Genomic DNA, 135830 nt, shown 5'->3' on the forward strand with positions numbered 1-135830 from the left:
GAGGCCTGGGACCTGAGGGCGTCGGCAGGAGGAGAGGACGTGAGCGCATGGTCGGCAGAGGGCTTCTTGGACTGGAATGCCCTGGCCTGGGCACGAGCGCCTCGTGGCAGGGTCTAGTCTCACACCGAGCCAGGAGACTCTGGAGTGCTGTAGGCAGTACCTGGCTGAGAGCAGGCATGACCTGGGCTTTCTGGGGCTGATGCCTCCCTAGGACCAGAAGCGGATGGAGAAGATCTCAAAGCGGGTGAGTGCCATCGAGGAGGTGAACAACAACGTGAAGCTACTGACCGAGATGGTGATGAGCCACAGCCAGGGCGGCGCCTCTGCCCGCAGCAGTGAGGACCTCATGAAGGTACGCCTGCCTCTGCCGCCGGGGTCCCCTCTCCGGGTCCCCGCCAGCTTGACCCACCCGCCCTCCTGTCCCCAGGAGCTGTACCAGCGCTGTGAGCGGATGCGGCCCACACTCTTCCGACTGGCGAGTGACACAGAAGACAATGATGAGGCCCTAGGTGAGCGCTGGGCGGTCAGCCCTGTCCCTCCGACCCCTCCCCTGCTCCCTTCCTAGGACTTGCTAACTATCTGCAGTTGGCAGGACCCACCACCAGGGGGCCCCCCCTCCTCCAGCCCCGACCTTGGGTTTCTCCACATCGAGGAAGCGGAGAGCAGGGGCTGATATGGTCATAAGACCCTACGGGCCAAGCCTCTACTCAAGCCCACGAGCTGAACAAGCTGAAAGGGGAAGAATTGTCCCCATTTCACAGCTGGGGCTCTGGGAGGGAAGGGACTTGCTCAGATCACAGAGCATAACAGTGGCCGAGCCACGGTGGACCAGGGACTCCCTCCGGACACTGCCTCCCTCCCTGCTAAGGGCTAGAAACTGAGGGCAAATCCCACAGGCCTCAACGGTTCCAGCGCGGGGCCCCATGACTCTGTCACAGCCACATATCGGGTTGTCATCCTTATTCTCTGCTACCATGTCAGCCAGTCTCTGGGGCAGCAGTCTGGGAACCATATTAGCCCTTGATTCGGTGGGAGTTCACTGAGTGCCTCCCAGGTGCCAGGCACCTGGTCCTTGCCCAGGAGACTTACTGCCCAGACTCCTCTAAGCCTTGGCCCCTAAAGGGATAATATTGGTAAGGGCCTAGTTTGTGCCAGGCACTATTGAAGGCCCTGGGGCCACGGCAGTGATTAAAATCAACAAACGCCAGGGCCGTCTGGCTGGCTCAGTCAGAAGAGCATGCAACTCTTGGTCTCGGGGTTGTAAGTTCGAGCCCCGCGGTGGGTGTAGAGATTACTTAAAAATAAAATCTTTTAAACAAAAATCGGCAAAAACCATATTCTCCATGGAGCTTGTAGCCTAACAAGAGGAGAGAGGCAGCGGGCAGTGACCGTTTGTCAGATGGTGGTCAGTGACGTGGAGAACAGCCGGCAGGGAGGGGACTGGGGAGTGGGGGTGAGGAAAGAGCTCCAAAGACCCCAAGGCAGGAAGGAACGAAGCCACGCAGAGATGCGAGGGGCATCCGCACGGCAGAGCCAGTGTGGAGGCTGAGGCCAGAGCGTGCCGCCGTGTTCGGGGTGGTGGGGACGGTGGACGAGGACGGGCGGTAGAGGGTCTGAGTGAGTCGAGCAGACGGGATGCCCCCAGCCCCAGCCCCTCGCCAGGGCTGCGGTAGACGCAGGGACCTCCTCTCCCCCCGGAGGCCCCCGTGTTCCCTCAGCCTAGTGTCTCCCCTCCTGCCCCTTCCAGCCGAGATCCTGCAGGCCAACGACAACCTCACCCAGGTGATCAACCTGTACAAGCAGCTGGTGAGGGGCGAGGAGGTCAACGGTGACGCCGCAGCGGGCTCCATTCCGGGTGAGGAGACAGCCGGGGGCGGGCCGCCAGGCGGGAGTGGCACAGAGCCCAGGGCGGAGCACTGGCTCCAGAGCTGGGGGCTGGGAGTGCCAGGGTGACCCTGGCCCCTTAAGACGAGGAAGGCCCCCAGGGACAGAGCCTGGGGGGAGTCTCTGCCAGGGCTGCAGCTGTGGGGGGAGGAAGTGAACACGGGGCAGAGGGGGAGGGAGGCAGGGTTCGGCAAGGACAAGAAGAAGAAGGAAGGCCTTTCTTTCACTTGATAAAGCTGGCACCTGTCGTGCGGGGCTGGATGGCACCCTCTGCGCTTGGTTTCCTTGCCACGAGGTGCGAGCGAGGGGTTGACACCTAAACGTGGCAGGCTCGGCCCCAGTCAGGGTAAAGCGACAGCCCTGGGGACACACACACAGAAAGGCTTCGAACGGGCCCGGTTGGGCGGCAGTGGGGGTGGACGCTACCACGGAAGCAGCCGCGTGTAAGTGAGGCTTCAAAGGATGGGAGGCAGTTCGCCAAGTGGAGAGAAGGAGCGAATAGGACAGAAGGAACTCCCTGTGCTAGAGAAAGGGCCTGGTGGCAGATTTCGGGGGCAGGGCAGCCTGGCCAAGGAGGGGGAGAGAAGCAGGAGGGCTGTGAGCGGGTGGCGGGGGGGGGGGGGGGGGCAGCAGGCTGGCCTCCAAGAGCCTGAGCGTCCTCCAGGCAGGACGGGCCTGACTCTCCTTTCCTCTCAGGGAGCACCTCGGCCCTGCTGGACCTCTCAGGCCTGGATCTCCCTCCCGCGGGCACCACCTACCCTGTCATGCCCACCCGCCCCGGTGACCCGGCCAGCCCCGAGCAGCCTAGCACCTCCGTTTCCCTGCTCGACGATGAGCTCATGTCTCTGGGTGAGGAGGGGGCTGGGCCCAGAGGAGGGCGGGCTGGCTGCGGGGGGGGGGTGGGGTGGGGGGAGGGATGGGGGGGACATGCCCGCAGCATGTGAGGCAGCCTGGATCCCATGAGTCCCGTGGAGGGTGTTGTGGGCGTTAGGCCCATTTCACAGCCCAGGAGGCTGAGGCTCAGGGAAGTTAAGGAGTTGTCACCAGATCTTCCAGTCAGAGGGTGAGACCGGCCAGCCTCTAAACCGACCTCTGCCAAGCCCGCCACACCTCGGCTCTGGTGGCCTGAGGGAAAGCCGGCGAGATGTCTCCGCGGCAGGTTAGAGCCTAGAATTGGGAGCCGCCCGGCAGACGGTCCCCCCCCCCCCCCCCACACTTGAGAGGGAGAGGGGCAAAGAGGGAGAGGCCAGGCCCCGTAGCTCCTGAAGCTCCAGGGAAGCCGGTGCCAGAGCACCAGGTGCCCCGCGCCTCCAGCCGGTCCCGGACTACAGGTTCCAGAGCCACAGGGAACCAGGCGCACGCCTGGGGAGGACGCAGGGGGCACCCAGCCGGCCAGGCAGTTCTCAGGATTCCAGCTTCCGGCACAGCCCCCTCTGAGAGCTTGAAGCGGGAGGACGCGGTGACAGCCTCTTCACAAGGGCCCTTGAAGTTACTTAAAAAAAAGAGAGAGGTTGAGGTCTGTGAAAAGAATCTCGAAAGTTACGTTGGGGAACTGACTTGGAAGCCAGGAGTCAGACCGTGAGCCAGTTCTGAGGTAAAAACCAGACCCGACGGACCAGAAGCGTCGGTGCTCCCGCATGCCGGGCGAGCGGCTTCCCTCACCCCTGCTGCCGCACCGTCTGAACGCAGACCACGCTCCTCCCACCACGGGAGTGGGTGCCACCAGCGTCCCCGCTTTCCAGACACAAAAGGACGGCTCCCAAGGCTTTAGGAAGGCTAGGTGACGTGCCCAAAGGGGGGCACGCGAGTCAGGACGAAGCGCTCGGTTTCTGATGCCTTCCTCTGAGCCTCTTTGCTGCTCTGACTCCGCTTGGCGGCCAGGAAAGGGACATAAGGACCGGGAGTGCATCGTGAGGGATGAGGGGACGGCAGAGCAGGACGAGCTCCCCTCTGGGCCCCGCGGCTGGTGCCCTCTCCAAGGGGGTCTGCCCACAGCGTGTCCGTGGGCCCGTGTACACATCCCATCCGCCTGCCCCCTTTCCGTTCCGAGCTGGGGGTGCCTCAGGGAGAGGGAGGCCTGACCTGTCTTACAGAGAGGGAAGGATGGTCCGGTGACAGAGCGCACACGGGCTCATCTTCCCCAGCAGAGCCGGGACCGGGCAGCAGCTGCCCGACTGGGCCCGGCCCCCAGCGAGCGGCTGCCGCAAAGCCACCTTCTCACGAGAAGCAAGGTGTGCTTCGTACTTCCTGTCCCCAAGTTGCTTCAGCAGAGCCCTGAGCCTCCGGCATCTGTTGGTTTCTACTCAAAAGGGAAAGGAAATGTGGGAACAGGAACCAGAAGGGCCAGGGCAGCACCCGCCCAGCCTGGGGGAATAGAGGAAGCCCTGGGACCACAGCGTCGGGGGGGGCTCGTCCTAACCGGCTCTTTGTGGCAGGAAGGGCGAAGGGTGGGGGCGGGGCAGGCAGCGGGGACTTCCCGTCCGCCACTGTTGAGGCACTTCATCACATCGGCCTCCTTTACTAGTCAAGACGGTCCCCTCAAGTCTTACAGATGAGGCCCAGGGAGGTGGGCACCCGCCCGAGGTCACACGGCCAAGCGGCAGAGCTGTGTTCAGACTCCAGCAGCGAGGCCACGTTCTGTCCGGGGCCGGATGCTGCCACTTGCCGGCTGTGTGGCCTTGGGCAGGTTACTCACCGGCCTCAGTGTCCGCTTTGTCAGCCCCGAAAGAGGGATGACAGCCCCACGCGCACTCGTCAGGATTGTTTGAGGATCGAGTGAGCCCCGCGTCTGAGGTGCCCGACGCTTCCGGGCGTGTGACAAGTCACCGCTCGGTTGTCCCTGCTCTCGGAGAGGTGTGCCCAGAGGAAGAGGCCCGGCAATCAGAGCCTCCGGTGCCTTGCTGGTGCCTCTCAGCTCTTCAGGCTGCACCTCACCGATTCGGGATTCGCTGGCAACGGGCTAACTTGTCTTCTATGGATAAAACCTGGGGCGGACTTGGCCCAGGGCGTGCTTCGGGTCAGACCGGGTGGGTGACCCCCTGCCCTCTGCGAGTCGGCAGGCTAATGAGCGGAGCCATCCAGAGGGCCCACGGCTGTCCTTGGCGCCAGCCGGCCAGCCCTGTCGGTGCGGCCGGGGCAGATGGGGCCTTTAGAGCCTGCCCCCGTTCAGCCCTGCAGCCGTGTCCCCGGGGACGCGGCAGCCCAGCCCAGCCTGGCTGCTCAGAGTCTGGGGCGCCGCCTGCCCCCTGGCGCTCGGAGGCCGTGGCCGCGTGGGGGCAGAATGCCGACCCCTGCCCGTGGACCCACCCCCGGCGTCTCCCACTCCGTCCTCCCTTCCCGCCACCCCTGGGTCCCCGGCGCCGGCTGACCGCAAAGACAAAAGTCCCGACGTCCGTAGTTGAGGTGGCTCCGGAGTGCAGGAGTGGAAGCATAAGTGGGCGTGGGGAATGGGCCTTCAGGATCTTTGGTTCCTGCTTCTGCTCTGCTGCCGGTTCCCTCTGAAAGTGGGTTTTCTCGTCTGAGCTAAGCCTCTTGGAGCGATACAGGGGGCAGGGCGGGAGCCACAGACCCCAGGCCAGCACGCAGCCCCCCAGCTCCCTTGCTTCGGAAGACCTCCAGCTCCTTTACGTCTGTCTTGCTTCCCTTCAGGCCTAAGCGATCCCACACCCCCTTCGGGCCCAGGCTTGGATGGTGCTGGATGGAATAGCTTCCAGGTAGGAGGGCCAGGAACCAGCACGACCCATCCTGAGGAAGGGTGGCTGGGACAGGCAGCCTGCAGCGGGCAGTGCAGAAAGAGGGCCCTGGGGCGGGGGTCCCCGGGGCTGAGGCTCCTGTCCTGACCCGGGGGTCCCGGGCAGGCATTCTCTCCTCAGCTCCACACGGTCTCCTTGCGAGTCACCGTTGAGATGAGATGAGGTTCCCGTTCCTTTTCTCCTGGTGGTGACTTTAAGGTCCCTGGAACGTGCTGGTTTCTAGAGTAGACCCCGCAGACCAGGCCGGCCCATGAGACGGGCGCAGGCCAGCAGGAGTGTCGTCCCCTTCCCTGCTGCTGCTTCCCCAGATGTCACCCGCAGGGAGGGGCAGGGGCCTCAGGGCAGCGCCAGGCGACCCCGACCCCTCTTCGGCACCACCCTACCCACCTGCGTGCTTTGTGTGCCCAACAGTCGTCTGATGGCGCAGAACCCCCCGCCCCGCCTCGGGTCCCCAGCGCGGACAGCCAGCCCCCGGCACCGACGTCTCTGCCGGCGAGCAGCGGTCTGGACGACCTGGACCTCCTGGGGAAGACCCTCCTGCAGCAGTCCCTGCCCCCGGAGTCCCAACAAGTGCGGTGGTGAGGGCACAGCCTGGCTGGGGTGGGGTAGGAGTGTCTCCCGCCCCCAACAGCATCCGCTTCCGGGCTCTCCCAGGCCCCGCGGCCAGAGGCCCGGTGCCCGCATGCTCCCGTGGGCAGCCGTGGCTAACGGACCACCACGTGCCAAGCACTGCACTGGTCGTGAGGGAGGCAGCGGTGCCCGAGGCAGGTGCAGGGCCCATCCCGCGGAGCACAGAGCCGCGTCCCACCAGGCAGGGGCGGGGGACAGGAGCTGCCTGTTCCAAGGTGAGGAGACCAAGGCCAGAGAGACAGGGAGGCCTCTGAGCCGGCCACCGGGGACAGCCGGGAAGCCCGGCCTCTCCTGTGCCCCCGATCTCTCGGCCCCCGAAGATTCACCATCCCCCAATGCCACGTCCTCCAACAAGGGAGAAGCAGCAGCCAGCCCCCCGGCTCACACTCCGGGACCTACAGAATAAAAGCAACTGCAGCTCAACCAGCTCCAGTGCCACCGGCCTCCTCCACGCGGCGTCCCCCGAGCCCCCTGGGCCTCCGCAGCAGCCCACGACGACCGAGCTGTCGCTGGCCAACATCACTGTGCCCCTGGAGTCCATCAAACCCAGTGAGTGGGCCGGGGGTGCGAGCGGGTCGAGGCTGGGCCGGGTCAGCACGCCGCCCAGCAGCACCCCCCCCCCCACCTTGTCCCGTTGGGAGCGCGTGCCGCTGCGTGACCCAGGGAGGAGCTCTGGGCAAGACCCTTGTCCTTCGCGGGCCCCCTGCTTCATCCTTCCCAGAGCGAGGGCAGCGTGCTCTGCACGGTCCAGGCCTCCACAGGCAAGATGACTCCTTACGCTGGCTGCCGGGTGCTCCCTCCCCAAGAAGGCAGGACCAGGACATAGAGGTCCCGGGTCTCTCCAAGGTCACGAAACCGAGCCAGGATAAGGATGTAGGTCCAAGTCCGAGCTTCTGCTGCCCAGGGGCAGTTGGGGACCACTCACAGCCCAGGTCAGACGGATGAAGACTGGCCGGTCATCTCGGCCTCGTCCGTCTTGTGGGTGCACCTTGACCGAGGGCATCACCCCTTCAGTGTCCCCAAGAAGTGGCCGATGGTGCCCCTCTCTTACCAGTAGGGAAGGCCCCGAACACCGGAGTGACTGTGCTAGAGTCACACGGTGAGAGGTTGACTCCAGCTCACCCATAGGCCTTCACTCCAGCACTCCAGGGCCATAGTCCCACGGCCCTGGGGGATCCCTCGCCGTCACTCAGCCCGGGGCGTGCGTGTCTTGCCTCCACCGACACGGTAGAAGTTCGCCCGCCCCGTCCGGGTGCCGGTCTGTACCCGTAGCCCCACTGCTTCCGGGGTAAAGGCGAGGACCTGAGTTTGTGGATTCGAGTGCCTGCTGGGAGCCGGCTGGATGTGCTTGGGCTCGGGCCTGGCACCCCCCCCCCCCACATCGCCCTGTCCCCTTTCCCCTGCCAGGCAGCATCTTGCCAGTGACGGTGTATGACCAGCATGGCTTCCGGGTCCTCTTCCACTTTGCCCGCGACCCGCTGCCCGGACGCTCGGACGTGCTGGTGGTGGTGGTGTCCATGCTGAGCACCGCCCCCCAGCCCATTCGCAACATCGTTTTCCAGTCGGCTGTCCCCAAGGTGACAGGAGCGTGCCTCCTTCCTCTCAAGGCAGGGTGACCCGGGGCTGGACGGGGAGCCAGCCGGTGGGGGGGCAGGGGGCAGGGGATGGAAGGGAACCCAAGGACAGAGCCCCTGGCCCCCTAGAGGAGCTGGCAGGGAGACTGGGCCTGGTCCCTCAGAGGGTGGGGACAAGAAGCGAGGGGCTCAGCTGGGTCCCGTCCCGCCCTGCTGTCCGCAGGTCATGAGAGTAAAGCTGCAGCCACCCTCAGGCACGGAGCTGCCGGCGTTTAACCCCATCGTCCACCCCTCGGCTATCACCCAGGTCCTGCTTCTCGCCAACCCCCAGAAGGTGAGGGGCCCGGCTGTGACGACGCGCCGCTGTGGGGGTGGGGGCGGCCCCTTCTCTCGCTCTGACCCTCCGCGTTCACTGTCTCTGCCCCAGGAGAAGGTTCGCCTCCGCTACAAGCTTCTCTTCACCATGGGCGACCAGACCTACAACGAGATGGGGGATGTGGACCAGTTCCCCCCACCTGAGACCTGGGGAAGCCTCTAGAACAGGGAGGGGCGGGGGAGAGGAGGGGGGAACAGGACTGGCCACTGTCTGGCCTGCAGGGGGAAGGCCGTGGTGGCCTAGGACACCCTATGTTCCCACGGCGACATCCCCTGGGCCTGGTGCTTCTCCCCTCACCCCTGCGGCCCTCTCCTTACTCGTCTCCTCCCCTGCGCAGATGGACCCAGCCGAAGACTGGGCCTGGGTTTGCACTGCTGGGGACCTTGGCCACAGGGGAGAGCCTAGAGCAGGGAACGGCTGTCTGGCCCTGGAAGGACTTGGGGTCATGGGGGAGAAGCATGGCTATCGGGCAGGGGCCAGGACCTCAGGCCCAGCCCTGACCCCAGCCTGGGGTGGGGTCATCCCCACCCGTCTCTTATGCCTTATGGGAAGGCCCAGCCATAACTTGGGGGCCATGCTGGAGCGGGAACCAGCTCAGGCCTCCTCCGTAGGAACCGGGTGACTGGCGGGGGGGTGACGCCTGCACCCCCAGCTCTTTGCACTCTCTGCTGTGTGGTTTGACTCTCTTTGCTTTTCTTTCTCAGTGGCCCTGTGGTCACCATCTCAGGGGGCCCGGTTGGGGGAGCCCCACCCGTCCCCCACTCCTCGTGGGGCTTTCGCTCCACCCGCCCGCCCCCTTGGCCATCAGGCTTCTTGCGGGGCTGTGGGGGCTGTGACTGCTGGCCCCCCGAAGGTCACGCCAGAGCCGGGTGGCCCCAGCTGGAGGCTCAGGGCCACTGGGGTTCCCGGTGCGTCCCCTTCAGTCCCTGGCCTCTGCCGGGGCCTCCTGTGGGCAGCTCACCTCTGCCCGTCCGTCTGTCTGTGGGCAGAGTGGGGCCCGCGTGTGAGTGAGAGCGGGAGTATTTATGGAAATAAAACGTCCTTTTTCCTGGACCAGCTGCTCTCCTGGCCCTTCTGAGGTGGAGGGTGATGGGGGGCCAGGAGTGGGAGGTCCCGGGGGCCGCCCGGTAGACCTCTCCGGCTCTGTCTGTGGCCATCAAGCTGTGGTTCCTGTCCTCACCACCCCCGAGCCCTTCACCGGAAGAGGTGGTGCTGAGTCACCAGAGAGCCGTCCCAGCTGGAAGTGAGCGGCCGGCCGTTCAGACCCGCCAGGAGCTCCAGCTGCTGCAGACGCTGGCTGGGAGGCCCCCGGTTGCTCACAACTTCCTCCTGCCGCTTCTCGGCCCTCCACGCACAACTGTGGCGCAGCACCGCCCCGGAGGGCCTTGCCTCGGCTTCCCCAGAGACTGCTCCCAGGAAGCAGGGTGCTAATTGCAGCTGGTTTCTAGAGAGGCCCCGGGGATGCTGCGCTGGGCCCCCCGCCAACCCCAGCTGCAGCACACTTACCCCTGGTGTGAGCGGAGTTTAGGCCCCGGTCCAGGCGCAGGGGGGAATGGCGTGGCCACCGCGGAGCAGAGCAAGGGGGAGTTAGCCCCGGGGATTGCCGCGTGATGTGGAGCCGGCCCCACATGCTGCTCTGCAGGAGAGGGTTCCCGTTTCGAAAAGTCTGGGCAAGGCTGCCTGCCGTTTGTCCTCCCTAGCAGATGATGGGAAGGCCTGCATTTAACAAGCCGGTTTCGCTTTGCCCAACCTTGTCCTTCCCGGGCTGAACCTCTTGCCCATGGATACCATCGGGACGCGCTGGAGAACAGCCTGGGCGCTTTTTTCCGTTGAGCAAATGAGGCATGTTTCTCTGTGCCAGGCCTCACTGGACGCACAGGGTGAGAGCTTCCCATCGGTGCAGATCTCTATGGAGTGCCCCCCCCACCACCACCCGACACACACACACAAACACAGCCCTCCTGCAGCAAGGTTTCCAGACGCCCTGACCCCTCCGCGTGCGCCCCGCCCCCCCCCCCCCGCCCAGCGACAGGGCCTGGTTCCTGATCCTTCCCCACCAGGCCAGACTCTGCGCGGACAATTGTGAGGTGTCTGAACGACAGCGTCTAGTAGGAAGGTTCTTCTAAATGACAGAAAACTTTACTCCCTGTAATGCCGCCCTGGCGTCCCAGGGGCACCACCTGGAGTACCGTCTCTTACCAGCTGTGGAAGGGCTGCTGGTTGGGGTGGGAATGTGTGCAGCTTCGAGCTGGGAGTCTGGGCCTGCTCTCAGCGGGGTCCCTGGCTTGCTGTGTGATTTTTGAGCAAGGTGCTTCCATTTCTGGCCTTTGGGTTCCTTTTTTTTTTTTAACAATTTTTAAAATGTATTTCTTTTTCAAGAGAGAGAGTGCAAGCTGGGAAGGGTCAGAGAGAGAGAGAGAAAGGGAGAGAGAATCCCAAGCAGGCTCCGTGCTGTCAGCACAGATCCCGATGTGGGGCTCGAACCCATGAACCCTGAGATCGTGCCCTGAGCCGAAACCAAGAGCCAGACGCTCAAACTGCTGAGCCACCCAGGCGCCCCCTTTAGGTTCCTTTGTGATAGTGGGGAGGGGCCCAGTGAACTACAAGGCCCTGCTGAGGCCTTCTGGAGCATCCTTGAGCAAAGGGGTTCCCCAGGCTCTTGGCCAGGAGTGACCCAGATGCTCCAGGGACAGGGATACCCCTTTCCTCTTTCGGACCTACCGTCTTCCCTTTTTCCTGGTCTATCCATCCAACTGTCAGCCATCCCACAGGTGCCTCTGAGCAGCCCCGTCCCAGGCTTGGCCCTGCGGTCAGCTCACAGGCTGGCATGGAACCTACGAGCTGGGAGCTCAGCATGTCAGGGCAGAGCGATGGGAGGGAGGTGGGGCTGAGGTGCCACAGGAGCCCCGCATCTGTCTAAAGGGCTGGGGGTGGGGTCTAATCATGGGAGGCGGCCCTCAGCCTCCAGTCCCTGGAGGAGTCATCCCCCAGCTTGGGAGTCATCCCCCAGCTTGTGTGTGGATCCCACCAGAGGTCCGGAGCACTGCCCAGGAGACCCAGAGCCTCTGGGGTGCTTGGGCTGGACGGGGGTGAGCAGGGAAGGAGTGTTCTGTCTCTCGAAGGGTCACCCCCACCCCCATCTCGGGAGCAGTGGGACTTCCCAGACCTCGAAGCCACACTTCCACTTCTATTCATGCGGCTGGACACAGCAACTCGTTTGGGTTTCTTTTTTGGCAACCGCAGCGCACTGCTTAAGTTTGTGGCAGCCACAAGAAGCCCGTCTCTGCTGCCATCCGGCGCTCCCTGCCCCCAGTGTCCGCGCAGGCGGAGAGCACGGGGGCCAGCCCGGGGCCCGGCCTGGCACAGACCTGCCGCAGGCACCCTCTCCCGCCGTCCTCAGAACGGCCTGTAGTGATGGGAAACTGAGACCCGAAGGCACACGTTAGGGCCCGAGTCCAACCAGCAGTCCTGGGAGGGGCCGCTCTGTCTCCCAAGTCCTCCCCAGCCCTCCGTTGGACCGCTGTTCCCTGCAGTCAGGGTTAAGGGCACAGGCTCTCCGGGGCTGTCAGGATCGTGAAGTCCCCCTGCCCCGGCCCCACCCCCGGGTTTCCTTCTGGCAAAGTCGTTCCGGCTCGAGAAGGCAGGGGGGTTTTCAGAGCCCCCGAGATCATACCACACGCCTAGCTGCTCTGGGCAGAAGCCTCCACTCGGAGCCCAGCACGGACATGACCACGGACGAGCAACCTGTCAAAGTGTCTGAAATGCGGCCCCACGGCTGACCCCTGCTAGCACGGCCTCAGCGCCCAGCCACCGGCCTCCCTGCGCAGCCGACGCTAGACCGTCCCAGGCTTGCGCAGTCTGTACAGAGGCCCCTGGGCCCCCCCGAGCAGCCCCGGGGACGAAGGAGGGGGCAGGGGCCAGCGTTTCTGGAGTCTCCAAGCAGTGCCATCTGGCACGGCAGGAGAGCACACACGGGGGCTTTGGAGCCTGTCAGATCTGCTTTCCAACTTGGCCTCTACCGCTTAACCAGCTTGGGACCCGGGGCCAGGGGCTCTGGTCTCCTCACCCGTGAAATGGGGACGAGGATACCGACCCCACCGGAGGATGTGCTGGACCACACGACAATAGGAGCTACTGTCCCCAAGAAGGCAGGACACACGGCGGGGGGCGGGGGGGGGGCACTTAGGTGGAAATGGGGGCAAGGCTCTTTTCATTCCAGACTTCGCAGGCTGAACCCGCTCTCGCTCTTACTTCACCAAGGACACGGAGGCTCAGGTCAACCGTCTCGTCCACGGTCACCCAGCTAGCGAGAGGCTGAGCCCAGCTGGCCGGCTTCGTCCACACACACTCAAGCTCTGTTCTAGCTGTCTCTGGGGAGGAAATAAGTGTCCATTGATGCAATGCCTCCACTTGCCATTCAAGTCAGCCCTGTCTCTTGAGCTCCTGTGACCATGGCACATTGCCAGGCCATACAGGATTCGGCACGAGCGGAGGAGACCCAGCCAAGTCAACAAGCCCTCGGCGACGCAGCGGGAAAAGGTCTCGTGACCGGAGAAGGGGCCGGCCGGTGACCTCCGAAGCCCCCACTTGTGCATTTGCAGTTCTAAAACTACAATCTCGACCTTCACTGATGACACTGCGGGGTCCAAAAGTCTCTGATGACAACATCCTTCGGAGGGGCGGCCTACGATCCAACCTTTGGGGCGTCCGACGCTTTATGATTCGGCATCTAAGTGTGCTCGAGCTTAAGTATACCCTAAAATATACCCCTCACCCGGCCAACAGGCACAGCAGCCCCACCCAGACGAGACAGAGAAGAGGGTCAGACTGGAGGGGAGCCTGGCGCCCGGTGGGGAGGCCCCAGGCCTTCACTGGGCTGATTATATGGCCCCGGTTGTTTCCAGCCGCTGCTGCTATAGCCCCACGTGTCCTGACCCCTCTGCAGGCCTGAGCTGGGGCTCAGGCCTGGGCAAGCCTAGGGGGGGGAAAGGGAGAAGCCAGACCTTGCCCTCAGGGACCTTCAGAACAGCTGGGGAAGTGGACAAGCCCAGACCCAGTGTGTTCCAGGCTGGAGGCAGGGCTGAAACAGGGCGGGGACACCCAGAGGTTTCCCAGACGGTAAAATTGTGGTACCTGGTGGCAAGCTGCTGGCTCAGGAGGTTTCAGTTTCCTATTTGTGCACCCATTAGGTTGTGCCCACTGCACAGATGGGGGAGACGGAGCCACCATGGTGTTCCGGAATCCGGCCGGTGAGGAAGGGGGACAGACAGGCCAGGATTAGAACCCAGGCATTGCGAACCCGAGCCCTACATTTTTTTTTTAATATTTTTTTTAACGTTTATTTATTTTTGAGACACAGAGAGACAGAGCATGAACGGGGAAGGGTCAGAGAGAGGGAGACACAGAATCCGAAACAGGCTCCAGGCTCTGAGCTGTCAGCACAGAGCCTGACGCGGGGCTCAAACTCACGGACCGCGAGATCATGACCCGAGCCGAAGTCAGCCGCCCAACCGACTGAGCCACCCAGGCGCCCCCCGCCTCCCCAGCCCTACATTTTAAGCAGCCACGTCTATGCTGGACTCTGATTTCTCCCTCCGTCGAGGCATTCCTCAAGCCTGCCCTTTCACTAGAATCCCCACCAGCAGTCTTCCAGTGGAGAACGGGGAGGTGGGCTAGGGAACCTTGTCTGGGATCTCCTCGGGCCAGCTTGAGCCGTGGGCTCGCAGTTGGGAGGCTCTGACTCCAGCAGCAGCAGCTGGAGGGTCGTCGTTCCCTTCTCGGCCCCTCCCCCACCCACAGCGGGCCTGTCTGGCTCTCCCTTTAGGGACTGGAGGAGCAGCAGCCAGCGTCCAGTGAGTCCTCCCTGAGTGCCAGACCTCCTCCTCGTCCTCCTCCTCGTGAAGTACCCAGTCTGCCCACGCACACACGGTAGGGGCTCAAGTAATCCTCACACTAAGTTAAAACTCGCAACAAAGCAAAGTGCAATGGGCGGGGCCGGACGCTACCTGATGCCCCTCCCTCTGCCCCCAGCCCTGGGGCCCCTGATGCCGGAGAGGGTGGGGGTTCAGAGTAAGGAGAACCTACTGTTGCCCAAAGTCTCTCATGTTGTATTCACTAACAGTTATGGAGCACTTTAAAAAAAAAAATTTTTTTTTAACGTTTATTTATTTTGGAGACAGAGAGAGACAGAGCATGAACGGGGGAGGGTCAGAGAGAGGGAGACACAGGATCTGAAACAGGCTCCAGGCTCCAAGCTGTCAGCACAGAGCCCGACGCGGGGCTCGAACTCACCGGACCGTGAGATCTTGACCTGAGCCGAAGTCAGCCGCTTAACCGACTGAGCCACCCAGGCGCCCCTGGAGCACTTTGTTATGCAGCAACTTTGTTTTGGGTGGAGGGCCAAAGAAATCACTCCTACTGAGTCTGGGGGATCACAGCAGCACCCACATCACTGCCTTCGGAGAGGAAGGGCAAGGACTGAAGAAGTTTGCTGGAAGAAGGGACTTTACCGATGGAGGGAGCAGGGTGTCAGGGAGCTCCTCTGGAGGGTGGGGCACCCCCCCCCTTAAAGGGGCAGCGGGAGTAGGCAGGGTTATCTTGTCCACTCCTCGGGATGGGCAGGGCCAGGACAGCTGGCCCATCAGGCCAATGAAGACGGCAAGCCCAGAGTTCCCGGGACTTGTCCAAGGGCACAAAGCAGCAAGGTGGCCCCAGGAAGCCAAAGTCCCCAGCCAGTCTCCAGTCGGGAAGCAGGCAGGGGTAACCTTTAGCTCAAGGTAGCCAGGGAATCCTTGGGAGAGGGAACCCGGGGGGAAGCATCCTTGGGCCCGCCCAGATGGGCCAGTACAGGTTGGAGAGGCCTGTCCTTGGCCTCTGCCTCCTAAGCGTGGAACTCTCTTTCTCCTTTAAAAGGGGTGCGAAAGTGGGTGCCTGGGTGGCTCAGTTGGCGGAGCGCTGGACTCTTGATTTCGGCTCAGGTCGTGATCTCGGGGTTTGTGGCATCGAGCCCCTGCTTCAGGCTCTGCGCCATCAGCCATCTCTCCCTCTCCCTCTCTCTCTCTCTCTCTCTCTCTCTCTCTCTCCCTCGCTCTGCCCCTCCCCCTCTGGTGCTGTCTCTTTCTCTCTTTCTCTGACTCTCAAAATAAAGAAACTTAAAAAAAAAAAAAAGGGTGTGTGTGTGTGTGTGTGTGTGTGTGTGTGTGTGTGTGTGAAAGTTATTTAAACCCACGGCCCGCAGGCCTGCGTGGGGGGCAGGAACCCAGAGGCCACCGCGGGTGGCCGGAGCCGGCTTACCTGCTTCCCGCCACCGGGGTTGGGCGGGGCGGGGCCGGGGGCGGGGCCGCCACACAACCTGTGGACGACCAGGCGGCCGCCGGCCCGACCGTCGCGGGGACCGGCCGGGGGGCCTGCGGGGGAGGGGGGGGGCCCGGAAGCCGGGGACGGGCGAGAAAACAAACTTGGAGAGAGGAGTGACCTGGGGGCTGGGGGCGGAGTCGCGCGCGGAGGAGGAGGGAGCGAGCGGCCGCCGGAGCGCGGCTGGCCCAGGAAGCGGAGAGCGCCGCCCACCCATCCGGGGAGAGAGCGGCACTGCGGGCGCAGGCAGGCTGGGCCGGGGGCTGCCGGGCCCTCGCCCCCCCCCCCCCCCGCCCCCCGACCGTGACCCCGCGGCCCCCAGCCCGCGCCCAAGATGATGAAGAGGCAGCTGCATCGCATGCGGCAGCTGGCCCAGACGGGCAGCTTGGGACGGTGAGTGTCAACCCGCGCCTTCCCGGCCCCAAGCTCACCCCCGGCCCCGGACCCTAGGGGATGAGGGGTGGGGGAGGCAGGGACGGCTGGACAGCCGCCCTCTGACTGGCCGGAGCCCCTCTCTTTCTCCGCCCCCTCTGGGATGCCACCCCCACCTCCCCGGGCTCTGGCCGGAGGGGCTAGGCCCTTTGGGGGAAAGGGGCACCCCCACCCCGATTGGAGCGGAGTGCAGGGAGGATCAAGGAACCTGGGTCTTCTCTGCCTCCCCGCGCCTCTTGAGTGGATGACCCTCCCTGGCCTCACTTGTCCCCTCTGTACAATGGGGCCAGCTGACCATCTCTGGTTGCCTGAGGGAGGGGGAGGGGCGATCTGGGCCCCAGACCCTGGGGGAGGGGAGGAGACTAGGTCCCGTCGTGGAGGGCTGAGGGGCCTCCCTTGTCCGGCTGTGTGCTTCTTCCCCCCACCAAGCCCAGAGGCCTCCAGCTTCTCTCTCTTGCTTCTGCTTTTCCCAGCCTCAGGTGGAAACATCCCTGGGTCTCTGTTCTCCCTCCCCCCGCCCCCCCCCCCACCCCCCGCCAGCCCCTGAGGCCTTGGGGTGGAAGCCAGAAGTTTGGGGAGCACCCAGGGCCTGTTTTCTCTCCTCTGCCCCCTGTGTTGCGAGTTTCCCCGTTCTCTGGGCCTCCGGGGAGGGGACTGGGTGTCCAGAGACCTGGCTCTAGTCTTCAGCTACCCAGATGCCTGTGTGAGCCTGGGCAGTCAGGCCCCCTGGCTCCGGGCCTCAGCGTCCCGTGTGTCCCTGGGCAGGGACCCAGGGCCTGCCGACCACCCCAGGCCAGAGTCCTGCGTGACTGACAGCCCAGGAGTGTGTGAGCTCACACACTTCCCGTTCTTGGGGCCACCCTGGCCTCCTTCTCCCCCGGGGTCAGCAGAAGACAGGGGCTGGGCCCTGGGGTGGCTCCTCAACTCCACTGCCTTGGGTTTCATCCGCCCTCTCGCAGGACACAGCCCTGGGTGGAGGAGGAAAAAGTCATGTATCCTATTCCCGCCCCCACGGAATGTGCTCCGACTGGGATGAGGCAGGCAGGCGGGCCACCCAGGGTGGCCTCCAACGAGGAGGGGCGCTGGGAACGATCGGGGTCCAGGTGCCCTGTTGAGGGGGCAGGGGGAGGCAGGGGGTTTCCTAACCCGGGCCGCCTCAGCAGAAGCTCCTTCCTCCCCCCCCCCCCCCCAACAGCACCCCGGAGACTGCCGAGTTCCTGGGGGAGGATCTGCACCAGGTACGTGCCCGGGCGGGTGGCAGGGCAGGCCCGCGCAAGCTGTCAGCAGAGGGCCCCGCGAGGACGAGGACGCCATTTGGGGGGTCGGGTTGAGTCATTCCCCAAGCTGTTGGCCATGGGGTCTCCAGGAGGAGGGAAGAGAAAGGTGGTTCCTGCTCTGGGAAAGAACAGGGCGGTGGGGGGGGGGGGGTGAGGGGTAACAACCTGCCACGCCTCGTAAACCCAGAGCCCCCCTCGCAGGTGGAGCAGCGGTTGGAGCCAGCCAAGCGGGCGGCCCACAATGTCCACAAACGGCTGCAGGCCTGTCTGCAGGGCCAGAGCGGGGCAGACATGGACAAGCGGGTGGTAAGTGGCCAGGGTGGGGTGGGGGGGAAGGAGGGGCCTGGACCAAACACCTCTGTCCAATGGGAGAGGGAGGTCAGGGCTGGGGTCCCCCTGCTAGTCTGAGCCTCCGACACCAAGAGGGTCCGGACTGCTCTGTCCCAAGACCCCTCAGGCCATGTACTGATGAGGCTCTGCCTCTTCCCCATCCCCTTTTGGACCCCGCCCCCATCTGCACCAACCCCCTGAGCCAAGGCCAGGCCTCGGACAGCACCTGAACTTCTCGATGCAGTCTGCACCCAGAGCAGAGCAGAGCGGGCCCTCTGCACTGAGGCAGTGTGGGAGGGCTTCCTGAAGGAAGTGGCAGTTGGGCAGATATTAATACTCACTGGTATTAATCAACAGCATTTGTGGACTGATTACCGCTAGTCTGCGGCTAAGATAGGTTAATGCGTTGCCTCACTTAATTGCCGACGACACCCCCTAGGAGGAGGCTGCCTTATTAGCACTTTGTACCGAGGAGGAAATGAAGTCAGAGAGGTAAAGTCTTAAGGTCACACAGCTAGTAAGTGGCAAAACTGAGATTTGATCCCTGGTCTTTCCGGCCCAAGCTGGTGCTCCTAGTAACTCTCAGTGGGAGGGTTTTGAGCTCTGCAGTGACTCAGTCCAGCCACATATGCCCTGGGGCAGGGGAAGGTCCTGGCTCCCGGGGTGTTCCCAGTGCCTTCAATCTCCTTCCAACTGTGTCACCTTGGACAAGCTCCTTGCCTTCTGTTCTTGGTTTCCTAGCGTGTGAGGGTACTTGGTCATTCCTTCCTGCCCAGTTGATTGGTTTCTGGGAGGGGAAAAGGACACCCCAGGTGGGGTGGGGTCAGGGGACGGGGGCCACAGGGAGATGTCACTCCTCCGGGCCTCGTCATCATCCGGTCTCCACTCCTACCTAAGACTGTGGCCCTCCCGGCTTCCCTCTTCCCCTGTCCACACCCAGTGCCTCTGTGGGGCTCTGCCCCGCCGAGAAGCCTGCCTTGTGCTTGGGTGGGGTGGAGGGAGGCTCACTGGGGGCCCCTGCTCACAGCCCGCCCTGCCCTTCCTGCAGAAGAAGCTCCCCCTCATGGCTCTGTCCACCACAATGGCCGAGAGCTTCAAGGAGCTGGACCCTGATTCCAGCATGGGGTGAGCAGGAACGGGGTGCCAAGCGGGGGATCTGGGCTGGGAGGGGTTCCAGGTGAGGGACGGGTGACCAGGATGGGGGTAGTTAGTGTCTTGAGCTGGGGCGGGGGGCGGCGTCCAGGTCAGTGAGGGCGGCCAGGTCTGGGAAGGTGTCGGCTCAGCCAAGATGAAGGACAGATAGAAGGGGCAGGGGGTGACGGGGAGGGAGGAGGCCCCATCACGTGTTTCCGGACGGGAGTGAGGAGCTGTGGGGGCTGGGCCCACTGGTGTTGTATCCACAGGAAGGCCTTAGAGATGAGCTGTGCCATTCAGAACCAGCTGGCCCGCATTCTGGCCGAGTTTGAGATGACTCTGGAGAGGGATGTCCTGCAGCCGCTCAGCAGGCTGAGTGAGGTGACCTGCCCCCTGCCCCCTCCCCGCCCAGCTTGCCCAGCCTCGGCTCCCACCTCCCCAGCCTGCCGACCGACCCCCTCCCTCCCCGTGTACCTGCCCCCAGGAGGAGCTGCCGGCCATCCTCAAGCACAAGAAAAGCTTACAGAAGCTGGTGTCTGACTGGAACACCCTGAAGAGCAGGTGGGAGCCATGGTCCCTGGGGGGGAGGGGGGGGTCCATGCCTAGATCAGCCCATAACGGTGGCCACAGAACCCACACTAGAACAGCAGGGGCATGGTCCACTGGGTACTGTGTGTACTTGGGGACTCATCCGGTCTTTAGGAACACATGTGAGAGTACATGTGAGAGTTCCTCTCTGAACATGGGTGTGCGTGTGCGCGTGCCAGCCGGGGGTGACTCCAGAGCCTGGGGTAGCTATCAGGGATCCCCCAAATCCCTGGACTGCAGGACGCCCCCACCCTCCACTCTGGAGCTCGGTGGCCGCGATCACCAAGCCCACCACCAGGGGGAGCCCCTGAGCACTCATGGCCCAGGCTGGGCGGAGGCCCAGGGCAAGCAGAGCTCTGGGATGTTCATCCATAAATCCCGAAACCTTGGGGGGTCAGGCATGTGGAAGGGACACTTGGCTCTGGACATGCAACGGGGACAGTGACCCCCCCCCCCCCACCTTGGGATCGTTGCCAGGCTCACTCAGGCAGCCAAGAACTCGGGCGGCGGTCAGGGCCTGGGCGGTGGCCCCGGCAGTTACAGCCACACGGCCACCGCCACCAAAGTGGAGACGCTGAAGGAGGAGGAGGAGGAACTGAAGAGGAAGGTGGAACAGTGCAAGGTGAGCGAGCACTTGGAGTTCCCTGGACGTGAGGGGGTGGCGAGGGCGGGTACTGACCCCATTTCACAGGGGAGGGAACTGAAGCTCAGAGAGGCGATGTGACTCACCCAAGGCCACACAGCTAGGAAGCAACAGAGCCCAGGATTTGAATCCAGGCCGTCAGCCTCCAAGCTGTGTGCACTCTGCCACTATCTTGTGGCCTCTTGTGTCTACACCGTACCCGTCATTCCTGGGAGGCGGGGACTTGAGCTACTCACCACGGTCTCGGTGTGTTTGCTGAGTGAGCAGATGAATGAATGGTGACTAAGACAAGCCACCGTGCTTAGGGTATGACGCACAGAGATGAGGACTAGAAGCCGTAAAAGTCCCTTAAGAGCCGGGGTGGCTCAGTCGGTCAAGCGTCTGACTCTTGATTTCGACTCAGGTCATGCTCTCGTGGCTCGTGGGTCCAAGCCCCGCATCGGGCTCTGCCCTGACAGTGCAGAGCCTGCTTGGGATTTTCTCTCTCTGCGCCCCTCACCTGCTTGTGCTATCTCTCTCTCTCTCTCTCTAAATACACAATATATATGTAAGAGTTCGAGGGGTGTCCCTGTGGGCCATCCCCAAGTGCAAACCTTGGCAGAGAGAGGAGAGTTGGCCGGGGCCTTCCACGTATAGCTTGGACGAGTCACGAACCCCTCTAGGCCTCAGCTTCCCCTTTCTGTCCCCAAGGACGAGTACTTGGCCGACCTTTACCACTTCGCCACCAAGGAGGACACATATGCCAACCACTTCATCCACGTGAGTCCGAGAGTGGGCTCCGGCCAGTGGAACTCAGGGGTGGACACCAGGGGCCCCCTGAGACACCCTTCAAGATGTGGGAGGGAGGGGTGTGTTCTTAGGGACTCCGGGGGGGAGGCTCAGCTTCCCTCACCCACTCTGGGGCCACCCCCTTGTCCCCGCAGCTCATGGAGATCCAAGCTGATTACCATCGCAAGTCTCTGAGCTCGCTGGACACGGCCCTGGCTGAGCTGAGGGAGAACCACAGCCAAGCAGGTGGGGACCCAGGCGGACCCAGGGGACCCCCCCCCCCCCGCCCCCAGCCCTGCTCAGGGCATGTTGAGATGCTTGCACTCCATCCTGGGAGGCAGTAGGGAGCCCCGGATGAGTTCTGAGCAGATGCATTCCGATTCGATTTGTGACTGAGAAGTCACTCTGCCGTGCAGAGTGATGGAATGAAGGGGAACAGAACAGGAGTCAGGAGACCTTTAAGAGGCAGGAGGGAAGGGGTGATGGCCCAGGCTAGGGGCGACACAGTGGAGGTGGGTGGATTTGAGAGAGATTGGGCAAAGCACTAGCCCTTGAGGATGTCTGGGGGTGGGTGGGGCGGGGGCTGGCTGTCCAGGGACGGGGGGGAGCCTGGGCCACGATCTGTCTCGTCCCTGCAGACCCCTCCCCCTCGATGACGGCCGCCCCCTTCTTCAGGGTGTATGGGGTGTCACTGGGAACCCATTTGCAAGAGCTGGGCCGGGACATCGCCCTGCCCATCGAGGCCTGCGTCATGATGCTGCTTTCTGAGGGCATGAAGGAAGAGGTGGGGCCCGTGGGGGCAGGTCGGGAAGGGACACGGGGGCCGGAATCCTTAGAGCACAGGTGCCTGTGAGGCCACGGCCTCCTGTTGCCAAACTGACATCACGGCCCACTGAGTGATGTTCATGGGCAGCCGCTATGCCGTAAACCCTTTCCACGTCTTGCTCCGTTTAGTCATCCCCAAAACCCTGGGAAGGAGCCTCCACCAGCTCCATTTTACGAGGGAGAGACGGAGGCCAAGAGGAACACGGGCCCAGTGGCACGCGAGAAGGTGTCAGTAAAGCCAGGGACCCCCATGCAGTCACTGCCTCGCGCTGCCCTCATCCGTCCCGTGCACCTTGCCGGCGCTGGTCTATCGGCTCCTGCCCCGAGGACAGACCCTTAGACGCGGAACCTACTCGCAGAGCGACCTCGGCTTCTAGATAGTGCTGCCGGGCCTCCTTCCTCCCTTCCGCGCCCACCCAGACGCCTGTGTCCCTGCTGCTTTCCCCTCTGCCCCCAGACTTCCCACTTCGCGCCGAGTCCTAGACCTTGAGAGTTGAGGGCAGCCACGCATCCTGTGGTCCCCACTCTGCCCACCAGACCGGGTGGGGACACAGGCCCGGTGAGGGCCGAGCACCCACCCTGAGCGAGCCAGGGCCTCCCGGCCAGGGCGTTCTCCCCTGCCGCCCCTCTGTGACCCCCGCCCATTTCCTCTCGCACCCCAGGGCCTCTTCCGCCTGGCCGCTGGGGCCTCGGTGCTGAAACGTCTCAAGCAGACCATGGCCTCGGACCCGCGCGGCCTGCAGGAGTTCTGCTCCGACCCCCACGCCGTGGCAGGTGCCTGCCCCGAGGAGCCCCGGGAGGAGGGCCTTCCCCCCAGATCCCTTCCCCTCAACAGCCTGAAATGCTCCCATGATAGTTTGGCTGAGGGCCTGATCATCTGCCGAGGAGACACCTCCAGAGACATAGGGGTCCTTAAAGTGGGGCCCATGTGTACGTACATTTTTCTGGGACCAGGTCCACCAGCCTTCGGCATTTTCTCCAAAAGGCCCATGGCCCAAAGAAATGATCAGATCTAGACACATTAGTGGGAACAAGGGCCTGGTTCCCAACAGTTGGAGAGAGCTGGGCACTGGCGTGGAGGTAGGGGGCTTGGGGGACTGTGTCTAAGCCCCGCCCCCCCCACTCCCGCCCCGCCACCGCTTCAGGTGCCCTCAAGTCCTATCTGCGGGAGCTGCCAGAGCCCTTGATGACCTTTGACCTCTATGACGATTGGATGAGGGCAGCCAGGTGAGTTTATGCTGGGGAGGGCGGGGCTGCAGAGGTGGGGCCCCAGGGCCCTGGCCTGGCTCACCGGGTCTCTCCCCGCCACCCAGTCTGAAGGAGCCAGGAGCCCGGCTGGAGGCCCTCCAGGAAGTGTGCAGCCGCCTCCCCCAGGACAACCTCAGCAACCTCAGGTGAGGCCAAGCCTGCCCCCTCGGCCCGAGCAGCATTTCTGAAACCACGGCTAAAATGGCCTGGTCCTATCTTCCATCCTGACGTTGCAGCTAAACGCACACCTTGAACCTCTGAAGCCACACCACCTGGCTTCAGATTCCCACCTCTGCCACCTTGTGGTCCGAGGCAGGTGAACTGACCGCTCTGTGCCTCAGTGCCCTCATCTGGAAAACACAGAGCATAGCAGTCCCTACCCCGCAGGGTGGCTGGGAGAGTCTCAGCTTAGCTCAATGCCTGACACATATATGGTGCTCAGCAGGTCAGCCGATTTAACTATTAAAACATTTTAGGGGTGCCTGGGTGGTTCAGTCGGTGGGGCATCTGACTCTCGATCTCAGCTCAGGTCGTGATCGCAACGGTTCGGGGGATTGAGCCCCGCATCGGGCTCTGTGCTGACGGCTTAGAGCCTGGAGCCTGCTTTGGATTCTGTGTCCCCCGCCCCGCCCCGCCCCCGCTCATGCTCTGTCTTGCTCTGTCTCTCAAAAATAAATAAATGTTGGGGCGCCTGGGTGGCTCAGTCGGCTGAGCGCCCGACTTCGGCTCGGGTCGTGATCTCGCGGTTCGTGAGTCCGAGCCCCGCGACGGGCTCCGGGCTGACGGCTCGGAGCCTGGGGCCCCCTTCGGATTCTGTGTCTCCCATCTCTCTGGCCCTCCCTGCTCACGCTCTGTCTCTGTCTCTCTCTCTCTCTCTCTCAATAATAAACGTTAAAAAAATTTTTTTAATAATAAATAAATGTTAAAAGCAATCAAAAACAAATTTTAAGCCACCCGATGGGGTACCTTTGCCACTCTTTGGAAACCCCAGGATGAGAAATTCTCAGGCCTCAAGGGCGTCAATGGGTGTTCATGGCCAAAGACGCCCTGTCCCTGGCCAAGCCCACCTTCTGCCTCCCCAGGTACCTGATGAAGTTCCTGGCACGGCTGGCCGAGGAGCAGGAGGTGAATAAAATGACGCCCAGCAACATTGCCATCGTCCTGGGGCCCAACCTGCTGTGGCCTCCCGAGAAAGAAGGGTGAGGGGCTGCAGCTCGGGGGAAGGCGGCAATCCCCAACCCACCCATCTGCTGCTTATTTGTTCCCCCGGGCCTCAGTTTCCCCATCCTTGGAGTGGATCAAGCAGCTCCTCTTCTCCAGGCTGCCGAAGGGAGCGTGGACCCCACGGGGCTTTGGAGATGGGCATTCTGGGTGGTACTGGTAGCGGGCTGCCTGGAAGGCTGGGAGCCCAGCGATTTTCGTTCCAGCCCCGCCCCTCGACCTTCCTGAAATGCCTTTAGGAAGCTCACTCTCCGGAGCTCCCACTGCTTCCTCTGTAAATTGGAGAGAAATCATTACCAACTTTGAGGGGTTTGGCGTGGGGAATTAGACGAGAAAATGGAGAAATGTTTTATGCACCGTAAAGGGCGAGGGGTCATTATAATTCACCCGGCCACAGATGGCACAAAGATTTCATTCGTTTGCTGAGGACGATTACTTGGGCGAGGCAGCGTAGAGCCGAGAACTACGAGGAAGAGGGTCCCGTCCCTGGCGAGCGATGCCTGTTGTGGGTGAAGGAAGGGGAACATTTGGCACGTGGGCGACACATTCGTCATCCCCCAGTGGCCCCTGAGCTTTCTGAGAACAGGCACTTGGCGTGATTGGGCCACACAGAGTTGGGGTCGCTAACAGGTCGCAGAATGGATGGCTCACCTCCGTTCCTTTTTCTGCCCCAGGGACCAGGCCCAGCTGGACGCAGCCTCGGTGTCTTCCATCCAGGTGGTGGGCGTGGTCGAGGCTCTGATACAGAACGCGGACACCCTCTTCCCGGGAGGTGAAGTTCCCGTCTTTGTGAACGTGTCCCCTTGTGCCCTCATCTGCCCAGCTGGGTGCCCTCCAGACTTAGCTTCCGTCCCTGGCGGCCTCATTATGAGGCCCGGAGCAAATTGCTTCTCTGCCGTGAGCCTCACTGTCTCCCCTATACAATGGGGATGATCCTGCCTGTCTCGTGGGATTGTCGTGAGGCTCACGTGGGAGTAGCGAGGTGATATGTGGTCCAGATAACGTCGGGGGAAAAGGAAAGAGGCCATGATTTTGGCCGAGGCGGGAAGGCTGGCGGAGGTTCTGGAAGCTAAGACCTGCTTCCTTCTGTCTGCAGACGTCAACTTCAACGTGTCAGGCCTGTTCTCAGCCCCTGTCCCCCAGGACAAGGCCAGCAACAGGCCAGCTTCTGAGGAGCTTCCAACGGTCGCTGTGTCCACACCCGCTCCAGCCCCAGCCCCTGCCCCGGCCTCAGCGGCTGCCAGGGAAAGGTAAGGACTGATGGAAATGAATGGCCCCCATCTTTGCCCCAAGATGTCCAGCTTGAGGCACGATCTCCGGGCTTCCAACAGCATCTTGGGAAACGTCATTATTGTATTTTCCATCCCAAATACCAAGATTCCCCATTTGGAGTGGACGGGGTGGAGACCCAGAGGCTGTATTCCGCTCGGCCTCTAATGTGCCTCCTCGCTCGTCGTATGGCTGTTTACTGAGCACCCACTATGTTCCAGGCACTGTTTCAGGCCCTGGGGATTTACGGAACTAGGGAGCTGGTCAGCTGGAATTTTGTAAACACCTTCCAGTGTTCTCTTTGGTCCTTCAGATCTCGAAGGGCTCCGTCGTACATGTTGTCTCCATACCAAACAGGCACTATTCTGTCATCACCCAGGCAGGGCGCACACCGTGACTTTTCTCGGAGGAACAAAACAGACAGACGCTGGCCTTAGAGCTTGCTTTCCTAGGGCCGGGGAGAGAGAGCCAACAAGTACATCCATAAATGGGTACTGTCATGGCAGGCAGTGATACGTGCCCTTACAGGAGAAGAGAGCAGGTTAGGGGGAGGGAGTGGGGAGCTGCTCTAGCCTGGGGATCAGGAAAGCCTCCCTAAAGAGGAGCCAACTGAGCAGAGACCTGGAGGAAACCCAGAAGGAGCCATGGCCGCCCCTTCTGCTTCTTGTCCGTTCTCTGGCTTCTCGTGGCTGGAACATTCAGTGGAGATCACACGGAGGCCGAGAGCCGAGGCCCTGCTTTCTACCTGCCATCCTGGCCCATGGGGACCCACCGTCACAGGGTCACACGGAAGCCAGGGGTTCAGCGGACCCAAACTCTGGCCAATGCCAGGAGCGTCTTCTTGAGGGAGGGGGGCCCAGCCTGGGGACAGATCCCAGGCCCAGTGACCAGGGGCAGGGGACAAGTCCTGGGAGGATCCAGAGTTAGCCTGGTGCCTTGGGAGTCTCCCCAAGATTCCAGACTTCTGGGAGATGGCCAAGCTGGACCCTGACCCTCTCCTTCTTTCACAGGATAGAGTCCGAGGCACCCCCCAGACCAGCCTCTCCCAAGGTCAGTAGGAGCCCCTCGGAGGCAGCCACTCCAGGGGAGGACATGGCTCGAAAGAGTAAGTTGGCCAGGGGAGGGAAGGGGGGAAGAGGGTGGGCAAGGAGAGGAGCTGGGCGATCACCCCATCTCGTGTTTTCGGACAGCTGGGAGGCCAGGAATCCAGGTGGCTAAGAGCCTAGGTTTGCTGCCTGACGCTCTGGGTTCAGATTCCGGTGCTGTGACCTTGGGCAGGTGACTTCACTGTCTGCCCCCTCAGCTTCCTCCTCTGTGTAATGAAACAATAACCACACCTACGTTGTAGGGCTGTTGGGCAAATTAAACGGTGCTCTCCTGGCTGGTAGCTGGTACCCAGTAAGTGCTCGATAAAGGTTAGCCCTCCTCCTGAGCGTAGCGGGGCTGTGGAGTCCGGCCCCTCAAGAAGTCCAGAGATCAGAGTGAAGAGGTGGGATAGAGGCTTCAAAGGGCCGGTGGGCTGGGCGTGGAAAGAAACTCGGGGCTCCTCTGAGCCCCTTTGGTGCGCTCACCTGTTGACTTGGCCTAAAGCCCAGCAGGTGAGAAGGTGCAGGGTTCAGATGAGGGGTCACTGCCAGTGATCAGGACAGTTGGGAGGGCCCAGCCAGCCCAGGAGGCACTGGAGTTTTCTCCCTGGGGGTACAATGTAGAGCTACAGGACTCTCCGGACCAGCATGGGGTTGACAGGTCACACAGGGGCCTTCCTGCAAGAGGAGGCTTCCAGCCACCATTCCTGGATGGGGGCAAGTGGGATAGGTGTTCACCGGGGCTCAGCACCTCAAGCCCCTGAAGGTCTTTGTGTCAGCCCTGGGAGGTCCAGGCTCTCATCCCATCTTAACGATGAGGAAACTGAGGCCCCAGGGGGGCAAGCGATTTGCCCAAAGCCCACAGTGGGTGGAGGCAGGGCTAGGACCCGTGTCCAGGCCTCTTGGCTCCTCAGCTGCCTCACGCGATCGGAACGGTGTAGCAGGATCTCTGAAAACCAGGGTGGGTGGCTCTGCTGGCTCCTGAGAGGTGAGAGTGGCCCAGGAATCCAGAGGAACGGTGAGCGTTTCTTCATTCAACGACTGTGTATCGATCCGTGCCCCGCGCTGTGCTAGCCAACCCCGCACGGGATGGCCTCGCTTAGTTTCCGTTCCAGCCGGGGACTCAAGCAAAATAAAAACGGGCATGGTCGTTTCAGAGGGCAGCAGGTCCTGTGAAGAAAATCCAACGGGAAAATATGACAGTAACTGGAGCAGGGCAGGGGAAGGGACACGGAGAGAGACCTAAGTGTCAGGGAGCCGGCCGTGGAAACCGTGTTCCCGGCAGAAGGAATGGCAGGTACAAAGGTCCTGCGGTAGCATGGAGCTTGGTGGACTGGCCACAGGCAATGTGGATGCCTAACTGCCCCTGTCCTTCCTCCACAGCTAAGCGCCCAGCGCCAGCCCGGCCCACCATGCCGCCCCCCCAGGTCTCCAGCCCGCGCTCCTCCCCTCCAGCCCCACCCCCGCCCCCTGGCTCTGGCAGCCCCGTGACCCCCCAGGCCCTGCCCCGCCGTCTGGTCGGCAGCAGCCTCCGGGCCCCCACGGTGCCACCCCCCTTGCCCCCCAACCCCCCGCAGCCCGCCCGACGCCAGAGCCGGCGTTCGCCAGCCTCCCCCAGCCCGGCCTCCCCGGGGCCGGCCTCCCCTAGCGCAGTGTCTCTGAGCATGCCTGTGCAGGTGGACCTAGGGGTGGCCACAGAGGAGGGACGGGGCCCTGAGGTTGTAGGCAGGGCCTCCACTCCCCCCGCCCTCCCCCCTCAACCCCGGCCCAGGAGCCTTGCCTCAGAGACCGACTGAGCTGGCGGTTTCCCCTGAGTATCTCCTCCCTCCCATCGGTCTACCCAGGACACAGCCCTCGCCCTTCCCAGGGCTGGGGGCCTCCAGCCTCTGCCTACAAGTGCCTCGGTGCCCGCTGGGTCGGCCCCCCTGGCAAGGAGGACTCAGGCTAGTCCTCCACTTCCAGACCTTTTCCTCCTGAACCCACACTGGGCTTGGGGGCCCCTCACCCGACTCCCAGCTCTCTGGCAGGGTCCCAGGGGAGCCGCCGGAAGGAAGGAGGGGCCTGCCTGCCCCTACAGGACTCTTAATTGTCTCTTGCCAACGTATTTTTTTGTAAGGCTGGTAAATAAATTATTTTGGACAAAACCGGAGCAGCTGCCCAAACGATAGTTGGTTTTTTCTGCCCTCCAAATAAAGAAGCCACTTTCATAAAGGGGAAGATCTTTCCTGTTCTTTGCCTCCTTTCTTTCTTGCTGTCTGGAATGATAAGAGCCAGCATTTTTGGCTCTTACTCTGTGCTATACATTGCGCTTTTCCACGGACTCCTCTCCCTGGGAAGTGGATCCGGTCACCTTCCTACAGGTTGAGGAGACTGGGGCTCAGAAAGCGACCTGCCAGACACACAGCAAGTAGAGGCATGGAGGTGGAAGGAGGACGCGGGTCTGATTCCAGAGCCTGGGCCCGTCCCTCACATCCGGAGCAATTAACTGCCTAGTGTTCCACTTTCCTCATCCGGGAAACAGTACAGCAGTTTCCACCCCAGGACTGTCGTTCCGAGAATGAAACGGGACATTCCTATAAAGACCAAAGCATAGGGGCGCCTGGGTGGCGCAGTCGGTTAAGCGTCCGACTTCAGCCAGGTCACGATCTCGCGGTCTGTGAGTTCGAGCCCCACGTCAGGCTCTGGGCTGATGGCTCAGAGCCTGGAGCCTGTTTCCGATTCTGTGTCTCCCTCTCTCTCTGCCCCTCCCCCGTTCACGCTCTGTCTCTCTCTGTCCCAAAAATAAATAAACGTTGAAAACAAATTTTTTTAATAAAAAAAAATAATAATAATAATAAAATAATAATAAAGACCAAAGCATCACCCTTGCACACAGAAGCGCCCCATAAGCCCTGGCTCCCGTGAATGCCAATCCCCCCAACCCGTGGTGTTCTCCGAGTAGGCAGGAAAGGCTCCCTCGAAGAGCAGGGATGGATCTGTCTGCAAACCGCTGAGGCTGCTGGGTGCTGCACCCTGGGCCAGACCCCGGCCTCAGCCCAACACCCAGGGAGCTCCTGGGAACAGACACGCAGGAGAGCTGACAATCAGAATCAAGTATAATGGCACCGGGAGCCCATGTGAAGAAACCGGTTAGGGGCTGACCATCGAACCCAGACTCATGTGTTCGTGTGTGGAGGGCACAGGTAAGCTTCGTGGAAGAGGTGATTCAAAGAGGAGTCTTCCAGGAGTTGACCAGGTGAAAAAGTCAGGGAAGAAGGAAGACCACGCCAGGCTAAGGAGACCACCTACTACAGGAGCAAAAGGCCAGCGGGCATTGGGGACCGGAAATTATCTGAGCCTCAGAGAGGGTTGATAGGGTGTGGCTTTTCCCAGGTTGCTCCTGGAGGTCAGGTCTTCAGAGGCTTCTCAGAGGTCAGACAACTTGGAATTTTGACACATGCCTCCCCGAGTAGGGACTTAGGCAGCTAAATCACGCTATCGCTGCTGCCTGAGCCACTGACTACTGTTGCTCTGGCTCCTTCCCTCCCCAGGGTGCTTAGTGACAGGCTGCCTCTCCCAGCCTGGTGACCCAGTGCCTCTCCACCCTGGCCTCGCAGTACAACCCCTAGGTCATTAAAAAACAGCAAATAAATAAAGTCCCGGGCCCCACCCAATTAAGTCAGGATCTCTGGGGTGCTGCGTCGCTTTGGTATTTTTAAACAGCATTTGTCAAAGTCACCGAACTGTACATGTAAGATCTGCACATCTTACTTGTATGCAAATTAAACCTCAAAATACATGTTCCCCGGGGGACTCTACCAGCCAGCGTCGAGAACGACTGGTCTAGGCCCAGGGCCCCAGGGCTCGAGAAGACACTATGCGCCTCTCTCCTAATCATACCCACACGCTTCTCAGGACTTGGCTCAGAATCGGAGCGTCCAAGGTTCAGAGGGCAAGGGGTTCTGACCCAAAGGCAACATCTCCCTTGGCATCTGTTTTCCTCCTAGCAACTAAGCTTCTGATTGGCTGGGGAACGTAAGCGCGGCTCTCCGCTCCAGATTTTCTATTCGTAACTCTTTACTGGCCAAGAAGAACGTCAGTTTATCCTTTAAAAGGCTAGTCGGGGTTGAAACTCGGCGGCAACTGGCCTAGCAGAGCTAGGGGGAGGGGCGAAGGGCTAGGCTCGGTCTTTATTGGCCCCCGCCCCTCGGCCGCGGCCGCGATTCACCGTGCTCTCCAGGCTCTGTTAGCTCGGGGCCTCGGTCCTCTCCGAGGTTCTTGCCCCCATTGGCCCGCGGCCCAGGCCGTGACTCCGCCCCCTGGCCCTTCCCGCGCGTCGATTGGCAGCTGCGGGGAACGGGGCGGGCTGCGGGCGAGCGCGCCGTGCGCGCAGAGGGAGAGCCGCGCGGCGTGCGGGCGTGCGAGCGGCCGGCCGGCTGCATGGCGCGCTGCGAGCGGCTGCGCGGCGCGGCCCTGCGCGACGTGCTGGGCCGGACGCAGGGGGTCCTGTTCGACTGCGACGGGGTGCTGTGGAACGGCGAGCGCGCCGTGCCGGGCGCCCCGGAGCTGCTGGAGCGGCTCGCGCGGGCGGGCAAGGCGGCGCTGTTCGTGAGCAACAACAGCCGGCGCGCGCGGCCCGAGCTGGCTCTCCGCTTCGCGCGCCTCGGCTTCGGGGGCCTGCGCGCCGAGCAGCTCTTCAGCTCCGCGCTGTGCGCCGCGCGTTTGCTGCGCCAGCGCCTGCTCGGGCCGCCGGAAGTGCCGGGCGCCGTGTTCGTGCTGGGCGGCGAGGGGCTGCGCGCCGAGCTGCGCGCCGCGGGGCTGCGCCTGGCGGGGGACCCCGGCGAGGACTCGGGTGCGGCCCCGCGCGTGCGCGCCGTGCTCGTGGGCTACGACGAGCACTTCTCCTTCGCCAAGCTGAGCGAGGCGTGCGCGCACCTGCGCGACCCCGACTGCCTGCTCGTGGCCACCGACCGCGACCCGTGGCACCCGCTCAGCGATGGCAGCCGGACCCCCGGTGAGCGCGGGGCTGGCGGGGAAGCAGGTGGGGTGGCAACCTGCGCTTCACCTCCGCGCCGAGGGGAGAGGGGCGAGGAAGGGGTGTCTCCAGGTGACAGGTGGGGAACCGGAGAGATGCGAGGGCGGTTCCCACCCTGCAGGAGCCCAGGGGAGCCACGTCTGGTAATTCTTGAAACTGCCACCACTCGAGGGTCAGTATAGTAGGGTCTCGGTTTAACAGATGAGGAGACTGAGGCCCGTTGCGGTTCAGGGGGGTTGCAGGCGGAATCCAGGTCCTCGACCCCCCCAGCCCTAGCCTTACCGAACCAGCCTCAGGGATTCCTGTCATTTTGTCCTACCCGCCATCGGGGTGAGGTCGGAGAGTTGGGAACAAAGCCTGGAAGGGTTGTCCCCCCGTCGAGCGGTTGGAACACCATTGGCAGCGACAGATTGTAGGTGGGTGTGCGGGGAGCCTTAGAGGTGGATGGAGTTTGACCCAGGGCTCTGTGATCTTAAATTACATCACGTCGGAGCATCTCTGTCCTGGGTGGAGAATGGGAATGCTAACCATGCCAGTTTCCTCAGAGGGAGAGTGCTCAGGGTGAGTGCCTGGCACATAGTAGGTGCTCAGATGGTGTGGGTTGTATCCAGAGCCCTCTCCTGTTAGTACAGAGCTTCATGAAGTACCTTGCTGTTTGTTCTGACTTAGTTTCTAAATGACTCTGGAGCTGGGAGTTACTGTCCCGTTTCTCAGATAAAGAAACTGAGGCTAAGAGAGGGGAAGTGAGCTGCCCAAGAACAGGAAGACCTGAACTTGGCTCTTGTGGCCACCCCAGCCCCCACCCCAGCCCCATCCAAGGCTCTGTTTGCTGCTGTCATCTGGATGTTCAGGCCTGCAGAGGAGGCGGGAGCAGGTGGAGGCTCCTACATCTTGGAGGGTTTGAATCAGTCAGGGGTAGACGGTGGCAGAAGCTGACAGTGGTGAGTGTGTGTGGACAAGTCACTACCCAAGTCAGGAGGCTGAAGGTAGGGACAGGTCTCCCATCATTCCCTCCTCGCTGGTCACCTGGGCCATGCTGTGAAAAGTGAGTTTCTCCCTGGAGGCTCACGGTTCAGGTTAAGACTGGGTTAAGGGGCCCTCTAGGACTCAGGAAGGGTGGTGTGGACGAGCCCGAGAGAGGGGCCAGGCCCTGCCTACGCCTGCCTGCCCCTTTCATCTCTGGCCCCACCTGATTGGGTCACTGGCCCTGTCGATTGTTCCCACAACCTAGAGGGGGAAGCAGAGGCTCAGCCGTGTTTGTGCACAACTGACAGGCGGCTTTGAAACGGTGGTATAGAAATATACTAATAAAGGCCCCGTCGTGCGTAAAATCTGAACTAACGCAGCGGGGGTCTCTCACCCCCGTTTCCCCCTCCTTTCCCCTTCCCTGGTGTGTCTCCTAAATGTGTGTTTACCTTCTTGCCCACATGGCGGTCACTTGAACTGGCAAATAGAAATGCCTGCTGTCTGAGGACTGTGTCACCACTAAAACACGTGACAGCCTTGGATGACAGGATGTTAAATGAAGTGGGATGATGGTAATCTGAGGACAGAGCTCTCTTCACAGTTGCCCCTGCCAGGATGCCCGCTCCCCTACGGTAGGGATCCCTGTTGCATTCACTGCTCTGTGCCCAGTGCCTAGCATAGAGCCTGGTAAATATTGGCTGAGGGGATAAAGTGGGCTGGGGGGGTGCTAAGGGCGATCAGCTCTGTCCTGGTGGGAAAGGAGATCGCCGACCCGGCCGAGACCAATCTTGAGCCGAGCAAAACACTTTGGGGTGACTCAGTTGAGCCCTTCCCATCCTGGAAGGAATTTCTAACCAAGGAGGCAAATGGCTTTTCTTCCCTACCCAGCTATCAAGAAAGCAAGCAAATTCTAGGTCGGATGTCAAGGCGAACCTCCCTGGAGTGTTGCTCCGGGTCAGCTCCGCCCTGGTCCTGTGACACTGGGGAAGTTCCTCCTCCTCCCCCTCCTCCTCTGGGGATTTGCTGGGCTGAGGATTTCTTGTCTTTTTTTTATTTTTTATTTTTGAGAGAGACAGAGACAGATCGTGAACAGGGGTGGGGAGGGGCGGGGCAGAGAGAGAGAGAGAGAGAGAGGGAGACAGAATGGGAAGCAGGCTCCAGGCTCTGAGCCGTCAGCCCAGAGCCCGACGCGGGGCTCGAACTCCGGGACCGTGAGATCATGACCCGAGCCGAAGTCGGACGCTTAACCGACGGCGCCACCCAGGCGCCCTGAGGATTTCTTGCTGTCGAGCCTGCTTTATCGTTCTGTAACTTTGGCTTGACTGCTCAGAATGTCACCCTTTGTGAAAGGAGAGAGGCCCAGAGCATTTGGGGTCAACCCAGTGGTGTACTGACAATTGTTTCGTAACTCGGGGCGGGGGGGGGGGGGGGGGGGGGGCTTAACTGATACCATTTCCCAATTTCTGTGGCACAAGTACTCCCACCATGGCCAATTTCAAGCTACCAGCATAAAGTCACTGAACTGTGGAGCTGGGAAGGTTTGTGCACACACCATTATACAGTACCTCCATCATTACAGATGTAAGCAATCTCGAGAGCATAGGTGATGCTAAGATAATTAGGAAGAAATGAGTTTTGAGAACTTAGTGCCTTTGCTTTCAACAGTTAAGTTGACTGTACGTTTAGACGGTAAGTTGACTTTTCATCGTGGCTTTCACAAGCAGTTCACCAAATTCCCGAAAGTGAAGCATTCAGCACTCCCAAGCCGGGACAAGCCGGCCCAGCGCATGACTGGGTCAGACCCAGCCGAACACGTGTCCTTTGTCTGCTGCTCGCGAAGCTGTGCGGCCCCGGATAAGTTACGCAGGGTCACAGAGCGTCAGCTTTCTCATGCGTGAAATGGGCTTCCGTGAGCACCCAGCACAGCCCACTTGAGAATGTGCTCCGTAAATAGTGATCATCATCATCGTTGGTTCAGGGACATTAATGCGAAGGCAGAACCGTCTGGCACAAAGATGTGCCTGTGGGACGGGCACAGTGGACTCATTGTGTGGGGCAGCATGGTACGGGGCTGGGAGTCAGGACTGCCCTTTTCCAAACAGTCCTCCTATTGTTAAATTCTTGGGCACGTCCACAGTTTTGCTTATTATAGTTACTGGGGCCGCGGACATCTTCAGGCATGTAGCTTTTTGTCTCCGGTTTGAATTTCTCTGCCTGTGATCGCTTTCCCGGCCGAGGCTGACGGGGGCAGAGGTGCGAACGTTTCTGTGCCCCGCTGCGTTCCAAAAGGGCTGTGCCAGTTTCTGATGCCAGGAGCCCACATTCCTGTGGCGGTAACCACACTGCTGTCCGTTAAGTACTTTCCGCTTTCCAAACCGCTTGCCCCTGCGAAGCCCACAGCACCTCTTGAAGGTGGGCAGTTATCACTTGGATCCTCCTTTTCCGGTGAGTCCCAGGAAACTCAGAGAGGGTCACGTGGCTTGCCCAAAGGCACACAGCTGCCAGGGTCCAACAGTGAACCCCAGACGGGACTGGCTGAGCCAGGCCCGGTTACACGCAGTGGCTCATTCAGCCCCTACCGGGCCATGTTAGCGACGGGAAAACGGAGGCACAGCGAGGTTAGGTGGCCTTCCCGAGGAGGGCGGAGCTGACGGAGCCTGAATCCAGGCATCTGGTCGCAGTCTGTACTCTTAACCACTACACGAAGACTGGGAAGATTTTGACCCATTGCAGTGCCTCATTTAACCCCCGTGCCACGCCGCCTCCCTGGAATTCTGTTTCCAAGCCTGCATGCCTCCCCTGCGACCGCTCCGCACTGACCACGTCTCCATCTCCCTGCAGGCACTGGGAGCCTGGCTGCTGCAGTGGAGACAGCCTCGGGCCGCCAGGCCCTGGTGGTGGGCAAGCCCAGCCCTTACATGTTCGAGTGTATCACGGAGCACTTCAGCGTGGACCCCACCCGCACGCTCATGGTGGGTGACCGCCTGGAGACCGACATCCTCTTCGGCCACCGCTGTGGCATGACCACCGTGCTCACGCTCACAGGCGTCTCCCGCCTGGAGGAGGCCCGGGCCTACCTGGCGTCTGGCCAGCACGACCTCGTGCCCCATTACTATGTGGAGAGCATCGCGGACTTGATGGAGGGGTTGGAGGACTGAGCCCACCTGACCAGCAACCGCAACCCTCCACCCCGATCCCGTAGATGGAGGCGATGGGCCAAGAGCTGCCGGCCCCTGGGCCCCATTTTCTGCAGCCTGGTGGGGTTGGGACCCAGGGAAGGTGTTAGGGCCCTCGCGTCCCCTCCCAGTGGTGGCTAGGCACTCTGTGCCGTTCCGGAGGCTGTCCCCCTGCCCCTACCAGTTCGCCCTGGCCTGACCCAGCCAGGTGGCCTTATTTCCTGCCTCGTGAACTCCCCTCTTTGAAATCTGGGCCTTGTGCCCACTGAAGATTTCCCCTAACCCTGAGCACTTAATCCCCAACTCCTTCCCTGGGGCCTCTAGAGCCCTTCCTCCCTCCAGTCCTGGCCTTGGGTTCCTGCTGACCAGTCAGAGGTCTAGGGAGCCACCGGCCATTATCGTCCTGATCCCTGAGTGGACCAATCAGAAGGCAAAGTGACAATGACCCTTTCAGGTCCTCACTCCTGGGTAGACCGATCAGAACACCAGGTAATAATGACTCACTGGTCTCTTCGATCCTAAAGAGAACAACCCAGAAGTCTGAGAGAGCGTGGCCTCTTGACAATCTGGATCTGACTGGACTAGCTAGGGGTCCAGATTTCTGTCCACGAGTGTCAAGTGCTGAAGACACCCACCCCTCCACAAACGTTGTGATCCGGGGAGGGCCCACCCAATGGCTCTGGGGGCTTCTGTGGCCGAGAGCCCCACGTTTCCCTGATCATGGTACTGGTATCAGTCCAGCGTTGATGGTGGCCACAGCTGGGGGGGGCGGGGGGGGGGGGGCTTTTGTGTCCCCGTGTTGTCAGTGTTTGCTGTGCCACTTCTGCCCCGTGCCCGCCCCCAGCTATTTATTTATTTATTTATTATTTATTTACTTTCGTGTGTCGGTGATGGTGGGGGTGGGGGCTGGGCCTTCCCGCCACTTCCGCCTCTGTCGTAACCAGCCGTCCCGTACTTAATAAAGTGGGAGCGGGAGAGCCTGTGTGGCCTCGAGTGTGTGTGGGCCACGGGGCGGGCGGGAGGAGGACCCCCCCCCCCTCCCCGCCTTGAGCCGGGTCTCCACAGCACTGGCCGGCTTGGCAACCTTCCTCCGCAGGAAATGACCCACCCCGGTCCCAGAGCGTTTTCTTCTTTTTCTAGATGTATTGATTTGGTTCTGAGAAAGAGGGAGAATCCCAAGCAGGCTTTGGGCTGTCGGCACAGAGCCTGACGTGGGACCGGAACTCACGAGCTGTGAGATCATGACCTGAGCCACGGTGAAACCAGGAGTGAGCGTCTTAACCCACTTAGCCAGCCAGGCGCCCCCGCCGAGTGTTTTCCTGTGCCCTGTCCTACCTCAGCCCGGTAGCGCTTGATGCCCCGCTGGGTCTTTACGTCCTGATGTGTTTCAGTCCTTCCGAAAACTCAGCCAGCTTGTATGGCTCGGCCCCTTTTGCCTCTTGGGGAATGAGGATCAGAAATGGCGGTGTTAACTTACACAGCAGCACACGTCTAGAAAGCGTGGTCTCCTGAGACAGGGTTTGAACTCCCGTTAGCGGATTCCAGGGGGCTACAGCGCCCTCTCTGCAGAGACCCGAGAGGAAGGAGGTCCTGGCTCTCCGGGAGCTCAGGTGAGATCCTACACCCCCATCCCACCCACCTTCGGGCTCCCCTCCCGCCTGGGATGCCCCTGTGACTTCCCCCACCCCCCGCAGTGAGCTGGCTGAGGGGCTGCGGGCGGGGAGGTGTCACGATTGCTCCAGGCCTGTCACTGATTGGCTTGTCGCGAGCTTGCACAAGGCCTTCCCGCTCAGCCTGTTCCCTCCTGTGTAAAAGCGAGAGGTGCGGGGTCTGGGCCATGTTCTCCAGGGTGGTTCTTCTGGGGGAGAGAAAGTGCTGACTGAGCCCGGCTGCATCACGAAGTCAGAGCCCCATTTTCCCTCGCGGGGACTTCTGGCTGTGACAGGAACTCAGCTCGGCCTGGCTAAGGCATGAGGAGTTCACTGTCGGCCCCTGCGAGGTGCTCCAGCCCCCCAGGTGCACCCGCCTTTAGCTGTGCTCATCCGACCGACATCCGAGGGCTGAGGCCACATGCCCATCTCAGAACCTGCGCCGGAGGGGATAGAGCAGAGTTCTTGGCTAGCCTGGGCCAAGTTCCCGCCACCCCACCCCCCACGCCCCCAAGGAGTGCCCACCTCCCGGCTCCGCTCTGGACCTAGCGGCCCCTCCCCACCATCCCTGTGGACAGAAACCTGACTTCCTTGAGCGGAGCACGCGGTGGCCTGTGAATCAGAAGGGGGAGGCAGCCCAGTCCCAGGAAGTGACTCTTGATTGGTTTAAAGCTTGAGTCTGAGCCAATCATGGTTATTTGATTCCCCGGCTATCCAGTGATTGGTTTAGCCGTGGACTTGCGGTACACTTCTGACCGGCAAGACATGAGGGGAGGGCTGTTGGGAGATCCTGGGAATGTTTGCCCCACTTTCAAAGAAGGACATGGTTGGGGGTGCCTGGGTGGCTCAGTCGGTTAAGCTTCCGACTTTGGCCCAGGTCATGATCTCCGGGTCCTCGAGCCCCACGCCCACCTCTCTGCTGTCCGCTCAGAACCTGCTTCAGATCCTCTGCCTCCCTCTCTCTCTGCCCCTCCCCCGCTCATGCTCTCTCTCCCTCTCAAAAATAAATATTTTGAAAAGAAGAACATGGCGGAAGGAGGGAAACACTCTTCTGGGCTTTGGGTGCGGAAGTTGTTGGCAGCCATTCTGTGATCATGAGACCCACCCAACAGACTTCTCCACTTCAGGTGGCAGAGCAGAAAGATGGGAAGAACTTGGGGCTGGCTGTTTCCCCCAACTTTTTAATTTTAATTTTTTAAGTTTATTTTATTTATTTCTGAGACAGAGAGAGAGAAAGAGGGAGACAGTGAGAGGGGGAGGGGCAGAGAGAGAGAGAGAGAATCCCAAGCAGGCTCCACACTGTCAGCACAGATCCTGATGTGGGGCTCAAGCTCACCAGCCCTGAGATCATGACCTGAGCTGAAATCAAGAGTTGGACACAACTGACTGAGCCACCCAGGCGTCCCAATTTTAATTTTATTCTAAAGATGTTATTTTTAAGAAATCTACACCCAACATGGGGTTCAAACTCACAACTCTGAGATCAAAAGTCCCATGCTCTGCCAACTGAGCCAGCCAGGTGGCTCTTCCCCAACTTTTAATTCAGAAAAAAAGTTTGTTGTTTAATGTTTCTTTATTGAGAGAGAGAGAGAGAACAAGCAGAAGAGGGGCAGAGCAAGAGGGAGGGAGAGAATCCCAAGCAGGCTCCGTGCTGTCCACGCAGAGCCCCACACGGAGTTTGATGTCATGAACAGGGAGATCATGACCTGAGCCAAAACCAAGAGTCGGACAGTTAACCCACTGAGCCACCCAGGCATCCCCAGAAAAGTTTTTTTTTTTTTTTAATTTTTTTTTTCAATGTTTATTTATTTTGGGGACAGAGAGAGACAGAGCATGAACGGGGGAGGGGCAGAGAGAGAGGGAGACACAGAATCGGAAACAGGCTCCAGGCTCTGAGCCATCAGCCCAGAGCCTGACGCGGGGCTCGAACTCATGGACCGCGAGATCGTGACCTGGCTGAAGTCGGACGCTTAACCGACTGCGCCACCCAGGCGCCCCCAGAAAAGTTTTAAACCAACAGAAAAAGTGCAAGGAAAGTACCATAAACATCCATATGCCCTTCACCTGGATTCCCAGTTAATATCTCAGGAAGCTGGTGACCCCAATCCACAAAATGAAACAACTCCTTCCCACTATACTCTCTGGTGTCCATAGTTTCCCGGTTTTGTCTCCCTCCTCCACCCCCACCCCCACCCCCATCCACTACCTTCTTGGTGACCAGAGGCCTTGGAGGGACTTTCTGGTGACTGCATGATGTTTCCCTTTGGAGGTGGCTGTGAGGCCAGTGACAGGAGCTCAGATTCACTGAAACCTGAGCTCGGCCTAGCATCACCTTCCCGCCTAGCACTCTGGTGATTTCATTTTCGCCATTCAGAGGAACCACAACCAAGGGATGGTCCCTGTGTGTGGCTTTTCCCGCACTTCCTTATATGTCCAGTAGACCAAGTCCCCGCGAAATTCCATGGGTAACTTTTACCATGAGTAACTCAGCACCACACAGCTGCCACGTGGCGCCTCGGCTACTCGGGAACCGAAGGTTCCTCATCCCTGCCCTTCCTTTCTCTTCCCAAACCACGTTTCCATGAGCCTGGGCGGTTCTAGCAAATCCCACTTCTCCGACACCACCTAAAAGGGAAAGCTGTTTCCTCTACCCGCAGAACACTTCTGACACCAGATGTATGGGTTTTCCTGCACCGAGGAAGTCTGTAGCCTTCTGTGGACAACTGGGTGTCCTAGAATTCGATCCTGGCACCACTCAGAGTCAGTGAAGACTCCACAGGTCCACAGGTTAAGGGTCCAGTCCCATGAGACTCCCTTTCCCCCCACCTCCACCTTCCTCCTCCCCTCCCCCCCATCAGATGCCACTCGAAAGTCCCGGGTGTCACCTGAGCTTCTGACCGACTGGCTATAAATTGGAAGTTCCCAAAGCCCCCTTCTCAGATCCAATCATATGCTGTAACAGCTCACAAAACTCAGGGAAACACTTATGTTTACTGGTTTATTATATAATAAATGATATGTAAAGATACAGATGAACGGCTGGATGGAGAGATGCACAGGGCAAGGTCCAGAAGGGTCCCAAGTGCAGGAACTTCTCTCCCCATGGAGTTAGGGTGATGTATGCCTGCCAGGAACTTCCAAGGGATTTAGGAGCTCTGTGTCAGGCACCTGAGTCAAAGACCAAACATTAAAACAAAAGACGTTCCCAGCTCTTTTGTCACTTAGGAAATCCCAAGGGTCTTAAGAACACTGGTAGGAACTGGGGTCAGAGACCAAATATACATTGCTTATTATCTCATACCCCCCCCCCAAGTTTTATTTTTAGTGTTTTTTTAATGTTATTTTTGAGAAAGACGGAGGAAGTACAAGCTGGGGAGGGCCAGAGACAGAGAGGGGGGAACAGAGGATCCCAAGCAGGCTCTGTGCTGACAGCAGAGAGCCTGATGCGGGGCTCGAACTCACAAACCAGGAGATCATGACCTGAGCTGAAGTCAGATGCTTACTGGAGCCAAGCAGGTGCCCCTTCCCCAACTTTTAATTCAGAAAAAAAATGTTTGTGGGTTTTTTTAATGTTTATTTTGAGAGAGAGAGAGAGGGCATGAGCAGGAAAGGGGCAGAGAGAGAGGGAGACAGACTCGAACCCCCAGCAGGCTCCGTGCTGGGCCACCCAGGTGCCCCGACTCCCCAAGTTTTAGTTTAGAGAAGTTTCAAAACAGCAGAAAAGGTGCAGCAGTGGGATAATGAACCTGGATCCCCAGTTGTCGATATTTGACCAATTTACTCAATCACCCTTTGTATGTATTTTGCACTGATTCACTTGAGAATACTTAGCAGATGTTAACATTGTTCACCCCAAATCCTTTAGCTGGCCTCTCCTAGGGGCAAGGACTAGTCCTGGATTATGGCCACATAGAAAAGCTAGGACTGTCTCCGCAGCCATGCTCCACAATCATACAAGAAAGAACCCAGATCCCGGATGATTTCATCGAGCCACTGAATCAGCTGCCACGGAAACCTCCTCGGTCCAGATTTTTGTGATGTGAAAGTTTCCCTTAATTTTAAGATGATTTCTGTTGATGGGGCACCTGGGTGTCTCAGTTAAGCGTCTGACTTCAGCTCGGGTCATGATCTCACGGTTTGTGAGTTCGAGCCCCGCGTCGGACACTGTGCGGACAGCTCAGAGCCGGGAGCCCGCTTCGGATTCGGTGTCTCCCTCTCTCTCTGCCCCTCCCCCACTTGTGCGCGCGTGCCCGCGCGCTCTCTCTCTCTCTCTCTCTCTAATAAACATTTTTTTTTATAGTTTTTAGAATGATTTCTGTCGAGTTTTCTGTTACTTGCCACCCAAAAACTCTCCTGATACGCAGGCCCCAGGCATATTCTAGAAAACATTAAAATGCTCCCCCTTCCCCGTAAGTCCCACATTAAATATAGGCGGGGCGGGGAGGTTGCTATGCATTTCCAAAGTATTTTTATACGTTCGTTTGAGACATTATTTGGCCATGGGGATCTAAGGTAGGAGTGACCAACCTCTAGGAAGACTTGGACACACTTTTGATAAGAAAATTCAACCCAAGAAAATTGTTTCCAAATGTTTCCGTTTTTACCACCACCAGGTTTTAAGCGTGAGTAAAGGTTGATTCGTTTCAGCTTTCCAGTTTTACCATTCCAGAGCCAATACATTTCTTCTCTTCAGGTCTCAAATATTTTCTAAGCTCTTAAAGAGCTCTCCGCTTCCTGCGAGTCTATAATTATGGCAAAAGAAAACGTTACAAAAATAAAGACTCACGCCTGAGCCCTAGAGGGCTAATGAATGGCAGGGCCTCAACCCCACCCAGACCTCCTGGGAGAGGAGAGGTAGTTCCCCAAAGACGAGTGAGGGCCTGTAATCAGAAGGGGGACAGACACCAGGTGGGAAGGCAAAGGTGACAGAAGCCCACTGTGTGTGGGGAGGTGGCTGTCTGGGCAGCAGACGAAGGCAGGGAGGTAAGACGGATGGGCAAGGTAAGTGGAGGCTGGGAGAGTGCCTGAGCTTAGAGGGCATCCCCCCACCCTGCCACAGTCCCTTCTACCCTTCATGGAGCAGGAGGAAACGATCACTTGTTTTTTACATTTATTTAGTTTTGAGAGAGTCCGAGCACAAGTGGGGGAGGGGCTGAGAGCGAAGGAGACACGGAACCCGAAGCAGGCTCCGGGCTCTGAGCCGTCAGCACAGAGCCCGACGCAGGGCTCGAACCCACAAACCCGCAAGATCGTGACCTGAGCCGAAGTCGGCCGCTTAACCGACTGAGCCACCCAGGCGCCCCGGAAAAGATCACTTTTTGAGGTCCAGGTATCCCGGGATCACGTTCTTTCCTTGGCTCCATAGACGGAAGTCACTTCAGCCCTAGCTCCCTGTGTGACCTTGGCCAAGTAGCCGGTCTCTTTGGGTGGCTTCTGCTCCATCCTTAAATGAGGGAGCAGATCAGGTGCAGAATCTCTGGGGTCGTTTCCTGCTCTGACTTCTAGGACTTTGGAGCCTGCTCTGGTCACCTCCACCACCCCCAGGCTGGGCCAGTCAGGTTGGCTGAGGGGTGTGGATGGTGTTTCAATGCGTCTGGCAGCTCTCCCTGCCACTGCCGGCTAGAGGAGGGACTGCCTTCACACGGGCAGGGCAGGAGCGGGCAGGACAGGGCAGGAGTCGGCAGTCTGGGAAGGGCCGCGCTGGCCTGGGTCCCCTGTCCAGAGGTGCTGAGCTCATTTCTAACAGCAGCGGCCAAGGTCCAGCCTGCAGAGCTGCCTGTTAGAATGGGGGAATATTCCAGAGAGTTCACTGCCTCTGCTGCAGAGCAGTGAGGGAGAAGGAGAGCCCCCCTGGTGGGGAGCCTTGGCCTTGAGGGTGCAGAAGAGAGAACTAATGTGGAGCCCCCCCCCCGCATCACCTCTGTAATCCTGCAGCCAGTCAGTGAATGCTAACGTTCCCACTTTCCAGGCCTGGAAACAGGTTCCGCGAGGGTAAGGTCCTTGGCCGCAGTCACAGCCAGGCAGCCCCCAAATTAGGACTCGCCTCCCTTCTCCCGATTCTGACACCAGCTTCATTCATTTCAGGACCCGGAGCGGCTTCCCTGTGCGGTACATCCCAGCTGGCAAGCATCAGGCAGGGGGGAGGTGTAGATGAAATGAGATAATGTATGAAAGCAAGGCGCCGGGCACAGGGCCGGGCAGATAAGTGGGTGCCATCGCTAGGAGGCCCCGAGGACTGGGCGGGAGCTCGGCACACACAGTGCACCTGGTCCCTGCCCCCACCCGGGAAAACCATGACCCGTGTTACAGGGGACACTGGAATCTGGAGAGACTCCCTGCTCCTGCATAGGCAGGCAGGGACTGTTGGGGGTCAGGTGGGGGTAAGAGGGAGACTTCCCAGAGGTGTTGACCCCAGAAAGGTAAGCTCAGCCTAGAAAGAGACAAGAGGGAAGCTAAAACCTTCTGAGATTGCGGGGGGAGGGGGGGGGAATCACCTATTTAGTGCAACAGACATGAATTCCACCCCGTAGTAACCTTGTGTAGGAGAGCAGGCTTTCACCTCCCCAGTTTACAGATGGGCAGACTGATTTGCCAGGATGCCCTGGGGGACGGCGTGGCAGGGCTGGGACCAGATTCCAACTCCCCAGACTCCCAGAGGGGCCTTTCTGGAGGCCTGTTCCCCACGCCATGCCGATTCTCTACCAGCCCTCAGCTGGCCAGACCCTGGAGAATAAAGCAGCCCCTCGTCCAACAGCAAACGCTTCGTGGTGCTGGGCCTGTCTTCCAAGTTGGGGGAAGCAGGGGGGAAGCAGCTCTTGATGCCCTGGGAGCCCACCTGCTGGGCTGGGACAGCCAGCCAGACCCACGCGACGCAGCCAGGAAAGGACTGTGCCGGAACCACCTCTGCTCCTCGGTCCAGGACTCCTCAAATGCCCCTATTGCTTGATCAGGCGGAGGGTGTCAGTGGCCCTTGGAGGGGAAGCACACAGGAAAGGCCTCGGAGCTGGCTCCGCCCACCCCCTCCCTGCGTTGAGGTTTAGGAGAGGCCCTGGAGGAAAAACTGAAACAGCTGTGGTTGGTTTCGGAGGCTTGGGCTCCGAGGGGTGATGGGCTCAGACAGGGGGCGGCCTGCGTCGAGGCCCAATGAGCCCCCCCCTTCCCACTCCTCCTGTGCCAGGGGTGGGCTTCAGTCATCCGGAGGAAGGTGGGGTGGAGGGGGGGCAACGGAGGGCCTGGCCTCCAGATGTGAGTCCCTCCTGGTCCACATCTTCGGTGCTGGCAATTTCAGAAGGGAGATGGCAATGCGGGGAAGGAGGTCCCAATGACAACTCTCCGAGTAAGTGCCCCACCTTGTCTAGTGCTCCCCATCCCCCTCTCTCCTCCTAGCTCCTGGGTATGAGGTGAGCACCCCTCCAATCCACCCTCAACTCTTGCTGCAGCGATCTTCCCTGTAACTCGTGTCTGTCCTCAATACTCACCTTCCCTATAACCTTCTATGGCTCCCCAGCACCCTCAGTTAAAACAATGGCCAAGCCCCTTAAAGAGGCCCTTCATGATCCACGTACTGTTGGCCTCCCGGCCCCATGCCCCATCTTTCCCCAACATACCCCAAACTCCAGCCATGCCCAGATGTTCACTGTTACGGTCTGCGCCTTTGCTCACGCTGGAAAGCCAGGCCCTCCTTCTTCATCCGTCCTTCACACTTCTTCACACTCTGGACAGTCTCCTCGGCACCACGGTGCTTGTTCATGACTCCCCTTAGAGCCAGCAACATGCTACTTACTCAGGTTCATGGCCAGGTCCGGCCCCAGCAGTGTGCTACCTGAAAGCCGGGGCTGGATGGAGTTCACCTTTGACTCCTCACGGGCCAGCACATAGTAGATGCTCAGTAAAATATCTGCTAAATGACTAGAGAAGGAAAAGGCAGTGCCTAGCCTTGGAGAGACAGATGGGAAGAGAGCAGAAGTGGGGGGGGGGAGGTGTTCAGAGGGGGGACCCCAACCCTTCACGGCTGGGCCCATCCCGGGCCCCCTCCCAGGCCTGACTCTCAGGCCGGAGGCTGTCAGGCAGGGGCTTTTGGAAGATCCCCAGCAGGCCCCTCAGGAGGACTGAGGCCTGAGGCCTGAGGCCTGAGCCCCGGAGGCAGCGTCAGGCCTGGCACCCGGCCCAGCCTTTCTTTAGCGCCAGCGAGAAGCCTGAACAGCAGCCACAATCCCTGCTTCCGGGGGAGGCCCGGGTGGGGCCAGGGCCTTGTGGTTAATGGTCCTGGGCTCTCTGCAGAGGCCTTGCAGCGCGGCCACGCCCTGGTCCCTGCCAGGGCAGCCTCAAGAACCCCAATTCTAATTCCCTGAAGGACCCTGTATCCCCTCAGCCATCTTCTCTGGCTACCCCCGGAGCTCGGCCTGCTGGCCCTAGGCCCCCTTCCCGCCAACTCTCGTGCCTAACTCATCCTCAAACTATTTTCCATTGGCTTCCCCCAATCCCTGCCACAGCACAATTTTTTGGGTGGGGGGTGGGGAGGGATGAAGGAGAATGGGAGGTGGAGCCTGGACCCCGGGGGAGTGGTTAAAGAAGAAGGGGGTTTACCGCTCCGATTGGTCACCTCTGCTCCCGAAGGTCTTCAAAATTCCATTGACTCCGCCTCCGGTGGGGCCCCCTTCTCTGTCCTGACTTACAATTGGTTGGGCGCCCAGGGGGGCGGGACTCACCGGAGTCTGGTCCAGTTAAAAGGGTGGGAGCGGCCCCGGGGGCCCATCTCTCTCCTAGAGTCTTGAGACCGCTGGTGCCGCAGTCCGCAGGAACATCCTCCTGTCCTCAATCATGGCTTGCGTGAGTGCGGGGACCCCGCTCCAAGGCCCAGGGATGGCGTGGGGGCAGACAGAGGAGAGTAGGCGCAGATGATCTGGGTTCTAGTCCCCAGGGTGTGGCTTTGAACAAGGGCCTTCTTTCTTCTGGGCCTCAGTGGCCCCGTCTGTAAAATGGGGGTGGGCGCCATGGTCCCCAAAGGCCTTCTCTGGCTTCAGACTTATCTGAATTCCTCCAGGGTCTGACAGCATAGTGATTTCTGCCAAGGTTTGACATTTTGCAGCTCCCTGATAAGTGGGAGTGAGAAGGGTGTGGCCAACTGGTGGGGTAGGGAGGCACTTTAAGGACGCCCGAGCCGCTGTCCCTTTCCCCCTCCTCCACCCCAAAGAGCCTCCTGTCCCCTCCCCCTCCTGCAGCTGTCCCCAGTCGCTGGGCCAGGGCAGAGTCATCCTCTGCTCCAGAGAGCTCTGCAAAGTCGCCAGGATCTGAGACAGGCTGCCCGGGAGGGCGCCTGCCTGGGTTAGTGGGTGGAGGGTGGTTCTGTCCAGGCTAGTCGGGTGGGGGCTGGGTAACCCTCCCCGCCACTCCCCATGCTGGGAGATGGGTGCTAAGGGAGAGAGAAGGAGGCAAGCCTCTTCCACAGGCCCCGAGGGAAAGGGTTCGCGGTTCTGGCAGAAGGAACCACTCATGCCGGTTAAGTTGTGCGCTCGATCTTGCTAGTGCTGAACCAGCCAGGCTGCTGACTCCGGCCGGTGCGCCACTCTCCCTTCTGCAGAGGGGCCTGGCTGCGCCCCTTAGGGGTCTCATCTCCAGCCCCTGCCCCTCTCTGCACCGAGGGGCTCGAAGGGGATGGTGGGGGATCGCCCAGCCCCGGGCTGTTTCCTTTCCAACCGAAGGGCGGACCTCTCCATCCCCCTTCCTTTGCCACCAGATCGCAGTGTCACTCACTCCGAGTCAGATTCTCTCCATCTATTAAACCAAGGGATGGAGCATAGCCACTCTGAATCCAAAATCCTCAAGCCGAACCGCAAAAACTTCAGATCTTGGCTTCTACGACCTCAGTCGTGTTACAGATAGGAAAAGGACCCGGTTGGGAGCAGGCACTTGCCCAGGACCACGCAAAGAGTCTAGAACTTGCTACCGATTCCCCAGGCTTTCCGCAGGCCGGGTCAGAGGATCCCGGGCGGGGACGACCCCACCCCGCCGCCCCACCCCCGGGCACTGCGTCCTCTAACCCGGCTGGTTGTGGTCTCGTCTTTGCAGGGTCTGGTCGCCAGCAACCTGAATCTCAAACCTGGCGAGTGCCTCAGAGTGCGGGGCGAGGTGGCCCCCGAAGCCAAGAGGTGAGGGGGTGCGGATGGGGGGCGGGGGCAGGCGGCTTGGAGCCCGAGGGTCCCGCCCCGCGTCTGGCAGGGGCGTGGCCGGCCGGGCCCCGCCCCTCCCTCCGGCTGCGAGGGGGGTTGTCGGCGGTGGCGTTTTCTGAGTGAGTCACTTCCCCCGCGGGGTCTGGACGCCCCCTGTATACTCACCCCCTTCCCTCCCTGCTGGAGCCTCTTAAACTAAACCAGCTGCGGCCTCGTCATCTACCTTGGCTGGCCCTGCCCCCACTGTGCGCGCGAGCCAAGGCCGCGGGTGGGGGTGGGGGGGCCCGGGAGAGGGAACGAGGGGTGTCGCCCCGCCCTTGGCCCTCGGAGGTCCTTCTTTCCCGCGCTCTTCACTCACTCAACCTTTCGTCCCTTCGGTCCTTCCTTCCTTCATTCATTCACGAGGCCAGCTGCCTAGTTTCTCAGCAGCCATGTGACCTTGGACCAGTCCCCCAACCGCCCGAGCTTCAGTCTTAACCTATCACGGAGGGGGCAGGTGGTGGTGTGGAGGAGGTGAGATGCTGGATCTCTCTCTCTCGGGGATGCTGGTGATGACCAGCGGACGTTAGAAAGAGCCGTACATTTCACGTGCATTGTCCATTTCATTCTTACCCCCACCCCCCACCCCCGGTGGTGTTGCTATTGTCTCCACTCAGCAAATGTATTATTGCTATTATTATTATTTTTTTAAGTTTATTTATTTTGAGAGAGAGAAACAGTATATGCAAGCGGGGGGTGGGGTGGGGTGGGGAGGAGGAGAGAGAGAGAGGGAGAGAGAGAATCCCAAGCAGGCTCGCACTGTCAGCACGGAACCTGATGCGGGGCTGGAACCCATGAACCCGGTTATTGTTATTATGTGTTTATTTGCGCCATCGTTATTGAGCACCTACTGTGTGTCGTCATGCTGGGCACCGGGAGTGCAGAGATATACCAGACAGGACACCTGCCCTCCCAGAGGTCACCTTCTGGAAGGAGTCCCCATCCTTGACCAAAGGGACACTAACGTCGGTGAGCGAGAGCCTTGGCCGTCAGTGCAGCAGGACCCTTAGCGATGCTTCTTGTACTGCCCCCCATTGTGCAGATGAGGAGACTGAAATCCACAGAAGGCCAGGGACTTGCTCAAGGTCACACGGCAAGGACGCGGCAGGGCCAGAACTAGAGTCCAGCTGTCTTGCCTCCCTGCCCAGTGATGGTGCACTGAGTGGCACCGACGGGTCAGCCTGAGGGGGCTGCAGCTGGCCGAGGAGGCCTCAATGCCCCCTGCTCCCCCCCCCCCCCCCCCCCCGCAGCTTCGTGCTGAACCTGGGCAAAGACAAGGACAACCTGTGCCTGCACTTCAACCCTCGCTTTGAAGCGCACGGAGACGTCAACACCATCGTGTGTAATAGCAAGGACGCCGGGGCCTGGGGCGCGGAGCAGCGCGAGTCCGCCTTCCCCTTCCAGCCTGGGACGGTCGCAGAGGTGGGCTGGGGCCTGGGGGCAGTGGGCTGGGGCGGCGCTGGGTATGCTGGCTAAACACCTAGGGCCCACCCTCCCCTCCCTCCTCTGCCCCAGTCCCCTCCCTCCCCTCACTTGCTGCCTGATGGCCAATGAGCTGAGCGCCAGCCCCTCTCCCAGCCTCAGCAGCCCCGCCCAGGAAGTGGGGCTGCTGTTAGGGCTCCTTGAGGAAGGAGCTCTCCGAGGGCCTGGGACCTGCCGGCTCTGACTGCCGAGCCCGGGCTCCACCCCACTCACTGCCCTTCTCTGCCCCGCCAGGTGTGCATCTCCTTCGACCAGGCCGACCTGACCGTCAAGCTGCCAGATGGACACACATTCAAGTTCCCCAACCGCCTCAACCTGGAGGCCATCAACTACCTGGCAGCCGATGGCGACTTCAAGATCAAGTGCATGGCCTTTGACTGAAGCCAGCCGGCTCATGGCCCCTAATAAAGGCAGCTGCCTGTCCTCTCCCTAGCCCAGCCTCGTGTCCTCGTGTGTGTGTGTGTGTGTGTGTGTGTGTGTGTGTGGAGGGAGGAGGGTGCGGGAAAGAGGGTTGCCACCAATTCCCCCAGGCTCCGCTCCTTTCTTCGATTCCATTCACCTCCTCGGTGCACACTCTTTTAAGTGCCAGGGACATCTTCCCCTGGGTCCCCAGGGCCAAACAGGGAACTCAGTGCATCGGAGGGGACTGGTGTCTGCTAAGTGAAACCCAGTCACAGTCCTCAAACAGCCCCCAACCCAGTGAGCCCCAGCACACAGTAGGTGCTCAAAAGATGCCGAATAAATGAAACCAGGGGGAAAGAGGCTTGGACAGACCGATCGGTGCCATAGTTATCTGACAGCACAGGGGGAGGGGGCGGGAACAATCCCTGAGGCTCGCCTCATTGGCTTTCATGGGCCAGAAAGAGATCTGGTTCAGAGAGGTGGGGCTACGAGCCGTGTGGCCTCGGGCATGTTAACTGACCTCTCTGAGCCTATCGGAGGGCTGTCCTGAAGATGAAATGATGTGTGAAGGAGGACAAGTTTAATGCCTGGCACAAGGTGGGGAGCAGTTTCCCATCCCTGCTCGCGAGACATTCTTACCTGAATTTGAAGGGGAGGAAAGTGCTTCTGCATGAGGACAGGACCCCTTGGCCTGCACCAGGCCCAGCTGAGCCCTGTGGGGTTCCCCAGGCATCCCAGCTTTGTGGGGCTCAGGCCACATACCCCAATGCTAGAGTGTAAGGGCAGCCAGGGTGCTAGTCTGGAAACTTCTGGTTCCGTGGCCCCGGCGCAGGACCCTCATCCCGACTCTGGGAAAGATGGGCTTGGGCAACGGGCCTTGGCCTTTTTTTTTCTTTTCTTTTCTTCTCTTTTTCCTAAGTTTATTTATTTTTAGTAATCGCTATCCCCAATGTGAGACTTAAACTCATGACCCTGAGATCAAGAGTCACATGCTCTTCGGACTGAGCCAGCCAGGCAGCCCCTGCTGGCCTGTTTCTGTAGAGGAGGAACTGGGGTGTGAGGGGACCATGCCAGCACCCCCACCCCCGCGGAGAACCGAGCAGACCTGCAGCTTAGCCTCTAGGCCCCCAGAGGCCTCCTGCAGGGCAGAGGAATTCGGGGAACTCACTCGGCCTGAGATGAGGTGTCCATGTGTCTCTCCTCTTGGCTTCCAAAGACCCTCCAGGCTCTGTCACCCCGGAGGGCGGTGTTTAACCCAACCCATCACACTTACTTGTCACAAGTGATGGGATCTGAGCTGGTGGCCGGGCCACCCTGCAGACCGACCATTTCCCAGCACCTCTTCCTTCCTGCTCCCTGCTGCAGGCCCCTACCTCCCTGAGAAACAGCCCCCAGAACCGAGCCAATGTTTTGGATGACTCAGGCTCAGAACCTCGGTGTGGGCTCCCCCCAAACCCTAGGGCACTATCTCCTGAGCTGTGTGTGTATGCGGGGCGGTGGGGGGGGGGGGGAGGTGGTGGGGGGAGAGGCTGGCAAATTTCATTCTCCGGGCAGCGCTGGGCGTGGGACTCACAGTGGCACTTTTCCACCCCGAGACTTAGTTTCCCTATCTATAAAATGGGAGTATTTGCACCTGAGCCCTTTTGGGTGGCTGATTCCCATCTCAGTGGGTCCCCTAGGGAGAACATCCCTATAAGACGGCCCCGGGAGGATGGAGTGCACACGCTGGGGTCTGCCATGAGCCACACCCCATCTCCAGGCTCTCCTGGGGCACCCGAGTGGCCGCCTGAAGGGAAACGGCTTTGGAAGTCTGGCTGTGGTGGGGCGCCCTCTGCTGGGCAACGGAGAAAGTGTCTCTTGGACTGTTTTTTCCCGGGGCCTCCCGGGTTCGGCCCCACTGATGCTCCCTTAGGCGGGCTGAACACCCACAATGCACCAGGTCTGGGAGGCACTACAAGGGGGCAGAGGAAAGCCCTGGGGCAGATAGGGAATTAAACCACTGGGTTTGGAGGAAGGAAACTGGGTTCAGAGTCAAACACACCTGTGTTCAAACCCCAGTTCCATCACTGTGTGTCCTAGGACCGGTTGCTAGACCTCTCTGAACCTCGGTTGCTTCATCACCAAATTGGAAAAATACTCGTATCCACCCTGTGGGATTGGTGCAAAGATTAGCTGAAATAATGTAGAGAAATGCATGGTGCCCGGCACCCAGTAGGTGCTCAGTAACCATAAAAATGATTTCAAAGGAGAAACCCATCCAAAGAGGGGTAGGTGTTTTAGACCATGAGCTGCCATAAAGGGCTCTCAAGTTTTGGAGTCTGGGTGGGGTACTAGGCCCTTGTCTCCTCTCCTGGGGCAAGGGGACCTGAAATGCCCTGGGAAGTGTGGAGTAACGGTGCCTGCCTGAGGTGGCAGTCTTCGCTCTGCACTCGAAGCTTCTGGACCCGAGGTCTCCCAGAGCTCCACAGGGGCAGGCAGGCAGCAAGGGCTGGAGAGCCAACCACCCAGAGCTCCCCACACAAGGTCCTGCAGAAGCAGCTGTCCCCTTCCTCGGTCCCCGTCTCTGTGTCAGGCCGGAAGTTCGGGGAGGACAGAAGTCAGGGAATGGCTCTGTACCCCACTTACTACTTGAGACACTTTGGTCAAGGCACTTCCCCTGCCTGAGCTTCCGTTTCCGTATAATAGGGGCGAGAGCAGCGTGCGAGGCATGTATTACTTATACACAAGTCACAGGGAGGTTGGGAAGGTCAACTGAGATAATCCACGGGAGGCCCCGAGAACATTCCTCAGCACAGAGGAAGACTGAACGGGTGGACGGTGGAGAGGGAAGGAGCCCAGGGAAGTTTATGATTTATCAAGTCCTGTGGCACTTTTCATCTATAGCCAGTCTGCTTGGGGCAGTGGAACCTGGTAAACAGCAGGCAGCAGCCCTGAGACCCAGTGCTGGGGATCCAGGAGGAACCCCAGCATCGCTGGGGGCATCACCGGAGCCAGGGCAATGCTTCTACCCAGAGGGAGGGTACCAGGGGTGTTATTAGGGTGTGGCCACTGAGGGGCAAAAAGTCAGAAGGGCAAGTGTTCATCACCCTGAAGCCCCACCACTGGGGCAGTCCCCTGCTGTGCCCAGGGTTCGAGGATAACTTCCTCTCAGCACCCAGCATGGAACCCTTCAGGCAGAGCCCCCTTGTGAAATGGGTTCGACATTCACAGAGAGATGTACCCACTGTGTGTCTGGCTCCTTCCAAAACCCACGGTCAGGGTCCGCATCTTGCCCTCCAGAGCGGGCATGCGAGCTCCTGGGGGAGGGATCCCTCAGGCCAGTGGCCCAGGGAGCTGGACCACGAGGCCACAGACTCAGGTTCAAGTCCCAGCTTGGACACAGAGTAGCCCTGTAACCTTGGACACGTTGCATCTGCTGAAAGAACACGTCTCTTCTCCGTGTGCCTGGCACACAGTAGGCACTCAATGCACGTGTGTTTACTTGCTCTCTGGGCTCCCGTTACTTGTCAAAGGAGAAGGGGGAGGAGTCTTAAGGGCCTTTTATTCCTCCGCTGTCCCTACTCTCAGCTAGTTCTGGGGTCACCTCCTCTGAGAAGCCCTCTGCACCGGAGGAGCCAACACTGGCCTCCTGCAGCCTCTTGTGCTTCTCCCTGCACTGTGACCCGGCACTGTGACCCTGCCAGACTGGCCAGTCTTTACAAGCAAGGGTAGCAGCTTGTCTGCGGCACCCAGCACAGATGAACTGAGATAGGGGATTCAGGCATACAATCCTAGTTACTAAAATGCCCCTGCAGGTGGTGTTCTACTGAATGCCTTCACATGCGTGCCCTCATTTTCGGTAGAGGATGTGCTGTTACACCCCCATGGCACGCTCCGGGAAACTGACACACAGACAGGGGAGACGGCTTGTGTCGCAAACACGTGCGAGGCATGTCTTACTTACACACACTGTGACATAACTCACCTTTCCTCAGAATCGTGGTTCTCAAAGTGTGGTCCGTGGACCAGCAACCCCTGAGAACGTGTTAGCGATGCAGATTATGGGGCTCATTCTAGACCGGCTGAATCAGGAACTCAAAGCGGGTGCAAAGCCATTTGTGTTTCAGCGAGTCCTCTGGGGGATTCTGACGCAAGCCAAAGTTTGAAAACCACTGCCTTGCAATAACCCTACAAAGTCACTGTAATTATCCCCATTTTGCAAATAGGCCAACCGGGGCAAAGCAAAGGCAATTGGTCCAGAACCACAGCTGTACGTGGACTACCAGGGTTCTAATCCAGATAGTTTGGCCCCAGAAGTGTGCTCTTGGAGACCACCAACGAGTTGCCATGAGAATCAAAATAAGTAGGATCAGAAATATTTGGCCCGTTTACTAATATCTCCGTATTGAGCACCTACTGCACGCCGGCCACCGTGCTAGGCTCTGGAACCTCGCTTTCACTGTTGCTAGTCTACGAGACCGATTGGGGTTAGGAATCACGGAGGGGGAACACCCAAAACGCAGGGCTAGGGAGGCCGGCCCCGCGGCCCCTTTAAAAGGCGGGGCCTGAGGAACGGAACGACGGAGCCTAAGGGCGCGGCGCGCCCGAGAGGGTAAAAACGGTACACCCGGAAGTGTCTTAGGCGTGCGGGTCGCGCGCTGCCGGAGGCCTCACCGCTATGGGCCGCAACAAGAAGAAGAAGCGAGATGGCGACGACCGGAGGCCGAGGCTCGTTCTCAGCTTCGACGAAGAAAAGCGGCGGTGAGTGCCAAGCCTGGAGCGGATCTCCTTCGGGCTGCCGCCCAAGGCCACGGCCTGGCCCGGGCGGCTTCCACTCCCGCAGAGGTCCCTTCCGGCCCCTCCCTCTTGGCGTGGCCCGTTGCCCCCCCCCCCCCCTTTCGACACCAACCCCCACTGCGGAATGGAAGCGGCCGCTGCCGGCCCCCAGCGTGGGGAATGGAACCGCCCGCCCCGCCCTCTCGTTGCTCATTTTGCACCTTGCTCCTGCTGTGTGCGCTTCGGCTGGGAGCTGGCGGCTCGTAGTGGTGGCTTCGATCTCCCTAGCCCAGCCCAGCCGCCCCACACGCGAGACTCAGCTGTTAGTGATGAGTGAGTGAGATGAGAGTGGCTCAAGTTCACGTATTCACTCGTCAAGACATGTGCTGAGCTCCTTCGGTGTGTGTGCCAGCCAGATCGCAGGACCCCTGAGTTGGACCCCTGAGCCTCAGCGTCCAGTCCGTCAGATGCTATCCATTCAGAGTGCCACTTTGGCATATGGTAGCGGGTCAGCGAAAAACCTAGTGTTGGGCCCCGGAACATTTGGGGATGGTGCAGCCAGCACTAGAGAGATGACAAGGAGCCAAGATCAGATAGGAGAGGGGAATGCTGGAGCATCGTCAGGATACACAGGGTGGCGTCAACAGGCCCTACCGTTGGGTCCAGGGGGCAGGTGTCCTGGGCAAATGTGCCAGTCGGGTGGAAAGTTTGCAGATGTCTGGATGAGGGTGGCCTTAAAAGTGGCCCTGCTAAGGGGGCGCCTGGGTGGCTCAGTCGGTTAAGTGTCCTACTTCAGCTCACGGTTCGTGAGTTTGAGCCCCACGTCAGGCTCTGGGCCGACAGCTCGAGCCTGGAGCCTGCTTCGGATTCTGTGTCTCCCTCTTTCTCTGCCCTTCCCCCATTCACACTCTGTCTCTCTCAAAAATGAATAAACGTTAAAAAAAAAAAAAATTAAAAGTGGCCTTGCTAGAAATGGCTTAATCCCCTGGGTAATGGAATTTGGCAATGTAAAAGGGCCCCCACTGGCCCTGTTGCTTGAAGTCGAGAGCCTTGGAGGGTGGTGGGTGGAAACAGGCAGCATCTCCCTCTTCTTCCTAAACTTACACTCTCTATGACCTTTCGCAAGTGACCTAGCCTCTCTGTGCCTCAGTGTCCCCATCTGTAAACTGGGAATTGGTACCTGCTTACAAGTTGTGAGGAATATGTGAGTTAAACCTGTGTTAATTTTCGGAGCAGTACAGAGGTAGTGGTTTTTCTCTCCCTGCAGTGAGCCTTCCTTTCCTTGTGTCCCCTCCTGACTCTCCCTTGCCTCTTTCCTGTAGGGAGTACCTGACCGGCTTCCATAAGCGGAAGGTAGAGCGGAAGAAGGCAGCCATTGAGGAGATCAAGCATCGGCTCAAGGAGGAGCAGAAGAAACTCCGGGAGGAGGTACGGGGGGAGGAAGGGGACTAGGGAGACAGAGAGAGTGTGTGTGTGTGTATGTATGTGTGTGTATATATATATATATATATCTGAATATATGTATGTATCTGAATGCATATCTGAATATATATGTATCTGAATATATATGTGACTCCCAAGGGATTTACAGCCTTGGTTAGCCTTAATAGGGGTATCTGCAGGAATGAGGGGAGGTGTGGGCAGGCCTGGGGAGCAGTTTGTACAGGTAGAATCATGGTGGGCCCAGGTCTGGGGAAGGTTTAGGATGGAATCTCCTAGCGTTTCATCCCGAGCCACACATGGTCTCACTCACCCTGGAGGTGAGCAGTGCTCTTGCCTGGGGTTGGCCGGAGAGGCCGTACTCACTGTGTTCCCTTCCCTTTTGGCTTTAGCGCCATCAGGAGTACTTGAAGCTGCTGTCAGAGAGAGAGGAGGCTCTGGGTAAGTCCCAGCTTTTGCGCTGACCTGGAGAACAGCTAACAGGCCTAGGCTTTTTTTTTTTTTTTTTTTTAATCCCTTGGTGGGTGAAAGGGGAGAGGTGTGGGGGCTGCACAGAAGCCAACTGCCCTAGCTCTAGGCGTCTTGGTGGTGACCTGGGGGTCACGGGTGGTGTTCAGGGACGTCTAAACGTGAGTGGATCAGAGACGAGGAGGACAGACGTCTTGGGAAAGCGATTCCTTAGCAGAAAGCCCAGTTTCTGAGGCCTGGAGGGACTAGGGGTAGAGGGAATGGGCAGCAGCAGCTGCTGGGGTCACATCGGGTTTGTCCTAGATGAGAACCAGATGGTCTGAGGTCCCCCTGGAGCATCAAGGGAGGAGTTGAATCACTTACGTTTGTCCACAGGCCAGGCTCTGGAGCCGGTGACTTCCCTGGACACTCTCCCATAGAGTAGCGGGAGCCGCTGCGCTCCAGGGCTGGGAGGGGGGTTAGAATCTGGTCACTTGTGCTATGAGGCTGCGACCCGCTTCTTTGCCCACCTTGCGCAGAGGAGGCAGACGAACTGGACAGGTTGGTGACAGCAAAGACAGAGTCGGTGCAGTATGACCATCCCAACCACACGGTCACCGTGACCACCATCAGCGACCTGGACCTCTCGGGGGCCCGCCTGCTTGGACTGCCCCCACCCGAGGTGGGTGTAACTTCCGGCCCCAGGAGGGAAGGGGCCCAGGTGCAGACTGGCTTGTCGGGGTTGCTAAGTGCTGGCCTATGTCCTAGGGATTGCAATGCCGGGGGCTCTCTCCCTGCTGGGCGCTCGTTAGAGCCCGGACCAAATCCCTGACCCTGGGGCTTCCAGAAGCCAGTTCCATGCCTGAGCGGCTGTGGGGGTGTGGGCAGGTGTCTGCCTTGCCAGCTTTCCTTTCTGCCCCAGTAAGGCGGGGGGGGCGGGGGGTCACTGGTGATAGCGCCTGTCTCGTGGCGGTTGCCGTGAGTGTAAAAGCGGTTAATCCGAGAGAAGCACCTAAGATCGCCGTTTATTGTGGTCACTCCGCTGCACGGTAGCAGTCACACGGAAGTTGTCAGGCTTTGAGCTGGGAGGTGTTAGCACGTTGCAACCAACAGTAAAAAAAAAAAAAAAAAAGCATCCCCCCCCTTTTAAAAGCACTCAGCGCACCTTGACTAATGACCCACCGAGCCGTCACTAAAGGGCGGACTGAAAACGCTGCTTTTGGACGAAGCGGCAGCGTGTTGTGTTCCGCTTCCGTTGGTGTCACAAGCTGTTCGCCTCGGGGGCGGGGGCACCGACTGCTGGGGGTGTGAGTGAAGGGAGAGGCTTGGGAAGTGACAAGGAAATGCTACGCGGGTGAACTGGCCTCAGCTCTCGACAAATAAATACAAGTGAACAATTAAAAGGAAAGAGAGCAGAACATCATTGAAAACATCAAAAAGCCTCCCAGTTAAGTGTCATCTGAAACGTTTGTTTCCGGCTGAAGTTGTGTCTGCCTGGCTGTGTGGGCCTTTCACGGAAATACCTGTACGTACATGGTTACGAGGCAAACCACGCTTCCTGTCACGGGTTCACGTGTCCTTAAGTCCTGAGCTGCTGCCTTGTCACGCCCTTAGTGGTCTCGCTCGCCCTCACCTTCTGTTTTGTGCTCAATCTTCCGCACGGTCCTCCCGGCCTCCGCTTACGGTGGACGGTCAGACGTTCACAGGTGAAAGAACTCGAAAACTGGGGGAGAGGCTCTGAAACACAGCTCTTCCCCGTGTGGTCCCCGCTTTGGGGGCACACGTGGCTTTTCCACCTGCGGCCTTCTCCGAGCCCCCGAGCCAGGCCTCGAAGCAGCAGGCCATGCCCTCACGTGACATAGCCGTGACTGCTCGGGGTCAGGCTTCCCGACCTGCCACTCTGTGTGACAGTCCTTGTCCTGTGCTTCTTTAGCAAGCGGCCGGGCACGGGTCCAAGGAAGAGGCGTCATCCACGGAGAAGCTGACCAGAGCCTTACCCAGGAAGTCCAGAGATCCCCTCCTGTCCCAGCGGTGAGCCCTGGCCTGTCCTCCCCTATGACACTGCTCCCTCATGGCTGACAGTGGTGGCCGGGCCTTTGGAGTCGCCTCTCGCTGGCCGGTGGCGAGTGGTATGGGGCAGGTGTGGAGCCTGGAGCAGCCGTTCTGCTTTGCCTGTTGAGGAGTCCCTCCCTCCTTACTGTCCCCCATCTCCACTCCTTGAGAATGGCCAGTCCTGGGTGCCTTCGGTGCCTGGGGTAAAGGCCTTTTCATGAGCTGAGGAGCTGGCAGGGCCTCTGGGGTCAGAGCCGGCTGCCTTTGGCATGGATGTGGTTCTCCCGGCACTCAAGGCCTGTTCCGACGTCCTCCGTGAGCCGGGCAATCAGTCACCCCGCCACCCAGCCTCCCACCCATGCCTTGTTCCCAGCCTCACCAGCCTTGCACCCTCCTACAGGATCTCCGCTCTCACGGCTTCGCTGCATGCACACAGTCGCAAAAAGGGCAAGAGGAAACATCCCCGACGGGCCCAAGACTCCACCAAGAAGCCCCCGAGTGCCACCCGTACGAGCAAGACCCAGCGCCGCCGGCTGACGGGCAAAGCCCGGCACAGCGGAGAGTGAGCTCCGAGAACCAGGCCACGCCCCAGCCTGGGCTGTCAGGGGCCGTCCTGTCTCCACTTGGCAGTCCCAGGAACCCAGCACTGTGGGGGTGACTCTGCGGCCCCGGCTTGGGAGGCAGTTCCTCTGTGGCCCAGAGCTTGGACGCTGGAAGGGGGCAGGCAGCTGAGAGCTGGCTTCCCTCAGGAGGAGACTTCAGAGCCAAGTCGGGGGCATCTGCCTTAGTGGGAAGGCTTCCCACCGAGCCGTCCTCGGATTTGTGAAGCTAAGTGCCCCTGTGATCTGTTTGTCCCTGACCCTGGTGCCACGTGCCCAGGGCAGGCTTCTGAGGGGGTGGAACCTGTTGGGGAAGTGGGTCTGTCCTCACCGTCCAGCAGTCTTCCCCGGGGGGGTGATAAGGTCGCATTGGGTCTGGGCCCCCTCACCCGGGCTCCAGGCCAGCATAACCACTGCTAGGGTCCGGAGTCGTCCTGCTGCTCTGCAAAGCGGGCCGCCGAGGCAGGTGGCTGAGCGTTGCCAGCTTCTGCCCGTTACCGGCTGAGGCTGTGGGTCCATCCCTTCTCCGTGGCCTCCTTGGTCCCCTCAGCTGAAATCGAAGTGCTGGAAGCAGATGAGTTCCAGAGCATTCCCCACCCCCAAACTTGGGCATCCTCCCCAGGCTTCCAGCAGCTCACGGAGAGTCACCGACCAAGGCGTGATTAACCCCTTTTAAAGAGAATGTGTCTCGACTCACTTGAAAGCGTGGCGGTTCCCAGGCAGACCCCTCAGGAGGCCAGCGGGTGTTCTGCAAGGCTGCCGGGTTTTCACGCCCCCTGTCCCTTCCTTGTCTCCGCTTGTGAGTGAGCCGCCTGAGCCCCCTTCCCCTGACCGAGCAGGGTGGAATCCTGCCTGCAGCAGGTAGATAGATGTATGGTGAGGACCGCCGGAGCACCTGTCGAGGAACCCCGTGAGCCGCCACCACCCTCTGCCCCTCGCTGGCTCCTGGGATTCTGGCGCGGAGCACAGGACCTGTGACCGGCTCTTCAGCCCCTTCCACCTGCTCTCTCTGCTGCCTCCCGGTTCCCCGGGGGTGGGGTGACTCCCTCCGCCCGGCCGACTCCACCCTGGGCAGAGGGTGGGGCCCGCCGGCTCTCCAGGTGGTTCTAGCGCTCAACCCAGGGCAGCGAGCGTGAGCCTGGCCCTCACAGGCCTCCGGGAGCAGAACAACACCCCGGGTCCGAGGGATTCGTGCACACAGCAGGGCTCGGGTTCAGATCCTGGCTTGGCCGCTTGGCCTCCGTGTGAGCCTCGCCGGGCTGACCTCTCTGGGTCTGTCGCCATGCATAAGATGGCAAGACACCTACCTCTTAGGGCTGCCCTGGGGCTGAAGGGAGCCACTTCCCAGGTGCACCTGCAGGGTGCCTACGGCTGCCGCTGAGACATCTGACCCACGTCTCGTCTCCCATCCCCAGAGACACGGGGTCACTCACCACCCACATCTACAGTTTGTGCCGTTTGCAAGTATTAAATTCTCAGCCACTCTCTCCTGTGTGTGACATCAGTTCCTCCAGCAGACTGAGGAAATTGAGTCAGCGATTTTGCCAGTCTTGGGACCAGAAGTGGTGGAATCGGAACCCTCTGGAGAACTTGTCTTTTCTCCCCGGAGCCCCTCCAGGCTTCACACCTGGATTCTTTCCTCTTGCCGCCGTCCCGTCGTGTGGGCCTCCTGGGCTTGGGGCTTCCGGGAGCTTTATAAAGAAGGATTGGGTTTAGCTGCATATAATATGAACCAAAATTTAAAAATAACTGGCTTACTTGAGAGGAGCTTACCAGGGAAGTAACCAGCCTGGAGCCGGGGGGCTGGGATGGCAGACCTTTTAGCCTTTTGTGCTATTTTTTTTTTAATGTTTGTTTATTTTTGAGAGACAGAGCACAAGTGGGGGAGGAGCAGAGAGAGAGGGAGACACAGAATCCGAAGCAGGCTCCAGGCTCCGAGCTGCCAGCACAGAGCCCGCCGCGGGGCTCGAACTCGTGAACCGCGAGATCATGACCTGAGCCGAAGTCAGACGCTCAACCGACCGAGCCCCCCAGGTGCCCCTGTTTTGTGCAATTTTTAACACCTGGCTTCCACCTCGTGGTCCAAGATGGCTGCTTGAGCCTCAGCCATCACACCTGCCTTTCAGCCAGCAGGTGGGAGGACGGATTGAGGAGCATGCCCCTCCTCCTTGTAAGAACCTTTGACCCTTGTCAAGTGCCATTAGTCCAACAGAAGGCAAAGACGGGGCAGGAGGAAGAGAGCGGACTGCGGTCCGTTCTGGAGAACCATGTTCCCAAATAAGAATTAAGGCTTGTGCTACTACGGGGAGAGTCGGTATTGGGGTACAAGCAGTGGGGTCTCCCCCGGGAGCTGAACATACGAGGAAAGGGCTGTCGGGAGGGGATCCAACCGTATGGAACTAGAGCCACAGCAGACGCTTTTCTGTTCCTGGGTGACTGCACTGAGCTTCCCCGACATGTCAGGCCAGTGCTAGGAGGAGCAAGGCCATCCGCTCAGCAGAGGACAGGCTCTCCCGGTAGGTTGTGTTTTGGGGTGGTTGAGCCCTCCCCAGGGGGACGCGTGGGCAGGCCTGGCGGAGCTACCTGCCTGGGGGGCAACCACGGAGGAGACGGTTCCGGGCGGGGGAGACCTCTGCTCTCATCCTCTCCAGAGCCCCCCGGAGCCTCAGCGGCTCGAAGCCCCCGGGTTGGACTGTCAATGGCTCCGGCAGGGGCTTCGCAGCTTCTGAGCTGAAGACCTCACTGCCTTGTTCAGTTGTGAGCGGGTCCCGCGTGACAAACGTCCTCCGGGTTTTGAGCCGACATCTGCCTCTTCCAGATGTGGTAGGCGCCCTTTAGAAGTTCACGGACCGCTCACAGCCTCTCTTGCTCTGTTCTGAGCCACCTCCTCGGGGAAGCCTTCCCTGACCCCTCCTCCAGCCCCGGGAATTAATCCTTTTCCCACGTGGGCTCCAGTGACACTTGGTGTTGCCTCCTTTCAAACACTGAACATATCGTAACCTGGTTATGTCTGTCTCCCAACCCCCTCGCAGGCTGACCATGAGCCCCCTAGTGAGAAGTTGTGTCCGTAATTGCTATGTTTCTCCTTCTGGCCCAGGGCCCCTCTCACTGTGGGTCCTCAACCAATCCTGGCTGCATCACATGGGACCCAATTCCCCCTCCCCACAGGTGCTCCCAGTAACTCTCAAAACAATCTGTTCTAGAATTTTCTGGCCCCAGTTTGCAAGTTTCTGTTTGCCTGTCTGCAAGTTTCTGAATCTGTTTTCCTCCTTCCCATCACCACTTCCATCTCTCGTGGGGCCCGGGTGAAACAAACCTTCCCCGTCCAATGAGCTTTGCCCTCTCCCTTGCACCCTGGTCAGCAGGATTGCCAAACAACAACCAAAAGACAAAGAGGCTGGGAAAGCAATTTATCAAGCCCTTCTCTTGTGTCAGACGGTTACATTATTAGAACAGCACTGTGAGCGGATATCAGCTCCATTTGACAGGTGAGAAAACTGAGTCTCCAGGTACATAATGTCAGAGGTTACACGTCATGGCTAAGAAGACACAGTCCCTGCATCCCAGGGAGGGGGCAGACACATGGGAGTCCCTCTGGAGGCCAGAGGTTCAGCAAAGTATTAGAGGGCCCAGAGGGGCACAGAGCAGAGACAGGTGACCCTTGACCTGAACCTTGAGGGACGATTTGGATTGGCCAGGCGGCTATGGGAGGGGATGAGCTGGCAGGTGGGGGGCAGCCAGGGAGCCCCTGAAGGGCCTCAAATACTGAGCTAAGGATCTGGACCCTTAGCTTGTGGACACTGGGACCCCCTGAGGTGGGGTTGGGGGGTTGGCAGGGGAAAGTCGGGGTCAGTGACTGTTTTAGAGACATCCCCCCTCCGCCCAGTGGCAGCGTGGATGGTGCACTGGGAGTACTGGGGGCTCCAGGACCCTGTTGTCATTCCGTGAGAGGCAGGGAGGCCCTCCTCTCAGGCAGGTGTTCATTCACTCCCTCCCCAAGCATTTACTGAGCGCTAAGAAGTCCCAGCCACTGGGGATCCACTGGTGAGCAGGAGAGGGCAGTCCCTGCCCACGGTCGGCGCATGGCTCACAAGCTATAGCTGTGGGGACCGAATGGAGAAGACTGGAGGAGAGGTATTAGTAGCATTTATTGAACACTCACTGTATACCAGCCACTCTACCTGGTTTCACTCACTGAGCTCTCACAGTAACCCCACGGTCTAGGCAATGCCATTAAGCCCATTTTGCAGTTGAGGCACACTGAGGTGGCCCCCTCATGAAGCAAGCCATGCTCTCGATACAGACATGAATACTGACCCATTGGCTGAACAAGCCGAGCCTTCCCTTCCAAGGGCGCACTCACATGGTCCACAACACGAAAGACACCCTAGGAGCCATGTGAGTCTAGTATGAGATCTCAGCTCAGCACAGTGAGCCCTTTTCTTAAGGCCGGGGAAGCAGGGAGGGCTTCCTGGAGGGGGTGCTATTTCAACTATCACTAAGGGAATAAAAAACCCATCTGTGAGGGGTGCCCTGGAGGCTCAGTTGGTTAAACGTCTCACTTCAGGTCATGGTCTCGTGGTTCCTGAGTTTGAGCCCCACGTCAGGCTCTGTGCGGTCAGCATAGAACCCCTTTGGATTCTCTGTTCCCCTCTCTCTGTGCCCCTCCCCCACTTGTTCCCCCCCTACCCCCACCCCCCGCCCTCTCTTTCTCAAAATAAATACACTTAAAGGAAAATCTATCTGTGATTTACCAGTTCAGGAACACTGCATATTAGCTTGGTCTGACTCACAGAGTATTTAAAAACAATTTGACTTAAAGAAACAAACAATCTGACTTATACTCTGGTTTCTCTTCAGATCCTAGAAGTCTTTTGCCCTTGACTAAAGATCTCTGTGAAGAGGAACAAGTCTGAGTGTTTACCCAATTTTTTGAGGCAAAAACCAAACCAAAACCAAAACAATTTGACTTAGCCATATTTTAAGATGTTGAGATTTCATGCAGAAGTTCAGGTTTCTGGCTTCTTCAGTAAAAGTAAGCCTGGCTGCAATTAAAAAAGAAAAAAAAGGTGGGGGGTGGTGGGCAGGAGCCTGGGTGGCTCAGTCGGTTAAACGTCTGATTTTGGCTCAGGTCATGATCTCGCGGTCCATGAGTTCAAACCCCACATCAGGCTCTGGGCTGACAGCTCGGAGCCTGCTCGGATTCTGTGTCTCCCTCTCTCTCTGCCCCTTCCCCACTCACTTTCTCTCTCTCTCTCTCTCTCTCTCTCTCTCTCTCTCAAAAATAAACATTAAAAAAAAAGTTTAAAAATTTTAATTAAAAAAAAGAAAAGAGAAAAGTAAGCCCGGCCGCCCTGATCACCACTTCCCAGGTGGCCATGGGCTGGAGCCAGCCCTGATGACCCCATTAGAGACTGCAGCCTTCCTGCTTCTGCTCTACCGGGCCACGCCCCCTGCATCACTGCCGAGCCTGCCCGGAGCACATGATCCTCCGAGGTTGGGATGACCGTTCCCACAGGAGTGTGAGGAAGCCAAGGTCAAGGTCAGAGGGGTGGCGTGGGTCTAGTAATGTCAGCGGTGGTTCAGCTACCCCAGACCCCTGGGAGAGCGGATCCCAGCCACAGGGAACAGCGTGAGCAAAGACAGAGCACAGACTCTTCAGGGAGCAGAAAGGGGGGTGTGAGGCTGAGATATAATGGTGACAGTGGGGACGAGCGCTGCCCTGGCTCCCATTGCGCCCTTAACCCTGAGCCATCTGAGCCATCCCACAGGACTCTGGGACTGTGTTTTTTAGACCAGGCTCTGTCATCAAGTAACTGAGTGGCTTTGGGCAACTTGCTTAAGCCGCTTCAGTCTTGAGTTTCACTCCTATGAAATGGGGATGGTGACAGCTGCCCTTCTCATCACAGGGAGGTGCCGGGAGAAACCCCATCATGTATGCAGACAGGTCAGCTTTGCCCCCTTGGGAAAAGGAGGGGCTGTTACTTCTTAGATGATTAAAAGCCCCGCTTTGGGCCTCAATCACTATTAGAGCCACGGTCCCCTCCAAGAGTGGGGCTTCTTTCAAGAGTCCCCGGGGTTCCCTGGCCTCCTCCTCCTGCCTCCTGTCCAGTTATCTCTCCTTCAGGACCCTGGCTTCTGCCCACCCTCCTACCATTGTCTCCTGCCCTCCAGGGGCCCAGCCAGGCAGCTCCAGAGCTAGGGAGGGCGCTCAGGACAAACCCGTCCTGCCCCAGGACTTTTCCCCTCCTCCCTCCCTCGCTCTGCTCTCTCCTCCAGCCTCCACACTCTGTCCCCTCAGCCAGTCTGTTCTTCCCCAGGGCCTGCAGGCTCACTCTCTCTTTTCCAGGCCTTTGCTCAGATGTCACAGGTCAGCGAGGCTTTCCTGACCACCTTATTTCAGATGTGATGCCCTCCCACACCAGCCCCTTCCCGGCTTCATTTTTCTCCTTAGCACCTCTCACCAGCCCACATACTCCATATATTGTTTATCTATCTTGTTTGGGGTCTGTTGCTCTCCACTGCGGTGTAAAGCACCAAGAAAGCAGAAGATTCAATCTTTTCTTTGCTAAGTATCCTCAGCACCGCCTACCTACCAGGTAGGGGCTCCGTTGAGTATTTCGTGAATTGAATTGTCAGGAGTGCGACCAACCATGAGTTAGCTCCAGGTTTTATTGTTTGGTGGCGGAGGGGGGCTAAAGACCCCGGGGCCCTGTCCTGAGCTTCAAACTCACACCAGATGTCTAACCCACCCCAGGCTCAGAGTGGTCAAGTAACTTTCTCAAGAGCGCACGGCCAAGAGTCGCCAGAGTCGGATATTGACCATCGGTCTCCCTGCTCTCTGTGTTGCTCGTAGTAATGGGGATCAAGCTGAAAACTCGTGATCCTTGTTACTAAACTATGTTTTCACCCATTCCATCCTGGGTCAGGATGCCCTAGTTCAGGGGCTATCTCTTCCACGGGTCAATGGGCTTCTCATCTCAAAAGGAGGCGCGTTTCATTCATGTTACCCTCTCCCCAGAGCCCAGCACAGGTACATGTGAATGTCCGAGTGAATTAGTGAATGAAGATGTTCTGTGGTGTCAGAGGACGTCAGGCACACCAGGGTTTTAGTCTTGGCTCTGCCTCTGACTAGCCGTGTGACACTGGTAAGTTAATTGCCCTTAGTTGCTGTGAAATGAGGATCTTGGTACTTAGCCCTTTGGGTTACTGTGTCCTGATGAATGTAAAGATTCTGGAACAGGAGCTGGCACATAGTGCAAAATAAATATTAGCTTAAAAGGGGGGGAAGACTAAAAAAAAAGAGAGAGTTGTGCATTTTGTGAGTGAGTTCTACGTCAGTGGAAGCGAGCAGATGGAGGCTGAAAACGCCCGGGCATTTCATTTCATCCCCACAGGTACTACTACCCTTCCCATTTTACAGATAAGACAAGTGAGGCACAGAGAATTTAAGTCTTCTAGCCCGACATCTGGGTCAAGACCAGCCTAGGGAACTGTAGAGGGGATGCATCGACGGGAAGGAGGTCAGAGGGAGACAGCCCCGCCAAGGGCCAGCCCTCTGATGGGCCCCCTGGGAACCCAGACCCGGCAGCTCGGGCTAAACGTGCGGCCGGTCCCGCGCTCGGAGGCTTCTGGGCGCCGCCCGCCTCCGCCCCGCCCCCTGCCCTCGGGTGGTCCAATCTCACAGCCCTTATGTAAATGAGGCGCCTAGAGAGAGCCTATGCACGAGCGGCAGGGGAGTGGTCTTCGTCCACCTCCCGGGCAACGTTCTGATTCATTGTTAAAATAGGAGCTGTGACCCCGGCATCCCACCCGGGCACCTCCTGTGCGTGGAAACCCGAGCCGAGGTCAGTAGTACTGCGCTGCGGAAGCGGGGGAGGGGAGCGGGGAGAGGAGGCCGGTGGGGTAAGGGAGAGGGGCGAGGCATACGGAGAGGGACTGGCTGACCCGCTGGAGAGGTCCAGGAGTCCATTCTCCGGGTGGGGCATGAGTGTTCGCTGAAGGTTTCCCATTGTTACAGCCACACCTAATGTGCATTTTTGAGCATTCTGCCAGTTGGTTGGGAATAAGGAGGAGGAGGAAGCGGGAGCAGTGAGGGGCACACGGAACAGAGCCCCCATCCGCCCCCAGGAAGATGAGCGGCGTATTCCTTCTCAGGCGATGCTCCTTTATATGGCCAGACCAGGAAAGAACCGCCCAAGCTGGGCGGAACCGGTTCGCGCCCCCTCCACCACTGGGGCAAGGGACGTCTCCGGGAGATGATGGCCCAAGAAGGATCGAGGGGCAAGTGGGTACCCCCCTCCAAAACACACATACACAACGGGCCCTGCCACCTCCCCAGGTCTGATGGTGGAGAAGCCAGGAACCTTCGCCCTGGCTGCCCCAGGGGAGGATGAGAAATTCCGCAGCCCTCAGCTGAGATTGGCAACCAAGGCTTTATCCCCTGGTAGGCTTTGCAGGAAACTTGCCAGGTGAGGACAGGTGTGTGGGCTGGTGACCTGGGGGCACCGCAAGGTGCATGGGATTTGGGGAGATGGGTTCCTCTTCTGTCCCGCCCTCCTCCTGGGGCTCTGTGTGCGTGACGAAGGGATCTTCAAGTCACTCTCGTCGGGGCATCCCCCCTTCCCCCCTCCCAGGGCGTGGCATTGGAGCTCTCAGTGGCCTCCCCCAGATGGGAGAGCTCTGTGCTCAAGTCAGAGCACCAGTTGAGCTCCTGGGACCTAGAACAAGGTATGGACCCTTGGTGAGTCTCCGATGCCTCATCTTAAATTGGCATTGGCTTTATCTACAATGTAAGATAACCGTGAGAAAAGGCACTCGAACTTTAGGGTGCACTGAATCACCTAAGAGACTTTTTAACAATGCACGACCCCAGGCCTCACACCTCCAAGAGATTCTGACTGGGTGGATCTGGGGAGGCACTGAGAATTTATATATATATATATATATATATATATATATATATATATATATATATTTTTTTTTTTTTTTTTTTTTTTTTTAAAGTAAGCTCTGTGCCCAACATGGGGCTCGAACTCACAACCTGGAGATCAGGAGTCACATGCTCCACTGATTGAGCCAGCCAGGTGCCCCGGGAATATGCATTTTATGAGCAGCTCGGCTGAGTCTAATGCAGGGTCCTTAGAACAGACTTTGAGCAACACTGCGGTAATGACTAGAAATCACATGTCTAAATGCTTGGCAGAGTGCCTGGTGCTTAGTGGGTGCTTCAGGAGTGTTTAAAAAATTTTTTTGTTTAATGTTTATTTATTTTTGAGAGGGGGAGACAGAGCGTGGGTGGGGGAGGAGCAGAGAGAGGGAGACACAGAATCCGAAGCAGGCTCCAGGCTCTGAGCTGTCAGCACAGAGCTCAACGCGGGGCTCCAACCCACGAACCGTGAGATCATGACCTGGGCTGAAGTCTGACGCTTAACTGACTGAGCCACGTAGGCGCCCCGGGAGTGTTTATTGAATGAATAAATGAATGGATGGATGACCTTATTTCCTCGGTCCTTGTCTGTCTAGGGGCAGCTGAGGCCGGGTTCCGGGTGGTCCACCAGCCAATTACCTGGCCCTTGCCTGCCCCCCTTTCTTCCCGGTGGCCACCATTGGATCGCAGGAGCTGCCGTGGCCTGACTCAGCCAATATGGAGGGGGGTGCTGGGACTGTCCCCTGTGAACACTTTGAGGCCAACGTGCTTGCCCAGGGTTGCTGTCAAAACTGCTTTCACCCCGAGGAGGCCCACAGAGCGAGGAGCCAGGTAGGCCAGCTTTCCTGAGCAGGTGTGGTGTTCTGGGATGGGGATGTTCATGACGGATTGCCCCTGGCTGGGCCACTCACTTGCGGCCGAACCCAGACACTGGCCTTCCTCCTGGGCAGAACCCCGGTTCTGCCGTCTGTTCCACGAGGTGCTGGGACCACAGTACGTTTCCCAAATGTGAGTCACTCTCCTCCTGCTTTTATGATTTTTTTTTTTTTGCCATAGCCTCATGCAATCTAGTACTTACTTTATTGTTCTTTAAATAAACACCCTTTTTTTTTTTTTTTTTTTCAACGTTTATTTATTTTTTTGGGGACAGAGAGAGACAGAGCATGAACGGGGGAGGGGCAGAGAGAGAGGGAGACACAGAATCGGAAACAGGCTCCAGGCTCTGAGCCATCAGCCCAGAGCCTGACACGGGGCTCGAACTCACGGACGGCGAGATCGTGACCTGGCTGAAGTCGGACGCTTAACCGACTGCGCCACCCAGGCGCCCCTAAATAAACACCCTTTTAAACTTTATATTGAAACGCAACTTTATATCATCCCTATAAATAGAAAACCAGGATCATATCCTTTATATAGAAGGTTAAAAAGGAAGAACGAAAAAAAAAAAATCTGAAACGTCTTTAAATTCTAACTAGAGAGTCTTGTCGGCTGCAGGCCGGTTCTGAGCCTGAAGCTCACTGTCTCTCTGTTACAAAGGGAGATTGGCGGGTGTTAGGGAGACATTAAAGGCACCCCAGCACCCACAGGAGACTTTCTCCTTGAAGGTATTGAAGGAGCGAAAGGGAATGTGTTTTCTCACTTGGCAATCTATGTGGTCTTAGGCCAAGCCCCGCTACATGTAAACCCAGAGCCCTAGGAGAAGCAGGGGACCTGTGAATCTCCACGGACCCCCTCCAGCCTTGACCCCGCCTGCCTCCGCCCCCCTCCCCCCGCCCCCATGGCTCCATCATTCCCAGAGGATCCCGAGGCTCCTCTTAAGCCTGGCAGCCGGTTTATGCAGGGCGTCCGGCTCCACGAGGTGGCCATTATAAGGGAGTTGCTGTTCAGCTTTGAAAGCAGGCAAGCCAGAGTTCCAAACCAGGGTTTGCCCTTTACCTGCTGTGTGGCCTGGGGCCACTTACCCTCTCTGGCTCCACTCTCCTAATGGGTAAAGCGGGGCAACAGGGCGTTCTCACTCAGGGCATCTGGCACTGTGTAGCCCAAGTCACATGTGGTTAATTCAATACACGTCAGTTTCCTCTCTCCCGCCTTCCCGACCCGAGAAGTCAGTCTGGAGGATTCTTTTCTACCTGTCTTGACACCACCAATAACAGCGCTCTGCCCTCAGCCCCAAGTTCAGGGAACATGCCTGAAAGCCCCGTGGGTCTGTCTCTGAGGCACATGCCCTTCCCCAGCGGCTGGGGAGATGGCACGTGTGGGAACAGGAGGAGAAGCTTAGATACAGACAGGTCCGCATTCTAGAGTCAATCCAGCCACTTCTGGGCTGAGACCTGGGGCCAGCTCACGTGTTCACACTGTTCATACTGAACGGGTGCTTAAAAGGTGCCAGGCGTTATGCTACCCGAGAGTATGCAGAAGTGGCCCCAGGTCCCAGGGCAACCCTCTCCCTGAAGCGTACTGTAGCTCCCCTAGGAACCTGGGTCCTGGATGCCTCTGTGCTCTGCTCTCAGCTGAGCTTTCTATAGGCTGAGAGATGGGGGAGGGATTATCCCTGGAAATCACATGGGCCACCAGGTCAAGGCCAGGGTCTGCACGGAGGGAGGTGGGAGGGTCCTGCTGTCTGTCAGGCACACACATCTCTTTCAATGTATTTATTCTTTTTTTTTTTTATGTTTATTTATTTTTGAGAGTGCACGAGAGAGACAGAGTGTGAGCAGGGGAGGGGCAGAGAGAGAGGGAGACACAGAATCTGAAACAGGCTCCAGGCTCCTGAGCTGTCAGCAGAGACCCTGATGCGGGGCTCAAACTCATGAACGCGAGATCATGACCTGAGCTGAAGTCGGATGCTTAACCGATTGAGCCACCCAGGCGCCCCTATTCTTTTTTTTTTTTAAGTTTTACTTATTTAAATAACCTCTACACCCCATGTGGGCTCGAACTCACAACCCCGAGAACAAGAGTCACATGCTTCTCTGACTGAGCCAGCCAGGCGCTTCTCAGCGTATTTATTCTTAAATGTGTTTAACATCCTATTGATTTAACACTAATGAAATTCTCTTTAATGGTTTTACGTTTTTTATTATACATAAGATGTACAGACCGGGTCCTGTTCTAAGCCCTTTACAAGTATTAACCCGTTTAATTCTCGTGACACCCCTAGGAGGTGGGTGCTTTTATCACCCCGGTTTTGGAGATGAGAAACCCAGGCTCAGAGAGGGAAGCCACCAAGCTGAGGTCACCCAGCTGGGAAATGGAGGTGCCAGGATTGGGCCTGATGTCTGTCTGAGGCCAGAGCCCGTGCTGACCCGCCAGACAGGAAATCAGAGCCAGGGACTGGCTACTGGGACTGCTCACGGGGACAGTGGGTAGTGTCGGGGGCTGGGGGTGAAAGCAGGAGGAGGTGCCATGACAGGGGGGGGGGGGGGTCCTGCTTGGGCCCAGCTGGGCTGGACCCCTTTTTGGTACCCCGCGCTTCTGCTCCCTCCTCATTCATGTGGCAAGGTCCCCAGGGCGGCCAAGGCGCCAGGCTGGGCTGTGGATCTGACACCTCCCGCTGTGGAGTTCTGATCAGAATCTGGCTCCGGGGCAGGGGGCGAAACTGAACCCAGACGGGCCTCCTCTGGCTTGGACGGCACGACAGATACGCCGGCCCCACTCCCGGGCGCTGCCCAGGGCCCGCGGGTGGCTTTCTTGCGATCCGGGGCAGTCTCTGCCCACCCTGAACCGTGGCCAGGTTGTGGCCTCGGCCCCGGGCGCTGAGCTCCGGGGTCCCCGGGGAGCCCGTGCCCGGGCCCCCGCCCCGCCCGGCTCTCAGGTGAGCGGGCGGGGATCAGGTTCCTGCGGTTTCATGTCCCGCATTGTTCTTGGCTGGGCCCCGGCTTATGAAAGAGTAATGAGGGGCCCCTGCTCGCAGCCGGCCCCTCTAAGGTTTCGCTGCCTCGGCCGCCGCCACCACCACGGCCCAGAGTCAAGGCCTGGGAGGGCGGCAGCGTGGGGGCCTGAGCCGGAGCCCCCCGGGGACGAGGGTGCTGACAGCCGCCAGCCGCCACCGCGGAGCCCGCCGCCCAGGTAACCTGAGAGGAGGCGGGGTGCAGGGTGCTGTGGCCACTGTCTCCCACCTCCAGGGAGGGCCCGCCACCCCGGGGAGGTGGGGAGGAATGGGGGGGCCTTCCCGGAGGTGAGCAGCCGTTCCCCCCGGGTGAGCCCGGCACCAGCCTTCGCAGGTGTGGCCCTGCTGAGGGCGAGGGAGGGACAGAAGGGCCTTGGGCTCAGGGCCCCACCCGCCCCCCCGGGGCCTGGACCCTCCCGCCCGCCCCACCCCCGGAGCCCCCTGCCCGTCCTTTAGCCCCGAAAGTCTCTCCTTCCTCCAAGGTCTTCCTCAGACCTCAGACTTCCTTTTTCACCCATTGCCTTCAGTCCCCAGGCCGGGCTGGTCCTTGTCCTCACCCTCCCCTCCTCACCCTTGTTTTCCAGCTGCGGAGGACCCCACCCTGCTTTTGCGTCCCTTTGTTTACCTCCCACCCTCTGGCACACACACGTCCGCGTGCAGCAACACGCATGTAGTAATGAACTTAACGCAAACGCGTGTGTCAGCGTACCCACTCCCCGGACTTGCCTACGCACGCACGTGGGCCCGCTCGCACCCGCACGGGCTTTTGTGCAAACACATACCTGTCCACACACATGTGCGTGCACACACCCTCTATCTCCGCCAGCCCCCGGCTTGGGTCCCAAGAGGCGCTTCCAGCCTGACGGACAGCTCTCCTTGAGAAGCCTGAGATCCCAGGAGGAGATGCCTGGACACTTCCATCCGGCCTGGTGGGGGGAGGGGCTGCGTGGGGGGGAGGGGAACCCCCACGTGGGCCAGGAGCTGCCTCCTCTCTCCAACTCTGCCCCAGGAGCCGGGGAGCCCTCCAGGTGCTGAGGTGCCTTACTGCGACCTGCCTCGCCGCCTGCCTGTCTCTGAGGGTCCTCTCGGTTCCTCGACCTCCGGCTGCCAGTCCGTGGTGGGCCTGGGCCTTGGGCCAGGGCCAGAGAGGTGGGTAGAGCCCCAGGCTTGGGGAGGGGTTCCCGAGGGGAGGATGCCCTCACCCGCCCCCACCCTGCACCCCTTCACGATGGCAGGATCTGTCTGCTGGCTGCCAGTGTGGGTCATATGGTCAGGTCACACGGCCTGGGCATAGGCAGGCAGTGGGCATGTTCCTGGGGCCCTAGCTCAGTTTGCTCTGGGGAATGGAGCTGCCAGGCACCCACCCCGCAGGGGGCATGGCCCCCCACCGCTCACATTTCCTGGTTCCCTTTGCACAGCTTTAAAAGATTAAACAGTGTCAGCACCGGAGGGGGGCCGGGGCGGGGCGCGGCACCTGTTACCACCCACCTACCTGCTCCAGGCTCTGGGATTCCCTCCACGCCCAGGCCTGAGCTGAAGTCCCTCTTTAGGCCAAGGTGCCTTGGGAGGTCGTGGTTGAGGGTCCGGAAACCTGGGTTCCAGCTTCAGGTCCATCCCTGATGGGCAAAGGGAGCATGGGCAAATGTTTCCCCTCCTCCATGCCTCAGTTTCCCTGTTTAGGAAATAAGAGGAATTGAATCAGATTGGCTTTGCTTGGGGAACATGCATTCCTCACAGGGAGGTATTATTTTAAAAACAAAACAAAAACCAGCTCTGCCATCAAATATGTTTCAGAAAGGCTGGGATAAACAGCTTTGAATATCTCTCTTGCAAGACTTGTCAGCACCTTTAGTTTGCTAGCGGGCCTTGGGCTTTGGGGTAGGGGTGGTAGGAGAAGTGTGTGGTATGTCCCAGACTCATTTGACCACAGACCTCTTTTTCACGGCCATTATCCCTTTCCAACTTATAGGTCAATCTGTGGGTCACTCTTTGGGGAGACTGCCATCTGTAAGCCTTCCCGGGCCTGTGGCTGTCCTGACTGGCTTCCTAAACCAGGGCTTTACTTCACAATGCAGCTGTAGCCCTTCCTAGCTCTGTGACCTTGGCCAGTCCCTTGACCTCTCTGAGCCTCAGTGTCTTCATCTGTAAAATGGGCATCATTACACACGTTTCAAAGGGAGACTGTTGTAGCTGAAGGAGGCGGTCCATGTGAAGAGCCCAGCACAGAGAGCCCTTGGTGTTAGCTCCCTCCTTTGCTCTAATGCGAGGTGTGTGTGTCCCTGGGTGGGGGTATCACTCCCTAATTCCCATGACTTTTGGGGGAAGAAGTCATAGGTCTGTCTCTTCTCCCAGGGGCCCGTCAGCAGGGTCCTCTGCAGAGGGCCCCACAGCCGCCCCCAGGAGCCAGGGCCAAGAGGCAGTGCCCTACCTGGAGGGTCTGGCCTCCTCCCTGAGCGGCAGCTTCGACGAAGGCCCCGACTCCGGCACCAGCTCCAGCCCTGAGTGCAACACCCCTGATGATCCCAGCGACTCGTCCTCCGTGGTGAGCTGGGGATGAAAAGCTGGGGACACGATCGCCCCTCTGTGCCAGCCCTGGGGTCCCGCCCACAACTCCAGACAAGGGCTGAGCCTCTCACACCAGGGAGCCGGGCCAAGGTCCTCGGGAGATTTAGCCAGCTGGACCAACCGCCTGGGAGAGGTGCGGGGGTCTCTGCAGGGCGGGCCCAGGGGGCTGGGGCTTGGCTGCGAGAAGACAGAAGGAGTTTCAGGTGAATCACCAACCGGGTCAGCCTTCCAAAAACTCTCAAGGTCACAGAGGGCCGGGATGTCGGGCGTGCTGCCTAGACCTCGGACAGAACTGGTCCTGAGCCCTGTCCTGGTCACACACCACTGAACTCCATGACCAGCCCTGGGATAGATCTCCGAGGGACAGAGGAAAGGGAGCAGGCTGGGGGGCCCAGGGAAGGGCTGGGGGCCATCTGCCTGGGAGCTTCCGGGGGACTCACCCCTCAAAGGGCTGTCACAGGGCAGAAAAGGCAGGCTATCTGTGAGACCTCCAAGGGGAAGTGATGGGATGGCAGGTGTGGGTTCAAGAAGACTCACCACCCGCTCAGAGGTAGAGACTTTTATGGCCCCATTTTGGGGCAAAAAAAACTGAGGCTTGGAGAAAGGAAGCAACTTACCTAAGGCTACCTATCTGGGAAGTGGAGGGGCGAGGCTTTGACCTCACTTCTCTCTGGACCCTGGGAGTGCCTCTGGGGACTGGGGGCTGCTGTGCCACTGCAGGGAGTCCAACTGCCCTGGGTTCAAGTCCTCCTCCCACCTCAACTGTTTCCCAGCTGTGTGACTTTGGGCGGAGTTCTGAGCACCAACATGCATGCCTACCTCGTGGGTTGATTGAAGGTTAGCTAAGTTCGTGCCTTAAGGAGCCCAGCGCCGTGCAGGGCATTCAGCAGGTGCTCTTTCAATGTCGGTGCCTTTCCCTTCCTTCTATCCGTCTCGTGCTGGGGGCACAGGCCCAAAGCCTCCAAATATGCTATTCCTCCCTTCCCCGGCAGGACTGGGACACTGTTGAAAGGCAGGAAGAGGCTCCCAGCTGGGACGAGCTCACCGTGATGATCCCAAGGAAGCCCCAGGAGGGGCCCAGAGCTGACAGTGCCCGAAGGGTTCCATGTCCCGTCACCCGGGCGCCTGCGGGGGGAGATACCGCAGGCCAGAGAAAGGAAGGTGAGTCCTTCCAGGCCAGGTTGGTCCCCGTGACCACAGGTGTGGTGATGGCCTGAGGCCTGGCCAGATCTCCCTGGCCATCTGGGTCCCCTGGCACAGCTTCCTTTGGTGACCCGAGTAATCGTAACAGTTCCCATATAATTGAGGAGCGGCCGTGGTGTGCCATACATCAGCTGTATTTATTTTTATTATTATTTTTAAACGTTTATTTATGTTTGAGAGAGAGACAGAGTGCGAGCAGGGGAGGGGTAGAGAGAGAGGGCAACACAGAATCCGAAGCAGGCTCCAGGCTCCCAGCTGTCAGCACAGAGCCTGACGCGGGGCTCGAACTCACGGACCGTGAGATCATGACCTGAGCCGAAGTGGGACGCTTAAGCGACCGAGCCACCCAAGCGCCCCCGTGCTACCTGCTTTAAATACATCATCTCACGACTCGTTGGTTAGGATCAGGTTGCAATTGACAGAAACTGGCTGCACATAAACGGAATGGCTCACGTAAGTAAAAAGTTTAGGGGTTTGTGACTTCAGGCATGGCTGGATCCAGATGTTCAAATACTATCAGAAATCTGGTCTCTGCTATGTTTCCTTCCGCGCTGCCTTCATTCTCCCCCAGACCTTCCCCCAGTCAGGGCACAATGAGCAATATCAGTACCAGGCTGTGTCCTATCTGCATATCAGCTCCCAAGACAGAGGGTGCAGTCTTCCCATGGATGTTGCTCAAGTCCCAGGAAGGGTTCTCCCTGGGACCCAGCATGGGTCATGTGCCCGTGCCCTGGTGATCAGGGATGGGGTCAGACCCCTGTGCACACCTCATGGCCTCAGAGCGGGGGAAGAGATTGCCCAAAGGAAATCAGGGCGACGTTGTGCGCAGAGAAAGGGAAAAAAGGCTACCGGGCAGGCCAAGCCCCCAGATGCCCATGGCACTGGCTAGCATCTCGCTGACTTGTGAACCCAGTGTGGGTGATGGGAGCGTGTGGAGCATGGGAGATGGGGGGAGAGGAAGCCCGTGGGGGCGGGGGGCCACCCACGACTTGCACCTCCCTCCAAATCTGGTTCTCCTTCAGTCTGTTCCATGTCCCCGGCATGCTGGAAGCTCAGGCCCCAAATCGTGTGTTCTCCCGATTTATCTTTTCTTTACCCTTTATATTCAATCCTCAGCAGCTCTGGTTAGCGCCACCTGGAAAACACACCTCTCAAATCTGTCCCCTTCTTGTCTTCTGCGCAATACTCGCTGGCCCAGCCACCGCTGCCCCTCGCTGGGATTGTGGCCAGAGCCCCCTCAGTCCCCGCTTTGCTGCCCAGCGCTCTTCCGCCCATCCCCCACAGCAGCTGGAGCCATCTTTTAAAAACATGAATCAGGTCTTGTCATCACCCCACCCCCCCTGCCTGGCCCTATCAGCACTGGGGAGAGGGTGCATGGGAAGAAGTAATCTCACAGGGAACGCAGGGAGCCAACTGCCTCCCTGGAATGTGAGTGGCCTGATAGGCAAGTGGGATTTTGTACGAAATACCTGTTCTCTTGCTTCTAACACGGAGGCAGTGGAGTGGGTGAAACTCACTGTGTGACCTGCTCGGTCGAAGTCAGTCACCACTGTCCTCCCCGTGGCAGGCTCCCAAACTGCAGGCAGGGCCCCCCCCCCCCCCCAGGCCCAGGAGGAATTAGCCAACGCCCAGCTGGCTGAGAGACAGGACACAGTGCCCTAGGACATCTGTAGAGCTTGGCTTGTGTGTGCCCGAGTGGGGCTGCAGGAGTGAAGTCAGATCCTGGGTGGGCCAGGCTGAAAGGGATTCTTGAGATGGGCGGGCAGGGGAAGAAGCCAAGGTTGGGGGCGATGACCCAGCTGGGAGGCAGTGAGAGGAGTGACAATCGCCATCTCAGCCAGCATCCAGGCACGGCCTGGGAGGCGGCGCTCAGAGCTGGAGGGTGGCAGCACAGTATCATTGAGCTCCTCTGCTGTGCTTAGCACTTTTCCTAAGCCCGGGAGACACAATGGAAAACTAGAAGGCGAGGCCCCTCCCAAGATGGAACTGGGAGGCCAGTGGGGGCGGCCAGAGCCTTTGCCCAGCCAGGGGAAGTCTCTGGAATTTAATTCAAATGCAGTTGGGAGCCCCTGATGTTTTTCCAGTCTTTTATTCTCAGATAATTTTTTTTTTAATGTGTATTTATTTATTTTTGAGAGAAAGTTCACACAAGCAGGGGAGGGACAGAGAGAGAGGGAGACACAGAATCGGAAGCAGGCTCCAGGCTCTGAGCCGTCAGCACAGAGCCCGACGCGGGGCTCGAACTCACAGGCCGTGAGATCATGACCTGAGCCGAAGTTGGACGCTTAACCCACCGAGCCACCCAGGCGCCCCTGAGATCATTTTTAATTTATAGAAGAGTTGCAAAGCGTACAGAGTTTCTGTTCTACCCCTTGCCTGGTTCCCCTGATGGTGACATTCTTCCAGAGCCATGGTATAGTTACCAAAATTAAGAAATCAACATTGGGACGTTATAGTATCAAAACTTTATTTGTATTCACCTGTTTTTCGACTCCCGTCCCTCTGTGGTCCTACCGTCCCATCTAGGACCCACAGTGCATTTAGTCTCCATGTCTCCCCAGTCTCCTCCAGTCTGATGGCTTTTCGGTCCCTCCTTGGACGCAGGGGTGAGTGATCTAGCCAGGTTTCCTTTTGGAAAGGATCTCCCTGAACGGGACGGCGAACCTGGGGGCCCACAGCACACACGTTGGGGCATCAGTTCGTCAGGCAACAACGAAAAATTTAAGCGCTGCTCTGTGTGTGGTTCTGGCTCCTGGCCAGGCGCCGGAAATTCAGACTTCGGTGACAGCAGCTCAGAAAGTGTGGAAAGAGACAGAGCTTTCCCAAGCAGGAGGAGAGGGAATCTTAAGCACGGCCTTTAACGAAAGCAGTTGTGGTTCCTTCGAGATGAGGCCACAGTACCCTTTGCTTCTCTCCTGATGAAGCAGCGGCCCGGGGACACGCACAGAGCCGGCGGCCACCCCATGCCGGATGACCAAAGGATAAGGGGGCTGGTGGGTGACCCCGAGGTCATGGCGGCCCCTTCATGAGGACGGGAGTTGTGAAGAGGTGCCTGCTTAGGGCAGTTACAATAATCTCTTAGGCCAGGGCTGCTTATGCAGTAATGTGCATGCAAATCACCTGGGAATCTTATTAAACGTAGATTCGGGGCAGGGTGCCCAGGGCGGGGTGGGGCAGGGGAGGGGGGCTGAGATTCTGTGTTTCTAGCAAACTCCCTGGTGAGGCTAATGCTGCAGGTTCACAAAAGGCCAGCCCATCCTCATGGCAGCTCTGACAGAAGCTTCTAGGGCAAGGGCCTCTCTGGGTGTAAGGAACGGGAGCTTTCTAGAACTATCGCAGTGAAAGAGGCTCATTAGAAGAGATGGGGGAATTTCTCAGAACCCAACCGCAGGGGTAGAACAGGGAAAGGGAAGTTGCTAGGTGGCTGCTGCTGGACCCCCCCGCCCCCCCCACCTCCCTCTCGGGGGTTACATGGGCTGTTGCCAAAACTGCTCTCTATGAATTTGTTCCGGGACCCGCAGGCCATGTGCCTTTCCAGCCCTGGAGCCTACCTCCCTTGGACTGAGTCAGGCTGGGTTTTCAATTTCAAATCCCAGCCTCAGCTTGAGAGAGGCCACTAAGCCCCCTCCGATCTGCCTTATTTACAGGGGTGCAGTCACCTCGTATGGACAGTGGAGCCTCTAAGAAGGGGCTGTGGGCTCTGCCTTCATCATCTCCTCTCGGGGCGCCTGGGTGGCTCAGTCTGTTAAGCATCCGACTTCCGCTTGGGTTGTGATCTAGCGGTTCGTGAGTTCCAGCCCCGCGTCGGGCTCTGCGCGGACTGCTTGGAGCCTGGAGCCCGCTTCTGATTCTGGGTCTCCCTCTCTCCCTGCTCCTCCCCTGCTCACGCTCTGTCTCTCTCTCTCTCAAAAATAAGTCAATGTTAAAAACAAAAAAATCATCTCCTCTCTCCAGACACCTGCAGCGGGAGCCGAAGTGCTGGTCAGCACTGGGCCAAGCTCCGGGGAGAAAGTGGATACTTCTTGGAGCAGCACCGCTCAGCGCTGACCCAGGCTTCCTGTGCAACGCCACAGAGCGGACCTCGAAGTGCCACCCCCCAGGCTTCCTCTCTCCATCGTTCTACCCAAAGGGACGTTATCCAGACTGCTTCCACGCAGCTCGCTAACCCCCGAGCCTCCTCTCCCCCACAAATCACCCAACGGGACAACCCCAGGACCTCTTTCACACAGCAAAACACCCCCAGCGCATCCTCTCCTTCAAGACTTGCCCAACGGGATAACCCCAGAGCCTCCTCTCCCAACAGAACCACTCCACGGGACAACCCGAGGACATCCTGTGCCCAACGGGACAACGCCAGAGCGTCCTCTCCCAACAGAACCACTCCAAGGGACAACCCCAAGACATCCTGTGCCCAACGGGACAATCCCAGAGCCTCTTCTCCCAACAGAACCACCCAACGGGACAACCCCAGGACATCCTGTGCCCAACGGGACAATCCCAGAGCTTCCTCTCCCAACAGAACCACTCCACGGGACAACCCCAGGACATCCTGTGCCCAACGGGACAATGCCAGAGCGTCCTCTCCCAACAGAACCACTCCAAGGGAAAACCCCAAGACATCCTGTGCCCAACGGGACAATCCCAGAGCCTCTTCTCCCAACAGAACCACCCAACGGGACAACCCCAGGACATCCTGTGCCCAACGGGACAATCCCAGAGCCTCCTCTCCCAACAGAACCACTCCACGGGACAACCCCAGGACGTCCTGTGCCCAACGGGACAATCCCAGAGCCTCCTCTCCCAGCAGAACCACTCCACGGGACAACCCCAGGACGTCCTGTGCCCAACGGGACAATCCCAGAGCCTCCTCTCCCAACAGAACCACCCAACGGGACAACCCCAGAGCCTCCTCTCCCAACAGAACCACTCCACGGGACAACCCCAGGACGTCCTGTGCCCAACGGGACAATCCCAGAGCCTCCTCTCTCAACAGAACCACTCCACGGGACAACCCCAGAACATCCTGTGCCCAACGGGACAACGCCAGAGCCTCCTCTCCCGACAGAACCACCCAACGGGACAACCCCAGAGCCTCCTCTCCCAACAGAACCACTCCACGGGACAACCCCAGGGCATCCTGTGCCCAACGGGACAATCCCAGGACCTCTTCTACCCAAAAGGACAACCTGAAAACCTCTTGTACCCAATGGAACAACCTCAGAACCTCTTCTACTCAACGAGACTACCCGCAATCTTCCTCTCGGCGGGACAACCCTGGAACTTCCTCCCCTCGATGCTCCACTCAACGGAACAATCCCCGGAATGCTTCTCCCCATCGTACTAACAAAGATATCCCCTGGGCCTCCTTTCCCCTTCGCCCAACCCAGAGTGAAGGCCCCCGAACCTCCTCCCCATCTCGCTCCAAGCAAAGTGAGGTCCCCTGGGCATCCATTGCCCTTCGGCCAACCCAAGGTGACAGGCCTCAGACCTCATCTCCCAGTAGGCCAGCTCAACGTGACGCACCCTTGTCCTCCTCTGGATCTACTCAGTATCGCCCACCACCCCGGGCCACTTCCTCTTCCCATAGCCTGGGCCACCACAGTGCCTCCCGGACTTCTTCACCTCTGTACCCTGCTACCCGCGGGGCACCCCAGACCTCTTCTGAGCCCTCCCAGCCTCCATGTTCTGTGTGTATTGGGCATCGGGATGCTCCTCGAGCTTCTTCCCCTCCTCGCTATTTGCAACATGACCCCTTCCCTTTCTTCCCAGACCCCCGTGCATCTGAGAGTGAATCACCCCACCACAACCCCCCCTATATACCTCCAGCTGTGTGCATCGGACACCGGGATGCCCCCCGGGCCTCCTCACCCCCCCGCCACGCCCAGTTTGATCCCTTTCCCTTCCTCCCAGACACATCAGATGCTGAGACTCAGTCCCCCCAGCACGATCCTCCTCAGTTCCCCCCACCTGTATGTATCGGGTACCGTGATGCACCCCGGGCCTCCTCCCCGCCGCGCCAGGCCCCAGAGCCCTCCCTCCTGTTCCAGGATCTCCCCAGGGCCAGCACCGAGAGCCTTGTCCCCTCCACAGACTCTCTGCACGAGCCCCCCCACATCCCCACCCCTGTGTGCATTGGGCACCGGGATGCCCCCTCCTTCTCATCCCCACCACGCCAGGCCCCTGAGCCCTCCCTTTTCTTCCAGGATCCCCCAGGGACTAGTATGGAGAGCCTGGCCCCCTCCACCGACTCTCTGCATGGCTCCCCAGTGCTGCCCCCCCAAGTGTGCATCGGACACCGGGATGCACCTCGAGCCTCCTCCCCGCCCCGCCACCCCCCCAGTGACCTAGCGCTCCTGGCATCCTCACCTCCGCCGGGCAGCTCCGGGGGCTCCCGGGGCTCGGCGCCCCCTGGGGAGACCAGGCACAACTTGGAGAGGGAGGAGTACAGCATGCTGGCCGACCTGCCCCCGCCCAGGAGGCTGGCGCAGAGGGAGCCAGGCCCCCAGTGCGGCAACGGGGGCCGTACCCGCAGCCCTGGCCGTGCAGAGGTGGAGCGCCTCTTCGGGCAAGAGCGCAGGTGAGCTCAGGGCGGGGTCAGCCAGGCGGGGTGGGGAGGAGGCTCGGCAGCAGGACAGGTGGAAGGTTCACAGGCTTAGGTTGGCAGGTGGAAAGGGTTCAGACCCCGCACCCTGCCACTTACTGGCTGTGTGACCTTGGGCAAGTCACTTCATCTCTGTTTCCACATTTTCAGAGGCGTGTGTGTGTGTGTGTGTGTGTGTGTTTTGGCAACCAAGTGATGCTATGTGTAGCCTAGTGGTTAAGAGCAAAGACCAGGGTCAGGCGGGCTGGGGGTCAAATCCTGGGTCAAATCTAACTCCTCAACCTATGGGATCTGGTAAAGTGATTTAACCTACCTGAGCCTCAGTTTCCTCATCTGTAAAATGGAGAGAACGTTAGTATGTTAATTTAAATAAGGTTTTTGCTTTTTTGTGTGTTTCTCTTTATTGTTGAGAGAGAGACAGAGACAGAGACAGAGCGTGAGCAGGGGAGGGGCCGAGAGAGAGGGAGACACAGGATCCGAAGCAGGCTCCAGGCTCTGAGCTGTCAGCACAGAGCCCGACGCGGGGCTCGAACCCGTGACCTGCCAAAGTTGGACGCTTACCGGACTGAGCCCCCCGGGCACCCTTAATTGAAATAAGGTTTAACTCTCAAACCCTTTGCTTGATCCAGAATCGTAGGTTTATTTTATTTTTTCCTTCTTACATGAGGGAGAAAAAACTACCCATGGTTCTTTTCTGCTTTCACAAAGGAAACTCATGGGTCCCCATGCGTTTCAGAAAACGGAGAGATGTCAATTTAAAACGCATGGCCAAAGCCACCTATTTTAAATAAGAGAACGCACAGCATCACAAATTTTTTAGAAGTTAAAGGTCGCTTTCCCGGGACGTGGCGACAATGCCTGAAGTCCGGGTATTTTATGAGTCTCCTCCTCCCGAGTGCTGCGCGGGCGGTTTATGGCCCCACACCGTCTGCTTTGCCACAGCTGCGGGGAAAGGAAACATTTCCTCCCGATCGCTGAGATTTCTTTCTCCAGCAGTTCCAGCCTCCGAGTTTTCAAGGATCGGGGCTGGAATGCCATTAGTTAAGGTCAAGAGAACAAAAAGTTGGTCTGGAAGGCTCAAAACTTACAGCGTATAATTCAATGAATTACAGCGTATTTACTAAGCCTGAGTTGCACAGCCACGCACAACCTAATTTTAGAACCTTTCCATCACCCTAGGAGCGGGTAATATTTTGCATTCCAGAATTCCTCTTTGTTTTCCTTTAGGCAATATTGTCTCTTAGGTTGGACTCTACTTGAGAAACCTTATCTCTTACTCTTCAAATTTCCCTTTCCAGTAAGTTTTATCCATTTAGTACCCAGGTGACCACCTTTGTGGTCCCCGGCATTAGCGTAATTCTTTCTTTGGCCTTTTTGAAAAACACATTAAGAAATTTTTTAGAGCAGTTTAAAAAAAAATTTTTTTTTAGGTTTATTTATTTTTGAGGGAGAGAGAGAATCCCAAGCAGGCTCTGCACTGTCAGCATGGAGCCCGATGTGGGGCTCGATCTCATAAACCCTGAGATCCTGACCTGAGCTGAAACCAAGAGTCGGACACTTCACCGACTGAGCCACCCAGGCGCCCCTAGAGCGGTTTTAAGTTCACGGTATTGAGTGGAAAGTACAGAGGTTTCCCATTCAGCCCCTGTCCCTCCCCGCCCCCCCCCCCCCCCATACACAGCCTCCCGGACTATCCACATCCCCCACCGGCATGAAATATTTGTTAGAAACCATGAAGCGACATTGATACATCATTATCACCCAAAGTCCAGAGTTTACATTAGGGCTCACTTTCGATGTATATTCTATGGATTTGGACAAATGTATAACGGCGTGTATCCACCATTGTGATATACAGAGTAGTTTAACTGCCCTAAAAACTCCCTTTGTCTTTGGTCTTCTTATGATGACTGTTTTTGGTCCAATATCATTTTGCATACCTTTGATTTTATCTGATAACTCAGCAGGGACACTAAAGTCTTTAAACCAAAGTTAAATTTTCTCCTTCTCCTCCTCCTCCTCCTCCTCCTTCCAGGGATAACTTTGAGACAGACAAAAGTGTTTAGAATAGAAGTCTGGAAGGTGTTTGTACTTCTGTTGACATTCAATTATTTTTACACGGATACTTCTATTCATTTTATTCTGCTCTCTTTGAAGTTGTTTACCTTTTTAAGGCTTTATTGCAGTATCATTGGTATATAAAAAATTGCATATGTTTATTGTATACCTTTTGGGGAAGCAGACTGTTGGCTTTTTAATCAACGTTTTAAAACTCTACTGCGTAATTAATTTTTTCCTCTCGTATGGCGCTTTTTCCAAATAGGAAAGCATTTGTCCCCTGAAGACGAGCCTTTAAAACCTATTTCAGTATCTGTAAGGGACAGACCAAAATTTATGAGTGGCTAGCTATAGAGCCATACTTTTATTTTCTCCCCCATGTTCGACATGTATTTATTGAGCATCTATTCTGTCCAAGCATTGTCTACCTGAGCCTGGACGATTTCTCTTAAAGGGCTATCACATTCTGCTTATTATACACATCATCCACATCGTCTGGCACTGGTTAAAAAAAGCTATCACATTAAAACATGAGGAGTTTGGGCTTGATATCTTGGTATCTTCACACACACACCCCCTCCTCAGATGCCTTTGGAATCCCTTATCTTAGCATCATGTAAGCATTTTGTAATCTCTTGAATTCAAAAGAGTCTTCATGGAATTTGCTAGATTTGATGGCTCTTGTCCTTTACTACTCTCTGGAAATAGAATGGAGCCCATCCAAGCTTCCAAGGGAAACGTGTTTCCTTTGCCTCTCCCTTGGGGTAGCCACATCAACACTGATGGCCCAAGGGGACACTGTTGCTTCAGCATCGCAAAGCCTGGGTCTCTGTTGGCTTCTCGGAATCTTCTGGAGTCCTTTCCTCCCATGTCTCAAATCCACATGGGGGGAAACTTCTCAGAAGGGCTCATTGTTGAGCACGCTGGAGTTTATTCAGCGCATCTACTCGAGAAGGCGCACATTGGCCGGTCCACCTGTCCACCCTGCCCTGAGTTTTTTTTTTTCGCCGTTATGCCCCCCAACCCAGTCACGTTTGGGGCTTTCGCTTCACGGAGCCTCCGGTGCCTGGTTCTGTGGAACACTCACTCTGTGCCCTCAGATCTCACAGAGCAAGGGACTCCCGTCTCCTCAAATAGATTAAAAATGGAAGCTGACCAGGCACCCCTCAAACTCTGAAACACTTGCACCAGGGAAGAGAACTTTGGTTTTCTGTGAGTCAGTCTCCTTTTTTTTTTTTTTATTTTTTTTTTAACGTTTTATTTATTTTTGAGACAGGGAGAGACAGAGCACGAACAGGGGAGGGTCAGAGAGAGGGAGACACAGAATCCGAAACAGGCTCCAGGCTCTGAGCGGTCAGCACAGAGCCCGACGTGGGGCTTGAACTCACGGACCGCGAGATCATGACCCGAGCCGAAGTCGGCCGCTCAACCGACTGAGCCACCCAGGCGCCCCGAGTCAGTCTCCTTCTAAGAGCTGCTAAAATCTCAACGGACTTTATGGGTCTGGTTCTAATGACATTGGAAAAGCTGTAAGACCACCCCCAAAAATGCCAAATTCATATATATGTATTTTTTTCTACTCTCCAAAGTGTCCGTGGAGTTTCCACGCAGTTCCCAAGCCAGAGGCAGGCCGAAGGCAGGCCTGGCTGCGCAGAGGTCCCCCCTCCTTCCCTTTTGGTTGGCTCGGGGGGAGGCCTGGCACCGAGTGGTCTCTTTCAGGCTTCCCTCACGTCAGCCGTTAGAGACCCAGCTCCCTTGGTCAATTTAGATGAAGTCAGACCTGTTGAAATAAAGTTCCACCGGAGTAGTTGGGTCTTTGGTTTTGATGACCTTACCTACGGGAGGGGAGAGGTGTGCCCGGATTCTGTTTGGTTCCTACCTCTCAGGTCACGTTAAATATTAACAGCCACGGCTACCAATTATTAAGCAAGACGGTGGACTGAAACCAGGGACTTTATACAGCTTAGAGGTTATGTTCATTGGACTGGGCAACCGTGCCTGAAGTCCAGGTGCCTTAGAAGTGCCACTTGCGTGGGCAGTTTGTGTTGGTCTTCTCTGGAATTGTAGAGGATGTTTCTTCCTTCCGACCTTGCTAAGAGCTCCTTTACTGACACCTCAGATGGCCTGGAGTGTTCAAGGCTAGGTGCCGGAACCCTCTTGGTTGTGGAGGGGGGAAAAAAGACGGGTCTGGGAAATCCAAAACTCACCATGTAGACAGGAAAAGGGCAGAAAGGATGGGATGTGGGGGCACATTACACTCTGTATCTCCCGCCCCCACCGCACGGGTTGTGTGAGACAAAGTGGGGTGGTCAAGTGCTTGGCACCTGGAACATAGAAAGTGCTCAATAAATGTTTGCTGTTCCGATCATGTGCGCACAGTGCCTGGTACACAGTAGGTGCTCGATAAACCTTAATTCCCACAAAGGCCCGTCTAACCTTTATCTAGGGGTGAGTGGTGGACTGCTGGTGGGGTGGGAGTCAGAAACAGGAGGTCCTGAGTGAGGCGGGAGGCAGTCAAGACCAAGGCGAAGCCCCCTACCTGTGTTTACCCCTTTTTCTCACTTCACCCCCTGAGGTGGGTAGATTAGAGCGATGTCGACCCTCCTCATTTTTCAGAAGGGGAAACTGAGAACCTGAGAGGATCATCCCTTACTTAAGGCCCTTCAACCAGCTCGTGGAGGGTCCCTGGATCTCCCACATCTCCTGCCGCCGTTGGGGGCGGGAGTAGAGGAGCCGGGATGCTGGGACAGTCCCAAGGGCCCTCAGAGGGGCGGCTGCATTTGCTCATAGGAAGTCCGAGGCGCCGGGGGCCTTCCAGGCCCGGGACGAGGGGCGGTCGCAGCGGCCCAGCCAAGGTCAGAGCCAGCTTCTCCGAAGACAGTCCAGCCCTGCCCTCAGCAGGGAGGTGAGCACTGCCAGTCTGCCCCGGGCCCCTGCACCCCCCCCCCAAGAGGTGGGCCACCACTTCTTCCCTCCCCCAGGTGGCAGGCAGGCGGTTCGAGAAGGGAGGTCCTTTGTGAAACGATCAGAGTCCCAATCGCGGGTGTCCAGCTTCCCCCGACCAAAGAGCCAGCAGCTCTTAGCAAAATTGAGAAGGACCCCAAATTACTGTCTTAAAGAGGGCCCTTCCGTGCTGGCCCCTTCCTTCATTAGACACCTGCTATCTCGAAAAGTTTTCAGGGAAAGCCTCAGACGCATCAGTCCAGCTCTAAGGGCTATCTCGTCCTCGCTGGGGATTTGGATTTTTAAAGAAACTCTTAGAGAGCAGGGCCTGACCCAGTGGCGTGGGGTGTTGGTGGTGGGGGTTCCGGCACCTGCTAGCCCAGGGTGGAATCAATATCTCGGGGAGGGGGGCACGGGGGAGCCCAGAAAGTAAGCAGCATTTTGAAGATCTCTTTCTGAAAGTGAGGAGACTGGGTGAAAGGGAAGAGCTCACACCCCCAGGGAGGAAAGACCCTAGGTGCTTTGCGGCCCGCTTTCATCCAGCCTGCTGTGAGGACACAGCCTGCCTCTCCCCAGTTTCCTGTACTGGAGAGAGACCACCCCGTCAGGGTTCTGGAGCGTCACGCACCCCCTCACTTATCCTCAGGTAACCAAGCCCCTTGCGAAGCAGGCAGAACCGGCCCGGCGGAGCCAAGCGGAGCCCCCTCATCCCAGGAGCCCCGAGAGGCGGCCTGAAGGGGACCGGAGGCTCCAGGGGTCCTCACTGCCCCCGAGGACATCAGCCCGGACCCCTGAGAGGGAGCGGCGGCCAGAAAGATCTCTGGAAAGTGGCCGGGCAGGCCCAAGACAGCCTCCGGGGGGCCGGCAGAGTCAGGAGGAGTCTCCAGGTGCCCAGGGCCCTCACAAATACCTGGAGAGAGGCTGGGGCAGCCTGCCAGAGCTGTGTCCTCACCAGCCTACGAGCCCCCCAGAGAGCTCCAGGATAGGCCCCGAGACCCCCACCACCACGGGCCCGGGTGCTGAGGGAACATGCCCACACCGGCATAGCCCTGAGAGGCGACCCGAGCTTGACTGGAGGGACCTCGTGGGCCTCCTCGGGGCACTCCGAGAGGGGGCCTGGGCCTGCATGGAGGCGTCGACGCTCGCCTCCCGTCTTCCCAGGCTAGACTGGGAAGGCCTCCTAGAGCTCCTGCAGGCCCGGCTGCCCCGCCAGGACCCAGCTGGACACGGGGGTACGCTGGCCACGGCTTCGGGGCCAGAGGTGGGTTCCCCCGCCACAAACGGTACCCTGGAGCGAGAGCGACAGGGCCAGCCGGACGGCTGGGTGGAGGCCACCCTAGCCAACGGACAGAAAGCTGGGCCGTGGCCCCAGAGCTCTGCCCAGCCACCCAGCCCTGACTACGTCTCCACCCAGTGGCCAAAGACCAAAGTGACACGTGGACCGGGGACCTCCACTACGGCTAGTCTGGAGGAGATGGGCCAGCCGGGGAGCAGGAGCCCTGCAGAGGGTCCCAGCTTGCCAGAGTGGGAGGTAAGTCAGTGTCACGTCCAAGGGGCAGCCTGAAAGTCAGCCTCACCCGGACAAGTGCACACCTTCCGAGGCTCAGCCCTAATCCCTCCTCCCGACCAAAACTTCCAACCGCCCCCGCAGTGATACTGACCAGCATTTACTAGATGCTAAGCCCCGGTCTGAATGTTTTGTGGGTGTTTTCCTCATTCAATTTCCATAGCAACCTGATGCGGAAAGGCACTGTTTATTTACAGATAAGGAAACTGATACTCAGAGAGGTTAAGCCACTTAAGATCACACAGCTAGTAAGGGCTGGGGCAGGGGTGGACCGCTTCAAGCAAGGTGCTCTGACCAGGCATTCTCCCTTCCTGGCTGCACAGTCCTTGGCTTGTGTTGCCTCTCATGGTTCTTACCTGACTCTGGCTGGGACGGCAACCAGTGTGGTCGAGTCCCCCTGACTTTCCTGCTGTATTCTTTTTTTTTTTTTTTTAATCTTTATTTGTTTTTGAGAGAGAGAGAGAGAGAGAGAGACAAAGCACGAGTGGGGGAGAGGCAGAGAGAGAGAGGGAGACACAGAATCCAAAGCTGGCTCCAGGCTCTGAGCTGTCAGCACACAGCCCGATGCGGGGCTCGAACTCGTGAGTGGTGAGATCATGACCTGAGCTGAAGTCGGACACTCAACTGACTGAGCCACCCAGGCGTCCCTCCCTTCTGTATTCTAAGTTCCTCAAATGTAGGACAGCTTCACTTACTCCTTTCTGGCCCCTACAGCTCCTCTCAGAGGAGCACAGAGAAGAGGTTGTACAAATGCTCATTGGGTTGAGTTGAGCGCTAAGACAGGCCAGTTAAATGAGGGCCTACTATGTGCAGGTCTGGGGCCTGGCACATAGTAGGAGCTCACCAAGTCCCTTTCCTGCCTCCTTGGCTCAGGGGCAGGGTCACAGGGTCAGTGGTACTCTGGTGCTGCCCGGAGCGTCTACCTGAAGATGGTGGGTGGGGAGGGTCCTGGAGGCCGAGGCCGGGCAACCTGGCCTCAGCTCACTGGGAATGCAGCGTGTGGTTTGGGCACCCGGCCTCTCTTGCCCTGGTCTTACCCTGTAAAATGGGACCAACTTCTTCCCTCATCGGTACCCACTGGCGTGATATGGAGGCTCCTGCTCGTTCATCCAAGCCCCCTCACTTCCTTGATGTGCAGCCCAATGCTGCCTCCCTCCTGGATGACAGGGGAGGGTTTCCAGTGTGCCGGGCCCTGGGCTTGGTGTTTTACGTGCTTTGCCATCTATATGCCTCAGCCTGACCCGAGGCTCAGCCTCAGTCCGCCATTTGCCGGAAGTCACACATGTATACGTTGTGAGAAATCAGATCAAACCTTTAACTCCAGAGCTCGCGCTTTTAACGGCCATGTTGGTGAAGCCTCTGAGCCCATGGCCATACTGGGGAGCCCCCTCCCCTGTATTTCCCTGAGGCTTTTATCAATCTATTCTCTAGTCGACTCAATGCACAGACCCGAGATTTGCAGAGATGAACCAGCTTGGTCCTACCCTCCTGGCCAAAGGGGGGCTGGGGGGCTTGGAGCCCACCCCCCCAAGAAGCTGCTGTCACTGGGGCTCCAGTTGGCCACCCTCTATGAAAATCCTTGGCATGGCTCCCTCCTGGCCTTCCTTCTGGCCCAGATTTGCTCTCTACTTTACTGAGCCGGCTGCAGAGCTCTCCAGGGGCATCTCCTCGCCTTTGCACATGCTGTTCCCATTGCCTACGATGCTCTTCCCTTCCCTCTCTTCACTCACCAGACACTTGTTCGTCGTTCAGGTCTTAGATCAGGTGCCCTGTTCTGAGGTCCCCTCCCCGAACAGCCACCCCACCTCGGGGTTGGTAATGTTTCTCTTCTGGGCTTGGTGGTCCTGCTGCCCTCCATCTGGTCACACTCAGCTGTCATTCCTCCTTAAGAAAGATGAGCTGCATGAGGGCAGGGGCTGTGCCTACTTTATCTCTGCACTTCTAGCCCCTGGCCAGACACACGGGAGGAGCTCAGCCCCAGTGGATGAGTGATCGGTGCCTGCAAGACACAAATGGAGGATGGGTGGGTTAGCTGGGGGGCGGGGGGATGATGGATGAATGATGGACGGCGGATGTGTAAATGGGTGATGGACAGATACACAGATATGATAAATGGTAAAAAGATGCTGGATGGAAAGTTAGATGGGTGAGGGTGGAGCGGATAACAGGTGTTGGATAGATAACGTTTGCTTGGATGATAGATGGGGCGACGGATGGATTGATGGATGAACACGAGTGGAACATGAACGGATGGTTGGATGGTGTGTGGAGAGGTAAACGTGGAATACGGATGATGGGTGGCGAATGGATGTTGTATGGGTTGAGAAAGGATACTTGGCTGCAGGATGGATGGGTAGACCATGGATACATAGAGGCTGGATGTATGAGTGGGATAATGGATGCTGGATGGGTTAGTGAGTGGAGAACGTAAGGCAGACATTGGACCGTTGGATGGACAATACATGGGTCTATTGATGTTGGATGCTAGGTAGATGTTGGATGGATGGGTAAGCAGGTGGATATGTGAATGGAACCTGGCGAATAACCTGGGCTACGCTTTGTTCCTTCTTACCTCCAGTTCCAATCAGAGGAGCCTGAGGAATCAGAACCAAGCAAAGGCCAAGACTCACTGACCGACCAGAAGCAGGCAGATTCGGTAGTTGGGTCACGGGTGTGGGCGCACAGGGAGGTGAAGGGGAAGGGAAATCAGGTTGGAGGCGGGCTGAGGTCCTCTGATACGCTCTAGGGTCGTCCAGACCGGGGTTGGCTCTGCCATGGGGGTCATCTGTGTGCCTGGTAGGGCCTTGAGAGAGGGGCTCCAGGGGGGCTGGGCCGCAGAGCCACCTTTTGGCTTGGAGACCGGGGCAGGTAAATGATCCGGGGGTCAGAAGCCTGGGGCTCTGCTTTTGACTTGCTAGGACGCCCTGAAAAGTCGCTCCCGTTTTTCTGGGTAAATGGCAGTTTGAGCCTGATGGTCTCTGAAGGTAAGGTCCTTCTGGTTCTGGAGGGCTGGGCAGGCCGGGAGAAAGCGTAGGGATTCCAGGAGCTGGAGCCAGAGAACCGCTGAAGAGGGCTGAGGAGGTGCGGCAGTCAGCTGAGCCTGGACGGTCTCCAGGATCCTCGGGGCGGGAGGGATGTGTGCAGGGGGTGGGACCCAGCGAGGCTGCTGGAAGGCCAGGCAGCAGCTGGAGCACAGCGCTGTGCCCCCCCCCCCCTCCCCTCCCCACAACCTGCCAAACAGACTGTTCTCATCACCCTCAGCCTCCAGAGAGGTGAGGTCAGAGCTGACAGCCTGGGGCAGGAGGCAGGGAGGAGACGGGGCCGCTTGGGGCTATGCTTTCCTCATCCTGCTCTGGTTCCGCTGTTTCCGGGTGCTGCCTCCAGAAAAGAGGGTGAGAGGGGGGCATCTGCCTGGCAGCCTGGAACCCCCTTTCTGGCCCTGCCGCTAATCAGAGCTGGGGCGATTCTGCCCAGGCCCTCATTGCAGAGGAGGAAGCGAGGGGCAGGAGCGTCATCCCAGGTCACACAAGCCAGGCAGCGGCTGACCTCAAATTAGAACCTGGGGCTCAGGACCCCCATCCCGCAGTCCCGGTGCTGCCTGGATGTTGCTTCCTGGCTCTGTCCTGACCCGCCGCGTGGCCTCCTGAGGCAGCAGCAGGACTCTCATTGCTTGGTGGCCAGTCTCCCCGTCGGTGAAAGGGGAGGAGACAGAGGACTGGTCACTAAAGGCGCTTCCAGCTCTCACAGGGGCTCTGGCAACTTTGCTTCTTCCTCTTTCTGGGTCATTTCTTCATACTTCCTGGGGCCAGAGCTTCGTGAACGAACCGGAAATAGCAATATAGGGGTCCCCCTCTAATCTCCACGAAACGGGCCCATCCCACCAACGTGGAAACCTCTCAGTCCATCCCCAGGCGACCTGGATTGGACAGAGCTGGTAACTGCCTCGTTCGTTCGCTCGTTCGTTCGTTCGTTCGTTCGATTCATTCATTCATTTATTCACGTACACTTAGTGAGCGCTTTCTGCTTGCCTGGGTGTGGGCCAGAAGTAAATTGGAGCGCGTGGAGCTCCTGGTCTGGTGGCCGGGGCCCTGCTGGGGGAATGTGGTGGCAAGGTGGGGAGTGGACTACCTCCCCCCAAGCCCTTACACCCCACCGACAGATAAGCTCCGGACCCCGAAGAGTGGGGACCCCTGGGCTCTGGCCTACCTCTCTGCCAGTAAGCTGCTATGGGACTTTGGGTAAATGCTGCTGCTTCCTTGGGGCCTGTTTCCCCAACAAGGATGACTGCAAAGGGGGTGCGTTTGGGGACCTTGCCGGGAGTGGCTGCAGAAGTCTGTGATTCCTTCCTTTCCTAAAATGGGGAGAGTAGGCGGACGCGGGATAGGGATTAGGGGCACTTGTGTGACCTCTTGGTGCCACACGGGTTCACACCATGGGGAAGATGGGCCCAGAGGTCTTCTCCCTTGAGAAACTGGAAATATGTAGTTATACGTCAGTCTCTTGATTACTTAACATTGGAACCTAATGCAAAACAATCTGAAAACCCTATGCGGGCTGAAGGCGCATCCTCCCCTCCTCCCTACTGGCCACCTGTGGTTTGGCTTTAGGGGGTGAAGTGCACGTCCCCAAAGGTGCTGAGCCCCGAGAGCCCTATCAGCCAAACACCCCGTAGTGTGAATGAGTTAGCAAGCTCTTTTCTTGGCAGCTCCGTGAGATAAGAAAGATGAGAGCCCTGGGCCTTCCAGGTAGGCGTGGCAGAATAGGCAAGGGAGACTGTAGTCAGAGACCCCCCCCCCCCATCCCACCCAAGGGACCTGGGGGCCAACACTGGACCCTGTTTGACAGGCAGACAAGAGGCCAGCGGAGGGCAAGGCTGGGAGCCCACTCAGGGGCCGACTGGTGACCTCATGGCGGATGCCCGGGGACGTTCCCACGCTGTTCAATCCGTTCCTGCTGTCTCTGGGGGTCCTCAGGTGGCAAAGGGTAGGCTGGCTCCAGCGGGGTGGGAGGGATGAGGGTGGGAGAGAGGGGGAGGGGAGGAAGGAGGTTGGCGTTAGTCAAAGGAGGGAAAGTGGGGGCTGAGAGGAGGGAATTGGGGCTCCCACACGAGAAAGGAGAATCCCACCTCCAGGACGGGGCTGGGGCTGTTTTCAGTTTTCAGGGTGAGGGGGGGTTGAATAAGCTATACAGCTGAAAGCGGCCAAGCAGCAACTGAGCCAAGGGGAGTCAGGTTGGGGGGAGGGAGGGAGGGATGGCCTGAGGGGGGGCTCTGGGATTGCAAAGTGTGTCTCAGACCTGGGTCTCAGCCAGTTTCACAAACATCTGGCATTACGTAACCTACCCCCTGCCCAGAGAGGGCTGTAAACACTCAGGCCTCTGGTTCAGGGTTTCCTCAGGGGCAGGGAGGGCAGGCAGCTGTGACTCGCTTCCTCCTGCCCCCTTCGCAGCAGAGAGAAGGGGCCTGGTGTCTCCAGGGGCCACTGGCAGGCGCGTGGGGTCTCTTCTCTTGTCGACAGGATGACTTCTGTACTCTCTCGTTGGCTCTGGGTCCAGCACGAGGCTGGGCACGTTAGAGACAGTATACCCATTTTGCAGATGAAGGGACCGAGGCTCAGGGAGGTGAGCTGGAGTTGCACGGCTCGGGTTGAGGGGAGTCGGCCTCCTGCTGATTTTCCTCATTCTTAGATGAGAGACTGGCTGCAGCTAACCCACCCCACGCCTCAGTTGCCACATCTGTTTAATGGGGCAGAATCTATAGCGATGCTCAGGGCTGCAGAGAGGGCTCAGGGAGATCAGGAGGCACCGAGGTGTGACGGTTGGGGGCGTCCAAACACTAACTTTTCCCACCCGCTTCCTAACGTCCGCTCTGCTGCTCTTTGGGGGTTAGGGCACTCGGGTGATGGGACAAACACGGTTATCTGGGCAGAGTGGTACCTTCGAGCCATGGGCGGGAATTACCTTGTCACACTAACTAAAGGTCACCAACATGCAGCCGGTCTGGCAGGAGGGAGCAGGTAAGTCCCTGGTGGAGAGAAGGAGAGAGAAACGGGGAAAGGCACCTGGGACAATGGTGCTGCTGCTGATAACCAGCATGTATTCGGCACCTAGTTTGTGCTCAGCTCGGTGTTCGGTGCACGGCCTGCCTGATTGCGTTTAATCCTCACCGCCGGGCATACGAAGTATGGTTCGTGTTGTCCGTCTTACAGAAGGAAATGAAGGGCACTGAGGAAAAAAACGACTTGTTCTGGGTCACACAAGGGGCAGAGCTGAGATGTGAACCCCCCCCATCTCTGGGCATCCTGATCTCCAAGCCCTCCTTGCAGCCCCGAGAATCCCCACAGATCTTTTTCCCCGTTAGACAGATGCGGTAACTGAGGCTGAGTGGGTGTGCAGCCGTTTTCTCATCTGGGAATGAGGCAAATCAAGAGCTATGGGACGGAACTGCCAGCGGAGTCTCCCAGACGGTTACTTAGAGCAGCTTCAAACATCTCTTGGGTCGGAGGGTGACATCGCTCTCCAAGGTCAAAAGCCAGGAAACCTGGGCTTGAGTTCTAAGTTGTACGGCTTTGGGACGTTGTGGCCCTCTCTGAGCCTCATGCTGCTATCCTCAGTAGAGTCAAGTTTAACAACGGTTGGACGGATGGATAACCCCCAAGTTTGGTGGCTCTGTTTAATAACTCACTCCTGGGTCCCTGAGTCAGTCCCATCTCTGTCCCACTAGGACAAGATGTGGCAAGGGAGTCATTTCTCCATTTGTGCATTCGCTCATTTGACCTATGTTTACTGAGGACCTACTGTGGACTCCGAGACCTAGGCAAAAACGCTCTGTGCCCACAAGAAGCTCAGTTTGGTGAGGACACTGACACGTAACTGGTTAGAACACAGTGTGGTCATCATTTTAGTGGCGGAATGTCCAGATGCAGGGAGCAGCGGACAAGGAGTTTCTACCTCTGGGCTGGGGGCACCCCGGCTTCCTTTGGACTGAGACCTGGAGGGTGAGAAGGAATTTTCCAGGCAAACGAACATTTGGAGAGAGGGGAAGGAGGGGCGGGAGAGAAGGGGGGGGGGGCGGAGTGTATGTGTGTGTCGGGGCACAGAGGACAGGAAGAGAAGCTGTTCCAGACCCTGCAGAGAACAACATGTGCCGTCCCATCTGAGGTACAAAGGACCTGGTTTATTCTGGGAATTCCCAGCAGTCCAGTGTTATGTATCCCTAGCATGCAAAACGTGTGTGGGCAATGATGGAGGACAGCAGGCAGGGGTCAGATTCTGATGGCCGCTGACCGCCTGCAACAAAAATGCAGAGCTGATCTATTAGCACTGTTGAACTTTGAGCAGGGGAGTGAACTGATCGCTGCGTTGAGGGCACTGAAAGAGGAGTCCCAGAGGCCAGGAAACCAGCAAGGAGGCTGGTCGGGAGCCACTGGACCAGGGCGCGGGTGGTGGTAGGGGAGGTCTTCTGTTTATTCACTCACTCTCCCAAGGACCAAATGCCTAAGTGAGGTAGAGGGGAGAGCGGGAAAACCCAGCGCGTGGAGACAGGAAGGCCGGTGTCCAGAGGAAGATAGGCTTGTCCTTGGCCTCATGCCTCAGGGTGGAGGAGAGGCACCCCGGGGGGGAAATGCTAGGAAAGAACTTCAGCCCCTGGCCCTCCGTTTCTGTATCTGGGAAACGGGGAGAGCAATCATAGCTATGAAAGCAATAATGTCTGAACCCCAAATTGAGACGGCAGAAAATTGGAATGGCAGTTACTCCGAGCTCCCCTGGCTCCCCGCCTAAAAATAGCTGACTAAGGATAAAGGGGACGTTCTAGGGGGGGTGGCTTAAATTAACAATTAATCCTTACAGGAACGTCAGGCGATAGTAGCATTCTCCCCTTTTACAGAGGGTGAAGTTGAGGCCCAGAGAGGGTAAGTAATACTTTGCTTCAGGTAACTGCAGGGTTTGAATCGCCATGCCGCACAAGCAGCCACTGCGTTTTCAACAAATTCCACGAAGGTCCCTCCTCTGCTACGAAGCTCAGATGAGCTCCTGCGGGCGAAAAGGCCTCTTACAAACTGCCAAGTGCTGGGAATGTGAGAAAAGTGTGTACGCCCACATCCAAGAACCCCAAATGGGGTTCTCAAGCCGAGAAAGACCCGCTTGTACGGAGGGGCCATTTGGAGAAGGCCCTGCCATTCCAGAACTCGCTTTGTGCTTAGATTCCGCGCTAGGAATCCCGTCTCTTCTTACTGTGTGACCTTGGCCAAGTCGGCTCACCTCTCTGAGCCTCCGTTTTCTCATTAGTAAAAGGGGGACAAGGACACCTCCCTGTCAGGTCTGTGGTGAGGACGAAATTAGATTACACAGGTCATGAGCGGGGCTCGGCGAGTGGGACCTGCTGAGTTTTAGTACTGGCTGCATTGCCCACGTCTCCGTCAAACCGAGGCGCCGAGCCCTTAGTGAGTGGACCCATCGCTCGGTCCGGCGGCTCGCGGGAGCCACCGCAGGGCGACTGGGTGCCACACCCGGCTGTCCCCGCCCAGCACTCCCGCGCCGGGGCCCGACCGAGTCACCTGCACGCAGGGTCCTTCCTTCCTCCCAGCGCGCCCGGGGCGGGAGCCCGGCCCTCGGCTCCCTCCGCCCCCATCCGCCGGCCGCGACCGCCCTCGCGCGCCCGTCCCGTCGCGGCAGGCCCCGCCCCCGCCCCGTCCCGCGCTGCCATTGGTCCGCCCGCGGCCCCCGCGGCTGTTTGTCCCGGCTGCCTCGCTGCCCATTGGCCCTCCCGGGTCCTCCCAGGAAGTTTGAAAAAAAAAAAAAAAAAAAAAAAAGTTTTATGGGCGGATGGAAGGGGCCGGGGCAGCGCCGGGGAAGGGAAGGGCCGGAGGAGCGGCGGCGGGCAGCCGAGAGGGGCGGCGGCGGCGGCGGCGGGATTCCCGCGCCGCTGGGCCCGGCCCGAGAGCCCTCTCCACTTCCCTGCCTCCTGCTCCCGCCGCCCCGGGGCGCCGCCATGACGGTGAGTGCCCCCCCCGCCCCCCGGGCCAGCCCTTCTGCGCCCCAGGCCGGGAGGAGAGTGACGGCCCGAGCCCCAGCCGAGCCGCTCCCCTCCTGGGCACCCCCTTCACTTCCCGAAGGCGAGAGGAGGTCTCGGCCGGAAGACAGGGCGACCCCAGCGGCCCCAGCTGGCTGTTCTGCCTCGACTTCCCCCAGCCTCCTCCTCACCCTTCCGGACTAGGAGCCCCGGCGACCCCGAGGAAACGGGAACTCCCTATCCTGGGCAGTCCCCTCTCCGCCTACTTTTGTGGGACCAGTCACGGACAATTTCTGATGGCTCCTTTCCACCTCCCCTCCAGCCCCCTCGGTGAAGACCTGACCTGATTCTCCCAAGCTGCCAGGCCCGTAGGGACTCCCAGGGCTCCGGGCAATGGGAGGAGCGGAGAAGGGCCTGGCCTGGGGCTGGGGTCTCGCCCAGGGCTGGAGAGGGGCGCTCCCCGGCTCGAATGGGTCGCGCTGATCCAGGCCTGGGAGGACTGCCTACCCGCATGGGCGCCCGAGGTTGAGTGGGTGAGAAGGGGCCGCCCCGTCCCACCCCGTCCGGGAGCCCGTCCTGGGATTTCCGAAGTGGCACGACGCCTTGTTCTCCTCGGCTTGCCTCTTCGCAGCAGCACTGGGGCCTTGGCTCCGAGCAAGCCCACGAGTGGGGTGGGGGACACGATGGCAGAGATTTGTCTTTCTCTTGGGGATAGGCACTACTCCGGTTACATCAATACCTATGCCTTAATGATCATACTGAGCCTCGCAACTGAGTGGGCCTTTATTCCCATTTTATAGTTAGATAAACCGAGGCTTGTTGGGGGGGGGGGGCGGTGGTGAGTTGCTCGAGTTTACCCTGAACGTAAAGGAACGAGTAGCCTCTTTTCAGGTCAGTCTGGCCCCTTGACCGTGATGTTCTGGAAGAGGAGGGGCGGGGCTGCTTTTGGTTTCTGGCTAGAGCCTTAGGGAGGCTCTGACAGCCTTGGAGGGTGGGGTGATGGAGTGGAGCACGGTGCGTTTGCGCATGCGCACATCCCCTTTCCTCAAGCTAGTGGAGACCCTAAGAAGTGGGCTGGGCTGCTGGGGGTGGGCCCTCAGGGCCCCTGCCCCTAAGAGTGTGATGACCTGGCCGCTGCTTGGACTTCCTCGGCCTCCGCACATCCTGCCACCTCCCTGCTGGCTCTTCCTGTCGTCAGCAGCCTCCCTTTGGTCAGAGAGCCAGAGGGATGTGGGGGGAGGAGCTGAGTCAGTGTCCTGGCCGCCCACCCCCAGGCCCCAAGCCCTTGGCCCCGGGGAGGGTGGTTGCATTGCCTACTGGGTGCCTGCCAGATCCTGAATTGGGTGCTTTCATGCTACCAGAGTTGATCCTCTAAGGATGATTGTAACTCCCCATCTAACAGATGAGAGCACTGAGGTGTAGAGAGGGGAAGTGACATGCCCCAAGTGACATAGCTCGGCCTGGGCTGAGCCAGCATTTGTATCTAGGTCTGCCCCAGTTTTCTCCCTGGGGCTAGATAAGAAATGTACACAGCTGCGTCTCTTGAGAAAGCCCATGTTGAACGTGTGGGGGCACTTGAAGGAGGGACAGCATATCCCTGTGGTGCCAAGGGGCTTTCCAAAGGAAGATGCCCAGCTGCGATTGTAGGGCTTTATCAGGTGGAAATGGACGGAGGGAGGGAACAGTGTAGACAAAGGCTGGTGGTCGCGTCTGGGGAGTGGTGACAACATAGAAAGGGGACCTGGGAAGGAAAGCCTCCAAGGCCAGGAGAAGCGGTTTAGGCTTTGGTCGGGGACACTGGGGAGCCAAGAAAGGTTTTGGAGCAGAGAGGCGGCTCATGATCACCACTGACGGTGCTTTCTGGGTTCATCATGGCTGCCTTCATGCCTGAGCCTGCCCCAGCCTGGTGTCCCTCCTGGGCCTCTTCACACCCTTTCCCTCTCTCCTGACCTCTAGCCCTGAGCTCAGAGAGCTGCAGGAAGCAAATGGTAAAGTGGCCGCGAATGGGTAAATGCCTAAAGGCCTGGAGTCAAGATCTCTTCCCCCTCTTTTTGCCTTAGCCCTGTGTAGCCCTGCCCTTGGAGCCTCATTCCCTAAGCCACCGCCTGGCATCAGATTATATACCCGTCCCTTGTTTATTGTCTGTCTCCTGAGTTCCACCAGGGCAGGGGCCACATCTCCCAATCGCAGCTGATTTCCTGGCCTAAAACAGTGCCTGATGTATTTTTTTTTTTTTAAATTTTTTTTTTTTTTTTTTTTTTTTTTTTTTTTAGCAAACATTCCCTTAGCCCCTTGGTCCTGGAGGGTGAACAGCGCATGTCCCTAATGGAGTTGCTTCTACTGTAGCCTGTGAGGGATAAGTAACTGGCTTCACGATAATCACAAATGCAACAGAGGCTGTGGGAGGGCAGCTGCCAGTGGTGTGTGTTGTGTGCAGGGAAAGGGGCCTCAGAGGTGGCAATTAAGTTGGGTCTTAAGGCGCGGGTAGGGGTTTGCCTGGTCAACGGAGGAGGAGGGAGCCTGGTACGTAGGCGGAGGACTGGGGCTGGTGCGGAGGGGCCTGGAGTCCCGCTGTGCCGGGGATCGGAGAGCATACGTGGTGATATAAAAACAGGGTTCCCTACACGAAGGGGAGGCCGGGCTGGGAGGGTGAGCTGCGGCCTCTGTGCCATCAGGCAGCTGGACCTTGGTTTGAAACCACCTGGAGCCATCCCTGGAGGTTCGGAGCCGACTCGGGACCCTAGGCCTTTCTGAGAGGCTCTGTGCTTAGAGGAGGCCGCGTCAGTGGTCCAGGCGGGTGGGAGGCAATGCTGAGCTGTGGCCGCGGCTGTGGCCATGGCCAAAGGAAGGAGAGGGCAGGCCGTGAGAGCTGGCCGGTACTCCTGAAGGGACAAAGGGAAAGTGAGCTGCCTTGGGTGGAGGGAGGGTGGCTGGGCCTGAGTGGAGGTGTGGCATGAGAGATTTAGACTAGCAGACCTCTTGACCCTGGACAGAGGTTCCCAGGTGACTGCAGGACCTGTCCCCCACCCCCCAGCCCCCGCCCCGCTCCCGCCAGCAGGTTTAAAATCTCACATTGGCATCCTCCTCCCTCCAAGGTCACTGTGCCCATCTCGTACCTGACACGCTCGTAGTGTGTTTGTACCAGCTTCCAGAGGGTCACCGAGCTCCTCCACACGTAGCTCATTCAGCCCTCTCACAAAGCTTTGGGGACGGCAGGACCCCCGCCCCCCGCACCCCTACCCCCAGCATCATTTGCTACATTAGGCAGCCAGGGCTCAGGGAGGGGAAGGTCACAGGGACCCCTCCTCCCCCCGCTGCTTCCCAGGCCCCCCTTGGGGTCCCAGCCTGTCATTCTAGCTGGGGAGCCCTTGCTCAGCTCTGGAAGCCTATGGCTGATCCCTCAGCCCTGGTCCAGTCTGAATGGCCCGGTGGTCTGCTCGTCCTTCCCAGGGGCTTTCCCCTGGACAGCAAGGCCAGCTCTGTGGGCCATCCCAGATAGCCTGACTTCTCAGAGCCAGGGGGTGAGGGTGGAGAGTGCCCCCAAAGCACAGGAATTTCGATCAGGAAGGTAAAGGGGGGGGGGGAGGGGGAGTGATATTTATTCAGCAGGTTTTTGCCGAGGCCTAGTCACCGTGGGCCAGAACTTGGGGGTCACTGGAGGTCCCGGTCTGAAGGGAGGTTGCCCAGGTGACTCAGTGGCCCCGAGTGTAGCTGCCAATCTTCAGTCTTCGCTTGGGACCACCCCGGGCAACCTCTGGCACTCGTGGGGAACAGGGTGAGGAAGAATCGAGAGAGACAGGGCAAACACACCCCAGGGTTTCCCAGCTCTGAGCCGAGCCTGGGTCCCCTCCCTCAGACAGGTATGCAGGGAGGGGCTGCCCTGCAGGCGTGGGGCTGCTGGCCTGCTGAGATCCAGGGGCCCTGGCTGCACAGCCTGGGCTGTGGCTGGCTGTGGATGTCCAGGCCCCTGGCCCAAGCCCCTCTTAGGCCACTTCCTCCACCTGAGGAAGAGGAGAATGGGGAGGAAGGCGGGTCAGGGGAGGTGGCCAGGTCAGGTGGCTCCGGTTTCCAGCTGCTGTCTCTGCTGCCCACCCCACGGAGCCGAGCCGCAAGCTCCTTCCCAGGCAACCAGACACCTTGGCCTGGTGAGGCTGTGATGACGGTACTGATAGGTGGGCTCAGGGCCATAGCGACAGGTGGCCACCTCCTCCCTGCCCGCAGCTTGGCCCGCCCTGCTCTCCCCCCTGCCAGCGGGCAGAAGTTGACACTCTGCTGAGGGACCAGGCCTTAGACACGAGAGAGAAGTCTGCCGGTGGGCAGGGAGGGTCAGGTGGCTGGCGCCCACCAGATGGGTGTGGCCAGAGAAACCACCCGGAGGAGCATCTGTTTCATCTAGGTGGGGGTGGGAGGGGGTACCTAGCTCACAGGCCTCTGGAACATGCAGCGGCTGGGAGCCCCCCGACCCCGGGGCCGCGCCCCCCTGGGCAGCACCCGGCAGGTAGGGCTTGCCTCCACCGAAGTGGTATCTTCTTGGCCCTTCCAGAGATCTCTGACCCCACCCTGGGCCTGGCTCCATCTTTCAGAGTCTCCAGGGGACAAGGAAAGGGCAGGGCGGGGCTGGTTGGACCACAGGAGGGTCAGTGGGTTGGGGATGAGTGGGGGGGGGGCGGGGGGGGAGCTTTAAGGCATTTTCCTGATGGGCCTCCTGGCCTTGTCGGTGAGAGCGACTGGACAGTTCGCTCAGCCCTGCTGGTTCAGGCTGTTCTCAGAGCCCTCTGGGGTCTCTCTCCCGCTCTTTGGTGAGGAAGTAGGCTGGCAGGAGGGGAGCCTGGCCACCTGTGGTAGATGTGCCAGTCACCCTGCCTGCCGTCTTGGCTCTCAGAGGTTGTCGGGGACAGGGGCCAAGGCTATCTCAGTGGTTGGGGAGCCTGCCCGGATTTGGGGGTTACCTGGGCCCTCAGCCCCCTCTCCTGGCTTTCCAGGACCCCAGTCTCACAGGACTCAGGGGGCAGGGTGGGTACAACACTCCTTCCCCAGCCCCAGTTGGGTCTCCACCGGGCCTAACTTATGTGCCTCCTTATCTCTCCGTAGCCCGATCTGCTCAACTTCAAGAAGGGATGGATGTCGATCTTGGACGAGCCTGGGGAGGTAGGAGGGCTGCAGTCAGAGGGGAGGGCTTGGCCTGTGCAGCTTCAGTGCCCCAGGGGGTCTCTGGGGGCAGCCCAGGAGTCTGAGCTGCTTCCGCAGCTTGTCTAGGCCTCTAGAGAGCCTGGCCTCTGAGCGGAGGGGTGCAGGTGGGCTCAGAGTGGGCACCCTGAGGGCGGGCATTTCTCGTGCAGTCAGGGCGGGCCTTGGGCTGAGGGGGTGGGAAGCAGAGGCTGCTGTCATCTTGGCCCCCTGGGACAGTCTGCAGGCATACAGGGTGGCAGGGGTAGAGGCCTCCTAGCCCCTCACGCCCTACGCCCCATCCCCTCCTCTCACCGAGAGCCCCTGGGCCCTCTCCCCTCTTGATGACCCTGACTGGGTCTGAGGGGTTCACAGAGATCATCTGGCCTGAGACATTACAGATTCCCCAAGACTCAGCCATGCGGGAGCCTCTCCCTCCCCATTAGAAGTGGGTCTCAGAGCACAGGCTCGGAAGTCTCACCCACCTGGGGCTCCCCTGGTTACGTCCTCTGCGAAGGACTTAAGTGGAGTCTGTGAAGCTGTTAAGTCCACATCTGTGAAATGGGCATATGGATAATGAGGATTCTTTCCAGGGTAGACAGCAGGGTCAGACAGGTCGGGCCGTGTAGGGTCTCTGCTATAGCTCAGCTAACGACCCTTCCCTGTCTCTAACGTGTCCATCACCAGGAGGGACAGCGGCCTGTCGCTGGCTCTGCCCTTTCAGCTGCCAGGCTGATGGAGTCTGGGAGCTGGAGCTGGCTTCCTGCCCGCTCAGCCTGGGAGGGGACGTCTCCCCACCCCTGTCCTGCATGCGCCCGTGGCTCGGGTCGGCACACAGCCCGCATGCCGGGGAGGGCCCGGAGCCAAAGGGAATCTCATTGTGTTTCCTCCCCACATGTTTTATTCCCTCCAGCCCACAGCCTTCCGTCCCTGCTGCCTGCTCGCCAGTCCTCTGGTGGCTACGCTCCAGGCTCACACAAGGCCTGGCACCCTGCCAGTGACCCTTCCCAGCCTCCCCACCCAGGGTCTCTGGAGGGCAGAGATTACAGGCCCCACCCAGAGCTGGCCACTACTCATCTTCTTTCACAGGGTTTTGGAATGTCCGAGCTGGAAGGGCCCTGGGAGTTCAGCCAGCCCAGCCCCTTGGTGCACGGACAGGGGACAGGCCCACAAAGCTTACTTCTCCTCCGGGCCTAGTCACCGCTTCGGTAGACCCAGGCCTAGAACTCGGGCTGCCTAAGGCCATAGAACTCCATTTAGCTCCTCAACTGTCATAGACTAGGGAGGGATAGACACTTCCGACCTTCTTATCAGCCCTCCTTTACAAGTGCCAAGAGTGGAGCTCAGAGAGGCCGAGATACTTGACCAAAGACACACAGCTAGGGATAAAATCATTGTAATCTAGGTCTCTTGGAGGCTCAACCCCTATTTCTTCGGGGAGGCCGTGTAGAAAGAAGTTGAAAGTGTCATCCCAGCACACCCCTGAAAACTTGCCATTTCTTGAGGAAAGAAGCCTAAATATTTGAAATAACGACGTGGATGGAGTTTGGTGATGTGGGGGAGCCCCCGGAGGGCTGAGGACTGGGTGATATGTGCTGACCCTGGTGGTGGGTGGACCTTGACTGGCATTCCAGTGAATGGCCAGAAGCCCAGAGGCGGGCTGAGCTTGGCACACTTAACATCAGGCTGTTGTGGTGCCCCTACCCTTCGCTGTGCGTCCTGCCAGCCCAGCGCCCGCCGGAGCAGAGAGCGGCACTGCAGAAAGGGGCCCAAATCATAAATGTGCAGATAACGCACTCACAAGCCGAACACGCGTGTAACCAGCAACCCGATCAAGAAACAGAACAGGACCAGTGCTCAGACACCTACCTCCCCCCCCACCCCCCCCTCCACCCCAGGCCACCTTCCAGTCTTACTCTGGGAGACTTGTCCTTGGTTACTGAGGGGGTCCAGAGGGCCATGGGGAAAACGACTCGCAAAGCTCTGCTCCCTGACTTGCTAGCTGAATGGTCTTACACAGGTCACAGCCCCTTCCTGGTCTGCCCTGGGGCGGGGGGCGGGGGGGGGGGGGGTCGTGCACTTGTAGGGGCCTTGGTGATCTTGATGGAGAGGGTCCGGAGGGCTATGTTGCTGTCAGCAAGTCAGAGAAGGGCTCCCAGGAGGACAGGGAAGGTGTGGTCACTGAGGAAAAGCCATCCCCTTTCACAGACGCTGCCCCTGGAAGGGCCAGACTGCAAAATCTGGATTTTCTGACTCTTCTCTGTCCCCCTCCCCCCCTGGCCCCCCAACAGGGCGGCTGAGGGGGCCGGGGCCCCCACGGTTGACCTGGCCAGGCCCAGGACAGCTGTAGAGTGGTGCACGCACACGCCCTTTCGTTCCACCCTCCCTGCCGCCCCGTCCCCTCGTTCACCGCCACGTCTCCTTCACAGTGGAAGAAGCATTGGTTTGTGCTGACAGATTCGAGCCTTAAGTACTACAGGGACTCCACCGCAGAGGAGGTGAGACAAAGTGGGGAGGCTCCCTGCCGCCATCAGGTGCTGGGGGGGGGGGGTCCCTGGGAGGGGCTCGGGGGGGCCTAGGTGGGGAAAGTGGAAATCGTGGACCGTCGTGGCCTTCCCGCGGCAGGCAGATGAGCTGGATGGCGAGATCGACCTGCGCTCCTGCACAGATGTCACCGAGTACGCGGTGCAGCGCAACTATGGCTTCCAGATCCACGTGAGACTCTGTGCGGGGGGGGGGGGGGGGGGGGGAGGGGGGGGGACTGATCGGGGGTGATGGGCTTCCCTCGTTCACCTAGAGCCCCTGTCCTCAGAGCCAGTCAGAAGCTCTGCCGCCGGCACTTTGCATGTCTGGGGAGACCCCGGCTATCACTGGGGCTGAACGCTAGGGAGACCTTGGAGCCAGCTGGCAGAGGGGAGCTCATCCCCAGGCGCAGGACCTCAGATGCCCTCCTGGGGGGGACGGGCCACCCTCCCTGGGGGTGCACGGTGGCGAGGGAGCGGTGGGGCTGGCCGTGTGGCAACCTGCCCGTGGGGTGGACTTGCAGACCAAGGATGCTGTCTACACCTTGTCGGCCATGACCTCGGGTATCCGGCGAAACTGGATCGAGGCTCTGAGGAAGACCGTGCGGCCAACCTCTGCCCCGGATGTCACCAAGTATGTGCCGAGCTGGAGCGGGACCTTGAGGGAGGCGCTTCCTCCTGCATCCCTGAGTGGGGTTCTGGCACACGCCAGAGGGCCCCGCGGCTGTGCCTCCCGGGCCTCAGTGTCTCCATCAACAAAATGGAGAGAGGGCAGTAAGCGTTCTTGGCACCCCCCTGAAGATACTTATTTGAGGTTTGACTGCCATGCCTTTATATTCTGCGACATCCTGAAAGGTGGGAAGGGGCTTTGACTCTTTGGAGAAGATGCCAATGAGTCAAAGACACCCCCCTCACCCCCCTCCGCTACATCTAAGCCAGTTAGGCAGAAGGTGTCTGGATGGGGAGCTCACCCTCTGGAGGTGCCTAGAGGGTAGGAGGGCTGAGTAAGCTGGTGGCAGAACCCGCATACAGTGTGAACCCTAGCCGCCTGTGCGGGGAGCGGGGAACTGCAGCTGTGGGACAGCAGGAACAGGGTATGGTATCGGGAGGCCCCCGGCACGAGCCCCCCAACCTGGCCATACCTTGGCTATTCGGCGTCCGGCCAGTGACTTACTTGTCTGAGTTTCACATTCCGTATCTGTCACGCTGAGTGTGGCCCCTCCTTCACGTGAGGGATGTGCCCAGGAGCCCTCTGTAGACTCTGCAGGTCTATGCAGCCCGACCGTTACTTAGTCTGTAGTCTCAGCTGCTGTAACAAAGAAGCCCCAAACACAGTGGCATAAATAAGGGAGAGATTTCTTTCCCTCTCCAGAACAATCCAGAGGTGTGCCCTCCAGGCCTGGTGGGGCAGCTCCATGGCCCACGACTCCCACCTTTGGCTCTGTCCTCACGGAGTCCCAGCCAGGGGCCGGGCCAGGGCACGTTTGGTCCTGGAAAGGGTGCCGCCTCTCACACCACTGGGCAGAATGTAGTCACGTGGCCCCACAGCTGCACGGGACGCCGGGAGGCGTAGTTTTTGCCTGGGCAACTAACGGAAGAAGGGGCCGACTGCCACTGTTCGCGCTCCGTGCACCCAGAGGTCACTGTTCACCCCCTCAACCGTGACCGTGGGCATCTTCCCCTTTCCACTGTGAGCCTCTTGAACCCAGGATCCTGCCTCAAACCGCACCTTTGTAATAACACTTTGATCAGCCTTGGCGAAGGGCTCGCGGTTGCTTTAGGCACATTCACTCCCTTAGTGCTCACGTCCATCCTGTGAGAGGCACCGCTGTCCCATGTTACAGACGCGGTCACTGAGGGTCCAGGAGGGAGGCCAGCTCTCCTGGTCCCTCTGCTGCTAAGCGTTGGAGCTGGGATGGTTCCCGGGATCCGTTAATGATGAATCTCTAGTTGTAACCTCTAGGTTGGGTTGCTTCCCCCACCGGCGTCTGTCCCCGGGCCCTGGCACACGGGTGGCGCTCCAGAAGCGCAGGCTTGGGGGCTGAGCGTCACACGTCCCTCCTGACGGGGCTCTGCTGGCACCCTAGGCTCTCGGACTGCAATAAGGAGAACACGCCGCACGGCACCCAGAAGGGCTCCCTGAAGGCGGGGGAGCAGCGGGTGGGCTCTGAGGTCATCGGTCGGGGCGGCCCGCGGAAGGTGGACGGGCAGCGGCAGTCCCTGGACTACGTGGAGCTCGCCCCGCTGACTCAGGGCTCCCCGCAGCGGGCCCGCACCCCGGCCCGCGCTCTCGACCGCCCGGCCAAGCAGGAGGAGCTGGAGCGGGACCTGGCGCAGCGCTCCGAGGAGCGTCGCAAGTGGTTTGAGGCCACGGACGGCAGGCCCGTGGAGACGCCGACCGGCGAGGCGCCGCGCCGGGGCCTGGGGGCCCCCCTGACCGAGGACCAGCAGAGCCGCCTCAGTGAGGAGATTGAGAAGAAGTGGCAGGAGCTGGAGAAGCTGCCCCTGCGGGAGAACAAGCGGGTGCCTCTCACCGCCCTGCTCAACCAAAGCCGCGGGGAGCGCCGCGGGCCCCCGCGTGACAGCCGCGAGGCGCTGGAGAAGGAGGTAGGCATCCCGGCCGGCCCCGGGGAGCCCCCTCGCCCCACCAGCGCCCCGCCTGTCCCTGCCGTCGCGCTGTGGCATTTATCTTGCATCCCTAAAGTGAGGGGAAGCTCACCCCTGATTCACCGTGTGGTGCCCCAGACTCCCGTGAACCGGAATCTTGCTTCCTGGACCTCGGTGTTTTCTGGTTTTGGGGTGTTTTTTTTTTTTTTCCCGCCTTAGTTTTGTCCTCCGCAACCAAAGAGAAGGGGAGAGGAGGGAGAGAGCACTTATTAGGCATCTTCTGAATACCTTGTCCTAGGCCTCCTTTACCTACATTGGCTCACGTAACCCTCACAGCGGTCGCGTGGTCCCAGAGGGTAGACCTTTTCGTGATTGTCCTGGCGGGAAACCGAGGCTCAGACGTTTCCCTGCCGCCTGCGGGGATAAATATCTGTGATCACAGTGTCCTGCTCCCAACCCCGTTTAGTCTTCTCTGGGACAAAGTTCTCCTGGGTCACTGACCTGGCCATCCAGGAAAGTGCTGGAATGTCCCCTTGGCCTGCGTTTCGGCCGCAGGCCACCTCCCTTTCTCAGACCCAAAGCTCCTCACTGCCTGCCACCAGACCCTTGCCGGCTTCCAGGTTCCCGCTGACCTCGCCTCCTCCCCCTGTAGGTGCAGTCTCTCCGCGCCCAGCTGGAGGCATGGCGCCTTCAAGGAGAGGCCCCTCAGAGTGCACCCAGGCCCCAGGAGGACAGCCATATCCCCCCGGGCTACATCTCGCAGGTGAGGCCGGGGGGCTGTTTTGTGGGGGCTCGGGGCAGGTTTCTGGTTGCCGTGGCTTCAGAGAACAGCTAACGTTCTGGGAGCGTAGCGGAACCCGTGCGAGCCATTTCGTATGCGTCCTCGTATTTAATGTACCCAGCGGGTAGACGTGATCACTGTGCCCACTTTACAGACAAGCCACTGAGCTATGAGAGGTTATGGGACTTGCCCGAGGTCAACTGAGCTGCAGATGTCAGAGGTGGGATTTGAGTTCGGTTCCGGCTGACTGCAGAGCCTGTGTGTGAGCCCCCATGGGACATTCTGCACGTGGACCCCTTCTCCCACACCACCCTGGGGAAGGAGGGCCAGTGGGGAATGGGATCCCCAACGGGCAGGCCCCCAGGGTCACTCCCTAAGCACAGAGAAATCCTGCCCGTGTTTACCAGGCCAAGGCCCGCGGGATGTGGGACCCTCCAGTGGCCCCCAGGGGACACTCCGTCTGCCTGGGACAGTGGTCTGGGAACCGTTTGACAGAAAAATCCATGTGTACGTAAACACATACACGCTAACGTACGTTTACCGTAAATTTTACTGATCGAGAGGATGTGTAGGACGCAGTGTACAAGTACAAAATATATAACTTTCATTGTGAATTCCACATATATGGCACATTGCCTTTTCTCGGAATTGACTGTGACTTTCATCGGTTTTTCCGAACGCTTGTATGCACAGCTAACTGACAAGCGAGTGTCATTCTGCCGTGCATGTTGGTTGACAGTTTGGTTTGTGTTCACGAGTAAAACAAAAAGGCACCTGTCAAAACTCTAGTTGGTCAATGTCACTTGCAGCTTCTTGGCCGAATTGGAGAACAGTGTTTTCTTTTGAGAATATTCCATTTAGAGTTATTTTCTCCGGTCCGTGTTCTAGTGACAATGCGATGGTCGTAGATGTGGCACGCTGGGAAGTTGAATCTGCATTATTAGCGTTTTCTCATCCCTCGCTTAAGTCAGCAACACAATAAATCAAGCCCTGACGTGCAATGTTCACCAATTTCCGTGGTGTAAATACTCCCACTGTGGCCGATGTCCCTGAACACCGAATCGGGAAGATACACGTGCACAGAAATTATAGAGCGTTTCCACCATACAAGATACAGAAGATGTAAATAAACTCAAGAGCACAGGGACACCTGGCTGGCTCAGTCGGTGGAGCGCGGGACTCTTGACCTCGGGGTCTTGGGTTCGAGCCCCACGTTGGGTGTAGAGATTACTTAAAAATAAAATCTTTAAAAACAAAGAAAAAAACCTCAAGAGCATAAACAATAATAAAATGCGGTGAAATAATTAGGAAGTGATGAGTGAGTATCACCTTTGTTTTTAATGTAGTTAATTGTAAACGTATATACTTTAACTTTTAAAATGGCTGCGCTTAATCGTGTCACAGAATTGCAAAATATATGACCATCAGCTGTCGGCAGTCAGCCCGCCATTGCCTATAGTAGAAAAGAGTGCTGGGATCCTAGGCTCTGTGTGGGCGGGGCCTTCTAGAAGCTCCAGGGTTGGAGGTCGATGTGCGGGGCTCTCAGGCAGGCTTCTGGGGGGGGGGGGGGGCGGGCATTGAGCAGAGCACTGGTTTGGGGTGGGGGCACGGGCTGGGGCCAGAGGTGGAGGGCCGGTGGGTGTCTACAGTGGAGACCTCCAGCAAGCCAAGGAGTTGGGATCTCATTCCGCAGACCTGAGGAGGTTTGGGGTCTGACAATGACGTGGGGGAAAGTGGTGTTGGGGTGGGGGGGGCTTGGGAGGGCACAGGGCCAGCGTCAGGAGCTAGGACGGTGACCGAAGGAGAGAGGGCTGTCGGAGGGTGTGCGGAGAGGAGGGGTTAGGACTGGGTGACTGGGCCCAAAGCAGATAGAGGAGAGCCCCTAGGGGCCCTGAGGCTGGGCGGCTGTGCAAGGCCAGGGAGCCGTCTGGAGCTGAGTGGTGGGTGAAGCATTCAACTGAAGGGAGACCCGGGCCAAGGGGAGTTAGGACCTGAGTAGGGGAGGGGGCGTGACTTTGGGGTCACCTGACATAGGGAGGGGTGCGATGGGGGAGGGACCAGTGTTGTTAAAGGCTCTCTAGAGGTCAGAGGACAGAGTGGGTGGGGCATCTTCAGGCTGGGTGTGGCTTAACACCACAGCCTGAGTCAGCTGGGACACCCTCAGAGACCCCCACCCCGAGGGCCTCAGACTGTACTTGGAGCCCTTCGACGCCCCAGGGGCTACCTTTCTGGGTGGGTCCATTCATAGCCAGGGGTACCCGAGCAGCCTCTTGGATTTTACTCTTAGAACCTGCATTAGATTTCCTTTGGGAAAAGATTTCTGTCCCTCCAATGAAGTTCGAAAAGCACTGCTCTGACTTCTCAGCTTCTCGATGGGGAAGCCGAGGCCCAGAGAGGCGGTGAGACCTTCAAGCGGGAGGCAGACCTGTGTCTGCATCCCAGGCTTCCTGGTCCCCGTGGGGCCATTGGACACCACAAAGGCTGTCGGTGTTTCATCCTGTTAGGTTGGGATGGGAATGGTGCAGACGGAATTGGGGGAGGTGAGAAGGGAATGATGAGGAAACCAGCCAAAGACGGGAGTGGAGGAGGGGCCCCAGATGGGGAGGGTGCCAGACAAGAGGAGCTGAGCTATCTGTGTCCCCTCGCCGGCCCAGGAGGAGGTGGCTGGGGATTCAGCAGACCCTGGAGAGCAGACGGCTGGGGAGAGATTCCCCAGCCTGGTATCTTCGTCCTGGAATCTTCTTTTAGCTTGTGGGGCTTCCGTGGACAGCAGCTGGGGGGGTGGGGGTGGTTCTGGGGCTTCACCCACTGGGGCTTTAGTGCCTCCTTTGCCTCCCTCCAGCCTAATGTGGGGGGGGTGGTGGTTACAGGCATTTCTTCGTCTACTTTGATCCCTGTCAGAGGTGGCTGCTGGACACCTTGGGCCTTCGGGAAGATATGTCAGAGAGAATAACACTTGGCCTTCTAGGAGCCCCTCCTCCTGGTCTCGGTCCTGCCTCTGACCCCCTATTAACTGCCGGGTCCGCCTGCCTGATCTGGCCCTTTAAGAACATCGGTTCCCCACCCCCTGTGCTGCTCCCATCTCTGTAGGTGGGTTTATCTTAGGGACCCTCATGAGTTGGCCTTATGGGCCTGTTTTATAGATGAGGACACTGAGGCTCAGCGTGGGGAAGGGGCCCGTTCAAGTTCACTCCGGTACAGCGAGGCTCTGGACCCGGTGTGTGGAACTCCAAAGCTATGTTCTGTTGTTGTCACTGGAGGGACATGGAGGACACATGCAGAGGGACAGATGTTCCCCGCCCCCCACTCAGAACACCTGGACCCAGGAGGCCTGGCCCTTAAAGCCCTCTGGTGTGGCTGCTGGACAGGTGGAGGGCGGTCCCCACCCACCGTGCCCTATGGTATCGGGTGTGTGTGGGGGGGGTGGAGTATACTGTCTTATCTGGCCCTCTGCTTCGATTTCTTCTTGGGGCTCTTGCCCTTCCCTTTTGAATGATCTTAAATTTAAATACATAAGAAATATGTTTACATTTTCGAAAATAATTCAAACAAATCAAAAGGTTAGAAATAAACACCCGAGCTCTCCTTCCCCTGCCTGCTCCCACCCCAGGGGTCACCTTGGTTACCTTTGAGCACATCCGTATAGTTTCCTGTTGCTCTCGAAAGAAATTTACCACCACCTTAAATAACCCAAAGTTATCATCTCAGGGTTTTGAAGGATGGTAGTCTAACTCGGATCTCGCCGGGCTCCAGGTGGGACCCATTTCCTCACCTTTCCCGGCGGCTTGTGGCCACCTGCGCTCCTTGGCTCCTGGCTCCTTCCTCCATCTTCAAAGCCTGCAACGGAGTCTGGTCCCCCTCGCTTCCCGTCATTGACTTTCCGCGGTCACTTCTCCCTCTCTGCCCTCCCGCCTCCTCTTTTGCAAGGCTCGATCCCACCATTTATTTAAGGGCTCCCCCATTAGGGATTCGGACCGTGTCCCGTTTTCATCTGTTTCACCCTCGTCCGCAAGTCTTTATACATGTGACTTTCTGCTAGTTTGAGGGATGGGGTTACTGAAAGTGTGGTGACGCCATCAACTGCCCTCGGCACACCCGTCACAGCTGAGTCTCCCAAGCGGTGGGCATTAGCAGTCTTCTAAATACTCGCCAGTCTTCTCTGCAGGCCCTGTGTTGTGATGTCATCAATTTCCGTTCACTTACTCAGCACCTGCCCCAAGTCAGGCCCTGGTCCAGACGCCAGGGACTCCGAGCTGGGTCAGGTCTTCCCTGTCTTGGGAGAACTTCTAGTCCGGCAGAAGCAGAGCCTTCGGAGGCAGGGGAGAGGCCGTCCAGAGGCAGAGCAGGGAGGACACTGAGCTGGGCTGCAGGCCAAAGTCAGTTATCCCGGAAGAGAAAGTAGCAGAAGAACGTTCCAGGCAGAGGGCTTAGCCTTAGCTAAAGCTCAGAGATGTGAACATGCCGTGACTGGCCTTCCTTGGTGGGGAAAGGCCCAGGCTGAGGCCACGAGGGTCGGACAGGGGAGCAGGGACTTGGCCCCACAGGGTAGGAGCCTCGGAAGGGTTTGAAGCAGGAGAGTGACAGGGTGAGGTTTGTGGACCGGGGGAGCAGGCGCAGGTGCGGCCGGTGGCTCCCGGCTCCGGGGAGGCGAGGTGGAGAAGCCTGCCCCTGAGGCTCCCCGCCTCGGGCTGGGGAGGGGGCCCGTGTCCTGGGCAGTGGGGGCAGCCCCGGGACGTGCTGGCCTCCCGCCCGCAGGAGGCGTGCGAGCGCAGCCTGGCCGAGATGGAGTCCTCGCACCAGCAGGTGATGGAGGAGCTGCAGCGGCACCACGAGCGGGAGCTGCAGCGGCTGCAGCAGGAGAAGGAGTGGCTCCTGGCCGAGGAGACGGCGGCCACGGCCTCGGGTGAGAACCCTGCGCCCCACGAGCCTCCCAGCTGCGGCCCCTGGCTGAATCGGGGAAGGCTTTCGATAGGAGAGGGGGGGTCTCAGTGCCAGACTTGGGAAAACGCACCAGGGGGGGTTGGAGCCCCTAGAACTGGCCTCTGCTCCTACTCGAGAAAGGGAAACCAAGGCAATGAAAGGATCCCCCCCTCCCCCGCCCCTACTGTCTCCCTGGGTTGTGACTCCTCTCCCTCAGGGGCCTGCGGCCACTGGGGGTTTCGCCCCCAAGCCGTACACACGCACGGAGCCCCAGTTCCGTGCCCAGGTGCGCGCTCTGTGCTGCGGTGGAGCCTGCTCAGCCACAGAAGTGCCATCTCCCCGGGTGAGAGGGCCGGACCCTGGGCAGAGCGGGAGGAAAGGCGTGAGCCTTTGCCAAGCCCCGTTCTGGGGAACGCGAGCACCCTTGGCCCTTGCAGTGCCTGATCGAGGGCCCCCACTTAACAGATGAATAAACGGGCGCAGAGAGGTTGGTGACTTGTCCAGATGGCAGAGCGGGGGATGGAGCTCAGAGCACCCTGATTGCAAAGCCGTGCCCTGAACCCCACCCCCTGCCCTCCCAAGCCGGAAACAGGAATGCCCGAGACGTTGGACAGCTCCCTCCCTCCCTGTGTTCACTGCGCACCTGCTGTGTAGGTCTGGTACATCCTAAGCACTTCCGAGCGGTTTGCAGAGTGACAGGAAAGGACGAGAGAAGTCACGTGATCCAGAACTTTCCCACCTGCCAGCGCTATGCCACGCGCTTCACACCCCCGGCCCGTTGGCCCCTCGTCGCAAACAGCCTGGGGCCAGTGTGTTTTGCATTTTAGGAAGATAACTTAGTACATCAGTTAGATATCCTTCCCAGCAGAGTCTGGACTCTCCCCTGGAATCTAGCACTAAGGTTTTTACAGTGAAATTTCTCAGAGTCATGCTGAACGTGGGCTGAGAATGACCGCAAGTGGCCCCTGCGTCTGTTCGGGTCAGGGATTGCCACCAAAAGAGTTATGAAAAGCTCTCAGTGTTCAGAGCCTTCGGATTTTAGAATTATGGATAAGATTATGGGTGAGGGCTCATTTAATCCTCCCAATAACCCTGCGTGAGTGTGGAAACACTTGGTCCTTGGTTGCTCACAGCCCGAAAAATAAGCCAATGGGAGCATTTACTGGGCCTTTACTTTGGACCAAGCATTGCTCTAAATGCTCTATCTGCATCTTCCAATAACCCACGAGAGAAGGTGCTATTGGTAACCCCGTTTTCCAACAAGGGACTGGAGGCAAAGAGTGGTTAGGTGCCCTGCGTAAAGTTGCCTAGATTTGTACCAGCTGTGGCCCCTGCACTCCTGACCGCCGGGCTGGGCAAGGGAGCTGGGCCTTGTTAAAGAACCCTCCAGGCTCTGCAGGGATGGCGGGCTGTGTGGGGCCTTACACGGACATGACCAACAAGACGTACCAGTGGTCAGATGCTGAGGCGTCTCCCCGGCACTGTCCCGTCAGACAGGGATTGTCACCCTCCCCTGATAGATGGGCTCAGAGAGGTCTAGCAACTTACCCAAAGCCCCTCAGCTCCTGATACAGCCTGGTCCAGTGTTCTTTGCTCCTGCCTGCATGGTATCTGTGGGGCCTTGGAGGAGGTGGAGCTTACTGTTGCTGACCCCTCCCCAAGATCCCCCCATGCCTCTGCCCTGCCTCCAGCCATCGAAGCCATGAAGAAGGCCTACCAGGAGGAGCTGAGCCGGGAACTGAGCAAGACACGGAGTCTCCAACAGGGTCCAGATGGCCTTCGCAAGCAGCACCAGTAAGCTGGCATCCGGACCCTGGGGTCTGTGGGCTGGGCCTCGTTCTGAGCTAAGGGCCCAGCTGGCCACCTTGGTGTTTATGAGGCAGGAACCTATGCCGAGGCCCCTCGGCAGAGGACACATCATTTTGCCCCCAGCCGAGACTCCCGATCAGCCACCTGGCACAGGGAACAGAAGCGGTGGGGCCTCAGCCAGACCCCCGTGCCAGTCCACAGAGATAGCTCTTCAGACCCCTTCTTCAGCCTCCACCTCCTCTTCCGGTTAGTGTCCCCTAGAGCTGGGCTGCAGTACCACCCTCGGCCAGTAGGTGTCCCTTCTGGCCACGCAGCACAGTTCTGGGACGTTAGGACCTGGGAGGCCTTTGAGGCTAAACTCAGCCCCTCCTACGGGAGGCACCTGCGGCCCGGAGAGGCTGTCACCAGGTCACAGCCGCACAGTGGGCTGAAGGCAAAACTAGGGCGGGAACCCGGAGTCTGGGGCTGCTTTGAGTCTATCTTGCCCCGAGTCCCATGCCGTCCTTGCCGTCCTCCGCCCCGCACAGGTCGGACGTGGCGGCGCTGAAGCGGGAGCTGCAGGTGCTGTCGGAGCAGTACTCGCAGAAGTGCCTGGAGATCGGGGCCCTGACGCGGCAGGCCGAGGAGCGTGAGCACACGCTACGGCGCTGCCAGCAGGAGGGCCAGGAGCTGCTGCGCCACAACCAGGTGAGCCTGGCCCGGGGTGGGGGGCTCCGGGGACGGCGGTCCATCGTCCCTGCGCTGACCGTCCCTGCCCCCCAGGAGCTGCACGCCCGCCTGTCAGAGGAGATCGACCGGCTGCGCGGCTTCATTGCCTCGCAGGGCACCAGCGACGGCTGTGGACGCAGCAGCGAGCGGAGCTCCTGTGAGCTGGAGGTGAGCGCCCACCCCTGGGCCGGGCAGCCTGGCTGGTTCTCGGGGCCCCGACAGGCCGGCTGTGCCCTGCGGCAGGGAGTGGCATCGCTCCGTGGGGCTGGACCCCGGGGAGGAGAGCCCTACAGCCAGAGTCCAGCCCTCCCCCTCGGGTCCTGCCCCCTCCAGTATCTCCTCTGTAAAATGAAGCTGACACCCCCCCTTACTGGGAGAGGCTGGAGTGAGAAAACGTGTGTGATCCTGGGATCACCCTCGTGTTTTATTTTATTGTACGAAAATTTATATATGGCTCTACTGTGTCTGGAACTTCTGTAAGTCCTTCATATCTGTTCACTTCTTGCATCTTCGAACCGGCAAGGAGAAATCAGAGAGGGCTTCCTGGAGGAGCCTGCCCATGGGGTGCGGTGGGTCTTGGTGCCGGTTGGGGGTTGCATCTTAGGGGCCTGAGGCAGAGAGAGCCAGGCTGCAGGGTGCCGTGGGCCGGGGTAGCCCTGGCCTTTGGCCCTGGGTCAGCCTGGCGCCCATGACCCCAGGTGCTACTGCGGGTGAAGGAGAACGAGCTCCAGTACCTGAAGAAGGAGGTGCAGTGCCTCCGGGATGAGCTACAGACGCTGCAGAAGGTAGGGCCTGACTGGGGGCCGCTGGGGAGGGAGCCTCTGGACCCACCTGTGAGCGCCTGCTCTGTGCCAGGCACTCTCCTTGCCTCCTCATGTCATGGCTCTCCTCGGGCCTCTCCCGAGGACAAGGTGTCCTTGTCCCTATTTGGAGACAAAGAAACAGGCTAAGAGAGGATAAGTGACTTGCCCACGGCCACACTTGCTTTTATTTATTCGGCAAATTTTTATCGAGCATCTACTGTGTGCCGGGCACCGTGCTAGGCGCTGGGGAGACAGCTGTGAACAGGAAAGACCCAAGTCCCTGCGGGGTGGAGCATGCGTCCCAGTGAGGAAGCTGCGTGGCTGGCAGTGGGGAAGGGCCCGGATTTGGGTCCAGGGTTGTGAGCCTGGCCTGCCTGGTGCCACGTCCCTAAGTCTCTGTGACATCCTCTGTGAGCATGTGTGAGTCAGACTCATGGAAAGGGCCCAAGGCTTGGGCCAGGCCGACCCGGTTCACATCCTGGCCGCTCACTGCTGAGTGGCCTTTGCCTCCCTGAAGCTCAGCTCCCGTCTCGAGAGGTGAAAATGATCCTGGAGGCTCACTGGGCCGTGCCGGGAGGGTGTACTCAGGGCTAGGGGTTGCCGAGGGGGCACCCCAAGGGACAGGGCCGTAGGGCCGTGCAGGGGCCCGGCTGCTCTGTGCCGGCAGAGAGCACCGTGGGCCTGGGCCAGGTAGGCAGGGCCAGGTCGGGGAGGCCTCGTGGCCTCACGGCCCCTCCGCGCCCTCCCAGGACAAGGAGCGCTTCACTTCGGGAAAGTACCAGGATGTGTACGTAGAGCTGAACCACATCAAGACACGGTCAGAGCGGGAGATCGAGCAGCTGAAGGAGCACCTGCGCCTCGCCATGGCTGCGCTGCGGGAGAAGGAGTCGATGCGCAACAGCCTGGCCGAGTGAAGGTAGGTGCCGAGGGGTGGGCACGGCCGAGCGGGGGCGAGGCCAAGTCGGGCACTGGGCCTGGAGGTGCGAGCCCAAGGCTCATCCACACCCGACTCGCCGTGCCAGCGGGCCCAGGGCGCTTCCTTCTCGTGGCCTCTGTTTCCCTTTCTAGAATGGGGACAGCCACACCCGCAGCCTCATCAGCCCGCGGCCCTCCTCCCCGCTGCTGGCTCAGCTGCGTCGGCCGCGGTGGCAGGTGCCGTGCGCTGGCCCCACCTTCAGGCCTGGCAGCGTGGCGCGCATCCCTCACCGGCCGCAGCGCTCCTGCCACCGAGCTCCACACCTCCGACATCACGGATGGAGCCCGGCCCCCGACTTGGTCTTACGGCCATCTCTGATTTACCAGGCTTCGGAGCATTTTTATGGTGGCTTTCCTAATGCCGGGTCTACCTGGAGCTTCTGCTTTCTTTCTTTTTTTTTTTTTTTAAATTAAAAAAGTTTTTTTTTTTAGTGTGTATTTATTTTTGAGAGAGAGACAGAGTGCAGGCAGCAGAAGGGCAGACAGAGGGAGACACAGAATCTGAAGCGGGCTCCAGGCTCCGAGCCGTCAGCACGGAGCCCGACGCGGGGCTCGAACCCGCGAACCGCGAGATCGTGACCTGAGCCGAAGTCGGACGGTCAACCGACTGAGCCACCCAGGCGCCCTTGGAGCTGCTTCTTTCTGACCAGTCCTTGTGGACTTCCCGAGACGCGCGGGAAAGGCCACCCTGTGGGCCAGGCCCAGCCCCGCCCTTGCCTGGCCTAAGCCTGCTGCTCCCCGACTCTTGTCTTCCAGGTCCTGGTGGCCCAGCCCCGCAGCAGACGCCCCCAGACTGAGGGGACCAGTCAGTCGCCCTCCTTCCTGCTGGATGGAAGTCAGAAGCCAAGCTTTCTCCCCGCCCGCTGTGGGCCGCACGTGCACTCGTCCCCACCACACACGCACACAGGTGCACACACGCGCACACACACGCGCACACACACACACACACACACACACACACACACACACTCTGCGTATCTGAGCGCGCCCCTCGCACTGGGTCTTACCTTTTGCACCTTCTTCAGGATTTTATATGTGAAGAGATTTTTATATAGATTTTTTTTCCTCCCCCCCCAACACTTTATACTTTGAAAAACACAATTCCTGGACGCTGGCTCCCCCTCTGTCTCCAGCCACGGGGGGCTCAGGCTTCTGGGCCCGTGGCCCTGCCCCAGGGGGTGGGGGGGGGCGTCCAGCAGGGGCGCAGCAGCGGCCACGGCAGCGTTGACTCTGGTGGGAGAGGCAGGGAGCCAGCCAGCCACCCTCTTCCTACCCTACCTCCCACTAACTACTTCCTGCCCCGAGGGGACCCACACCTTGGGACTCTGGACAGAGGGACAGATGGGCAGAGGGAGCCGGCAGCTCCCTAAGGCTTCACCTCCTCCTCTGAGGGGGTGCTGGGCACGGAACCACTGGAGCCGCCCCATGAAGGCGTTTCTCTTCTGCTCCATGAGCCTTCTTAACTTAATAAAATATTCCCGTGGCTCTGGCGTCTAGGATGGCTGGGGCAGGGCGGGTTATGGAGGTTGGGGCTTCACCACCCTCCCCCCCACCCCCCCGCCGGCACTCCTTCCTGAAGGGCGGCCTGGGAGCTCTGAGGGCGGAGTTGACAACCTAGTTCCTCCATCAAGGCCACGGCTTTGCAGCGCCACGTGGGGTTTGCAGACCAGCCGCCGCAGCCGCGTCACCAGGGAGCCGGTTAGAAACTCCCGAGTCCGGGCCCCGCCCCTGCCTACTGAGTCAGAATCCGCCCTGTGACACGGACCCCCGGCGATTCATGTGCACCTCAAAGCCTGGGACGCCCTGGAGTGGGCGCTATAGGTCTAGGCCTTGGAAAGAGGAGGGGAGCTGAGGCTCTGTCTCTGACCTGGGGCCAGCCACATCCCCTCTCTAAGCCTTAGTTTGCTTTCCTGTCAAATGGTTGCCTTTCAGCCTCCGTCCTCTATTGAGGCTGTGCCCAGAGGTCACGTCCAGCCCTGGGCACGGTGGGGGCGGGTGGTGGACGCGGCCACCCCAGGCCCACCAGGCTGGAGGCCTCATCCCAGCCGGCCAGCTGTGCGGCTCCCGAACCCTGGTCCCGGTTTTGCCAGCCACTTCAAGCCCAGCCCGGCTGTCCGATCTGCAGGGCTGTAGCGAAGGGGGGAGGGCAGGTGAGCTGGCCTCACCCCCCACGGCCTTCCCCATCAATCCGGGCCGGGCACCGGGGGAGGTGAACAAGGACTGACCCTGCCCCCACCGAGGGCACAAAAACAGGTTGGGTCCCGGAGGTCGTGGGCACCCAGCGAGGACCCCGACCCAGCCTGCGGATCAGAGAGGGCTTTTGAAGGTGGCTTTGAACTATGTCTTTTCCGGATGGAAAAAGCAGGAAGGGCATTCCAAGTGAGGGAACGGCATGAGCAAATGCCCTGTGAACATCCCTGGTGTGTCCAGGGCAAGACCCACAGGGGAGCAACCATGTGGGTTGTGGGGAAGACGGTCCCATCCCCTGGCCAGTGATGGGTTTAGGAACGGGCCCGGGAGGCAATTCCAGCCAGTGAGTTGTGGAGGCGGGGGAAGACTTGAGTGGGGGTGGAGGGTTGGAAGGGGTCATCTGGGAGGTGTTCCTTGCTCTTAAAAAAAGGGTACAAGAAAGGGAGGGCCTCTCTCTCCCCGCCTTCAGACGGTGTTGGGTGAAGTCCCCATGTTGCCACCACTTTGCCTCATCGATACGCTAAAAACCGCCAAGTAGAAAGAAGGAAGCACTGGGACCCCCGAGCCATCAAATCGTCCAGCCTCGGCACTGCCCTGGTTTGGGACTTCTTGTCTCTCAAGATACGGAGCATCCCTGAGCCACCCAGAGAAGGGGTGTCTGTACCTGGCTGCCCCAAGATCCAGATGGTTGACACCAGATGAGCCCCCACTGCCCGTTCTCACCATACTCTGTTGCCTCCCGCCAGCCCCCCGACATCCCTCCACTCCGTCCTCTGCCTCCAGGACCACCTTAGCCCAACCCAGGGCCCCCCCATCTAGCACGTGGGCCGTGGCAACATCCTTCTCGGTGCCTGCCTCCCACCCACCCCTTCCTCGGCCTCCAGGACAAGCTGGACCATCGGGCCAACGTGGGAAAAGTGCTCCACCTCTGAATGAACAAGTAGATTGTGGTCCATTCATACGTTAGAATACTACACGGCGGTAAGAAAAGAATTAATGCTACACGCGAAAACTTGGGTGAATCTTCCAGACAAGGTTGAGTGAGGCAGCCAGACACAAAAGAAGACCTGCGGTACGATTTTCCGTTTATGTGAAGTTCAAGGCAGAACTGTCACTATGGTGACGGTCATCAGCACAGTGGGTGCCTCTGGGCCGGGGACGGACATGGGCTAGCAGTGATCACGAGGGAACTTTCTGGGGTGCTGGCAATGTTGGAGGTCTTGACCTGGGTAGGGGCCACGTGGGTGTATACACATGTAAAAACGTACCACGCCGTGCACTTGGTGATTTGTGCATTTGTGTGAATCGTGTCCCCCCAAAAAAAACCCCAAAGACAAAAAACCTAGGGTTCCAGCAGGTGCCCGGGTGAGCTGCCCTGGGGAAAACCCAGTAACCCGTCACACGGGGGAATTTGGCCAAAACCACGCGATGTGGCTGCAAGGTCCGGCCTCAGGCAGCCAGGGATGTGCTATGGAAAAGAGCATAGGCTGAGGTACCATACCTGCCTGGGTTCAAACCCCAACTGCTGCCTCCAGCTGGCTATGTAAACCTCCCTGAGTCACATCCCTCCCTGGGCCAGAGTCCTCTGAAGGCTAAGTTGGGTTGCACATCCAAGATGGCGTCTTCACTCATATGTCTGCTGCCTCAACTGGGATGGCTGCGACAGCTAGGGAGCCCCTGGGCAGCTGTCTCCTCTTCTCCACGTGGCCACTTCAGGTGGCCAGCTAGGGCTTGCTCACGGGATGGCAGTCTCAGGGAAGTCTGCAATGTGACTTCTTTCATGGTGGTTGACTTCCCCGAGAGAGAGTTTCAGGAGACCCAGGTACCATCTACAAACTTCTTACGACGGAGGCTCGAAAGTGCTGTGGTGTCACTTCCATCACATCGGTCAAAAACAGGTCACGGGGCCAGCCCAGATTCAAGAGGAGGGGACCACACCAGGGCATGAATGCTGGGCGCCATCTTTCTTCCCCACACCTGCCGAGGACTCTGTGGAGTTGTGTCCCTCCGCCCAGCCCTCTGATGCTGGAGTTCCCCGGAGTCTGTCCCCAGCTCTCCTGCCACCGTCCACCTGTTCTCCTTGAATGCTCATCGTTGGCTCTTGGCCATCTCCAGCCCAGACCTTTCTCAGGAACGCCAGACCTGAGCAGCCTCAGTCTCGAGGCCACTGCCAAGGCCCTGTCTTCCCTCCAATCTGTGGCTCTTCAGTTAGTTACAGGGAGCCACAATCAGCACAGAGGATGCAGCAAACCCAGGCTGAGAGGTCAGGGGAGGCTTCTTGGAGGAGGCCGTGCTGGTGCTGAGCGGGAACTAGCTAGGCTAGGAGGGTGGAGAGCATATTGCAGGTCGGGTGAACATCGTGTTCAAAGGCACGGAGGAACGTAAAGCCCATTCTGGGACAGGGCAGCTGGGTTTGGCTAGAGGCATGCATGGAGGGATCCGAAATGAGCCCAGAGGGTCAGGCTGGAGCTAGATACCCATCTGCGTAGACGGTGGGGACCATGGATCCAAGCTCTCACTTCATTCTTAACCCGGTGGGGAGCCACAAGGGAGTTTTAGACGGGCAGTGCCCTGGCTCAAGGACAGCTGCCTGGGTGGAGACGGGTATGTGGGTGTCCTTAGCTAGTGGAGGGTAGAGAAGGCCGAGGGTTGGCTGGGGGAGGGGGGGTGGGGGGTATGTAGCCTGGGGCAAAACGTAGGCCGGAACTTCCACAGCAGCCAGAGCACGCGCGAATGCTTCCAGAAGGGAGTGGCCAACAGGGGCTCGAAATAAAGGCCCACAAAGAGGCCACCGACTTTTGCCAGGCCACAGAAGGTGGGAAGCTGTGTGGGGTCCTCCAATCACCCGGCCCCACCACGTTCGGGGCCTTGGGACCCTCACCCACTCTCAGCTCCAGGGCCCTGCGGCCGCTCTGGTGGGGCAATGTCACCCCACAGCGGCCCCCCCCTCAGGAAGCGCTACCCCTGCAGACCCTCCCCCTCCCCCATCCTCCCTTTTCTCCCTTCTCCCCTGCTCTGAGCCCGGATGCCCCTCCCTCAGCCTGCACACACCCGCGGAAGGCACCCCCCCCCGGGGGGGAGGCGGGGGTGAGATCTCAGGCCCACGTCCCCGTCCATGTCCACGGGCCACCAGCCTCCATCACCTCCTCGCTCCTAGCTCTGCCATGCGCGGCCAGTTACAGAACTTTTCCGTGCCTCGGTTTCCCCGCCTGCAAGTTGCGGATAGCCGAGCGTGCCTCACGGAAGTATCGTGAAGCACCAAAAATGAGCCAATCGACTTAAAAGGCCGAGAAGAGTGGCAGGGCCTAGCGGCGTCATGCAAGCATCGGCTGGTGCTGTCCCTGTGACGGTTGCCACCGTTCCTGGGGGTCACGGGGACTCCCTGAGACAACAGGAGTGAGACGTACAGCCCGGGGCCCGGAGTACAGGGCGCGTTTCGAAAACCGCAGCCGTTGTTGCGCGGACTGCAGTCGGAAGTCAGCTGGACGCCCCCGCCCCCCGCCCGCCCCAGGAGGTCTGCTTAAACTTGGTCCAAACCCCAGTTCCAAGGCCCGCGAGCATCCAGACCTCTTCCTTCCATTTTGCCCGGTTCCCACCTGTCACTTCCCTCTCTCTCAGGGCAGGACGTGCTGCCAGGTCCGAGGCCAGACCCTTCAGTGCAAAAAATAGTCTCGGAGAGTGTCCCGTCGAGGAGCTCACCACGTCTCGCCTCTCGCGCCATCACCACCGCTGGCAGGCGGGGGAGGGCACCCGGCAGCCTGGGGGGAGTCCGGCCTGGCCAGCGGGTGGCGACCCTTCCTCCCCACTGCGTCCCGCCCTTGGATGCGGCGGTTTATCCTTGTTCATTCTCCCCTCCTCCCGTCCCCAGACGCTTTGCTCTTCCCCTCCCGTCCGATCTGCGCCCCATCGGCCTGGACTTTTTCTTTTTTTTCCTAAGATCCATTTATTTTAGGGAGAGCAAGACAGAGCATGAGCGGGGGAGGGGCAGAGAGACAGGGGAGACCCAGAATCCGAAGCGGGCTCCAGGCTCCGAGCTGTCAGCCCAGAGCCCGACGCGGGGCTCGAACGCACGGACCATGAGATCATGACCCGAACCGAAGTCACCCAGGCGCCCCCTTTTTTTTTTTCTTTTTAATGTTTATTTGCGAGCAAGAGAGCTGGGGAGGGGCAGAGAGAGAGGGAGGCAAAGGATCCGAGGCAGAGCTCCACGCTGTTAGCGCGGAGTTCGAGGCGGGGCTTGAACCCACGGAGTGTGAGATCATGTCCTGGACCAAAGTCAGAGGCTTAACCAGAGGAGCCACCCAGGCGCCCCACCAGCGTGGGCTTTCTGAAACAGAGCTGGTGGTCGTTTTCCCTCACGAAGCCCTGCCCAGTCCCCTCAAGTCTTGGCACACGAGCCCCTCAGCCTGCCCCTTTGGACTCCCTGGGCCCCAGGCTTCCCCAGGAAGCCCCCTGCCGCCCCCAAGGGGGACCAGCCATGTCCTTGACTGCCTTCCCTGCTCTCTCCCACACCTACCTGCCCACCCCCTGCCTGTCCCCTGGTAGAGTCGGGACTTGGAGCAGTCATCATCTGCCACCTCTGGGAAGCCCTCCCAGATACCCCAGTTGGGGCTGACTGACGGCTCTGGCTTCCACAGCTCCTCCCCTGGACGTGTTCTTTCCACATGGCTCTCCCAGACTGTGAGACCAGCTCTGGTCCTCTTCTGCTTCCCCAGGGCCCAGCACAGAGCACACGGAGCCTCCGCCGGAGGCGCGTGTGTTGACTGACTGACTGAGCGGCAGACCAGAAGCGGGCGACTACCCAGCCAAGCACCCTCTAGGCAGGGCACAGCCACAGCCTCGGCCTCGCCGGCGCACCGGATGGCAACGGGCCGGGTCTCCTCGCAAACCGACCGGGGCGCCTGGCAGCCGGCCCGAGGGGCTGGGAGCGGACGGCAGTTTCTGGCACCTCGCAGGGCCCGGGGTGAAGCTCTGAGTCACCCTTGTCACCCCAGCGTCCCATCTGGACTTTATGAGGGCCCTGCAGGCTCGGAGGCCAAGGCGGGGAGGGGCGGCCGGCTTTGACCGAGCTCCCGCCGCGAGCAAACATTCTGGAAAGCATCCCTGTTAAGGCTCACAACAACCCTTTGAAGTAAGCACCTGCTGCTGTCCCCATTTTCCAGAGGAAACTGAGGTTCAAAAGGGGGACGTGACTCACCCGGGTCAATAATTCAGAGGCTCACATCTCGGCCCTTCTGTCTCCAGCTCCGCCTCCCCTCTACCTGTCACAGCGTCTGCCTTTGGTCGGCCCGGTGAGGCAGGGGCACAACCATCCCCACTTTCGAGTTGAGGGGCCGAGACTCAGGGCAGCAAAACGAGTCACCCGGTCACAGAGCTGGTTGCGTCCCCGGGGCCTCCCCGCCCGGGGGGGGGGGGGGGGGGCTTCCTGAGCTGACCGAGGGCGTCCCATTGGACGCTGCCCGGAGAACAGGTGCTCCGGGTCCCCCAGCTGGGGGCGTAGGTGTGAGGCGAGGTCCGGGCGCACCTCTGCTGGGATGACTGGAACGGGCTCCACGCTCCTGCCTCAGTTTCCCTAGTAAAGCAGAGCAAGAGCTTCCTCCCCCTGGGGACCAGGAAGCCTGGGGGTCCCCAGAAAGGACAAGAGGGGGTTCCAGAGGTGCCTGCTCCCTGGCCGGCCCTCGTCCCCTCACCATCCCGCAGCTCCAGACTCACCCCGCGTGTCGTGGGAGGTGCCAAAGCCCCTTCCGTGTTGTTCCCTGCCTAGACCCCCGGCCCCGCTCCCTCCACTCCCGGCTCTGGCCGCCCTAGACGCAGGCAGTCGGCTGCCTCCTCCAAGCTCCCCTGTGGCTCCCCAAGGCCAGCATGAGTCCTGGCTTGGCCACCCGCTGGCCCTGTGCCCTCGGTCGAGGCGTCTCCAGAGCGAGGCCCCAGCCTGCAGAGGGGGGCAGCTAGCTGTGACCTCCGGCCTCCAGCCGGTTCTCACGTGCTCCCGATTCCTTAGGGGGAGACAGGTGGCCGGTGTCACCAGCCCCACGCCCAGGGACCCCCCCCAGAACTCGGGCCCCGACCGCGTGCTGTCTCTCGCCTCTTCCCTCTTATCCTCCGTTCCGTGGCTGTCCGCGTCTACACAGGACCATGCACTGCAGCACCAGAAATAGGAAAGTCACCCCCACGGGTGCCACGATGTTTAAAATCTCTCGGGGAGTTTCACACCCACACGTCCCCCCTCCCCTTCCCCCCGCCCACAGTGAGAAAACCCAGCTCGAAGGGGCCCCGGATGCACAAGAACCTGGGACAGTGTTTGCCTCCGGGAGGGGGCGGGAAGGCCGAGGGGGGACAGAGGTGGAAGGACACTCATTCCGAGATCATACGCCTTCATTTGGCCTGAGCTGTTTTTCAGGTGCACGCAACACGTGTCCCAAAATAAATAAAAGCCGGGCACCCGAGTGGCTCAGTCGGTTCAGCATCCAACTCCTGATTTCGGCTCCGGTCGTGATCTCCCGGTCTGGGGGTTCGAGTCCCGGGTCGGGTTCCGCGCTGATGGTACAGAGGCTGCTTGGGATTCTCTCTCCCTCTCTCTCTGCCTCTCCCCTGCTCGCTCGCTCGGTCTTTCTCTCTCCAAGCCAATCAAGAAGCTTAAAAAAAAAATAAGTGACAGTTAAAAAAAAAAAAAAATGAAATAGCCCCCAAGGGAGCCCGGGAGGCGGAAGCCACAGCCGGAGCCTGGTTCAGCCACGGACCTTCTGTTGACTCGTTTGGGTCTCTCCTGAGAGGAGATTAACAAATGGAATCGGGCGGGGTCACGAGGGCGCTGGGCCCGCACACGCCTGCCCGCTGAGCGGCAGCCCTTGGCATCCCTGTTAATGTCCTGGTCGGGCCTGTTCCGGGCGCCCGGGTGACGCAGAAGTGAAGGGACACACCCTCGCCCCGCTTGGGGACAACAACGCCCGCGCGGGCTGATGGCACAACCGCCCGGGCTAGAGGATCCCGGGCGGGCGGCAGGCAGAAGGGACGCCGGCCCCCGGGGTTTCCGAAGATAAGGAGGCCCCGGCAGGGGACAGAGGGGGGGAAGGGGGGTCCAGGCTGGGGGACCAGGCTGGACACATCTGTAGCCACACCGCACGAACGGCAACAGATGCGCAGTCGTGATCGCCTGTGCTCACCCCCGGCCCGTCCCACACACGCTCTCGCCCACGCTCCCCTGCCCCCATGCACGGCCCCGCACGGGCCTGGACGGGAGGCAGGTGCTCGCCAAGCAGGAAGGCGTGGGGGTCAGCGTGTGGGCTGGGGACGGATGGCGGACTGCCTGTGTGACCCCAGGCAGGTCCCTGGACCTCTCTGTGCCTCCGTTCCCTCCCCTCTCACGGGGGGACAATAACAGCACCGACCTCATAGGGGAGACCTGAGGATTCCATGAGGCAGTTCCTGTACCGTCCAACGGCTGTTCACCGGTACTATTTCTAGCGTCGGATGGGTCACCATCTCGCGGTTCGTGGGTTCGAGCCCCGCGTCGGGCTCGGGGCTGACAGCTCGGAGCCTGGAGCCGGCTTGGGGTTCTGTGTCTCCCTCTCTCTCTCTGCCCCTCCCTGGCTCACGCTCTCTCTCGAGGCTGCCTTCGCAGACCTGCTGAGAAGGATGGACCCAGGCTGATGGGGGACCAGGAGCCACACTCTAGAGCCACTGAGTCAGAGGCTGCTGCTCTGGAGGGCGCGAAGCCTCCAGGCTCACGGAGCGTGTTCTTGGCCTGGGAGCCCGTCGAGGGCTCAGGTGTCCCTGTGCCCGGCACGGAGCCTGGTGCCGAGCAGGGGGCCCAGCTCGTGGCAAGAGTTGACTTCCTGTAGACAAAAGTCGTGTGGAATTCCGAAGAGTTGCCTTGGGGGCTGGCCAGTTCGTCCTCCCCTCCCCTCTGAGCTGTGCGTTTCGTGAAGACGGGGCTCACGTGTGACTTGCCTTTGTCCCCAGAACCAGCTTTTGGCAGAGCGGTTGTCAGTGAGTGGATTAGTGAGGATGTATTTGATTGTGAGTGGCAATGACAATAAAAGAGAAAGATATTTATTTATTTTATGCAGAAAAGTCTGAAGGGAAGGGTGCCTGGGTGGCTCAGTCGGTCGAATGGCTGACTCTTGAATTTGGCTCAGGTCATGATCCCAGGGTTGTGGGATTGAGCCCCACGTCTGGCTCCATGCTGAGCATGGAGCCTGCTTAAGATTCCACACCCCCCTTCTTTCTCTCTCTCTCTCTCTCTGCCCCTCTCCCCTGCTCACGCACCATCTCTCTCTCAAAACTAATACATAAGCATCTTCTTTTTTAAGTTTGAAGGGAGGGATCCCAGGCTGAGCCACAGCATCTGGGATCCACTGTTTACATAGTTAGATCTAGGACCCAGGCTCCATCATGCACAGCCTCCATTCACAAATGCGCCTCATGGCCCAAGATGGCTGCCCTCGTGCCAGCCAACACATCTGCACCCCAGCCAGCAGGTAGGAGAAGTGAAGCGAAGAAGGGACGAAGGGCCTAAGCCAGCTTTCTCTCGGGGAAGTTCTAGCACAAAACTTCCACTTATCTTCCTTTGGCCAGAACTTGGTCACAGGGTCACTCCAGCCGGAAAGAAGCTGGGAGAGGCAGTCTCCGCTTCAGGTGGGCCTGGGCCGAGAGGCTGTGTCACCGTGCTCCGAGGGGGCCCAGGGTGTGGGCTCCACCATTATCAGTATTTGCTCACTCAGCCGTCTAAGAGGCAGAGAGCATTTCGGGAAGCCTTTGTCGGGCTGGGGACACATCACCTGTACCCAAAGAAGGAGGGACTCTAGTGGCACCCCGGCCCGTACTGCCTGTGCAGACAGGGGCCGGCAGTAACTCCCGCTGCCCAGAGCTCAGCGGAAGAGTGAGAAGGACCAGGTGACGGTGAAAGGCATGCTCTTTAAAATCCAACCTGTTTGGGGGCGCCTGGGTGGCTCAGTCGGTTGAGCATCCGATTCTCGATCTCAGCTCAGGTCTCGATCTCAGGGTCATGAGTTCAAAGCCCGCTTTGGTCTCCATGCCGGGCATGGAGCCTACTGAAAAAAAAAAAAAAAAAAAAAAAAAAAGACCGTTATTTACCATACAAGTGAGTTACGTGAATTTTTGAAAGCGAGAATGAGCAAAAGAGCTAAAGAGAAGAAAGGATCGTCATAAATCCGCCACCGAGAGCTCAACTTCATTACTTTGTCGACTACCTTGTCAGTTTATTCTATGATCCTATGGACACACATAGCTGTCCATTCTTATACGGTTCTTTTCATGGAAAATGTACATACTCTTCATAGGCTCACACTACACTAGGCTATTTTAAAAGCCCCGAATTCTAGGAGCTCCTGGGTCAGTCGGTTAAACGTCCGACTTCGGCTCAGGTCGTGATCTCGCGGTTCGTGAGTTCGAGCCCCGCGTTGGGCCCTGTGCTGACAGCTCGGAGCCCGGAGCCTGCTTCCGATTCTGTCTCTCTCTCTGCCCCTCCCCTGCTTATGCTCTGTCTCTCTCTGTCTCTCAATAATAAATAAACATCAAAAAAATTTTTTTAAAAAGTTGTGATCTCTTGGGGCGCCTGGGTGGCGCGGTCGGTTAAGCGTCCGACTTCAGCCAGGTCACGATCTCGCGGTCCGTGAGTTCAAGCCCCGCGTTAGGCTCTGGGCTGATGGCTCAGAGCCTGGAGCCTGCTTCCGATTCTGTGTATCTCTCTCTCTCTCTGCCCCTCCCCCGTTCATGCTCTGTCTCTCTGTCCCAAAAATAAATAAACGTTGAAAAAAAAAATTTAAAAAAATAAAAAATAAAAAGTTGTGATCTCTCAAACTACATTCAGAAATAAGAAATTCCTACTTTAAAAAAAAATTAAGCAAAGCCATACGGAACTGCCGGTCAAAGCTTTGGAGGAGCGGGAGAAAATCCACAGCTCCCACACTGAATTGGCGTACATCTTAGCCAAAAGGAAAGACACTCAGCACGCTTATGAGTCTCTACAGCCTTCTCGTGGGTAAACACATCATTTCTGTCCAGGTGTCTGAAATACCAACAATGAGGACAAGTGGTGACATTTAAGCCGCACTGATCACGTGTCAGGCACTCTTCTATGTGATATATACATGATATACATCATTCGATGTATCACGTGATATATATCGTTCATTATATACCTATTACATACACATATCTGTATACACGTATGTATACATTTAGTCTTCATGGAAACTCTATCAGGCAAGCGCCATGATTCCCCCCAGTTTACAAGAAAAGAAACTGAGGCACGGAAGGGTCAGTTTGCCAAGAGCCTCATACCTGTAAGTGGTGAGGCTGGGATTTAAACCCAGACAACATGGATCTGTGGTGCTTGGGACTCATCACTATGCGAGACTTTGTGGATTTCTTGTGGGTGGATGAGGTCCCCTGAGTTTCGAGGAGAGAACCCACAGGCCCAGAGAGGGTTAGAAAACGACTTTGGGTCACACAGCAGATTTGGGTGCTTCATCCACCCGAAGTGCCTTCTACAGTGTTCATTTTATTGATTTATCTTTTCAATGTTTATTTTGGAGAGACAGAGCACGAGCAGGGGAGGGGCAGAGAGACGGGGAGACGCAGAATCCGAAGCAGGCCCCGGGCCCTGAGCTGTCAGCACAGAGCCCGACGCGGGGCTCGAACCCACGGACCGCGAGATCGCGACCTGAGCCGAAGTCGGACGCTTAAGCGACTGAGCCACCCAGGCGCGTCTACTTTCTATGCCGTGAGGGATCGTGACTCCAATATTTTACATTTTAGAACTCTCATACAGTGAGTATAGAATTCTCGGCTTCCCTAATTTGATTATTTGGAAATCTTGGATTCGAGGAGTCTTTGCCTTTCGTTGCCAAAAGCTGGGGCTAAGGGAGGTCATGGCTCCTTCCTCTGGGCAGCCAGGAAGCGGGCTGCCTGGAGGACACTGGAGCGTTGGGAGGTCGCTGGTTTAGGCCTCTCAGGGGAGAGGGACCGTGACCCTTTTGCCGTCTTGTCCTGGAATCTCCGGGCTTGTTTTGTGTGTTACTTTCAAGTGCCCTAGTCCCCCCACCCAGGGACCCCTCCTTATCTCCTCCTCCAGATGGGCTCTTGCTCGCGTGAGGGGCCCCAAGGTCAAGCCCAGCTGCCCGCTGTGAGAGGCAGAGCACATGTCCTGAGGTTCGGAAGCTGGTGCTGACATTGGGTGTTTTTGAAAAAAAAACAAAAAGAAAAGAAACGCGAACGATCCATCCATGGGCCCTGGGCTTCAACGGCAGGACCCGTACGCTGGGTGACAGAAGCGGGGCCCCAGGCTTAGGACAGCGCGCTCCGGGGCCTCTTCTGGGAGACCCCCACCCCCAGGGCCTCCCGTGAACTTCCTGGCTGTGACTGTCCTGTCCGGCCTGTGCTTGCCCATGGCTGGAAAAGACCCAAACCCTGAGCAGGAGGGAAGATGGGTGGGTGAGTCCAGCAAGGAAGAGGCCCCAGAGCAGGGCTAAGCGGGAGACGCAGGCAAAGCCCACAGGCAGAGCTGAGACTCACTGTCCTTAATAGAAGCCAGGCGCGACCGCCGAGCTCGGGACAAGGTTGGGGTTTGGCCTCATCCTGAGATTGATGTGGGACGAGGGCTGGCTCAGGGGTTCTGGAGTGGGGGCCCGGGTGTGGGGGGGACAGCCCATGGCATGAGCCTGCAAGGGGTCTCCGGCCTGGAGGTGCCAAGGGGTGGGGCTCTCAGGATTGGGAAGAGCAAGGGCAGGTGGGGATGGCGTTCGGCTGGCACCCTGCCTCTGTGCCTCGGGTGTGGAGCCGAAAACAGGCTTTGGTGCCGCGTTCGGCCTTGCAAACTTGTCCTCCAACTTACTCTGTACATTTTCAAACCTATAGATGAGCTGCAAGAATCGTACAACAGGGGCGCCTGGGGGGCTCAGTCGGTGAAGCGTCCGACTTCGGCTCAGGGCACGATCTCGCGGTCTGTGAGTTCGAGCCCCGCGTCGGGCTCCGTGCTGACGTGCTCAGCGCCGGGAACCTGCTTCGGATTCTGTGCCTCCCTCTCGCTCTCTGCCCCTCCCCCCGCTCTGTCTCCCCCAAATAAATAAACATCAAATAAGAAATAAAATAGTATGAAAAAATAAAAATAGAATCCGAGCTCCGATCAGGGATCGCACGTTGCGTTCAGTTGGGGAGTTTCTTTTGTGTCCTTTCACCTGGAACACGCCTCCTGCCTTTTGCCGTCTCTCATGACTTAACGAGGCCTGTCATCTTGGAAAACGTCCCTCGGTTTGGATCTTTCCAGTTCTTTTCTCACGATTGGATCCAGGCTGAGTTTGAACGGTCTAAGGCTCCTGGCTCCTGGGGGGAAGCTGTTATCCAGGCGTGTCGACTTAACGTCGGGTGCCTGTGACCTGGTGGAGGGGTGCCCGCCCGGCTCCGGGACTGTCATTTCTAAAAGCCTCAGGTAACCCCAAAGGTGACAAAGGTGATATTTCTGTGGGGTACAAGTGCACACCTCTGCTTACTCACGGGATCAAAGAGCTGCTGATATTGACTTGTCTATCAATGATTTGTTCGTGTCTTTTCTCCCGCTGCCGGGGTGGGGGGTGGGGGGCGGGTACCATTTTTCTCTTAAGGATTTGTAACCACTATTCCCTACGCTACAGATATTTACCGTTCATCATATTTACTCTGGAGGGTTTCTTTTCCGTATTATGTTTTGCCTTTTCATCACGGGTATGGTTTGGGACATTATGAAGTCTCTCTCTCTCTCTCTTTTTTTTTTTTTTTTTGGTCAAAGTCTCACATTTAAAAAATAGTATTATTGGGACGCCCCGGGGGGGCTCAGCCGGTTAAGCATCCGACCTGGGCTCAGGTCCTAATCTCACAGCTCGTGAGTTCAGGCCCCGCATCGGGCTCTGTGCTGATGGCTCGGAACCTGGACGGAGCCTGCTTCGGATTCCGTGTCTCCCTCTCTCTCTGCCCCTCCCCTGCCCGTGCTCTGTCTCTCTCTGTCTTTCGAAAATAAATACGTGTTTAAAAAAATAAAATAAAATAAATAAAAAGTAGTGGTATTTCTTTTAGAAAATAATCATAGGACACCAAAAATATTTTGGGCGGTTTGTAAATCTGTGCTGTCGTCACAGGCCGCTATTAACCCCGGTTATGCCTTTTTTTAACATTTTTATTTATTTATTTATGTAATCTTTATCCTTGAGAGACTGAGCATGAGCAGGGGAGGGGCAGAGAGAGAGGGAGACACAGAATCCGAAGCGGGCTCCAGGTTCCGAGCTGTCAGCACGGAGCCCGACGCGGGGCTTGAACTCACAGACCGCGAGATCGTGCCCTGAGCCGAAGTCGGACGCTGAACCCACTGAGCCACCCAGGCGCCCCTCTATTCTTTAATTGGCATCCAAGTTAGTTGGCACATTGTGCAACAATGATTTCAGGAGCAGATTCCAGTGATTCATCCCCTATGTATGGCACCCAGTGCTCACCCCAACAAGCGTCTTCCGTAATGCCCCTTGCCCATTTAGCCCATCCCTGAAGGCTCTGTTTTCATTGCAAAATGCATGCGTGTCGTTCACCAAATTGAAAACAATATAGAACAATTTTAAATAAAAACTTCAAAGAAGAGAGCTGTACAAAGTAAAAACTCAGAGCCCCTCATGACGCAGGTCGGCTTGTCAGAGAAAACGGGCAGGAATACCGTGGGGGGTAAGCACGCACACATCCATGGCCCCCCCCCCCCCCCCCCCCCCCGCCCAGCTCGGACCCTGGCCACAGTGCTGTGCCGTTGTCTCTTTAACCCATCTCTCTCGGGCACCGGCGCGCATTTACTGGTAAGAAGCCCAGTGTCTCCCTCTTGAGGTTTCTTCCAGAACAGTCTGATAATCCCAGGGGATCACGCAGTCCAGAGGAGGCCGGTCTCACTTCCACAATGCCCCGTCCTGCCTGCCCCTGAGCCCCGAGGTTACAGCCCTCTCGTTTATACCAGGAGCTTAGTCCTCACTCCCTGAAGTGGGAATGACTCCAGAATTGGGTGGGTCCAGCATGGCTTCCAGCCCCAGACGCACATGGAGTCTGCCCCCCACCCCCACCCACCGTGAGGCATTGTGAAATGCCTTGGGCTTGGGTCACCTGGCCACACCCCTTTTCCCACAGAGTGAATTCCCTCTCTGGGGGCATAGGTGTCCTCTTTGCCGGCCGACCTCAGTCAGGACTCTCCCAATTCAGACGGCAGCTAATCTGACCCACTGACCGGCACAAGGGAGAACTTGGGCACCCGAGCTCGCTCCTCCCGGGGCTCCCAGGCCAGCTACAAGTGTGCCCGCTTCATTCCCAGATTAAAGGAGGGTCAGCTTTGACGGTTAGTTAAGAGCATGGGGCCAGACCCCTTTAGGCAAGTTCCTTCCCCATCCGTTAAAGGACAATAATAGAAGAGGTAATACATCAGCACTATGGACAGAGCACTTAGCACAGCCCCCGGCACATAGTAACTGCTCAATAAGTGTGAACTATTATTTTATACCCAACACATATAGGATCTCTCTAATTTCCCTATTTTGTAAAAATGAGATCGCCCACACACATTTTTCTTAGCTTGCTTTTCTCAAGCAGCCTTCCAGAGACATTTCCCACGTCTCCTCATGCAGCCTCCTCACCTGTGTAAGAGACGCAGAGCCCTCCAAAGGATAGCGTCCATGAAGTAGATTAAGCCATCTCCGTAAAGTCAAAAGCCTTAGTCTTTTCCTTGGTGATGCCTCCCGTTGTATTAAATCTTAGGAAGTTCGTTCAAGTTTGACTGTGAAGCTGTCCCCTGCATTTTTATTCCTGTGTCTCAGGAGTGTTTGTCTTTCTCTCCATCATTTGATCTCAGTCCACACGGGATTGCAAATGTCTTCCCACCACGGGAGCAGTGGGCGAGAGGTCAGCTTCCACCGCATGAGGAGGGACCGGGAGAGCTGTCTGTTAGGGCAGGAAAGGGGAAGGCCGGCCAAGCAAGGATCCTGGTGTCAGAATCCCCGGCCACGACCGTCTTGGGACCCACCCCATCCTCGCTTCCGCTCCAGGAACCTGGGAGTCTTTCTGGTTCCTCCCTCACCCCCAACAACAAACCCTTTAGCAAGCCCTGTGGACTTGTTCTCTTAACTATTTCTCATGTCTGCTCCTTCTTTCCACTTCCAGGGCCGCCTCTTTAGTTCAGTACCCGCACAGCTGAGATGGCCCACCCTCCATCCGTTCTGCCCTTGCCTCACCCGTCACCCATACTGCAGCCTGTGAAAAGCAGTTGGAACCACCTGGCAAAGCTGAAGCTACGCTTTTTGCCAACTCCTTCCTGTTTGCACCAGGACACCTGCTGGAGAAGAGTCACAACAACCCGGTCTGGAAAGCAAGAAACCAGAAACTGGAAACAACCCAAATACCCAACGAATACGGTGGTGTATTAGTCTCCTGGGGCTGCCGTAACAAGTGTCCCCAGCTTGGTGGCTTAAAACAACACAACTTATTGCCCCACAGTTCTGGAGGTCGGAAGTCCAGGGGCGCCTGGGTGGCTCAGTCGGTTAAGCATCCGAGTCCTGATTTCGACTCAGGTCATGATCTCACGGTTCGTGAGATCGAGTACCGAGTGGGGCTCTGTGCTGACAGCGTGGAACCTGGAGCCTCCCTCAGATTCTGTGTCTTCCTCTCTCTCTCTCTGCCCCTCCCCAGCTCATCCTTTGTCTCTCTCGGTCTCTCAAAAATAAACGTTGAAAAAAAATTTTTTTAATGTTTAATAAGTCCAGAATGGGTCTCACTGGGCTTAAAGTCAAGGTGTCAGCGGGTGTGTGTTCCTTCTGGAGGCCCTAAGGGGAGGATCTGCTTTTTGCCTTTTCCAGCTTCCAGAGACTTCCCGGAACCAAACACTCCAACAGGGGCAGCTCGGGGGACCCCTGGCTCGCAGAAACCCTGTGTTCTGTCAGGATCGGACATTTTGGAGATAGGACAGGTGTGGGAGGCTGACAGACGAGGGTTCCT

The 135830-nt window shown here is 58.8% G+C and overlaps 6 protein-coding genes, 1 long non-coding RNA gene, 1 other non-coding gene and 1 pseudogene across 14 annotated transcripts in view; 8 read left to right on the top strand and 1 right to left on the bottom strand.

Annotated features, from left to right (window-relative positions):
- The window catches only part of GGA1 (golgi associated, gamma adaptin ear containing, ARF binding protein 1), a 19412-nt gene extending 10143 nt beyond the window's left edge, over window positions 1-9269 (top strand). For all 4 annotated transcript variants that reach the window (XM_047866949.1, XM_047866950.1, XM_047866951.1 and 1 more), the window contains 10 exons: window positions 212-352; window positions 428-509; window positions 1748-1855; window positions 2581-2733; window positions 5533-5597; window positions 6048-6214; window positions 6622-6815; window positions 7674-7843; window positions 8064-8174; window positions 8268-9269. In XM_047866949.1, the coding sequence (XP_047722905.1) occupies window positions 212-352; window positions 428-509; window positions 1748-1855; window positions 2581-2733; window positions 5533-5597; window positions 6048-6214; window positions 6622-6815; window positions 7674-7843; window positions 8064-8174; window positions 8268-8378 (1302 nt within the window). In that variant the 3' untranslated portion in view covers window positions 8379-9269. The remainder of the gene's footprint in view (window positions 1-211; window positions 353-427; window positions 510-1747; window positions 1856-2580; window positions 2734-5532; window positions 5598-6047; window positions 6215-6621; window positions 6816-7673; window positions 7844-8063; window positions 8175-8267) is intronic.
- Window positions 9270-15760: 6491 nt separating this feature from the next.
- SH3BP1 (SH3 domain binding protein 1) lies at window positions 15761-28551 on the top strand. The gene is made up of 18 exons (XM_047867965.1): window positions 15761-15962; window positions 17197-17239; window positions 17480-17584; window positions 18657-18733; window positions 19012-19123; window positions 19227-19303; window positions 19808-19952; window positions 20664-20732; window positions 20897-20987; window positions 21380-21525; window positions 22229-22340; window positions 22712-22793; window positions 22880-22960; window positions 23897-24013; window positions 24710-24807; window positions 25132-25285; window positions 26315-26409; window positions 27773-28551. The coding sequence occupies exons 1-18, from the start codon at window positions 15904-15906 to the stop codon at window positions 28183-28185; spliced, it is 2076 nt and encodes a 691-aa protein (XP_047723921.1). The 5' UTR covers window positions 15761-15903; the 3' UTR covers window positions 28186-28551.
- A 2223-nt stretch (window positions 28552-30774) lies between these two features.
- On the top strand, window positions 30775-38432 carry PDXP (pyridoxal phosphatase). The gene is made up of 2 exons (XM_047868365.1): window positions 30775-31382; window positions 35211-38432. Exons 1-2 carry the CDS (start codon window positions 30809-30811, stop codon window positions 35525-35527), a joined length of 891 nt encoding a protein of 296 aa, XP_047724321.1. The 5' UTR covers window positions 30775-30808; the 3' UTR covers window positions 35528-38432.
- A 1625-nt stretch (window positions 38433-40057) lies between these two features.
- LOC125170974 (uncharacterized) lies at window positions 40058-47290 on the bottom strand. 2 transcript variants are annotated; one of them, XR_007154148.1, is made up of 3 exons: window positions 46948-47290; window positions 41722-46165; window positions 40058-40362 (listed from the first exon to the last, which is right to left on the bottom strand). It is a non-coding gene; the product is annotated as an uncharacterized LOC125170974 (long non-coding RNA). The 2 variants fall into 2 exon arrangements; XR_007154147.1 differs by lacking the exon at window positions 40058-40362 and having other exon boundaries at window positions 41463-43313; window positions 44030-46165.
- Window positions 45911-49316, top strand: LGALS1 (galectin 1). The gene is made up of 4 exons (XM_047867981.1): window positions 45911-46023; window positions 47263-47342; window positions 48653-48824; window positions 49119-49316. The coding sequence occupies exons 1-4, from the start codon at window positions 46015-46017 to the stop codon at window positions 49263-49265; spliced, it is 408 nt and encodes a 135-aa protein (XP_047723937.1). The 5' UTR covers window positions 45911-46014; the 3' UTR covers window positions 49266-49316.
- A 4576-nt stretch (window positions 49317-53892) lies between these two features.
- Window positions 53893-60066, top strand: NOL12 (nucleolar protein 12). Its single transcript, XM_047868475.1, has 6 exons — window positions 53893-54026; window positions 55364-55469; window positions 55874-55922; window positions 56468-56610; window positions 57862-57959; window positions 58381-60066. Exons 1-6 carry the CDS (start codon window positions 53944-53946, stop codon window positions 58544-58546), a joined length of 645 nt encoding a protein of 214 aa, XP_047724431.1. The 5' UTR covers window positions 53893-53943; the 3' UTR covers window positions 58547-60066.
- On the top strand, window positions 57069-57197 carry LOC125171442 (small nucleolar RNA SNORA21). Its single transcript, XR_007154347.1, has one exon. It is a non-coding gene; the product is annotated as a small nucleolar RNA SNORA21 (small nucleolar RNA).
- Window positions 60067-63419: 3353 nt separating the features above from the next.
- On the top strand, window positions 63420-63525 carry LOC125171357 (uncharacterized; annotated as a pseudogene).
- Window positions 63526-68104: 4579 nt separating this feature from the next.
- TRIOBP (TRIO and F-actin binding protein) lies at window positions 68105-119120 on the top strand. Of its 3 annotated transcripts, XM_047866133.1 has the most exons (22): window positions 68105-68339; window positions 72407-72546; window positions 73750-73939; window positions 74955-75123; window positions 79120-81742; window positions 86615-86729; window positions 87414-88298; window positions 90913-90990; window positions 93180-93317; window positions 102436-102492; window positions 104940-105008; window positions 105136-105225; window positions 105557-105666; window positions 107120-107639; window positions 108292-108402; window positions 113176-113323; window positions 115032-115134; window positions 115677-115836; window positions 115912-116025; window positions 116556-116642; window positions 117410-117576; window positions 118392-119120. In XM_047866133.1, the coding sequence occupies exons 1-21, from the start codon at window positions 68226-68228 to the stop codon at window positions 117572-117574; spliced, it is 6186 nt and encodes a 2061-aa protein (XP_047722089.1). In that variant the 5' UTR covers window positions 68105-68225; the 3' UTR covers window positions 117575-117576; window positions 118392-119120. The 3 variants fall into 3 exon arrangements, with proteins under 3 accessions (XP_047722089.1, XP_047722087.1, XP_047722088.1); XM_047866131.1 differs by lacking the exons at window positions 68105-68339; window positions 72407-72546; window positions 73750-73939; ... (4 more) ...; window positions 90913-90990; window positions 93180-93317 and adding an exon at window positions 97150-97329; XM_047866132.1 differs by lacking the exons at window positions 68105-68339; window positions 72407-72546; window positions 73750-73939; ... (5 more) ...; window positions 93180-93317; window positions 118392-119120 and adding exons at window positions 97150-97329; window positions 117729-118065.
- Window positions 119121-135830: the final 16710 nt, after the last annotated feature.

This window comes from Prionailurus viverrinus, chromosome B4, assembly GCF_022837055.1.
Source record: "Prionailurus viverrinus isolate Anna chromosome B4, UM_Priviv_1.0, whole genome shotgun sequence".
Classification (NCBI taxonomy): Eukaryota; Metazoa; Chordata; class Mammalia; order Carnivora; family Felidae; genus Prionailurus; species Prionailurus viverrinus.

What these genes read in the sequence shown, in the direction of transcription:
- NOL12 (XM_047868475.1), top strand. Translation starts at nt 53,944, where the DNA reads ATGGGCCGCAACAAGAAGAAGAAGCGAGATGGCGACGACCGGAGGCCG. An exon ending in TTGGACTGCCCCCACCCGAG is followed by an intron (nt 56,611 to 57,861) that starts GTGGGTGTAACT and finishes GTGCTTCTTTAG; the next exon opens with CAAGCGGCCGGGCACGGGTC. An exon ending in GATCCCCTCCTGTCCCAGCG is followed by an intron (nt 57,960 to 58,380) that starts GTGAGCCCTGGC and finishes ACCCTCCTACAG; the next exon opens with GATCTCCGCTCTCACGGCTT.
- PDXP (XM_047868365.1), top strand. Translation starts at nt 30,809, where the DNA reads ATGGCGCGCTGCGAGCGGCTGCGCGGCGCGGCCCTGCGCGACGTGCTG. An exon ending in CGATGGCAGCCGGACCCCCG is followed by an intron (nt 31,383 to 35,210) that starts GTGAGCGCGGGG and finishes ATCTCCCTGCAG; the next exon opens with GCACTGGGAGCCTGGCTGCT.
- TRIOBP (XM_047866133.1), top strand. Translation starts at nt 68,226, where the DNA reads ATGGAGGGGGGTGCTGGGACTGTCCCCTGTGAACACTTTGAGGCCAAC. An exon ending in CTCTTCGGGCAAGAGCGCAG is followed by an intron (nt 81,743 to 86,614) that starts GTGAGCTCAGGG and finishes ATTTGCTCATAG; the next exon opens with GAAGTCCGAGGCGCCGGGGG. An exon ending in AGCTACAGACGCTGCAGAAG is followed by an intron (nt 116,643 to 117,409) that starts GTAGGGCCTGAC and finishes GCGCCCTCCCAG; the next exon opens with GACAAGGAGCGCTTCACTTC.
- LGALS1 (XM_047867981.1), top strand. An exon ending in GTGGCCCCCGAAGCCAAGAG is followed by an intron (nt 47,343 to 48,652) that starts GTGAGGGGGTGC and finishes CCCCCCCCGCAG; the next exon opens with CTTCGTGCTGAACCTGGGCA. An exon ending in AGCCTGGGACGGTCGCAGAG is followed by an intron (nt 48,825 to 49,118) that starts GTGGGCTGGGGC and finishes CTGCCCCGCCAG; the next exon opens with GTGTGCATCTCCTTCGACCA.
- SH3BP1 (XM_047867965.1), top strand. Translation starts at nt 15,904, where the DNA reads ATGATGAAGAGGCAGCTGCATCGCATGCGGCAGCTGGCCCAGACGGGC. An exon ending in CAGACGGGCAGCTTGGGACG is followed by an intron (nt 15,963 to 17,196) that starts GTGAGTGTCAAC and finishes CCCCCCCAACAG; the next exon opens with CACCCCGGAGACTGCCGAGT. An exon ending in TGGCCTCCCGAGAAAGAAGG is followed by an intron (nt 24,014 to 24,709) that starts GTGAGGGGCTGC and finishes TTTCTGCCCCAG; the next exon opens with GGACCAGGCCCAGCTGGACG.